At 34.3% G+C, this 104,455-nt stretch overlaps 1 long non-coding RNA gene across 1 annotated transcript; it reads left to right on the top strand.

The window, feature by feature from the left end:
• The first annotated feature begins 26,665 nt into the window (after positions 1 to 26,665).
• Positions 26,666 to 92,383, top strand: LOC118187413 (uncharacterized). The gene is made up of 2 exons (XR_015039981.1): positions 26,666 to 26,776; positions 92,157 to 92,383. It is a non-coding gene; the product is annotated as an uncharacterized LOC118187413 (long non-coding RNA).
• The last annotated feature ends 12,072 nt before the right edge of the window (positions 92,384 to 104,455 follow it).

The following is a 104,455-nucleotide window of genomic DNA, read 5'->3' as shown; positions in this document are numbered from 1 at the left end:
CTAATAGAAACTCATGATGCAAAGCAGATATAATACAAATAGGAGCATATGATACAAATAAATATTAGGGTACTTTATGCAGAGCAGGTATGATGCTGGTATATACACATGATGCAGAGCAAATCTAGAGCTAATTAAAAACGTGACATAGGGCAGATATGATACTAATAGAAATACATGAAAATACATTATGCAGTGCAGTTTATGTTCTAATGAACACGTATGATGCAAATCAGATATGAGAAAAAAAAAAAAGGGCCACATGCCGCTGAGCAGGTATAGTACGATTAAAATCATTTGATGCAGGACAGATATGATACTAATGAATATACATGATGCAGAACAGATAAATAGCTTATAGGCTCATATGGTACAGAGCATATGTTGTACTAATAGGAACGCATGATGTAAAGTAGATGTAATACAAATGAAAATATTTAATGCAGATAAATATTTGGGGTAAACAGTTGGTGTTTCATATAATGCATATGATAGTATATGTGTAAAAAAAAAAAAAAAAAAAAAAAAAAAAAAACTTATGATTAGACAACTCATAGTGCACGAACTTAGGCTGTCATACGATTGAAACACATAATGCAGTGCAAATATGATATTAATGTATATACATGATGCAGAACAAATATAGAGCTAATTAAATGACATGGTGCTGAGTAGATGCAGTACAGGTGAAGAACGAGTAAATACACTTGGTACAAAGTAAATATGATGCCAATAAATATACATGGTGCAGAGCTGATATGATACTAATAGCAAAGCAGATATAATACGAATAAAGCACATTGTGCAAATAAATATTAAGGTAGACAAAGATACATATGATAGTATATGAGTAATAAGTGCTAATAGAAACATATGATACGGAGAGCTGATATGATGCTTATAGGAAGGCATGCTACAGAGTCGTTATAATACTGACAAAAGCACATAATACTGTGCTTGTATAGAACTAATAAGGACACATGACAGCGTTAAAGTTCATTAAATATTTGCTATTGTGCAAGAGTTCTCAAACCAGTTTAAGTTCTGTTTAGGTATAAGATATAAGGTATGCGTGTGCAAATTGTAGTTTTCTGGATAAATGCAGTGGAAAACCTTATGTTGATTAAATGGGCTGGCAGATATCCTGACCTAGTGCCGCGATAAATTTTATAATTTTACATATTGCATTAATGCTTCCCTTGTGCTTTATTATCAGTCGGTGGTAGGCAGTTATGTTGCTCGTGGGCATGAAAAGATGCATGGTATTTGTCAGAGGGCACCTGAATAGGTAGTGGTCTGGCGTTCCGTCTTCTCCACAGGCACAGATGTCTGTATTTGATATCCCATGTCGATGAAAATAAGACGGGAACGGCCCGTGACCTGTTATGTAGTTTACCAAAGGAGCAATGGCGATAAGGCGGTCAGTTGATACCTTTGAAATACGCTCATAGGTGCGCCTCCCTGTTTCCGCATTAGTCCATTCTTCTTGCCATTGTCGTATTGCTTGTCCCTGCAAATGACGCTTTAGATAGGATGGTGGGGCAGGAATATTTATTTCTTGTGCTTCGAGATTGCTTGCAGCATCCTTAGCCAAACGGTCAGCTGCTTCATTTCCCTGGTTGCCATCGTGGGCTTTGACCCAGACCATGGTAATTTTAGTGTGACGATTATGCTGCAGGATGTCTTGCAAGTTAATGATGCTCGGCGATACATGATGTTGATTTTCTATTGCATTTATTGCTGAAAGGCTGTCCGTGTATATGGTAGATGCCTGTATATTGTTGTTGAGTATATGCTGTACCGCTGCTGTGAGAGCAGTAACTTCCGCCTGAAAGACGCTGTTTTCCGGTTTCAGATGTCCTTTCCATGTGTATTCGGTGTTGGAACCATCATAGTGTATAAAGGCACTACCTACTCCATGTTCATGCTTCGAGCCATCCGTGTATATCTTCGTGAGGGTGTCTCGATGAAGGCAGTTGGATTTAACTGTGCGTATGCCTGTCCCTTTTATTGAGGGATGTGTACGCAATACGTCGCCCCGATGCTCATATTGGACTGGGCTATAGGTAGTGTTTCCAAATGTCGCATCTCGGCGCAAGTGGATCAGTTGGGCATATGCAGATTCCATTAAGGCTTTGATATGCAGTGGTATGATACCAGCTAGTACCTGTGCTGCATTTGTGGCTGTAGTTCGATATGCTTTGCATAGGTTTATCGCAAAAGGTCTTTGCAAGGCTGATAGTTGACGGATTTTCCTGGCTCCTATTGGGTTTGCCCAGATTGGGGCTGCATATAATGCGATTTTCTCTGCAACTGTGAGATATAACAGTTTCTGAAAATGGGGGCTCTGACCCCAATTCTTGCCCTGAAATTGGCGCGCTGTTCTCGCTATTCGAGATGTTTTAACACGAAGGTCTTGTATATGAGGAATAAAGGTTAGACCGGAGTCCCATGTTACTCCTAGATATTTAAGATTTTTAACGAACTTAATATTTCTCCCGTTTAATTTAATACAGGACCGTCGTGTTGGATTTGTTCCTGGCCTTGGAATGATCAACGCTGTTGACTTTTCTGTTGATATTTGAAGCTTAAGTCGAGTGCAGTAGTCAGCAAAAAGTGTGCAGACTTCTGTGCCGTTTTTCTCCAGTTCGTTGCGTGTGCGTCCTCGCACCAGGAGTGCAGCATCATCTGCGTAGGCGACAACTCGCGTGTGTGCGGGCCAGTCTGCAGCGAGCACTTCGTTAAATGTGATGTTCCATAGGAGGGGCCCCGCGCAAGAGCCTTGCGGGCAACCTCTCACTTGGGCTTTGGATGAAACACCTGCATCGTGGGACATTATTAACATACGATCTTGTAAGTAGCTTGTGATTGTTAGATAAAGGTTGGTCGGGCATTTTGCATTGCGTAAAGCTTGTTTGATTGCTGGCCACCACAGAGTATCAAATGCGCTGGCCAGGTCAATCGAAATGAAAGCCGTATGCATATTATCATTTCTATTCTTCTGGATGCAATCCTTGATTGTTGAAAGGGCTTGAACGGTGGAAGATCCTATGCGGAAACCGAATTGTCCGACACTTAGATATTTGGTCTTGTGCAGATGATGACGAAGTCGATTGACAATCAGCTTTTCATACACTTTGCCCAGTGCAGACAACAAGCAGATTGGCCTGTAAGACCGCGGTTCAGCTGGATTTTTGAATTTTTTCAAGAACAAGACTACCTGTCCCTTCTTAAATACGGTTGGGAAGAGCTTTGCCTGAAGTAATTTATTGAAAAATTTAGTGAAGAAATCTGGATTGGCTTTATATGCAACTTTAATTATTGAATAGTCCAGGCCATCCGGTCCTGGGGCTTTTTTCAGGGGTAGGTAGCGAAATACATGAGCGATTTCTTTCGCTGAGAAAGCATAATCATCTGGCGTATCTGGGATAGTTGTATTGTTTCGCACTGCACGTTGTTCCAGTGTATCTTCATGCGGATTGTCCTTTGCAAAAATTTCGTCAAGAAGGGTGGCAGCTGTAAACCCCGCTGGGTTTGTTGAAAGACTAGCTGTTGGAACCTGTGCATGAATTTGTGCTGGTTTGAATACCTTCTGTGTTGCAATCTTATGTAAGATCCCGTAGGGATTCGTATTGTTGTTACAGAAGGTACGCCAGCTTGTCACTTTTGCAGCGAGAATATTCTTCTTATATTTAGCCCGCTCTTGCCGGTATGTAGTCAGAATCTGTGCTTTGGTCTCTCCGTCCACGTTGCCTCTTAGTCTGCGGCGCAAAGCTCTGCATTTTTGTCTTTGTTGCCTTAGTTCGCCGGTCCACCAAGAGATTCCTTGTAATTTCTTGGTTGTACGGAGGGGTAAAATTTGTTGACATATTTCATTAAGTTCCTCTAGAAGTCCTTGTGCAAGGGAATCAAGGTGTTCTGAGTTGTTGCAAGATTCTAGCTGCAATTCTTTTGCTTGCAGGAGACGAGTAAAGGCCTGTGTCAATTGTCTAACCTTGTTACCTGGCAGCCTATAGCGTTTAATTATAGAAATGGTGGTATCTGTTTGTATAGTAAATTCTACGTATTTATGATCTGAACAACTTTCAGAGTCTGAGACATGCCATGAATGTATGTTGTTAGCAATATCATAAGTTGAGATCGTTAAGTCTGGCCATCGTTGATTGTACGAATTATCGAATGTAGGTGGTGCATTCGTTGTATTGTGCAATTGTAAATTGTTTGCCGCAATATAATCTTCAAGCTCCTGCCCTTTTGGATTTGTGGTACTATACCCCCATATAATATGATGGGCATTAAAGTCGCCTCCTATGACTTGAGCTGTGTTTGGAAATTTTCTACTTGTTTCGCTTATGTGGGCGACAGTGCTGCCAATTGCATCTGTTGGTGGTGAATACACCGAAGTAAGGATAAATTGCATATTTTCAAAAATGATTAGAATGGCGACATAATCCCTATGCAGCTTGATGACTTGTGGTGTCCATGCGGGGTTGCAGCAGGCAATTGCTACTCTAGGAGCAAGATCTGCCGTCGGGGACTCCTTTTGGTATATTTTCCATGCAATAGGTAAGCTAGCGACGTGACTTTCTCTACAGTATGGTTCCTGCATGATTACGAGGTCTATGTCGTTGGAAATAACTTGCGTGAGGACATGAGATGTTGCTGCCTCAGCCCTTTGAAGATTGATTTGCAGGCATTTGATGATACTTGTGCTTAGTGTACCTATGTTCCTGCTTGATGGAGGTATAGTATGTGGAGAGAGAATCTGCATATGATTATTGTTATTATTAGATTGGATTACAGGCGTGTTGTTGTTAGCATTAGTAGCAGATAGACTATTCATAGATAGTGCTGCGTTTGATCCGTTCGACGTATCTCGTGTATGTTGGACAGGCAACATCATATGCTGGATGGTCGCAAGCTTTATTGTCTCGGTTGCGGTAGTTACTGTCTGCACAGTTGATGCATGTGGCTCGTCTGGCTTGACAGTCTTTGATTGCATGATTCCCCGAGCAGTATGCACAATAGATTTTATTTTGGCATCCCTGCTGGGTATGACCAAATGCTTGACAGCGGTAGCACCTCTTAGTGTTGAAGTACTCTGAGATTCGATGTGCCCGCCAGCCGATGAGTAGTTTTCTGGAGCGCATGAGTTGTTGGAAGGCATCGGGATTACATTCGACAATCCACTTGACTGTGTTACTCCTTTCTTTGAGCCTGTACAGGATTTTGGCATTATTCTTGTTAATATGGAGTTCTAAACTGATGACTCGTCCAAGTTTCTCCTGTGTAACGCTTAATGGGATATTGTGTATAGCAACCCTGGGAAGCCTTGTGCTTGGGATCTTGGTTTGCAAGAATTCTTTAGCCTTTTCAGTCTGCAGTTTTTCCGAGAGTGCGTGAATGTCCTCCTTTGTATGGCAATCCACTGCAAGTCCTTCCTGCGGGATGTATCTTAATGCTGCTACTTGAACTCCCAATGTGGGTAACGGAAATTCAGCAGTCAATTTTTCTTTTAACACTTTCCTGGATGTTGTGGACGGGTCTTTAGGGTAGATCAGCAAGGTGTGTTTAGGCTTTTGCGCCGTTACACTTGCGTAGGACTTTCGATTGTCTGTTGCCTTTTGCGCTAGATTAGGTGCAGCTGTGATGTGTTGCTGTTGACTTGCTAGTTCACACGCGAAAATACTGGATGTGTTGACTGCTTTATCGACGGTATCCGGAGGTGGGATATACTCAGATACTCCCAAAGCCAGAATTCGGAAGGCTTCAACCGTGTCTATCAGTTGCTTTCGCAAGCCTAGGGGTAGAATATTTTTGCCACCTCGAAAGGAAGTTGCGATCTTTTTAATTTCGTCAGTGAGTTTATCAATCTTCTCAGTATAGCTTATGTCCGAGGTAATGAATGTTTGCAAAGCAAATTCTCTCGAGTAAGTGGAGGAATCTATGTCACTCATCGTATGGGAAAGGATCTAAGTTTTTCTGTACAGTACTGCGTTTGGTGCTGAATTTTTATATTTCTATCTGGAATACAGGAAAAAGTCAAATTTTCTTACCTTGGCAGCAGTATTTCATCTGTCCTTCATCTGTATAAAGGTATTCCATAGTAATCCAAAGGCACATAGACACTGAAACACAACACTGCACTGTAATAGGAAGTCAAACTACGCAATTTTGCAGCTTGAAAATTCTAAGTTAATAAATGTCGAAAAAATTATATCTTTGGAACCAGTGGGCCGATCACGACCAAAATTTGAAACTTCTGCTTCTGAAGATAGATGATGAAGATTGCCGTTTATTCCAGCATGATACAGCAATTAGGAAATTAATTAGCAGGCAGCTAATAAAGTGTCCACTTCATAAAAGGAAAGCCGTTGCGAATGTCCTTGACGAAAACGCGCTACCCCGAGGGGGGGATGGTGGCACCTAACGGTCGAAAATGCAGCGTGAGCGAAAAAAGCGCTAAATTAAATGAGTAATTTCTGCATAATTATTCAACCAATTATCCAATCTTGATAAAACTTATATCAAAATACTGCTGAGATGATCCTCTATCCGGCTGTGTAAAAATCCGGCTGCTACGACGTCCGTCGGTGTATCCACGGACTGCGAAGTTGAGGAACAAGGCGAAAATGGCTCCAAGTCGTGAATGATAGTGTTAAAAACTTTGAAGTTCCATAAAAAAACGACTAAATGTCGTAATGACACAATTTTTATATAAGTGTACTCCTGATGATGTTAGCTACACGTAGCAACTACTTTTACAGCGGTACGTTGAGAACTTCCGCTGATATCAGGCAAAACGGCGGAGCGACAAATACACGTCCTGACAGCACGGGACAAGGAAACTAATGGAGGACGTGGACACAGGGCCCGAGTTCGAATCCTAGAAAAGGCATGAATGTTTGTAAGTGTATCACGTCTGCGCGGTATGGGGCACTCTAAATATGCGGCGAACCGGAAGTCCTCTCGAGAAGTTGATGGAAGGGAAAAGGGGTGTGAGACTTTCGTACCTATTTCCCCGAGGGATTGTCCATCAAAATCGCGGATACAACTGAGCAAAGGCATACTCTCACTTGTACGGTGACGTTTTCTACCAACAACAGGTAAAATCTTGCCTCCTTGTCACGATGAAGTTCGTGGGATTGCGCTGATGTTATTGTCAGATAAGTGAGATAAGTCACAACAACAATAAGATGTTACTATGTTTTGTGATAAATATATATTTTATATAGATTAAAATAATTAGAGAAAATAATTAAAAGAAAATTCTGGAGAATAGGGAGAATATTGAGTGCGTATACTTGGTTTCAAGATAGATATTTTTCTACCCCTGTTCACCAATATGAAATGGGTTTTTATGCAATATTGTAAGGATCTTAAGTTTTACTAACGTTTATTTTATTTTAAATCTTTACTATCACTTCTTATTTTCTACTTCCGGCCAGAATTATAAGCGTGAAGGAGTTTATGCAAAGTTGTCTGGCGAACGCCAAGTATTTAAGTGTGGCCTTTTTGCCAAGCAGGAGAGAGGAAGCCGTGAGTTCGAAGCAGGCCGCTTACCTTAGAAGTTACGCAGTTGCTACTTTGCCTTCCAGGCCAGAGGTTTTAATCCTCTTGATAAATTAAACGTATTGTAGTGTTCACAGTCTCTGTGCTACATACGCTTTCTGTTATTATAAGGCCAATCTTATTCTAAAGTTAAATTAGAGTTTAGTTTTATTTTGATATCTTTTAAGTTAGACCCCGAGTGGAGGGTCATTGTATTCCGAAGTACGGAAGTCATTGTATATAAAGAAAAAAAATAAAGGGTTTTGTATACCCTTCGTCTGTATCCTGTCTACTTACTACAATTAGTGAACATAGCTTTAGTAAGCTCTCTGTTCTAGTCAGGTCATTGTATGTTTCCGAAGAAGGTTAGAAGAAACATTGAACCTGATAGTGGCGCCCGACGAAGAATAACCATGGCCGAGTTTCAAGAAGAACCTGTGCTGCCTGCAGAAACAGCTCAGAATCCAGAAATGCCAGCTGCCGCCCTGGAAGGATTTGGGTATATTGTCCAGACCATGCGTGCTTCGATGAAACCAGAAGCAACGTTTAATGGAAACTCACAGGTAACCAGTTTTTTGGAAAAATTGGATGACCACTTTATGCTCTACCCCGTGCACGAGTTTCAAAAAGTTACCTTAGCTAACAGCGCTTTGAGGGGCCAAGCGCTTAACTGGTTCAAATGTATCGGCAGAAGTCTCTTGGGTCAAGCAGGAAGTCCCACCTATACCTACGAAAATTTCAAGACTGCCCTACTAAAAGCCTTCCCTGTTGTAAGGGATCGTGCGAAATTAGAAACAGAACTTTTCAGTATATATCAACAAAGAATGGAAAACATCTCGAGTTTTATTTTAAGAAAAATTCACGTTTTCAAGCTCTTGTATGGAAACCGTCCGGATCCTGAAATAATTCAAGTGATTTTGCCGAGGTTACTACCCCAAGTGCAAGACTTTATTGAATTGAGAAATCCGACTACACTGGAAAAATTATTTGAGCTAGCAATCCAGTTTGAAAGTAGAAGAACGGCGGACGTCGAAAGAAGACGCCAATATCAACAGCGAAACCAATTTGGTACGCCAAGATTACAGCAAACTCAAGCACATGGCTACGGAGAAAAAGCGAATCAGTGGGCAAGGAAACCCGAGCATTCAAAAACAGCCGGCGAACGTCGACAGTTCAATAGCAACCCAGGAAAAAAGTCTCAAGGCCAGTGGAGAAAAAAGGAAAGCACCGAAAGGAAAAATAATTTAAACTAAAACGGATTTCTGCTGACGAGAGGGTGCGGAAATCCGAAGGCCACGAAAACCCCTCTTCCTACAAGTTAAATACAGTAATGGTGAAAAATTTAACTCTTCCGAAGATTGAAGTCTTGGTAAATAATATCCCGGCCACCGCACTCCTGGATACCGGCGCGCAGTGTTCCTGTGTGGCAGAAGTCTTTTTTAGAAAGTATTTTCGCAAATACCGCATATATAATGCGGATAATACAACAGTATTAGCGGCGCAAGGAGAACAATGTAAGTGCGTAGGTAAAGTACCTTTGTACATCCGTATCAAGGACGAACAAGTAAAGGTGATGTTTTTTATAGTAAAGAATTTGCAAGCACACTTAATACTAGGAATTGACTTTCTTTCAGACGCACAAGCTACACTGGATTTTAATGAAGCGTCTCTTAAGCTGACGATGAAACCAGTGCGTGTAGAAAAGGTTGAACCGCCGAGGTTAAATCTTGACCACCTGCCTAATGACGAGCAAGATAGAATCCGACAAGTGGTAAGTGAATTTGCTTCCTTATTTAGTGATATTCCAGGATTTACCCAGGTTACTAACCATAGTATTGACACCGGAGATGCATTGCCGGTTCGTCAAAAACCATACCGGTATGATAAGAATAAGGAAAAAATTATAGAATGGCATATTACCGATATGCTACGTAAAAAGATCGTAACGCCTATCTCAAGTAGTTATGCTAGTCCGGTGGTTTTATGTAAGAAAAATAATGATTATCCTTTGGAGCATCCAAAAAGGTGGAGATTCGCTATTGATTACCGTAACTTAAATTCCATAACGAAATATCCGGTATATCCGTTACCGATTATAGAAGAAATTTTAAGGAACATAAAATCAACCAAATTTATGACAACTTTAGACTTAACGAATGGTTATTTTCAAATAGGGATCAGGCCTGAGGACGTGCCTAAGACTGCTTTTATAACCAAGTCTGGCACTTATGCATTTTTGCGAATGCCGTTTGGCCTTTCAGGCGCCCCAGCAACATTTCAGCGATGCATGGACATTGTGTTAAGACCTGTTCTCGGAAAGTCCACATTTATCTATTTAGACGATATCATTATTACTAGTGATAATCTAGACCAACATGTACAGGATTTAAGACAGGTGTTTTCTTTATTAAATGAGGCCGGTCTAAAAGTTAATGTCGAAAAATGCAAATTTGCAGCCCCTGAATTAAAATATTTAGGTTACAAAATATCGCAAAAAGGGATCGAGACAGATGAATCAAAAATAATCGCTGTACAAAAGTATCCGACTCCAAACACGGCAAAGAAGCTCTCTTCTTTTCTAGGACTTTGTTCATATTATAGGTCCTTTATAAAAGATTTTGCGGCTATCGCTGAGCCATTGTTAAAATTAAAAAGGAAAAAGGCAAGATTCTCGTGGACGGCCGAAGCCAATAGTGCTTTCGAAAAATTAAAACAAGCATTAACGCAAGCCCCTGTGTTGAAATTTCCTGAAAAGGATGAAAATTTAGAAATTTCAGCGGATGCTTCGGATTATGCGGTAGGAGCGGTACTTTCGCAAAATCAGCAGCCAGTAGCATTTTTTAGCCGAACTTTAAATCAAACACAAAGAAACTATTCCGCAACCGAGAGAGAGGCACTTGCAGTTCTGTTAGCAGTGCAAAAGTTCCGAGTCTATTTTGGAAAGGCGCCGATAACAGTATATTCTGATCATGCGGCGGTAACTAGATTGTACTCTGGAAAAAATTTATCCCCAAGGTTAATAAGATGGGCACTCAAGCTGCAAGAATATAATCTGGTAATCAAGCATACCCCCGGAAAGGAAAATATCGTAGCAGATGCCCTATCCAGAATTAAAATAGATAAAGAAGGTAATACTGTAAAGGTGAAAATGCTCACAGCATGTACAATAAATTCCCGAGAAACTGTAATAACCGAACTGGGTAAGGATCCTGAGTTTGGAAGCATTTATGAGTATTTAAAGGATCCTGAAAATTTTAGCCACCAATATATTGTGGCGATAAGAAATAGGGCGGCCCATTACGAACTAATAGATGGTCTATTATTTTATACAAAAACTACGAATTCCAACAACGAATTTCGACCTGTTATCCCAGCTAGTCTTAGATTAAATATCCTGCAAGAGCTCCATGACAGCCCTTTAGCTTCTCATGCTGGTATTCGAAAAACTACTCAACGCGTACGCGAGGCAGTCTACTTTCCTGAACTGCAAAAGTTAACAAGGGCGTATGTCCAGTCCTGCCCAACATGTCAAGCCGTTAATTATATTAATTTCCGCCCGGCCGGGTTTCTAAATAGTATTAAATCCGAATTTCCAAATGAAATAATCGGCATCGATTTATTGGGCCCTTTCCCAAAAAGTCAGTTAAACAAAAGTCGCCATCTCCTTGTTATAGTTGATCATTTTAGTAAATGGACCGAAATTGTTCCCTTAAAACGAGCCTCCGCGAAATTAGTTACCGATTCTATTTTAAATAAATATATTTTAAAATATATTTATATCGGATAATGGTCCTCAATTTGTAAGTAATATATTTAAAACATGTGCCAAAAACTGGGCATACGTCATTTAAAAATGGTCCCGTATCGGCCGCAATCAAATATAGCGGAACGGGTCAACAGAAATATAGTGAAAATTATCCGTAGTTATGTTAAAAAGTTTCATAAAAGCTGGGATAACTATGTCAATGAATTTGCTTTCGCCCTTAGGACCGCAAAACATGATACAACGGGCAAAACTCCTGCTGAGTTATTTCTAGGCAGAAAGGTTATAACACCGTTAGATAAACTATTTTACGTGCAACAAAGAGCCCCAGAATTTAAAATGGGTGATATAGAAAAACTAATAAAAGAAGCAAAAAAGAATACGGAAGTAGCACAAAGAAAACAAAAATTGTATTATGACTTGAAACGACGGGGAGTAACTTATAAAGTAGGGGATGAAGTACTAAAAATTAAGCATTCACTTTCTTCAGCACCAGAAGATAAAACTGCCAAATTTTTTCCACGCTTTGAAGGACCATATGTTATAGAAAAAATAACTCACGCTGTTGTAGTGTTAAAGGCAAGAAATGGTGAAACCTGTTCCGCAAACATTGACCAGATAAAACCATTCTATGACCGTAATAAAATGCAAATCTTTTCAGATCTTTTGCAGGATCCGGTACGGCAGACACCGCAGGTACAAGTTCCAGAGGTGGGAAAACGACAAGTACAAGGGCAAGCCAATGAGAGACAGAAGCAAGTGAAAAGAAAATTGCCCCGCGGAAAAATTGAAGGTACAAAGAAAAAGAAGCCGTTCCACCGTCCAAAAAACAGAGTTCACGAACACCCCCAGAATGAAGAAGGGAGAAGGACGACGTATGTGGAAAAGACCGGGAGAAAGGACGGCAACTATAACCCGGCTGTGAAACGGAAGATTGACTCATCCGGCAGAACTCTCCGCAGCAAAAGTCGCCGAACTGCGGAAGGGCCATCAGCGGCGGAGGAAAAAGTACAAGAAAAATTTGAACGGCCAACAACGAGGTCCAAGCAGGATCACGACAGAAGTTTCCCGGTTCCACCAAGACCAGCTGCCTTCAAACGGCCAAGACCACAAGCAGAGGACAGAAGGAAGATGTTCAAGGGTGGCCGTAGTGGTGAAAAACGGAAGCTTCCAGAGGAAAGCACTGAAGGGCGAGCCCGTACAAGAAGGAGGATCAACCAAGCTACGGTCTGCAGCACCTTTAAAGACTGGGCCCAGAAAAGGATGTCTGAATATTACAAAGATAAGTAAAATTTTATGTTACTTTACAAACTTAAGTTAATCTTTCATTCTTACTGCAAGTGGCAGATTTCAAGAAGTTTTACCTCATGCGAGGTCTACCTTTATCGCCAAAAGGGCGAGAAATGAGTTGTGACCGATTTTCTTATTATGTTTTTCAATTACTCGCGCGTAAAACTAAAGTTGATGTATAATAGCGTTGTATAAAGACTTAAATATTGTAAAAAGTTATTGTATAAATTTTATTTAAAACATTCTAACAAGAAAGAAGTTTTAGTCTGAAAGACTTTTTGAAATGTAGTATTATTTCAATGTAGAAAGAATTGGCACTTGCTTTGAAAAGAATAGAAGTTAACAATGTACTACTAATGTATGTTTTCAAATGTGTAAAATTAACGGCATCTTGATATGTTCTTGTATACATGTGAACTGTTATTTTGAATGTTTAGAAATAACGTGATATGGTAAAAGTGAAAGTAATGTTAAAAAATTTGTTATTCGTGTGACTGTAAAGATTAAATCATGGTGAATATGTGTTAAAGGTTGAATGATGTAGTTAGGCTCTCTGACGCTACACTTTAGAGTTAGCCACTTTCAGAATAGTACCTCAGGGTCTAGAGTTGAAATTAGGGTGTGTTAAGAGGTCTCGTATGTTGAATTTTAACACGTTAGTGTTTTGATTGTAGGAGGAAGTGTTGAACACATAGACAGAAACACATTCGTGTTTGGTGTTTTTACAACACATGTCAGAGAGCACGGGGAGAGATAATTAAAATAGTCATGAATGAAATAAGAATGTTAAGAAAAGTATATTCTATATGTTATTTTCAATGTCATTCTGTAACATTTCATTAAACTAATTTTCCTTCCAGATCTCTGGAAGGAACCAGAATTGAATAAAGCTCCTGTTTAGATGCAGTACAGATGAAAAAGAAAAAAGATTGTTGTATATTCCGGGAGCTGCTATTGTAACAAATTTCTTTCTTTTAAAATTTTCTAGTTTCTAGCTAAGTTATGACTGTAAAAGGTTGGCCTCGCGTTAGTTTCTAGAGCTAAAAGTTTTCAACAAGGTCGTTTTAGACCTCAGTTTCAAACTAATTAACTCTGGCGGGAAGTATGTAAGGATCTTAAGTTTTACTAACGTTTATTTTATTTTAAATCTTTACTATCACTTCTTATTTTCTACTTCCGGCCAGAATTATAAGCGTGAAGGAGTTTATGCAAAGTTGTCTGGCGAACGCCAAGTATTTTAAGTGTGGCCTTTTTGCCAAGCAGGAGAGAGGAAGCCGTGAGTTCGAAGCAGGCCGCTTACCTTAGAAGTTACGCAGTTGCTACTTTGCCTTCCAGGCCAGAGGTTTTAATCCTCTTGATAAATTAAACGTATTGTAGTGTTCACAGTCTCTGTGCTACATACGCTTTCTGTTATTATAAGGCCAATCTTATTCTAAAGTTAAATTAGAGTTTAGTTTTATTTTGATATCTTTTAAGTTAGACCCCGAGTGGAGGGTCATTGTATTCCGAAGTACGGAAGTCATTGTATATAAAGAAAAAAAATAAAGGGTTTTGTATACCCTTCGTCTGTATCCTGTCTACTTACTACAATTAGTGAACATAGCTTTAGTAAGCTCTCTGTTAAGTCAGGTCATTGTATGTTTCCGAAGAAGGTTAGAAGAAACATTGAACCTGATAATATAAGGTATTTTGTATAAGCGTTTTATCTGCCTAATGGAAGGGATGCCTTCGTAGAGGTTTTTTTTAGGGAACCTGGCTCGTATACACGAATGAATGATGTGAAAAAACAACATTAGAAATTATTTCAGCATTAAAATTTATTTGGTACTATTTTGTTTTGAGGGCCGTAAAAAAATTGCAGCGAAAGTGTAAGCGCAAAAGCGCCAAATCTAGCAAACGCGCCCATTTAAACAGAGCGCCAAATCTAGCGTACGCGCTGATTTCAGATTGCATAAGTTTATATAGTTCTATATTTCTTAAGACGCCATTGAAATATTAGTTTAATTTTTAAATCCTTTTTTTTGATTTATTTTATTTTATTATTTTTTATTTTTATTTTTCTTCTTCTTATTATTATTTGATATCCTATGGATTTAACTATTTGGGAATTGCCCATGACGAAAAGTCGGCAATAGAATTTTGGGTAAAGTGCAGAATCATCCACTGCTTGACGCGTTTTTAAGAACTCCACATACTCGGTATCCATGTGCACATCGACCTATTTTCACTAAAAAAAAATCCTAGAATTGCACAAAAATGTCACTGCGCACACACTTGACTTTATCTATGTACACATTGAGCTATTTTCACTTAAAAAGTAAAAGAAAATTGACAAAAATTCAATTGTTTTTACCCTTGTAAAAAGCGGCGAACAAATACGTGAGCGATTCTGCACTTTACCGACAATATTTTCAAAGAAAAGGCATTATTCACTATAGAAAATTACGTTTGAACAACCAACGAGATGAAATTATGCTTTAGCGATAAGTCGGTAGCGAAATAGCGATGCAGGCATCCATTCAGTTGTTTAGCAATTTTTATATAAATTATAATAATGATCTGAAATAGTTATTTACTCTTTTGCTTCCATTCAGTCATGTTTAGCTTTTTTCATATAAATTATAATAATAAAAAAGTATTATATGAAATTAACCTTTCATCTAAATTAAAACATCAATCTTAGATAGTTATTTACTCTTTTGCTTCCATTCAGTCATGTTTAGCCTTTTTCATATAAATTATAATAATAAAAAATATTATATGAAATTAACCTTTCATCTAAATTAAAACATCAATCTTAGATAGTTATTTACTATTATACTTCCTTTCTTGCCGCAATTATTAGGGTTGCCGCAATTATTTTTGGCAGCATTGGCATCAACAATAGTTTGGCGATTTTTTACGGATCTCGAAACCGACTAGTACCATTTATTTTCCTGGCTATGTGTTAAATGATTTCTTAATATGCACCGTGGTTTAAACCCATTAACAATGAAGAGAATTAAACGAAATTATTGAAAAAAAAAATCTGAAATGTTTCAGATTTTAAATTACGTCTAAAGGGGCATTAACATTTTTTAACATTTTGTGTGTTACCTTTCTTTATTAAATATCATGTTCCTCGCACTTAAACCATAAGATCCAGTGCAACAGCAATATCGCAAAATAGTTTTAAAACGAGCATATCTTTAGAATTTCCGATACAGAGACTCACGCGCTGGAGATAAAAATGTTTTTTCTGCACAAAGTTGCCATTGCTCGCTTTGAAATCCTTGAGTTTGTTAATCAAAAATTCGTCAAAGTTTTAAAAAATAGGAAATCGATCATAAAACAAATTTCAAATTTCAAATTTGGTCTTCCACATGCTCATATTCGTTGGAGGATTACGTTATTCAAAATTCGATGACTCTATGTACCGTTGTTTTATCACAATACGAGAAATATACATACATTTATGCAGATTTTTCATTATTTAATTTCTTCAAATATAATGCAGGACTCTAACATTTTGTGGCAACAGTTTGAAAAGTGAACCGACATTTATGAGTCCGACGCAAAATGCCAAATCGAAACTAATAGTCCTTCGGAATTCAAATCCCTTTGGACTAATAATTATTTTATTCCAACATCTTGTAATTTTTGGTGATTTAAGTTCATTCCAAAAGCGTATTAGGTATTTATTTTAAAAGTGAAACAAACTTTTGCGTCGTTTGAATGAAATATCATCATTATCATAATCTAGCATTAACATACATGCGAAACCTTGACATTTATAATTGTTGACCTTACCTGCGAGCGATATGAGCTGGTATTTCAAATCCGTGATTTACTTCGCTTTTAAATAATCTTAACCTTTACAATGTTTGGGTTAAAAGCTGCGCGTCGGAGTTAACATTTGCGCAAATTTGGTGCTCTGCGAAGCGTTTCGGAATCGAAATGGTTTCTCATGGTCAAGAATGAAAATAAAAGCATGATTTCTGTCGCTATTATTGGGCTGACCCGATTCTGTGAAGCATTTCCAACTTCTTGAACAGAACACCAAAGAGCCATTTTTAGTTCTGGATGCCCCGAGGGTTGGAAGTTTCGTAAAAGTTTGGCGCCTCGCATATTTACTTTCTCCATTTGCAAATGGTGAAATCGACCACATGTATTCTCTTGCAGCGAACCTTAAGAAACATATGTGGTGGTTGCAGAAACTAGCCAGCTTTACAAAACTGATCTTTTCCTCCTGTTTAGATTTACAAACATTGCGGGAATTTTCAATTTCATTGCAAAAGCATTTAAGCTAGGGTATTCCCCGAGGCAGGAATTGCGCGTCAAGCCCTTACGAACGTCGCTTCTCTTTTTGGTTATTCAGTTTTTTATCTGTTAATTGGCTTCTCTTTTTGGTTATTCAGTTTTTTATCTGTTAATTGGCTTCTCGATACACAGCTTACTTTTGCGTGAAAAAAAAAAAAAAAAAAAAGGTTTTAAAGAAATGGCCTTGAAATTAACTCCCTTTGGGTTTTTGGACAAATAACAAGTGTCCCGATTAAAGATTTTGCAACATTTCGTTAAAGTTTTAAATAATGATAATATTTGTTTTTCATGGTGAATGATTATTTGTTCAGTTACAACTCAGCTGTACGAAAGAAAAGTCTGCAAGGCATTTTAATATTGAATTTCTACAAATGTAACAGGGAAGAAATATGACAAAAGCTACAGCTTTCGAAAGATGGCTTTGCACAAAAATTTTGCATAAGAGTCTGTTATACACAAGAAGTAAATTACAAGAAGTACACTGACGTCAGTTCATTAAAAATAAACCCTTAGAAACATATTCAGTTCACTGTTTTTTCTGTCCATTATCCGACAGGACTAATCCAGTAGTCAATTATTTGTCAGAATAATGGACTGGCTATGTGGATATTTTTGAGATTTTCTTCATGTGTTTCATGAAGACGAACCGGTTTTGAACTACCTCTCTGAAGCATCATTACATTTGGCAAATACCTTAGTGTGTTTTGTCAAAAATGGTACAATGGTACACTGGAAAAAAAAAAGGGGGTGAGGGGGACAGTTCTATATATACTGGGCTAATTAACGAAATTCAAATTGCGTTTTTCATGTCTCGACAGCGCGAATTAGGATATGTATTAGATTTATATATAACATTGTTCTAATATAGGTATTTTGACATAAAATCGGACTTTTTCTGAAATAACATACCAATTTTTGGTACTTTTCCATTTCGCCGGCGCAAATCTCGCCAAGCAGACTTTGTTGGCGACAACATACAGTATACACATAAAAAATGTTAATTCTAAGAATTTTTTTTTATTTTGAAGGCATAAACATTTTAATATGGTTTAAAATTTTGTAAAAAGCCAATAAATAAAGACAATAAATTTGTAAAAAGACATTAATTTAAGAATTTACTACGATTTCATGGTTCAATATCCTGATTCGCCGGTTCGTATCACGTGACCCCAAGTGATCTCATCTCACGTAAACTACGCTACTAAAATCTAATTCGCTCAGTAATTATCTACATTAATTTCAAGTTAAATCTTAATTTGGAATACAAGTTTAAATGCAAGAATTATTTCAATTCGTACGAATAGCTTACTCAGAAATTATGTAAAACCGCAGTGCTTTACTTCGCTAGTGCATTCTCATTAGAATTGATGAATTTAACACTTGATTTCGCCTTCGGATGAGCGGTGTAATTGCGTTCTAATTGACTTAGAACCTAATTGACTTAGAACTAATTGACTTATTACCGTGAATTGTCTTAGGGGATAAAATTTAAATATCGTGTAAAAATTCTATATTATTGTATGCCAGTATTGAAAGAAACAATCTGATAAGAAATAGCTTCAACTTGTTTTGAAACTGAGGCGTAAAAGGTTACCAACAAAGATATTCCGTCTGGCATCAGTGAAACCATTATTGGCGACTTTATCGTTTGCGCCGTCAAAACGGAAAAGTACCCAATTTTTTTCCATATTTTAGCTCTTCAATGTGAATTGAGTTTGATATATATTTATTAACCTCTCTTTTTTTATTAAACTTATTCGAGTCTTCCTTTCATATTTCGAAATTTAGGTTCATCCCAAATAAAATTCGCCCATTTTTTATGATTTATTTTTAAAATTTGTATTTTTAAAATAATTTTTATAAATTTTTCAAAAAAAAAACTTTGAAATATAATCTATAAAAGTTTTACTATCATCTTAAAGTAGACGTTTTTCTAAGCAAAAACCTGAAAATACCTGCAAAAAATTACAGTTTTTTATTCAAAAGTTTCGAAGATATACGTGAATTTATATGTTGGTGCGTTTTGAAATTTGGCATATTTGTTGAAAGCGATAAAACATCAAATGTGGTTTAGGCACTTTACTAAAATTATTTGGAAGTAGAAACGATGTAACTTTTTTTCCGCTCACGCACAATATAAAAAGGAAGGATCTTTTTTTCCTTTCCGGCATGATGGAAAGGAAAGGATAATTTTTTGCCACATATTAAGAAGTTCGCCAAGTGAATTATTTTTGGCGAAAACTGAAAAAAATTGTGCCAAGATAAATTTTCGAATTTCTCCGTAAATTTCTCACCAAATTTTTCAAAATTTAATATCTAGGCATAATTTGAGTCGTAGAACAGAAATATGACAAAAAATTGATATGTTATTAAAAAAAAAATCCGATTTTGTGTCAAAATACCTATATTAGAACAATGCTATATATAAATCTAATATATATCCTAAATCGCGTTTTTGTGACATGAAAAACGCAATTTGAATTTTTTCAATCGCCCAGTAGAACGGGAGATATAGAACTGTCCCTTTTTTTCGCAGTGTACATTATATTTATTTCTAAGACAGGTTTTTAAATTATAAAATTTGAAGTACTGTTTCACAGTTCGCAACCATTTTTTCTTCTTTGATTAAGACTTTATGTTAAAGATTAGCTTTTCTGGTAGCCTACTACATGAGATCGGCCCTAAGGAAGTACACGGAAGGAAGGGATGCCTTCTTAGAGGACTTTCTAAGCGAAACTGGCTCGTATGAACATGTTACACACGGAAAGCATCACGAAAAAGCCCCTGCAGCAAGCTCTTTCCGGGAACTGGCCCGTTCGAACTTCAGACCGAACTACTAGTGTTCAGGGACTTTACCGCTCGTGCACTGGTGGACCGTGTACTTTTGATTAGCGGGCTAATACCGGGCAAGCATGTAATGGATTGTAGGGGTTATATTTATTTTAACTAACATTTATTTTAAGTTATCTTTCCTGTCTAGCCTTTACTTTGCCCTAGAATTGCCAATGCTAGAGTATGTAAATTGTAGTAGCGCGCGCAGTATATTCAAATTTAGCGGAAGTAAGTTGAGTTTAAATAGAAAGGAAACGAGATTGTAGGTGTGCTACTTGAATCGCGAATGTGAATATTGCTCGGTAGAAATTTAGAACAGCGCGTGTCGGCCTGTGTGTCTAGATCGGAAGATTTTGCCAGATCTCTCAACTGCTTAATCAGTAAGCTCGCTGAATCTCAGCGGTAATTTAGAACGCGGTTAGGTTAGTTTAAGGTCTCAGAGTCTCGTGAATAGTGATCTCGCTATTTATTCATCCAGTCATTATTATTCAGTTCTACGTCCTGTTTCAGTTAAACCGCCGGGTCGGCGTAGTTTGTGAGCGTCAAGTGGACGCATCTGTTATTTTAAAAGTTGAATAAAAAGGGCTTTAAACTCTTCTTACGTTTTTGTGTAGATTCACACTTAGTAGCAGTCACTACCACAGTTTGCTGACAAGTTGGGGCCTCTAGATCTTACAGGATAACTGGAAAACACAGAATTCCAAAACATAAATTTTCATGCTTATTATATGCGTTTATTTCTTAAAGCAATCAGTAATACTTTTTGAAAACATTTAAATATTTACCGGATTTCACTGCGTATTTTTCGAAGTGATATTTTACCATTGTATTCGAATACCCTTCCTCCCAGACGATATAGTGGTTAGGAAAACCTACTGCGGTGCCGAATGGTTCGAGTTCGATTTCCGAAGAAGACATGAATGTTTGCAAATGTATAGTGTTTGTCGTGCCGCATGGGATGCTCTAAATATGTGGCGAGCCGAAAGTCCTCTCGTGTGGTTTGGTGGTAGGGAAAAGGGGTGGGAGATCCTTAGACCACCCCCTGCTCCGGAGTGCTCTCCCTCAAAGCTAGGGTGGAAGCAGAAGTCTAGTCTTCTTGGGGCTGTAGCATGCGACTTTCCTTCCGTGACGTATGAAACGATATCTACCCAATCGCTGAAAGCTTGGCTCAATCAAATCACCGTCCATGTTTTATCGATGGAGATTTTCAAAGAATTTGACATTTTCGAATTTCTGTCATACAATTTCAGTCATTGTTTCAACTTTTTCAATAGATAAAACTCCAATGCATGTATTAGAAATAACATTTCTTTAAACTCTCTTAACGCATGTTTGTTTTTACACACTGTCGCGCCTAGCATTGAACGGGAGTGCAGGAGCACTGCCACGCATGGATAGTCTGCAGTTAACCGAGAGTACACTGTAGCTCATCGAAGAGTTCCTGTAATTATTACTGTGACTTTCTTCTATGTGATAAGTAAATGCAAAGCACACACTGTTAGATAACCTTCCAGGATGGTACTTCTCTCCTTACACAGATAATCCCCTAGTGCTTTGATCCCCGCATTCATATGAACCAACAAATTATTATTTGTGCGTGATTTTTCAGATAGTAAATATATTATTCACGTGAAATGCTTTGCTAATCAAGAAGATTAAATTAAATTATAAAATATTCCGCACATGTTAAATTTCTAAAATCATCTTCTGTTCTTACGGCTTTGAATAATTTTGTTAACTTTTCAAAGGCTGAAATATTACCAAATTGAGAGATAGATTGCTAACTCTAGGAAAATTCTGAAAGTTTATACCCGATTATAATGAAATCTGTGATTAGTGAAATAGCTTTTAAGTGATTTTCCCCGGGGAAAATTGTTAGAAATAGAACATTTGAGAACTTTTCGCATTACTAATCATTTAATAAATACCTTTTATACACATAACTGTGACTGTTACAGTTTCCATCAAAAAGGCAACTGCGATAATTTCTATGTTCAGCTACTGAACAACTAACAGGTTAATTGCTTGAATTTTTTTTTTTTTTTTTAATTTGATTTTTTCCCGTTGAAAGTGCGTGAGACTTTCAACGCTCCATTTCAACGTTCTCATATCATGAACTACTAAGTTTCAGTTCTACAACTAATAGTCTAGATATTTTCTGGTTACACTCAATTTAAAGATTTTTTGTTTTAATGCCAGCTCAGAATGCAACTTATCTTCAGAATCATATAATGTGTTTTTTGATTCGATTATTCCAATTATGTTAAAAACTCTCTTGCTACTGAGAAAAATTTCTTCTTCGTAGGGCATTCGTTTTCGTTGTTTTCCTAAAATGGAGCGTTAATTCGGATGGATTTCTTCAACAAGGCAATCCTTTCCATAGGCAAATACCCTTAATGTGCTTTGCCATAATCAAATAAACTAAATATTAACATTAAATAAGTGGGAAACAATCATGAAAATTCTACGCACCCCAAGACTGTTTTGTTACCTATAAACTAACATAAAGCACCTATAAAGCAACTACTCGGGAGGACTTTCGGCTCAACGTGTATTTCGAGTGCCCTTTTCCGCACAGATACTGTACACTTCTAAACATACATGCCTTTTACGAGATTCGAACCCGAGTCCATCTATCCAGCAACCAAGGGCAGGAGCCAATATACCGACCAGGATGGCAGTTTATATTGATGCTACCTCATTAAAAATAAACCTTTTGAAACATATTTACTTGATGGTTTTCTTCATCAGGATAATGGACTATTGGATGGGCTGGCTAATGGAATGGCTGTAGGGATATTTTTGAAAATTTTCCTGTGTGTTATATGAATATGAATCGGCTTTGAACTATCTCTATGCAGCATCCCTGCAGTTGGCAAATAGCCCTGGTGTGTTTTGCTACAATATAATATGAAAACCTATCTCTTAGAACGTCCTCCACAAAGGTATGCTTTCTCAGAGATACATAATCGTCCTATACTTTGCAACACTCAAGTAAAGAAACAAACAATCAGGATAAGAATCTGCTTCAAAAATTAGCGAGTATCGTCAGTAGTTTGCTAAGGATAAGCCTTTTTGACATTTATTTCAGTGGTAAAATGTAGAGTAAAGTAACAGTCCTTTAAGCTTTTCTTTTGAAAGCGAAAACAAGTTACACAATATTACACTAGCGTTCAGAACTTAAGCAACAAATTCATTTTCTAACATAGAATCATGAGAATCGTTGATACGGGCTTTTTGCGATCACTACAATGAAAATCCAGCTGAGTAAAAAGGTGACGCATATGGAAATATCAGAAGTATGAAGTCACAAGGTGTGTCGGGACTCAGAAAATGCAAGGAAATGCAGTGCAAGACAACTTAAAAAGAAGAAAGGAAGGAGTATTACTAGGCATTCTTCTGCAAGGCAAAAGTGACACTGTTCTTGCTGTATGGCTACAAGAGAATATCAGGACGCCTTTACATGTGGTAGCATTATTGGCAAGCTTGAAGAGCGGCGTGGTTTGAAGTCTCTTGCTCAGGAGTTTAGAATTGATAAAATTTTTGTTTCACGAGCTTGGGAAGTCTCGCAAACGACAGGTAAAGCTATAAGTAACGTAGATGGGGGGTCAAGCCAAAGTATACAACGAATACAATGATGACTGATTATCGCTATATCGTGTCCTGTAGGCGGAAAAAGATCGAAACCCGGCAGCGGCCAACATTGCTCAGCATTCGCACACAGCAACTGGATGGCAGATATCCGGTTTCTTGTAGCCGGACGACTTCGTAAAGGTGGCCTATTCGTCCGAGCTGAGCGCCACATAGCATTCACAGCAGCTCACTGGTGGCACAGAGAACACAAAGACCAGACACTTCATCAATGGAATCACGTTCATTTTACTACTGAGAGTTGTTTCAGTATGACACACTATTGTCAGAGCTAGTTGATATGAAGAGAGGGGAAGGACCGCTTTCATGCCAATAATATCAGTGAAAGAGAGGACATCAGGGAGAAAGAGTTCATTACGTTCATTTTACTACTGAGAGTTGTTTCAGTATGACAAACTATTGTCAGAGCTAGTTGATATGAAGAGAGGGGAAGGACCGCTTTCATGCCAATAATATCAGTGAAAGAGAGGACATCAGGGAGAAAGAGTAGTGTTGGTCCTGGCGTGCTTATAAGAGGCATTATGATGAACCGATGGACGAAGCCCTACATTCTCGAGCGAATTTCACTTATAGGAGATCGTTACTGTTACGATCGTATCCTCCCCCACGTGCACCTCTTCCATAGTTCCGTTGGTCCCGGCTTCGTTTTTATGGATGACCGCGACCCAGGACTCCTGCTGTTGAGGAGATGCTGGAATGTGAAGACATGCACAGAGTGGACCGGCTAATGTGCTTCCAAGATTTAAATCTCATTGAACATATATTGAATACTTGAGAGAGACTCCTATCCACCTCGCAAAAGAATACAAGATAACTGAAATAGATGCTTCTTGAAGAATGGGAGCTCCAAGAACTGTTAGAATAATGTGTTACTGAGTATCGACAGATTGTGTAACGCAATCATAGCAGTTAGGGAATGTCAAATCCCTTACTAATCAACTTTAATTTGTTGTTTTGGCCAGAGAGTTTATTGCACCAGCGAGATTCTGCCAAAAAAGCCTTTTTCTATTCGTTCCATACCGTATGTGTCCTCTTCATTTTTTTTTCTTACTACACTTTCCTCATCCTTTAACTACTACATTATGCCTTTGTAGCATGAATTTCAGGTTTCCCAATTGAATTTTTTGGAACTTAGGCCAAAATCAGAGAATTTGCTCAAGTTTTTGCCCACTACTATTTATGTTGTTATTTATTGTTTCAAAGCAGCTGAAGAGTACTTGGCTTGGGAATCAGAACTTAAATTAGTTTAGTTTATTTGATTAAAATGGAGTTAATATACAGTTATCTGCCTATAAGGAGAACTTCTTCAGAGAGCTGCGATATTCTGTAACAGTGGTTCTGAACCTTGTTGCACATGCACCCCATTTCATCATTGCCAGACGATAATATACCCTTCATCTCCAAACTCGAAAAGTAAATATATATTTATTTAGATTATTTTGTGGTTTATAAATTAAACAAGAAAAAATATAGAAACTGTTGATACATATCAAAACTTGAATAAAAGTAATTTTTTGTATTCATAAACTAAAATTAAATACTTAGAGTTAAATAAAAGGCTGACCCCATTCTTCCCTTGAAAATATGAGGTTCCAGGAAAAAATCATCCCTTGGTTGCGAACTCCTCTTCTATAGTAAAGCCCAGAACCATACAAGTCTAGGAACGTAATATGATGACTAGAAGAAACTTCTGAGTTTGAAGCATGTAAAGGCCACTTAAATTATCATACCTGAATGGTGTCGAACGTAACTAGCATGTAAGCCATAGCGCTTCAGAATACATAAACACTTCTGCAGTTCACTATTTGATTATGGGAAAGTATAGTATGGCTAAATAAGGAAAAGGATGCATTCGGGAATGACTTTTTGATGGAACGACACGTAGTCATCTTGCACATGGGGAAAACGGTGAAAATTTCAATGTAGCCAACACTTTGCGTATATTTAAGCTCTTGTCGATTTGCCAGTGTTTAGCGATCTTACCGTTCGGTCGCTGGGGGACCCAGTAGTGGAAAATCTGAAAGGAAAAGAAATTACCTCCAATTTATGTTACGAATTTGGCCGCACAGACAGTATAGTGGTTAGGGGAGTAAACCGCTGAATTGGCTTCCGACCCAGGTATATATCCATGCAGAATTGGTTACCAACTCGGCGGGAGTCAACCACTAGCTGCCAGGCCGCAGCCCTGGGCAGACGACATTTATTAAAGGCAAAAAGGAAGTATACATGTGCATACAAGGCACTTGAAGAAGAGTACAATCAAAATATATGTATATACATATAAATACCAACTCAGATACAGATATATACACACTTACATACATATATATTCCGAAAGCCGAGTGTGATACCGAAGGGCCCGGGTTCGAGTCCCGGAGAAGGCATAGATGTAAATTTTCTGTCCCCTCATAGGAAGTAACGGTGGCCCCTATTAGATGTCTCCGCAATAAAACGGCCACCACTTCCGGCCTTAGAAGTGGCCATTGATGATAAGGCAAGAACCCACTGTTCGATAACAAAAAAATAAAATAAAAAGTTACGAATTTGGAAGCTATCATTTAACCAACCAGTTTAGCCTAAAGTCGAACTCGAGTTTAAGTACTATTATTTGTAAGCCTATTCATCTAGAAAATGATGAATTTGGAATGGAAATACTTGCTGTTTCAAGTTTTAAGACAAGTTACGTACTTTACTCCAACAAAGCCCATCGACGGACGAGCAGTAAAAGTCGCTGAACACTGATAGTTTGACCCGGGCTCGGATTCCAGCGAAAAGGCCAGCTGCATGAGAGGTTTTTTTTTTTTCTGGTTTCCCTCATGTATAAAGCGGATACGAGCCAGTTTCTCTTAAAAGTCCTTCACGAAAGGAATCCCTTCCTGTAGGCACATAAGCCTTCGAGTTGCTTTACTTTAATCAACTAACCTAATCCATATGAACGATACGCGTGGGCATACGAAGTAAAATACTCCAAACTTTAACCTCCAGCAAAGACCTGCAGGTTAAAGCTTGAGGCATGAAAAAGTTTTAAAATATTTGCTTCAGATATCCCCACCACCTGTTGTTGAAACAGTCAGTCATCAGGTAAGTATGTCAGCAGGAAGAAGATCCGCATTATGGACAATCGAAGTCTTTATGTGGGACGGAAGTATGGCTTAAGACAAACAGTCACCCATTCACGCGAAAAAATGCCCAAGGCCTTAAAAAATAAACACTAGAAATCTTATTCAAATTCGGACGCCAAACCGCACACTGTCACCTGCAGTTAATAAGAAAAGTAAAAAGGCCAGAGCATGTTTGGCGATTTCACAATCTCGCGTGTGCCAGTCTTCAACCGTCTGGTGGACATCAAAATCTGCTGCGTGTTCTGAACATTATTATACGAATTTGAAGGTGACTTCTTACATATTGTTTGTTTCCCCCCTGATGTTATTATTATTTACTCATTCATAGTTTGTTTAGATTACAATGTTTACGTGCCAAGTTTGGGATTGCAGCATGGTTGAAAAAATTTATATTCGTAATTCGTATAATGTACGCAAGTATTATGTGCTTATAAAGTGTGATGTGAAACAGATTTTTCTTAATATCCTGTAATATTTCCACGCGAGGCAGGAAATTCAGAAACTACGGTTAATTAATTCATCACCCGGTGATTTAAAATCTTACACTGTGAAATACGAGCAATTGGCATCACAAATATTTACTAACGCTTTTTTACTACCTGTTCTTTCTTCGCTACATAGCTCATTTATTCAGAGTGTTAATCTTGCAGGTGGCCTTGTATATGGAACAATGAGCTTAGTTACATCTGCGCTTGAGAAATTCTTTCTGGTATGAAAGAAATCTTAAGGATTTTACGTTTTACGCCACTATACGTTTTTACGAGAGCCATTTTCAAACTCTTTTCTGTTTCATGGACATCATATGCTTTGTGTTTTATATATTTTAAAAGTGTTTCATATTTTTTTGGTTGTAAAATAATTAAACACAAGGTCTTTCGGAACTTTTTAAGACGCACTTAACACTTTTTAAGTTTTTGATAATAGCATTACATAAACAGCATACAACTATCTGATAACATGATTGTGAAATACTCTACGTCTGCAGCTTAGCAAGACGGTAACTTTTTAATTGCTTTGTTCCAAAAGAATCTAAAGTTTTTGAAAAATTTAGCCGATTTTCTGATTTGCAGCTCTTTAAAGGTAAACGATCATTAAAGATTAATTTCAGGAACCGAAGATTTAGATGATTCAGATAGTTCGATAATTACGGCCTTTAAAATTTAAAATAAAATTTTTAAAAATATCTGAAAGCTTTCAGATTTTATATTACTCTCAAAAGGGAGTTTAATGTTTTGTGTGTTACCTTTATTTATTAAATATCATATTCTTCTCACTTAAACCATAAAATTCAATTCAACAGCAATATTACAAAATATTTAATATATCTTTAGAATTTCTGATACACAGTCTGGCGTGCTGGAGATAAAAAGGTTTTTTCCCCTTTAGAGTGTTGCCATTGCTCGCTTTGAAATCATTCAATTTGTAAATAAATGATTCTTTAATTTTAGAAAAAATATGAAATAGATAATAAAACAAATTCCAAATTCCAAATTAGAGCTTCCAGATGCCCATATTCGAATGGAAGACTACATTATTCAAAATTTGTTGTCTCTAAATACCGCCGTTTTTTTTTTCAAAGTGCAAGAAACATACATACATTCGCGCAGATTCTGCGTTATTTAATTTCTTTAAACATAATGCAGGTCTCTAATATTTGGTGGCAACAATTTGAAAAGTGAACCGACATTTACAGTGAATCGACGCAAAGTACGGAAACGAAATTAATAGCCCTTCTGGTCAAATTGAATCTTTAGGGTAATAATTTGTTTAAAAGCTCTGTTTTAAATTGACTTTAAGAGACGTTACAAAGTTTTAACTTAAAATTGTCTTCTTTCCATAATTTTAGAAAATTAATATAAATCAGTATAATTAATGAGAACGTCTAACATTTCCTATATATTTTATTCAAACGATTCGATTTGATTAACGTAAAACACAACACAGTTATTGTTTTCCGCAAAAAAAAAAAAAAAAAAAAAAAAAAAAAACATATTTTGCAGATTAGAAGAGTAACAAACATTTTTTCTCACCCTTTTCGCATCCTCTGTTTCTTGTATTTTATGTCGTCACCATTGCACCAGGAAAGCGTTTCCGTCCATGCATTACTATGTGATTTTCCATCATCAAGAGGTACTCTATCTCTCCTGAAAGTCTGTAATCGCTGTGTTGAAACATGTCTGTCAGTATGCCTGTAGAGTTTAGGAACTTTTATTAATGCATTGTTTGTATTAATATATCGAATGCACTATTATTGCATAATGTACGCCAATGGGTTATTGCTGTCTAAATTCAACATAGCACTACTTTCTCGCAGTTCAATGTTTAATGCTGTGTTTTAGTAAATGTCCAACGTGCTTGAGAATGTAAAAGGTATAGTTACTAGGAGTAACACTTTTTGATATAAGGTATCTTTATATTGTCATATATTGTATAATAAGCATCGTTATTTAAGGATGCGAAATACGTCTGTTTTCTAACATCAGCCCCTGTTTGGTAATGTTATTTTTCTGGTCAGTAGCGGGATCCGGACGATACCCGAATAATCAGTGAAAGCCACCCTGGTGTCCGGACCTTGCTCTCACCTGTCAACTGTGCTGAAACACTCTGTATATCTAGATTCTCCTTAGAGAGAGTTTGTGCCGCAATTTCATAGCTCTGGTCGTTGCTGGTTTTGCGCTATAAGACTCGCATATAAAGACAATAGGCAAACTGCTTCTGTGACTACATTATGTATGGTACCTCATCAAAATAATTTACTAACCTGTTCAAAAATTCTAACTGACTAAAATCTAACAGTTGGCTGCTTTTGATAAGCCCACAAGAAGATCATCGCTAGTAACATAAAAACTAACAACCCAGCAAGACTAATTTGATCGTTGTGACTGAGTGACTATTTAATCCTATAAATAAGAGAAATTCGTAAATTCCTTCCATATTCTCTGAAACAGACTTTTAATTATCAAAAATTCATTAATTGCTGATATAATTATTTGTGTTTTCGTTAATTAAGTTATGATCATTGTGACTAAATTATTGCGTGACTGGTAAACATTATAAATAAGAGAAATTCGTAAATTTCTTACATATTCCATAAAACAGACTACAGACTTTATCAATAAATATCTTAATCAAATATCTTAATTATTGATATAATTATTTTTGTGTTCGTTGATTAAATTATTATCGTTGTGACTGAGTTATTGTGTGACTGTTAAACACTATGAATAAGAGTAATTCATTATTTCTTTACATATGCCATGAAACAGACTTTTAATTGTCAAAAATATCTTAGTTACTGATATAATTACTTGTGTATTCGTTGATAAATTAAATTATGATCCGTAATAGTTAAAACTTGCTCGAAAAACTTGAAAGCTGGCCAGTTAGCAATAAGTATCGTAATGTTTAAGTTAGACTAGCCAAAATTACGGATAATAATTAATCCATGAATTATCTACATAATGATTCCTAGCTTTACTAAGTTTTATTTGAGATTATAGAGTAATTTATTCAGCAGTTTTGAATAATGGCTTAAAACTGTAAAACTACGGAAGATAATCACTACTTAAGATATACGAGCCATTTCCTTAAAAAAAAATCTCCGTCCATTTTCCTTAAATTTATCTCAGTTTTGAAAGTTAATGCATATAATTTCGTTATAATGCTTTTTTCCTAATGTAAATTGCCTATTCTGCAGCAAAATTATATAAAATAAAAGCGCTTTGAATTTACCTATGTCGCAAAGGATTCACATTGAAATTTCATCAATGAAAATGCGTAAATCCATGGAGCAGATTTTCTCGTCTGGTTGATTTCTGTAATTGCGTCTAAATTTACGTTTTTTTTTTTGGCGAGTCATAGCTTTCAAAAGCTAGCTCAAGTTCTGTATTTAAAAGTAAATAAATTAGAACCCTTTATCTCAGATTGGATCCCAAAACGAAGCAGGTAAACAATAAATAAATAGTAAAGAATACAACCTAATAACTTTTGTAGAGAGAAATAAATTATTTTTCGAAGCAGAGGAACATAAAATATCAATTACAGCCTCAACGAGATTCGGCCTATCAGCGGCCGAGCGGTAAAATCGCTGAACACTGGTAGTTCGGTCTGAGGTTCGAATCCTGCAAAAGGGCTGGCTGCATGGGCGCTTTCGTGGTTTTCTTCATGTGTAACGTGCATGAAGTGTATACGAGTCAGTTTCCCTATAAAAGCCCTCCACGAAGGCATTCCTTCCCTTAGGCAGATAGCCCTAGAGGCTTTGCTATAATTACATAAACCAAACCAATCAATAAGATGTGAACAACGTATCTTTTCGCTCCTAATTCTACGTAGCAGCACTTACCCCACGAAAATACTCACTGGGGAAGGCAGCAGTTCCTTACATTTTCCCCAATTTAATGTGAAACTGTGGAGAAACACGAAACATAGTCGGTAAAAGCCGGGTAGTGACTAAATTGTCATCCATCACATTTTAGTTCGGGCGCCATTGTAGATAATATATTTTTTTTCCGTAGCAGGGAATAGTAGAAATCAATTGTACCCACTTTGGGATTCGAGCTAAGAGTCTTCCATTAGCTAGCTGGGTGTGCAACCACTTACACCAACAGAGCACGCACTGGAAAATGCAATAGTTGAACAGCTTTGTTTGCATTATTAAGAGTGACAACATTGAGAACTTACGTAAAACCTGGAGGAAAGAAATCACCTACTTGGTTTTACACTTATCTGCTACTAAAGAAAATTAATATTTCAAAACAGACTAAGCCGAATGAGTCCTATCGAAAATCAATAGCATCTATGTACTATTCAGCTGTATTCTGACTTAAATTTAAAAATGGGCTTACGCAGCAACCCTTTACAAATCTGTAGAATACTGTTATTGTGACAACATTTGGGTCAACAGAAGTTTTAAATTCGAGTTAAAGCAGATATAGTAGTTAAAATTGTTATTAGAGTTTAATAGCTAATTGTGGCAAGTGTTTGAATTCTTTAGTCATAACAGCAGTGACTCAAAACTAAAAGTTAATTGTGTTGGCAAGAACCCCTTAGAAGCTATCTGATAGACATTTAAAATCTAGGTTAATTTCGCCTTATTCTGTCGTGTTTGCTCGCTGTTTGAATGTTATTATAACTAATTCCTTCTTTATATGTTCTTAAGTGAGTGAATGGAAAAGTTAAAAAAAAAGGGGGGGGGGGGCTGCAGGCATTTAAAAAAATAATTGTTAGAAAAAATAAGATAACTTAATGGAAATTTAGTTTTAATTCATGTATATTTATTTAGCGTTTACCAGTGCAGCTTCGGCTCATAAAAATATATTGAATTTTTAGGCCACAAAATTAGATGAGCTTTGTCATGATTACTAAAGGTAATCTTAACCAGTGATGGTAAGATTAATTTGATTTTAATTTTAAATTACATTTCGCTACATATCTGTTGCTTTTGTAAAAATTAAGGCGAAGCAAATTTGCTTACTACAATAGCTTATAATAGCAATAAGTAAAAAGCAAGCATTTAAAAATAATATACAGTTAAATGTTCTTCTTTATTTTAATCACTGACTACCATTGTTTCACTAATTAATTTCTTCCCACACACATAAACAAAAACAAAAGCAAAACAAAACAAAAAAAATCTGAAAGCAAGCTTTCAGCTTTTATATTACGCGAAGGGGCGTTTATTTAACGTTTTGTGTGCTACTTTTATTTATTAAATATCATTTTCTTCGCAATTAAACCATAAAATTCAATTCAACAGCAATATTACAAACTATTTAAAACAGCATATCTTTAGAATTTCCGATACACAGTCTCGCGCGCTGGAGATAAAAGTGGTTTTTTCCGCGTACAGTGCTGCCATTATCTGCTTTGAAATTGTTGAGTTTGTTAATTAAAGATTCTTTAATGTTTGGCAAAATATGAAGCAGATAATAACAAATTCCATATTGCAGATTTGGTCTTTCAGATGCCCATATTCGAATGGAAGACTACTTTTTTAAATATCATGTTCTTTGCACTTAAACCATAAAATTCAATTCAACAGTAATATAAAAAAATATTTAAAAGAGCATATCTTTGGAATTTTCGCACACAGTCTCGCTCACTGGAGATAATTCTTTTTTCGTAGAGTGGCCATAGCTCGCTTTGAAATCGTTGAGTTTCTTAATCAAAAACTCATAAATGATTTAGAAAATATGAAATAGATAATAAATTCCAAATTTGGGCTTCCAGATGCCCATATTCGGCTGGAGATGTACGTTATTCAAAATTACATGGATCTAGGTACCGTTGTTTTATCACAGAGCGAGAAACATAGATACATTTATGCAAATTCTTCATTATTTAATTTCTTTAAATAATGTAATTTCTTTAAATATAGGGCGATAATACTTGGTGGCAACAATTTAAAAAGTGATTCGCAGTTTATAGTAAATCAAGTCAAAATGATAAAAAAAAAAAAAAAAAAAAAAAAAAAAAAAATGAATAGCCTTTTTGAGCAAATTTCCCTTTTGGGTTAAAAAACTCGTGAAGATATTTGTTATTATTTAAAATTAGTATACTGTTATGTAGGACGGAGACTACGAAATGCAAGCCCATCAGCGGCCGACCACTAAAGTAGCTGGACACTGGTAGTTCAGTGCTGGATTCGAATCCCGACGAATGGGCTGGCTGCGTGGGCGTTCTTGTGGTTTTCCCCATGCGCAACGTGTATACGAGCCTGTTTCCATCATAAAGTCCTCCACGAAGGCACCCCTTCCCTTAGGCAGATAGCTCTCGAGTGCTTTGCCATAATTAAATAAGCGAAACCAAACCATGAAATACAGTGATAACGAGGAATTAATCTAGAAATAAATTCTTCACACGAAGAGGAAAACAATATCGATTTAAATTAAAATGTTCAGCACGCGAAATAGTTTTTCTATCTAACTGAAATTGAGATTTTCAACTCCGCATAATGTTTGTAAATTATTGCACTTATTATATTATGAATAGTGTTACGAAGTACTTTAGGTTAATTAACTGATTATTCGTCACCAGAATGCAAATTATTTGGTTGAGAATTTTATATAAGTCGAGGGTTTTGAATTTTAGAACTTTTGGCACAGATACTAGCTCACAGAGATTATTTCGGTTTTAGCCATTTTGGTAACAGGTGTTAAAAATGCGCCGCTTAAAATACTTGCCCGGCTTAAGTAAAGAATTATGTATAATTTCTAATTAAGCTATTTGCGTCTAAATTTCAATTTATTTTAAATACCCGCAAGTGGAGGAGTTTATTTGTACATAAAAATGATGCCTTTTGTTTAATTTATAATGAATTAGCAAAAATGTTTCTTTTTTCTTTTTTTTTTTTTTTAAACTCTTCAAGACTTTGTTATCTTAATTCAGACTGGAGCTGTAACTTGCTTTTCGGTCTAGTAAGATCTGAAGGGCGTTGACTTAAACTTCTACACAACTAAGTTAGTTTGGTTTGGTTTGTTTAATTATGGCAAAGCACTCGAGGGCTATATGCCTAAGGGGAAGGTTGCATGCGTGGAGGTTTTTCTAAGGGAAACTAGCTCGTATGTTAGTTACACATCGGGAAAACTAAGAAAACGCTCATACAGCCAGCTCTTTCGTCGGTATTCGAAACCCGAACCGAACTACCAGTGTTCAACGACTTAACCGCTCGGCCGCTGACGGGTCTTCTGCACGAAAAATCTTTGAAATAGTTACAGTAACTTCGAAAACGTCTAACATAACATCTGAAAACGCTTCTTTTTCTGTTACTGTTTAAAATCATATAAATACTTAATTTAAAACATGTAAATTAGAAAATGAATGTAAAAAAGTTAAAAAAATTAGAAACGTTGGTTAAAACGTAAAATGGCATTTGAAAATAATAATTTTATCATGCAAAATTCTTAGACATTTGTGTGAATATTTCCTGATAACATTGCCTATACCAATAGAAATTTCTTCAACAGTTTCTAAATATTATATTATCTAAAATATAAATAAGTATATTTATATTATTTATTCAACTTTATTTAATAAAAACTCAAAAGAAGTTCTGAAATTTTCAGAAAAAGTGTTGCCATCAAATATTATCACCCTGCGTTATATTTTAAGGAATTAAATAACGAAGAATCTGCATGAATGTATGTATGCTTCTCGCACTGTGAAAAAAACGACGGTACCTAAAGCCATCTAGTTTTGAATAACGTAACCCTCCAGTCGGAACATAGGGATCTGGAAGTCCGGGTTTAAGCATGAAGACATAATATTTAACAAAAAAAAGGTAACACAACGTTAAAAAATCTGATGTGTACACCACATGACTTCCTTCTACGGAATATTAAATTATACGCATTTTTTCTTGCATTTCATTTAAATTTATTGGATTGAATTAAATATACTTCGCCGACAGCGCATAAACCACAATAGAATAAACGCATTCTTTAAAATTCACTCTAGTATTTGTTTACCATAGCGACACTCTGGCGCTAGATTCACTTAACAGTACTAATAATTATATAACAGTTAACTTATATAATAATTTTATAACGGAAACTAAGTTAACTGTTATATAATGCAATAATTATATAACAGTTAACTTATATACGTATTTCGTTCATATTATAACTCATAATGCACAAAATTTATATCATTTGAAGAATAGAATTATCTAATCGTTGCCACATGTTCTATTCAAATACTATAATAAAGCTAGAATGATGTATAAAAGAAATTAAGCAAACAAAACAAAAAAAGAAACAGTTTTTCACAGACGATTGAGTATTTCTCATTCAATTAATTCAGTTCTCACTTCGCGAGAAGGCAAAAATACATAAAAACTCAAAATATCTATATTAAAAATTACGAAGTAAATCTTAAACACTTATTTCCTCGAAAAAATTCCAGAAAGAATTAAGCATGATTTAATTGGCAATAATAAATGAATGCGTTATCTTTGTTGTTGCGAAGCTAAGTTTCTCTAGAGTGGCAACAAATCCACTAGTCTCCTGTTTCAAATGTAAACATCAATGGCCATAAAAAAAAGGCTTAGCGGCACTTAGGCAACTTTAAAATTGTTGATAATTCTAAAAATATTGCATACAGATTTACTAAAGGCATAAAAACTTTAACCGGGAGATAAAAACAACATAACACAATCATTTTTAAACAAAAAATGTACAATTTACAAACATATAAGAGTAAAGAAACTGAGATCACTGAGGCGGGTAACAAAGTGGATATATATATATATAAATATGTTTATATATGTTTGGTGAGTCCGATTGCAAGCAAAATACGAGGTGCACATCTACATGTTACAGCAGTCCTCTATATACAAAACTTCAACGTTGTTGAGGCTACTCGTTTTTGAGTTATGCGAGATACATACATACGTATGTACGCACAGACACCACAAAAAATTCTCTTCAGAATTAATTTTAAAGCAGTAATTTTTTTGAAGGAAAAGAGTATTTTATTCTTTCCTTACGTACAGATATCACGCAAAAACATCGTTAAATTGTATTCGATAGCGGTCAACATGGATATTTTCGTTGAAGTATGCAGCCTGAAACTTATCCCGATTGCAATACTTCCTTTTTACTTCGTACAAGGAAGTAAAAACGCCTCTTTGGGCATAATATAAAATCTGAAAGCTTTCGTTTTTTTATTCATGTCTTTTCATTACGATTAAAGAAATTAAAAGGAAATCATAATCATTTCCTCTGCACCAATAATTAAAGCTACTAAATTTTCTGATAATTGAACGTTCCGTTTTATCAAAAGACACTCAATTTTCGCAAGGTTTGCAGAATTTTACAGCATATACTCTGATTTCTTGTTCAACTGTAGGTGACGAGTCAGTATGTACGTTAATCAGAGAATTTTGGCTCGTTTATCAAAATAGCAATACATAATTTCAGTACTGTTAAGGCTTTGGAAGAATTATTCGCTTTAGAGAATATTAAAAAGAGGAGATGTAGAACTTTCGTGAAATCAAGCTGAAAGTTTCCAAATTGGCGGTACCTTCGCAATCAAGGGAATTGGAAGATTATTTTGGATTTTGAAAGGTCTTTGAAAGTTATTACTTGAAACACTCAGAAGTTCCCAAATGCAACTTACGTACTCAAAATTACATATAATAATAATAATTCTAAGACGATGTGTCGTAGATAGAAGATGAAGGTCGCTGCATTGACACGTGTTCTTTCATAGTAATTAGTTGTTTATTTTCGGAAATATGCCGCTTAATTCAGGCACAGGATAATGTTGCGTCTGGCATAAAAATGCTATTGGTACATAAAAATGCGTGAAGTGTTTTGACGAAAATGCATTTGTGACGCATTTTCGCACAGTGCAGGCATGGTAAAGCATTACATATGAGCATGTATAATAGATGTAATAAGGTGAGACTCGTATACGTTGTTTGATATTTTTTTGAATAGGTTTTTCACATCTTTATTTCATGACGAATAGAAAAAGCAACAGACTACATGCTTACTTGACGAAGGTAAATGTCTGAAAGAGCTTACTTGACGAAGGTAAATGTCTGAAAGAGCTTACTTGACGAAGGTAAATGTCTGAAAGAGCTTACTTGACGAAGGTAAATGTCTGAAAGAGCTTACTTGACGAAGGTAAATGTCTGAAAGAGCTTACTTGACGAAGGTAAATGTCTGAAAGAGCTTACTTGACGAAGGTAAATGTCTGAAAGAGCTTAAACTAACTAACACTAAAATTAAATTTTTATCTTATATACACTGATGAGCCAAAACATTATGACCACCTACTCAATAACGCATTCCGCCCCCTTTAGCCTGAAAAAAAACTGCAACTCGCCTCGGCACGGATGCCACAAGTTCTTTGTAGATGACTGCAAAACACGAATATGTTCTTTGTAGATGACTGCAGAACACGGATGCCACAAGTTCTTTGTAGATGACTGCAGAACAGATAGTACCAAATGTTCTAGCAGTGGTAACGCAAAGTCGAGATATTCCCTGATGGTGGTGTTTGAGCTCTGTATTGCCGTTCCATGGCATCCCAAATGTGCTCTATCGGGTTAAGATCCGGCGAGTTTGGTGGCCAGGACATTAATTGGAATTCATCCTTATACTCCTTAAGAGTCCCAATTAATACGTTTTTATACTCCTTAAGACTCCCAATTAATACATCATTATATTAATTGTAATTCATCCTTCTTCATCCTTATGCTCCTTGAACCACGCCAACACAATTCGAGTCTTGTGACATTTCCAGTTGAAGATTTCATTTCCAGTTGGGAAAACAGATGCCATGTAAGGGTGCAAATGATCTGCAGTTATGTTCAGATACTCCGCAGCTTTCATGACCTGTTCTACTACAAATAAGAGTACCAGAGGCAGATGGCATACCAAAGATTCAGCAGACTTATGCAAATTAATTTTGAAAAAAAAAAAAAAAAAAAAAAAAAAAAAAAAAAAGACGTGATACAAGAGGATTTCTCATTCGCTTTCAGAGTGTTATCATTACCCGAGCGAGCGTTGTTGGTGTGGCTGTTCTATTTGAACGGAGAGTCAGCAGCTGTTGCGAAATTATGACGAAAGGACTGAAGACGAATGGCCCCATATCGCGTTGTGGAATACGGAAGCTCGTCAAACGGTTCGAAGAAACTGGCTCTTTGTAGGATCGGCCACAAAGTGGAAGACCCTCATTGACCGAAGGGCCGTGTCGACTGTGGTGGAAATCATTGTGAATGATATAGCTGTGGAAACGTCCACGATACTCGCAAAGCTGGAAGGATATTGAATGTGCCTCACTCATAGATTGGACATTTCCTTCTAGGGATATTGCATCTCTGTTCCTACAAACTACAGTCACTGGATGAGTTACAACCGGGAGACACAGCTATGAGGGAATCATTTGCCGAGTGGGCTATGTCAAGAATTGAAAGCTACCGTCAGTGGTTGTCCAATGTTTTCTGGACGGATGAGGCGCATTTCACACTACACGGAGATGTCAGCACTCAGAACACTAGTATATGGGCTACGTCAAATCATCGTGAATACACGACGAAGTCGTAGATGGTATTTATAGTAGACAACACAAACTAGTCCATATATTTTAGTGCTGTTTAGTTTTTTAAGACGCTCATCTTTCAAAGAAATCTTCCAGATTTTTTTTTAGGAAATAAAAGGAATTGTTTGAAAAGAAATTTATATGTTATTTTTTTGGCTGTATGCTAATCTCCTTATTTTATATTATTTTTAAATTTTTACCTTGAAATCTTACCTAAAATCAGACGGCGAACTCTAGGTGTGCCCAGATCGTGCTCACCGATAATCTAGGACAACTGAGGGTCTGTATTCTTTGTTTCTCCGCATTTCATCGGTCAGTTCATTGACAACAATGCTCATTTCAGCACTCTTTTCGAAGCTCTATTCAATCAATGTGCCACTTTGGGCACACCCACAGAATTAAAACGATAAGTGCTACCTTCACAAAATTTTACTTGTGTACTCCTCTAGGCCTAATTAGACTGCCTACTTTTTTTTTTTTTTTTTTTTTTTAATCAAAACTCTAACTTTAAAAGGTAGCGTACCGGAAAGGGTTAAAATTTTGGGCATTTTCCTGTTGAAATGCGAAGAAAACTGCCCTTTATTATTAAGCATCGTCTAAAGAGATAAATGGGTTAGCAATAAGGAGTGCAACAGCAAACTGCGAGGTTAGAGAGAATGTAAAAAACCTCAGCGAATCCTTTTGGGTGACAGGTAAAATCTGAACCTTTTTAGATTTTTTTCTGAACCAAATGATAATTAATACAGATGTACTGTATTAATTATTATTTGGATTAACGTTTTGGGAATATTTTTAGTAGACGGCATAATAAAGTTGTAGACATTTATACACGCAAGAATTTCAATGCATTGCACAAGCATTTGAATAATTTATCTGTTATACTCTCCAAAGGGGTAAATAGGCGGAAACATTGGTACAGACAATCATCTGGAAATTACCGGATATTCTTAATTAACTACGAGTTATTGCTTTAAAGACAGTTTATTATAAGCATATGTTTACTGCAAATTATGAACTAAATTTCTATCAGCCAGTATTAGAAAGATAAAATTGCATAAAAGGTAAAAATCGATTATCAAAAGGCATTCACTTTTAGTTTGTTAAATATGTGTGTGAGTATGGCAAAGCCTCGAGGGCTATCTGCCTAGGGGGAGGGATGCCTTCGTGGACGACTTTCTAAGGGAAACTGACTCGTATACACGTTACACATGAGGAAAACCACAAAAACGCCCATGCAGCCAACCCGTTCGCGGGATTCGAACCTCAGACCGAACTAACAGTGTTCAGTGACTTTACCGCTCGGCCGCTGGTGGGCCCTAGTTTGTTAAATGGAATTTTAATGAGAAAGTGTGTAAATTAAATGCATAACTCATTAAAATTCAATTAAATTTTTTAATAAAGACTGGTGCATAAATATTACACATTATGTTTTTCATATTTTCGAATAATAAAACATTTAATAGTAATTTTTTAATATGTTTTGCTGTTAATTAATAGTTTATTAAATTTATAATACTGAATGATTAATTATATAATATTAGTAAATAATTTTTAGTCCAAAGGGGCAATTGGCCCGGAAGGACTATTAATTTCGTTTAGGCATTTTGCGTCGAAAACGTTAAAAGGCTGTATCACTTTTCAAATCGTTGCCACCATAGATTATCGCCCTGTTTTTTTATTTGAAGAAATTAAATAATGAAGAATCTGCATAAATGTATGCATGTTTCTCGCATTGTGATAAAGCAACGGTACCTAGAACCATCAAAATTGGAATAACGTAATCTTCCATGGAATATGGGCATGTGGAAGACCTAATTTGAATTTGAAATTTGTTTTATTGTCGATTTCAGATTTTGTAACACTTAACGAAATTTTTAATTAACAAATTAAACGATTTCAAAGTGAGTAATGGCAACACTGTACCAAAAAAAAAAAAAAACAAATAAATAAAAAATAAAAAAAATAATGAATATTTTTATTTTCAGCGCACGAGACCATGTATCGGAAATTCTAAAGATAGGCTCATTTTGAAATTAATTTGCGATATTGTTGTTGAACTGAATTTTATAGTTTGAGTACGTAGAACATGATATTTAATAAATGTAAAACACAAAACTTTAAATAAACGCCCCCTTGGACGACGTAATTTAAAGTCTGAAATCTTTCAGATGTTTTGTCTTTTAATTTAATTCCAAATTTGTAATTCTAAATTTAATTTTAATTTAATTCCAAATTTGTAATTCTAAATTTAATTTTAATTTAATTCCAAAATGAATTTGTAATTAATATGGAGTTAGGGATACATATACCGTCCTTCGATGTCCGCTAGCCAGTAGTCGGATGATTTAGACCCCTGAACTATCATTGCTCGAGCCGCTTTCGATTACTAAGCCTTCCGAGGGTTACGGAATTAGTCCTGAAATTACAAAGTTCCTCAAAATGTCGTGAATAAATGTGAATAATTCCTTGATTATTATTAAAAAAAGGACTCTCACTTTGTACCTTGATTTCTTTTCTTTCAATATACATCCAATTTGAAATCAGATATATTAAAAGCTTGCGGAAATTTATGACTATGAATATAAAATTTATGAATGTAATGAATCCTAAAGTCGCTCTTCTATACGGAATTTTCCGTCTGTAACGTTTAAAGGGGTTTGTAAATACTTGCTAATTTGCCTTAGTCAGAGCCTTCTGCAAAGAAGGTATCCCTTCTCTTAGAGTAACAACTCTCGCGAGTTTCCTTTTATTTAAAAGCGCAAATAAACAAACGTTTCCTCTGCGAAAAAAATGGATGGAATCTGATTCCTTATGAGATATTTTCATTCAAATCCTTTCGTATACGAATCTTGCATCAAAAGTAAGAAGAAGGAAATTTTTACGCTTATTTAGCCTGATTATGGACAAGAATCACGCTTTAAAAACGAACGTTAAGGACAGGAGTTGTAAAGTTTTAATACGCAGTTATGAAAGATATTTATCTTTAAACTCTGCGGAAATACGGTATCACTTCAAGATGCTTCAAACAATTTAATGTAATCACAATTATCACTAAACTTAATAATATAACTGCTTGAGAAATGTTTATAATAGTAAGAAGAGTTTAGCGGGATGTTGATTTGCGTTCAACGTTTTTATCAACGGATAAAAGTGCTACGAATACTCTCATGAATAAAATGTATACTACCGAATAGAAAATTGATTTCAAAACCGGTCTAAATTAGATTACCACGTTTAATTTTCCCGGAAGATTTAAGATCATTTATCAATACAGAAGACCAGGAGAAAGATAAATTTACTTACTTGCCTAAGATGCAAGACGGAGCCAAACTACCGAAGGAAAATTAAAAAAAAAAAAAAAAAAAAAAAAAAAAAAAAAAGGAAATCCCCCCCCTAAAAAATTTTCTGTATTACACCCAAAGAGGAGTTTTTTTCATTTACACACACACATACACGTTTCGACAGCCATTCCGAAAGCATTTGAGCTAACGCCTCTTTGAGCTAAAATTATTTAAAAACAGCATATCTTTAGAATTTACGACACACAATTTCGTGCGCTGGAGGTTAAAATCTTTCATTCCGTACAGTGTTGCCATTGCTCGCTTTGAAATCTTTGAGATTTTTACTCAAAAATTAGTTAACAGTTTACAAAATATGAAGTAGATAATAAAACAAATTACAAATTCGGGCTTCAAGGTGCCCATGTTTGAGTGGAGGACTACGTTATTCAAAATTCGATGTCTCTAGGCACCGCTGTTTTTTGACAGGGCGAGAAACATACATATAGTCGTGCAGATTCATGTTTATTTAATTTCTTTGAATATTAATACAAGGCTATAATATTTGGTGCAACAATTTGAAAAGTAATTCAACGCTTTTAGTTATTCGACGCAAAATGCCATTTCGAGACTAATAGCCTTTAATGCCTCTTAGGGCTAAAAAGAATTTATAATAAACAAAATTTGTTTAAATATGAGTAAATTTGTTTTATTACCCACCTTAATAAATGTTTAATGCAGTTGCAATCAACTTGTAAGGTATTAACGGCATTGCTTTCATGAGACGGTATAGACCAGCGTTCAGCATACCCCTTTATGCTGCAAGGTCTAGAATTCCTGGTACCTAGGAAGTGTACATTTACTTTACCCACCTTAATAAATGTTTAATGCAGTTGCAATCAACTTGTAAGGTATTAACGGCATTGCTTTCATGAGACGGTGTAGACCAGCGTTCAGCATACCCCTTTATGCTGCAAGGTCTAGAATTCCTGGTACCTAGGAAGTGTACATTTAAGTTCTGCTCCCAAAAATAATAGGAAGGGCTCGAACTAAAAAGCGGTGGACAATAACTGGCTCTTTTAAGTGGAAGAAATGTAAGTTACTCCTACTATTCGCTATTGTGGCATAGTTGTAAGCGCATCCTCTATGCCGACCAGACGGGATACTGGTTAGGGTGTACGCCGAAAACATCGCGGAGAAAACAACGCAAGGCGAAAATGTCGTAGTACAAAACATCGTGCGAGAAAAGAAAGCAAAGTGAAAACACCGCAGTCTCAAAATATCGCGGTCGAAAATAAAGCGGTTTAAAACCTTCGCACTTTTAAAAACATCGTCGTAGAAAATATCGTGGTAAAAATATCAGCAACAAGCAGTTGCGTAAACAAAGGCCGTATAAGGACTTTTGTGGAAACTCGGTGTATTTCCAATTGCGAGCGGGGTCCACTAGCGGCCGAGAGGTAAAAGTCACTGAACACTGGTGGTCTAGGATCGAATCCGACGAACGAGTTGACTTCATTGGCGTTTTCGTGATTTTCCACATGTGTAACGCGTATACGAGCTCGTTTCCCCCAGAAAGTCCTTTACGAAATCCTTACTCCCATTAGGCAGACAGCCCTCGATGCTTTACCGTAATCACATAAACCAAACCAACTACGAGCGGCACTCAAAGGAATTCAGCAAAGAAAAATACGACCAGGTTCATACAAAATTGATTGAAACAAGTAAAAGGTAAGGACTTGATCTTCAGTGTTGTCATGCACTTTGGGTCACCCTGTATATTTTGCAAGTGTTAACCTAGCGGTTTTACAGGGAACACCTTTACGACTTAAAGTAAATATTTACGACTTAAGATAACGTGCAATCATTTTACTTCATTAGAAGTTAAAGAAAATAATCAAGTTCTAAAACGCTTTGGAAATTAATGAAATATTAACTAGATTATACTCAATATCTGTAAATGTCCCTTAATTTCGCTTTTCATTAGACCTTTAATTTCGCAATCGTTTGTCCTAGACGTATACTTACGACTACAAAAGTGCTTTCAAATGACGCAAAGATTCATGTTTTAGCATTTAGAAATTCAAACAAATCAATTTTATAAAAAATAAAAAATCTACATTTTTACACACTATCTCTGGTCCCTATACTTATGTTCAGTAAAATTTTGTGCTAAATATAAAAAATAAAGCACAAATTCGAGAAAAATTGACCGAGATATTTAATTTCAAAATCTACGATTTTTGACATCGTATTCAATTTGCATTGAGGGGTCGGTTGGTAAATAAATACAAATAATACGACATTGATTTTTCTGCCCTTAAATACCATTCAATGATGCTTTTTTGTGATTTATTAAGGTCTTTGTTTATAATATTATTACATTTCATGTGCAGAAAGAATTTTCACACAAGTTATTTATAAATTTTCGAAGTGAAAAAATCCGTTATATTTATTTTATTAATTTTCTCCTCATGTTTTATTATTTTAAAATTATAATAGATAATCGCACAAAAAATTCCTGTAATTACAAATATATTTCATTTTTAATTAATTCAAATAATATTATTACGAAATGGCACGGAAAAAGATGGCTTCCCTGCAAAGCAGGTTTAGGTCGCCATAAAATGGCAAAAGAAGGCATTTGGCAAGAAATCGCCCATTTGGCTACATTTGGCGACAAAATTGGCGATATGCCATGAACAGATGGAGAAACTTCCGGAACGAATTCTTATCGGTTTAGCCCAGATTGTTCTCGAACACAAGCCAAAAACTATATAAACCCTGCTGGTACGCGGAGAGTGAGTGCGAAATAGTTAGTCTCGAGTTAGTCAGTCCGTCCTGAGTCGATCGAATTGACAGCCGGGTAGCGAGTACCGAGTGGGTCGTCGAGTGCATCGAAGAGTTTCTTAGTGTATCGCGGTTAGTGCATCGTCGAGAGAGTGTGTTAAGACTCTCTCGACTGAACCGAAGAGTCGGGAGCTGTGCTCTGTGTGTCGTCGGGTGCATTGCGAGTTGTAGCGTGGAGAGTCTCGAGAACACGGGGAGTTTCAACGAAAATGTAAAAAACATCATCAATTGTTTTCAGACTAGAAGAATTTACCAAAACAAACAAAAATACAGCAAATAGGAAGATGAATTCAAACAAAATCAATCTCAACTGAATCCCTCCCTCCCTCTCAGGAAAAGCTCTGCGTTTCTGTTCATCCAAAATTAACTGATGAACCGTCTTAAATTATTCAATTATAATAGTTCATCTGAAAATTCTTAATCGAAAAGCGTAGCTTCGAAAGCAAAAAAAAAAAAAAAAAAAAAAAAAAAAAAGATGAGTCCTAAGCTTTTCGACCTCGACGCCATGCTCACATAATTCTACCTCTGCAGATTACCACTGGACAAAAAGCTTTCCCCCCACTGGACAAAAAGCTTTCGCCCCGAATCCAACCCATTACAACATGAAGGTCCGCGCAAGTGACAATTTTTGTGTCCCATATTTGGTTACATAGTTCAAGTTTATAGAAGGCTTACAGTAAAAGGTCGCTAGCGGTGGACGTGCACGAGAATGGTATTCACTTTTAGTTAAAACATTTTCCTAAACTTATAAATTCACTGCACTCCCTGCAGAATAAGCCTTTGACATGCGGATGAGGGATTTTCTTTCCTTAAAAGTCTTAACAGCTCCGTCCGTTTTTTCCCCAGAGAAAGACAAGTATGCATTCGGAAGTTATAATCAATTTTTAACACATATTTATTTTTAAAATAAATTTTCCCTTTGAAACTGAATTTCGTTTACATAAAAGAAATGTCGCAGCCCTCTTATTTAGGGCTCCGGTGGGCTCAGGCGCAATTTAAGCTCTGCATGATGCTAACGGAGAGGACACGAAAAAGTACTAAATCACGAAAGCCAAGTAAAAATTGCTGAATCTGTAGAAAAACTACTAATTTTCCTTTGTGTCTGTTTTACTACATTAACGGCATTTCACGATACTGCTACCCTTAAATCGGAAAGAAGTTCCCTGTGAAACAGCTTTTACAAGTATTAGTAAGGGATTCCTGTAATATTTCGCAAGTGATCAACACCTGCAAAATATACAGGGTCCGTTAACATTTGAAAATTCAACAATTCACAGAATATTGTAGGTAGAGAGGTAAAAACTGTCACACATGCTTGAAATGACATGGGGTTTTATTGAAAGCAAAAAAAGGCCAACATATGGCGGTGGACAGCAGTGACGCCGCATGAGAATCGTGTATGAAATGAGCTGTAATGAGAGAGGGAATCAGTCCCTTCATGGCTTTGTCACTTTTCTATCCTCGCCTCCGGGTGTTGGTCACGGTGTGATGTGGATTTATCACATCAGCCGTGATGGGACACTTTTTCTTCGAGGAAATTCATGATTCTACTACTCAAATTGTCAGTATGACGGGTGCGAGGTGCACTGATTTGTTGCAGAATCGCATTATCCCAAGTTTTGCTGATAAACACCTGTTTGAAGATATGACTTGCGTGCAGGAGGGCGCTCCACCCCATATTGCTACACGTGTGAGAGATCCCTTGCACACATCGTTTGGTGAGGATCGCGTACTGAGCCGCCACTTCTCTCATGCTTACCCTTCTGGGGCTTGAGGTCCCCAGATCTCAGTCCGTGTGATTACTGTTTGGGGATTTATCTGAAATAGCAAGCCTAGTACGATCGTCGCACCTCATTAGGGATACTAAAAAACAACATCTGATGGAAATTTCTCATCATATGCGGCACAGTGTTGTTCTCTACATTGTCCCTCGAATACAAGTAGTGTTGATGAACATTTGTTATGAAGAGCATAATTTTTGCTAAAAGTATATTGTTATGTTAATTATTGCTTTTGTTATGATATGAAGCGCCATCTGTTGGCAGTTTTAATTAATTTTTTTTTCTTTCAATAAAACCCCATGACATTTTACTCATCTGTGTCAGTATTTACCTCCATACTTACATCATTCAGTGAATTATTGGATTTTTAACAGACTTTTGGTTTACCTTGTAGATGAAAAGTAAAGGGTGACTCATCTTATTAAAGTCATTTATGAGGACATAAACTGTAATTGTCGGACTTCTTAATAGAAAAATGAAGCTCTAGCATTTATCATGTCTGAATTAATTACATCTCTAGCATATCTATTATGTAATATTAGTCCAATTTTAGTGCTTAAAATAATGTGACATAAAATCTTCAGTTATTTCGTATGCTGTTGACATATGTATATATAAAACTAAATTGCAGCTGTAAGTGAATCTGTTAGTATTTGTAATACTTAAGAATTGCCGTCTGGAATGCCAGCTCGGCCCCTTGGCCGTGGCTTTGACCCAAGTCGATGCAACCTTTGAAACGTTACTAGATCCTGTTTGGTCCACTTTATTAAACCGTGACTTTCTCAGTGGCGAAAGTGAAAGTGAAAGTATTTCTATTTACAAGAAAAACATTAAAAATATTTTATTCATTATTTTTAGTAGATGTTTTTATATTAATTGATTGTTCAGAAAGAGCGAAATCTGATGAAAGTTTCAATTTTCTTTGATAAGAAGTCTATTCATTAAAGAAGTTTATGGTCAGTGTCTGACATTGTTCTTATTTATTATGATTGCTGAAATTTTTTTGAAGCATTGGCAACTGTTTAAGTTTCTCATGTGTTACCTGCTGTTTGTTTGCAGTGCTTACTGCGCAGTCGCAGCATCCATTTCCAAGATGGCGCCGCAGGCTTTGAGGAGTGCGAATCTGTGGTTTCAATGCAACGTGAGTTTCGTGCACGTTTTCTGCGCGGTGTTCCGCGAGAAAGTGCACGGGCCATTTTTCTTCGAACAAGAAACTGTGATCAGTGAGTCAGTTCTAGATCTGTTGGAGACTTGGTTGTTACCATATCTGAACATCAATTATGATGATTACATTCTGCAAATGGACGATGCTCCGCCTTTTTACCGGAATGTACGACAACTTATTAATCGTGTTCTTCACCAGAGCTTGGACGCGCTGCATCAGCAGAGAACAATCTTCTCCCCTGGCCACCCCGTTCGCCGGAATTAACATCATGCGATTTCTTTCTTTAGGGGTTTGTTGAAGACCGAGTTTATGTACTTCAAATGCCCGCTTATTTTGAGGAATTCTGTGGTCGGATAAAGCATGCACTGCAGATCGTCACTGCGAACATGCTACACCGAGTATGGGAAGAATCTGATTACCGTGTAGATGTGTGTCGTTTGACCAAGAGCACGCATATTAAAGGATTGCGGTTATGGGATCAAAAACTTGGACAGCTGCTGCTGCTAAAGTTATCATCACATTATTTTTCGGCTACGCGGGACTGGACTTCGAAAGAGACAATTTTCAGAACCCGCACATTTCCAGGAAACCCGCGTAGCTAGGTTATCGATTATCGTTCAGATCGCCACGTAGCTAGTAATCGATTATCGCTCAGCTTCGCGTCACGTGATACGTTCTTCAGAAGCAGAACTTTCGTGTGATTGGTTGATCTCTACCCGGGACAGAGGTCCAGCCGAGACATTTTCGGTGATGTTCGAAAAAGTCCCGGGTAGCCACAACATCGTTTCGTAGCTAGACGGGATTTCGCTTCCAGCGGTGCTCTTTTTTTCTAGGGATCCTCCCGTTTAAACCACTGCTACCAGAATCCCGTTTCTCAGAAAAGTCCCGTCTAGCAGGGACTGTTGCTAGAAGTGATAACCTCTTTATGCTCAAGGCTGTTCCTAGCGGAGGTACAGCGCGTAAAAATATTCGGGCGTCAAAAGTCAGAGGCGGCCGGACTCTCGCGCTACCACGAATAAATATTTTAAATTTATTAAACTCTTTATAAGTACTTTTTGTACAGTTTGTCATATTTAAGTACTTAGTGAGTAGGAAATAAAAATTTTATTAATCATTATCATCGAGCATTTTTTTTTTTTTAATTATGGTGCGGCAATCCTAGGAAAGTACGCTGGCAGTCAATGGCCTAGGAACGGCCCTGCTTATGCTGTAAGGTATGCCCATGCAAAATAATACATAGCTTCATTATTAGTTTTTAAAACCGCGCCTTTCGTTTATAAACACCGTGTATACCCGTCCTTTTACTCCCTTCGATGAGCTCTGTTTTTTATTCTTATTGATGGTAAATTGTGTATTTTTTGCTTTATAAGTGATTGAATTATTTTACTCTTATGTTCCAGTTGAGGTTTTTATGCCTTTAGTTAACCTGCGTGCAATACTTGTAAAATTATCAATAATTTAAAAGTGGTTCTACATGACTAATGAGGGCGGCATTTGCTTATATTTAATACTGATAGTAGAACATCAATTTGTGGACCAAATTTAGTGTCTTTTTGCTCTGTGGGGTAGAAAGTTAACATTCAATTTTGTGCATCGAAAATTTGGTCTTCCTGCCCGTTGCTTCCTTTTGCATAGAAACTCTAATTTTAAATGCAAAAATTGATTTTTAACTCTATTCGGAGTTTTAGGCTTGTTTGTATTTTACATCTGTTAATGATGTGTTAAGTTTTTCTGTATTTTTGTCTTGCCGCAGAGTGAGAACGGAATTGATTCAATGATAAATATATCTTTAATGAAATTCAAGAAATAAGTTTAAATGAAGTGGAGCAAAAATGTTCACAGTTTAATAAAGTTATGTGTTTTCCACATCAGATATTTTTAAACAACATTAAGAAAAAATGTACTAAATACAAGCTTAAATAAGAGTAGCTTTAAAAATTTAAAATTTTTAGATATTGGGATTTCCTATCTGGAAAATTCTGCAACAATGTTAGGCATCTTATCTTAAATCGTTTTAGGTCTTACAAAAGCAATTTTTGTAATGCAGGAGAATTGTATTCCTAATGTAATGTATATATATATATTTCCACTTTGTTACCTGGCTAGATGTGTTTAGATTTTATTCTTAGGTATTTTTTTGCTTTAAAAGTGATTTAATTACGTGATTTTTATGTTCCCGTTAAGGATTTTACACCTTTTGTTAATCTGCATGCAGTAAGTTCTAGAGGTATCAAGAATTTAAAACTTTAAGTCACGAGTTACGCTTAACGAACCGACATTTGTTTACATTTGAAACTCTAGAATCGTGAATTCAGTTTCTGCGCCTTTATTGTCTTTTTGCCGAGTGGGAACGGATGTAAACTTTTCGTTTGGTACATAGATAAATCAGTCTTCTTGACACTGGCCGAATGGCTTGTTTTTGAGTAAAAACTCTAATTTTAATTGTAAAAAGTACTTTTCTGTTTTAACTGCATATGGTGTTTTATATTTTTCCGTATTTTACAAATTTTAATGATGTTTTGAGTTTTCATGCATTTTTGATTTGCCACGAAAGAGAACAGAATTAAATGAATGAGAAATATACCTCTAATGAAATAAGTTTATATGAAATCCGCCAAAAAGTGTATAACTTAATAGGCCATACAAGGAAGTCATGCTGTCTCCACGTCACATTTTTTACTTCCTTGAACGAAGTAAAAGAAGTATTGTAATCTGTAACCGCGAAAAATTTCGTGTATAATATTTCAACAGAAATAGCCATTTTGACCGATCTCGAATCCATTTGGACGATTTATTCGCTTGATGTCTGTATGTATGGACAGAATAGAAGACTGCTTTTCCCAAAACCGATTGTGAAATGGATTCAATCGGGACATCTGTACGTATGTATGAATAAATGTATGCATCTTGCGTAGCTCAAAGAAGATTAGCCGGAGTACGTAGACATTTTGTAACTGGGACTGCTGTTAACATCTAGTTGTGCACCTCCCTTTTGTATCGCAATCGGTACATATAATGTAAGAAAAGCTTATGGACTAGACAAAAAGGACCTGTGAGGTCAAGACTTTTGCGCATTGAGCTGAAAAATTTGAAAATAAAATTAAAAAGTAATTCATCAAGCTATAGCCTACGTGTAATGTGATACTTATTTCCTATGCAAATAAGTATAAACACATAGTAAATATCCAATTGCAATATAAAATGTAAAAACATAGAATGTATGAAAAAATAAGAAAGAAAAGCTAAAGATGAATGCTTAACTTGATTGGAATTTAAAAGTAAAAATGTATGTTAAATAAAGTGTAAGCTATCTCATTACATATTAGAAAAAATACAACAAAATATCATATTAAAAATAATAAGAACTACAAGCAGCGGTAAATGGAATAATTGGCCTAATTCGAACATCATCATGGACTTTTCAAGGGAAATGCATATCGATATTCGAACTCTGCTAAATTCCGGAAAGCGTTTCGCCGAACAGGCATTGAGACTGAAAGCCATCAAATTATTCATTTAAAAAAGTCCCAATATAAAGTTAAACCAAGTCTCAATTTTCCTGTTCCATTTACCGACGCGTCCGCTGTGAACTAGTACTAAAGAAATAGTTAATTAATGCAGTAAAAGTAAAAAGGTCGCACCCACCCCCATACCCGGCTTAAAAGTCCTTGCCCGGCTTTTACTTTCGCAAACGCTAGCCGTAGTCATATACTTCCAATTTCCAACTACAGAAGCGTTTTAAATGATTGAAATATTCATTTTTGATCAGTTTCAAATTGTAAAAAAAATTAATTTAATTTTACAAGTAACAAAACATCTAACTTTCAATGCGGTCTCCGGATATACTTGGGAAAGTTTTCTACTCGTTTTAAAACATAAAATTAAAAGTTTTAATCTCGTATGGCAAAAACTGAGCGGGATATTTAATTCCAAAATTTGCAACTTTTAATGTTATTTTCAACTTAGCTTGAGAAATCGGTCAATTAATTTGAGGAAATAGGCCTAAATGAAGTGCAAAAACAAATGTGCATAATTTAATAGGCCATACAAGGAAGTCGTGGCGTCCACATCAAATTGTTAAGGGTAAGATGCCTATACCGTTTCAGGCTTTTATGGCCCAAATGCTATTTAGGTTGTGAGCGCTTAAAGTAATCATATAAATTTAGAAATACGCATTCGTCTGTTATTCGAATATGAATTATTTAAAAAAGTCTATTTATAAATAAGCATGAATTTCTTTATGCTTCAATATTTTAATACAAGAAATAATTATTTTTGCATTCTTAAACCCTACTTATTATACAACAGAATTACTTTATATTATAAATTCCAATAGTATCCACTTGATGGAAAATTAATATCTCTATAGTCTTTAAAATCATTAAAGGGTATCAGAAACCCCTATACCGACAATGTTAAATTGGCCATATTTGATGTACCTTTTCTCAAAATCTGCTGTAGATACAAGCTTGAAATTTTTTCTGCAATTAAAGTATACCTATCTGATTATACTGAAATGAACTTTTGAAACATTTTTAATTTTAGAGTAAATTACAGAATATTTTGTTAGGCACAGTAAAATTTAGCACTTTTCTCACACAAAAAAATTTAAAAAAAATTAAAAAAAAATTTTTTTCTAAATTTATTACAAAAAGCTCATTTCAGTAAATATTAGGAAATCTAATAAATAAGCCATAAAAAGTTTAGATACCTGTGAGCAGTAGTTCCTGAGAAAAGGTACATCGAGGATAAAAAAATTCACGTTTGGAGAAAAACGCGTTTTTATATAAAAATCCTCATTGATCAAAGCGGCAGATGACAAATTAAAACTAGATTTTTTTTACAGTTCTAATTTTCATAGAGATTAAAGAATGATATTTTTAGAAAGATAATAGTGTAGAGAATTTGAAAATGCAAAAATCCGAAATCACAATTTTTTGAAGATTTTGGGGTTCCAACACCCCTTAATTAAATAGAATAGTTTATGCTCGAAAGTTTTAACAATGCATACGCATTTATTAAAACGTCATTCTCAACTCTAATTTGATTCCAGTGCTTTATCAATGTCAATGTATTTTAATTAATTGAAAGTTATTAATGAATCTAGAGTCTTTTTTTTTTTTTTTTTAATTTTGATCACTTTGATGTTTTCTATTGTAGACTCATTAGGTTATTTTAATACAGGAGATGTGAAAAATGTGCAATGCTCCAGCCGGGATTCGAACCTTGGGCCTCTCGAATACGCGTCGAGTGTTCTTCTAATTACACCTAAAAGGAGGGAGAAATACCCTATACACCTCTTGTTTAAAAGGCGACTGGGGATTAGGGAACCCAATTACTGAATCGTCGTGGTGACGAATCATCGTTGACCATCTTTTTTTTCGGGCGCCACTGTTGAAACATTAGATTATTTTTGAAGCAGTGACATGAGACATAATACTGTTGAATGCTTTTTATTAACGGTAGTCATTTGTTTTATATTTTCTTTTTTTAATAGCTTAAATTTAATAAAAATTTTAAAACCTTGTCCTGTTAAAAGTTACTTTTTAGTAACTGACTGTGTATGTAGTAAAAGTGTTGCAGAAAATGAAATCGTTAACATTTCAGTGTATATTAGTACAAAATGAACGTGCAGTATAACTGATAAATATTTGAAGATTATGACTCCATTAGATTCATCTATCTTTCAGAAGAGGACGTGGCAGTGTTTCGAATATTATTTGCGTTGTGTGTACGTCCTTTTCATGGAAGGAGAACAAGGTTAAATGTGCTCGATGTTAACGCGGTATTACCCACAAGGAAAAGGAAAGATAAATAAGATTAATAACGAAATAAAATAAGACGAGAAACCGCTTCAGGACCCGAAGACGGCGAAAAGTTTTCGCTGGAGCTTGGAATCTGATGAATCGGGGACACATTCACGTTGAGAGAAAGAAAAAAAAAATAAAAAATAAAAAAAAAAATAAACGATAGAATAAATACAGTACTACGCTAAAAACTTTTTCCTCTTACAATACATTTGCATTTGCCAAGGTTTTACTTGCATAAGGATCTGTGGTTAACCAAAGGAATTTAAAGACTTCATTTTCTAATACATTGTTTATAAATGACGTTTTAGAATAGCGAAACTTCTACTGTTTTGTAATTTTTAACCTTAATTTCGCAAAGTTTTAACCCACGTTTATTAGGTACAAAAGATTAAAGGAGGGGGTAGTTTCTAAATTGAGTAAAAGTTTGTTATTATTATTAGGTTTCTGGTTTAAGCGTTTTTTAAAATTTTATCTTTTGATTTTAATAATTTATCTTAATTTCAGAATCACGCGATTCAAATTCCCTCGACTATGTATTCTCATTTTCATCATATATACATCTTTTTTATTTTCAAAAGAATTTTTTTCCATTTATGCTTAAGATCTTTTTCTTTTCTTTCATAGTTTACCATAACTAGAGCAATAACCGTTATGAATAAAAGTAGTGAATTCTAATGATGTCTGCAACTGCACATTGGTGGATTGATATTAAGAACTTGAAAATTGCTAATTTTATGAGCAAAACATGATGTTTTGGAAATTTTTGTTGGCTAAATCTTATTAAAATTTTGTCCTTTCTTTATCTTCTTACTTCCTTGTACGAAGTAAAGGAAGTACTGTAATCGCGAAATATTTCGGGTATCATATTTCGACAAACATTTGAACTATAGTTTTGTGGGACATCTGTACGTTAGGACAAAATAACCCGCTCTTTTCCCCAAAATGGATATATATATATATATATATATATATATATATATCCATTTATGTATATATATATATATCGCAAGAATATAGTAAAGTTAAATTAAATTTAAATAATTCTCTCGCGCCTTTGCTGCAAGGAATGAAATTTGAATTTAACAAATATTATCTATTTGTATAAAGCTAATATAAAATTAAAATTTAATTAAAAAATTTTAATGCGAAAATAAAAAATAAAAATAAAATTAATTATTGCTGCGAACTAATTTACAATATAATTTAAATTTTAATAGCATATGAAAATTAAGTGCACGTATCCTAAAACCATGAAAAAATATATAATATTCCAAAAAAATTAATCCCAATAAATTGTTGAGCTGCTTAACAATTATTCACTTATGCAATTTAATTTGGTCTTAAAAATTCTTTTAAAAATTTTTTTTTGAGATTAATTTTATGAAATATTATATATTTTTCATCGTTTTAGATACGTGCACTTAGTTTACATATGCTCTTAGAACTCAAATGATACTGTAAATTACTTCACAGCAATAATTTTTATTTTTATTTTTAAAATTTTTTTAATTAAAGTTTAATTTTATATTAGCTTTACACAAAAAGAGAATATTTGTTAAATTATATATATATAATTCTACTCTGCTACCCGGCTCAGTTTTTATTCTTATATGTTGGTAAATTGTGCGTTTTTGCTTTCAGTTGATAAAATTATGTTGTTCTTGTGTTAAGATTTTTATGCCTTTAGTTAATTTGCATGCAGTAGTTGTAAAATTATGAAAAATGTAAAAGTTGTTGAAGGGCTACTAAGCCTAACGAAGCCGCCATTTGTTTACATTTGAACTCTCAGTAGAATAGAAAATTAAATCAATTTCTGCGTCAATTTCAGTGTCTTTTTGCCGAGTGGGACTTGTCCTTTATCCGAATTGCTTGTTTTTGCATAGAAACTCTAATTCTAGTTGTAAAAAACTTAACTGTTTTTAACTGTATTTGGTGTTTTATGTCTTTCTGTATTTTATAATTTTTAATAAAGATGTTTTGAGTTTTTATGTATTTTTGCTCTGCCGCGAAGTAAGAATTGAATTGATTGAATGAGAAATATATCTCTAATAAAATTCGGGGAAATAAGTTTAAGTGAAATGCAGCAAAAAATGTGTATAATCTAACAGGCCGTACAAAGAAGTCGTGCTTTCCACATCAGACTATTTAAAGTTAAGTGCATGACATTGTTTGAAAGAAACAAATATTTAGAAAGAGTTGGCAGTTTATATCATCCATCATTTAGATCTATGCTCAATTAGTGTATTCAAATTAATGCATGTATTTAATATTTTATTTGGAAAGAAGAAGAATTTTGGTTCTGTGATAAGAGACATAAATACAAAATGCGGAATTTGAAGAAGCATTCATTTTTATTAAATTCCTTTTATTTTCCAATTTCATATTGGAAACTTCTGCATAAAATTTAAACTGGTGAATAAAAATAAAAACTTTATCTAAAATTTCAATAGGAGATAAAATGAAAACTTAAAATACGAAGCTCTTCGTTTGATTCATAACTTATACCAGCATGGATGTATAATCATTGAAGAAGTAGTTCATATCAGGAGTTTCCGAGTCATGATGGATTCTGCAAAGATCGTAGATGGACATGTCGAAATATCTTCAGCTACTTTGAACAATTAGATATTTTCACATATGCAAGAAATAAAAGTGTATTTGATAATTAATCTTCTGAGTTCTACGCTATCTAGGTTCTTAAAAAGTCAATCGTATGCCTTCCTAAGATTTATTTATATATTCTAAGTACTCAAAGCAAAGATTTAACGGTGCTCTTAACAATAACCATGTCTGTTAAAAAAAGGTATTTATAACATATCTTATAGCATACCTTGTAGAGTCATTAGGTTTATTTTGAAGCAGGAGCACATGAAAAATGAGCAATGCCATCGCCGGGACTCGAACCTGGACCTCTCGCACACACGCCGAGTGTGCTACCGTTACACCATGTAGGCATGCAGAAAGGAGGGCGGCAGGAAAAAGTCACATCGTTCCTGCTTTCAAATAATTTTAACAAAGTGCCGAACCACATTTGATGTTATTATCGCTTTAAAAAAATATGCCAAATTTCAAATATATAAATTCGTATATATCTTCGAAAATTTTGAATTAAAAAAAAAAAACCTATATACTCCCCCGTTTAAACAGCGACTGGGGATTAGGGGACCCAATCGTCAAACCCAGGTGGTGAAAAATCCTCATCCAGGACCGTTTTTAGTTCGGGCGCCACTGTAGAGTCACTCGTTTTATTTTGAAGTAGGAGTACATGAAAAATGACCAATGTCATCACTGGAACTCCAACCTGAACCTCTCGAAATACGCGCTGAATGTGTTACCGCTACACCACGAAGGCATACAGAAAGGCGAAGCAAATACCTGATAACCTCAATAATTGTATGTACATGACCTTAGCTCACTAGCGGCAGATCGGTAAAGTCGTTGAGCACTGGTAGTTTGATCCGAGTTCAAAATCCTTCCGAACGGGCTAGCTGCTTGGGCGTTTTCATAGTTTTTCTCGTGTTTAACGAACTAGATACGAGGAGCCAGTTTACTTGGATAGTCCTTTACTATAACATTCCTTCCCTTAGGGCCTTAGGCTGATAACTCTCGCGTCCTTTACCTTTGTCAAATAAAGCAAATATACGCATATTATCTGAGAAATAAAGTTTCCTTTTCTAAGTTAGGAGAAATTAAATTTCCATTTTTTTTTCCTGTAGATAAATTAAGCATCTACTAATAATTTCAATATTATCGCTTTGCGCTCGAGGCCTTTCTTGTTCTGGCAAACCAGCAACACCAGATGATTTTCCGCATAGTTGGTAAATTCCTTACAACTAACTTAAAAGGATTTTACACGCAATTTAAAGAAATCCAATGGTTGTTTTATGTCTGAATGTACTTGTGGTTATGCGGCTCTTTGGCCAGATATCAAAGACATTCTTTTCGGTATTTCTTCGGATTCTACGCACGTTATCCGTTCTGAATCTTCTATCTCTTTTGCGGAATCCCTATCGCTTTCGCATTCACTATCTAGTACCTTGATCTTTTGACTTCTTATACCTCTTACTTCGCCGCTACCTTCATCACTGCTTTGCTGTCCTCTTTCATTAAGTAGTCTATGCATAGATATAATTTCGTTCTTCATCAACAAAAAAAAAAAAAAAAAAAAAAAAAAAAAAAAAAAAAGAACTCAATTTCACTTGAACTGATAATATCATCATATTCCCTACTTATTGGGCTCCGTAACTTTGAAAATAATATTCCAATTGCCACGTTTGTCGAGTTTAAACTAGCGTCGAAGACGCATATGTAACAATAAATCTAAAAAATACGTATTAAGATCAAAGATTGGCAATTGTTTTATAACATGTATTGTTGAATATACTCATGAAGCGATATTGCCCACATGAAACCTAAATAAACATCGTTACTGATCGAATTATCGCGTCAATCAAATCAAGTGGTGTTCGTCAGTTACCTCGCGAGTAAAAAGGGTCATGCAAGATTTAACAAACATTTAAAAGGTATTTTTTTATTCTTTCTAGCACTGAAACGCCATTATAGAAGTTACAGTGTTTCGGGCAGTCTAAGTATATACTAGCATGCACCTACAAGAGAAACATATGACTATCTCATCCGGTGTTCTTCCGGGACTTTGAGCTTTAAAAGAAAAATAAATGAAAGGAAAAACAGAGAAAGGTTTTAGAAGGCATTCACGATTTCCTATTGCAGGAAAATAATCAATTAAATTGCATATTAATCTAGAATATAGGTTATCACTCAGTATAATTTGTTTAAACTATTAAATTTCTTTGAAAGAATATAATGAAATTTAATTGGTTCTTTCTTCCATTTTCTGCTTTTAAAATTTAATACGTTTTGCCAACCTTAAGATCAGATTTTTGGAGTATTTCTATTCCCATTTAATTGACATAATTAGAAAAAGGATCTTAGTTTGCCTTAAAAAAGGAAAACAAATCTGAAATATATGATAGGGGGATAAGTATAATACTGGAATTTGAAATGTGAGAAAACATCGAGGTTTCGAAAATTAATAACTGCATTTATTAGTGAAAAATAAGCAGAAAATGCATTTAACATTTTACTCCAACTTATGCACAGGCAGTTCGAAAAGCTAATTACAGACTTTAATTGTAGATATGTATTCCAGTTATGTTTTATTTGACTAATTGTACAGAATAGAATTTTATAGAAAAAGCATACGAGTGGGTATTTAATAGTATTTTTTATATACAATTCTACATTTTTATATGATCCTCATACAGCAAAAAACTCACTTATATCACTTACAGAAATATCCCCTAGACTTCATAACTGAAGTATTTTGCGATTTTGCTTGAATCACTATAAATGTCCGTTTCACTTTTCAAAATGTTGCCACCAAATGTTAAGTCCTGCATTATATTTGAAGAAATTAAATAATGAAAAATCTGCATAAATACATCTCTATTTCTCGCAGTGTGGTAAAACAACCGTACATAGAGCCATCGAATTTTAAATGACGTAATTCTCCTACGAATATCGGCATGTGGAAGACAAAATTTGAAATTTGGAATTTTGTTTTATGATCGATTTCATATTTTGTAAAATTTTAACGAATTTTTGATTAACAAACTCAAAGATTTCGAAGCGAGCAATGGCAACACTCTACGGGAAAAAAAAAAAAAAAAAAAAAAAAAAAAAAAAAAAAAAACCTTCTTATCTCCAGCGCGCGGAACTGTGTATCGGAAATTCTAAAGATAGGCTCATTTAAAAATTATTTTGCGACATTGCTATTGAACTTAATTTTATGGTTTAAGTGCGAAGAAGATGATATTTAAAAAATAAAGGCAACACACAAAACGTTAAAAAAAAAACACCCATTTGGACGTAATTTAAAATCTGAAACCTTTCAGATTTTGTTAGTTCAAAGAGGCTTTGCCCCTGAAGGACTATTATTTTAATTTTTTGGTATTTATCTTCTGAAGAGATAATGAATATTTTTATAATTGCACATCATGATCTAAAGAAGACTTTTCTCGGATATCTTAGTTTTGTATCAATGTACTTATATAGCATAATATATATATATATATATATACACACACATATATATATATATATATATATATATATATACATATATGCACTTTAGGCTATATAAGTGTGTGTTTATACCTTATTTTACATAAGATACCCATACTTTACCTGTCTACTAGCTGTGAGATTAAATAATGAATATTTTTAAAATTGGCCATCATGATCTAAAGTAGACGTTTTTCGGATCTTTTGCTTTTTATCTACTTTATGCTATATAAGTGTACATGTATACTTTATGCTACATAAGATAGTTTCCGTATTTTTCTTGTCTGCTAGCTGCGAGATTAAATAATGAATAGTTTTATAGTTAGCCATTATGATCTAAAGAAGACGTTTTTCGAATCTCTTAGTTTTATAGCTACTTTATGCTACATATGTAAATACTTTGAGCTATATAAGATAATTTCAGTACCTTTCCTCTCTACTAGCTGTGAGATTAAATCGTTCTCGAGTAATTTTATTTTGTAGAAGAAAATTAGCATATGCATTTCTTACGGAATTTAGAAGCTATGAACTCATGCGTTGTAAAACGTATGTAACTATAAGCTTAATATAACGATATGTTAAGCAATGCACACATGCTTACATAAAGCTATAATTTCACAGCTATCATTCATTGCTTCGTGTAATAAATATAAAACCTTAACATCTAAGCGAAGGAAATTATTAAAAATAACTGAATTTCTCAATTCTTTTCACGTATTCTAGTAGAGTAGCGCATTCGATTAATGGTTTGAATATATTCATTCTTACACTTTAGGAGACAAAATCTGCAACGCGTAATGATATTACGGAAACCTGATTCATTTCAAATTTTAATGCGGTTAAACAGACAAATATTACTTAGTTTTTTTTTCGTAGTAATGCAGATTTTTGCACACGTTTGCAAACAATATACTATATGTACAAGTTAAAAATGAAATTTACTTGTATTTCTGTTTCTTCTCTCTTTAAAATAAAGCGTCAGAAGCTGTTAATTCGAAAAGCCAATTTTACACACATTACTTTACATATTCAGATTAATGAAGGCCTTTATTTACATTTTACGCGAGGAAAGCCATTCATGCAATTAGTCCTTTCTCCAGGATTCGAGCTTGAATTGACCTAGCGGACTTACTACTCGTATACTAGTAATCCATAAACTGACTAAAGCATGAAATAAGGAAATTTAGAAATACTTAGTTTCATACTATTATAAAGAGGAATTATATAAAAAATGCAAACTGACGAAATTTTTAGTTTATTTATTTATTATAAAAATGCTCGCGAAAATCAAGATGCTACGAAACATATAGGGTCAATTACTTAACACTGAGACATAGCAGTCATTAGAAATATATTTCTCATTTAATTAAGCCAGTTCTCACTTCGCGCTAAGGCAAAAATACATGAAAACTCAAAACACTTTCATTAAAAATTGTAAAATATAGAAAAACATACAACACCAAATACCCTTAAAAACAGTTAAAAAATTTTTAAAAAAATTAAAATTATAGTTTCTACGCAAAAACGAGCAATTCCGCGAGCGGGCAAGAAGACATATTTTTCGGTGTACAAAACCGAAAGTTTACTTTTGGTTCCACTCAGAAAAAAGACGCTGAAGTTGATGCAGAAGCTGGCTTAATTTACTCTTCTGCTAAGAGTTCTAAATATAAACAAATGGCGCCTTAATTTGTTTATAATTCTAAAACTATTGCATGCAGATTAACTAAAGGCATAAAAACTTTAACAGGAACAAAAGAACAGCATAATTTAATAAATTTAAAGCAAAAAATGCACTGTTTATCAACATATAAAAGTAAAAACCTCAGCTCGTCTAGCCGGGTAACAGAGTGCGTATGTTTATATACTTCTGGTGTGGCCGATAGCAACCGAAAACGGAGGTACAGAACTACATGTTACAGCAGACCCGTATGCAATATTTCAACGTTTCTGAGGCTACACATTTTTGAGTTATACGTACATACGTACGGATACATGCGTACACATGTACGTACGGATATATAAATTTAGATACATACGTACGTACGGATGTCACGAAAAAAATCTCTTCTGAATCCATTTTACAATCCATTTTGGGAAAAAGGGTTCGTTATTCTGTCTGTACGTAGAGATGTCACGTAAAAAAATCGTTCAAATGGATTCGAGACCGGCCAAAATGAGTATTTTCTTTGAAATATGATACCCTAAAATTTCGCGATTACCATGTAAGGTATTTCTCCCGCCTTCTTCGCATGCCTTCGTGGTATGGTGGTATGCACGCTCAACGCGTAATTGAGAAGGTAATTGATTGGTTCGATTCCCGGCGAAGGCGTTGCTCAGTTTTCATTACTCCTGCTTTAAAAAATACCTAATGTCTCTACAGTGGCGCCCGAATTAAAAACGGTCTTGGATGATGATTCTCCTCACTCAGGATTTGGCGATTGGGTCCCCTAAAAACCCGGTCGCCCTTTAAAAGGGGAAGTATATAAGGTATTTCTTCAGCCTTCTTCGCATGCCTTTGTGGTGTGGTGTTCTGCTCGCTTAGCATGTAATTGAGAGGTCCGTGGCTCGATTCCCGGCGAAGGTGTTGCTGATTTTTCATCTTGCTTGCCCCAAAAAATCCTAATGTCTCTACAACCATACTTCCTTCATATAAGGAAGAAGATAGTGTTTGTTTTTCAGGACTGGCGCCAAGTATAGGTGAATGGAAGTTGATTTTTGGAGGGCATCAGGTAAGTTTTTCTTATTTTTCTCATAAAAGAGAGCTAAATAATGGTACATTTTGCTTTAAGTTGTTAATGTGTATAATTTATACGGGGGCCCAAATGTATGATTGCATAGGAAGCAAAAATTGCTGGAGCCAATGTTAGCTACTTTTGTTAATTCTTGCAGAGTCTGTTCACACATTTTTTAGACGATATATATTGTATTCACAAAACTAAATTACATAAAATTCTTGTGTTTTAAATGTTCTATTAGACATCCCTTATTCTGAACTATCTTTCGACACCGCAATTTCCAGGATAATAATGCCTTTTGAGGTGGCAGAAGAGCTATTCTATCCCATTCCTCCCGAACAGCTTTCCAGAGTCCTGTTAGGGTTTTGGGACAACGTTTGGATAATGCAGTTTTTAAAAGTCCAAAAGCACAAAAATCCATAGGTAACGCATCGGAAGATTTAGTAGGGATATCAGTGAAGGGTATGGCCTTGATACCAGTTTTTTTTCCATTTCTTTTAGGAAATTTACAGTGGATTTTGATGTGTGACTGCTAGCTTTGTCCTGATGGAGTCTCACAGATGGATGGCACTGTGGGTAAAGCGATGGTATTTTATTCAGAAAAATTGGCGTTGAAATATGTTCCTGATAGTACTTGGAGTTAATCTTAACATTTTTTTGCACTCTCTTTATTTTTAACTTGCCGTTATAAGAAAAAACCAGCAACAATCATGAATCCCTTAGGAAAACTTTCTTTCGATTCTTTGAACCACGTACTTAAACATTTTTCTCCCCTTTTATGATAATAAATGGCTCTTTTTTTGTTACAGTCATTTAAATACACCCATGCGTCATCTATTGTGACAATTGTTTTCCATTTTTCTTTGGATGAGTGTTCCTCATATAGAATTCTGCAGCGTGTCCTGCGTTGAACGATATGCTTTGGAAGAAGACGATGCGCATTGCGTTTTTTCGCTTTCTTAAGATTTAAATCAACGTTTATCATTTTGTTTACAGTGGACATCGAGCATTTTAATAATTTTGCAACTGTCCTTTGACTAAGGGGATTTTCTTTTATCATTAAACAACGTACCTTTGCAATAGTCGAAGATGTCCGTTTTTTTCCTTGGATACTTGTTTGGAATTTTTGTCCCACTTGAGGCTCCAATTTGACGCTTTTTTCCTTTTTTGTTGATGATATTACCTATCGACGCTTTAGATATCACAAAACCATGACTCTCACATCGTTTTTGGATAACGGAGTATGCATATTTCTCTTCGGAAAGAGCGTAAATGTAGCCTTCGAACCACTGCTTTGTTAAATTCGCCATTTTGAATAAAAAACAAAACTTTCAAGCCACAGACGATAATTTTGACTTTTAAAAACATAGTTCAATTGCAATTACGTCTTTTGCAGCAAACGAGTTTTTATTACCGCTTACCAAAATCGCCTAAAAAATGTGCGAACAGCCTCTGTTGGAACATAAACCTGTTTTTTTCTTCCTTAATTTTTTATACCACGAACTCAGATAGCAAGGTGATTTTAAGAATCTAAAGACAATATTATACAGAGATAATCTATGTATGATAATTAACAACACAAAGACGATAAAATTATACCTGTTATTTCACATACTTTTCCACGTGATGCTGTCATAGATGTGTTCTGTTTTTGAAAATCTCTTAAGAAATCATGCCTTTGCATAAAAGAAATCTGGTTAAAATTTTAATCAGATCATTGATCACACTGTAATATCAGGTGATAGTTTTGCTAACTGAGGTACTAACAACGAGCAAACGCAGTTGATTAAAATAAAAAATCCGAGAGATGGCTTATTTTCTTGGATCTAGAAAATAAAATATATTTTATAGTATAATAGAATGCCTGACATATTCGAGAATCAATTTAATTTTAGAAACACAATTTTTAACGTGTTTTATAATTTTATCGAATGTATCTAGGTTCAATTAAAAAAAAAAGTTCCTTAGAACGAAATAAGGAAATTTTTTTCTTTTCTTTTTTTTTTTTTTTTTTTCCTTTTTTTCTTGTGGTGTATATCTGGATATAAAGTCTTGCTCCAAACTGATGCAGTGATAGGTTTCAGGAAAAGCAATTAATTTCACTTTACTTTTTTACTTACTGCAGGGATTCGAAATAGAATATTTGCATAAGTGCCTACAGGTGCAGTCACAGCGAAGTTTTTCGGAATTTTCGTACACCTTAGCGAGCGAAAATAAGTTCCTTGCTTGCTTCTTTTCTTTGTATGTTTATTTTCTTTTCGCCTATGTTATGGAATCTAAAAATAATGATACGCTGGAATGGTGCGTCCCACATTCGTAAAGTGGTGACGTATGGAGAGGCGAAGGGTTCATTGACCTTCCATGTGACCTTGGCCTTGAAGTAGGTCTGCCTTGGAGTTCCTTGTCACAGTTTCATATGTAGCCTGAATTAGTGCATCCGTTTCAGCGCTAGGAAAGTTCGGCACTTAAAAAAGGAAAGACAAAAAATCGGCCACCCGTTTCAGTGAAAACGGAGAGAATTTGACGGTAGGGTCTTTCTACGACGTGTGTTCTTCTCTGTTTTTATTACTGTTGTCGTGTTTCCATTTTCTTTTGTTGCTGTTGTTGGGCGTCTTATTTGACTTTCAGGATGGGAACGTGTATAAATTTCACAGACTTAATTTCTGTATGTAACTTCATTTGTTTTCCTTAATTAAATGATAAGGTAATTAATTGTCTTCCTCCTTCTAGCATGCCTTAGTGGTGTAACGGTAGCACGCTCGGGCGTATTCGAGAGGTCCATGTTCGAGTCCAGGCGACGGCATTTGACATTCTTCAGTTTACTTCTCCCCCCCCCCAAAAAAAAAACTGAAATGTTTCAGATTTTAAATTATATTTTTAACTTTTAGTGTGTTACATTTATTTATTCAATATCATGTTCTTTGCACTTCAACCATAAAATTTTGTTCAATAGCAATGTCGCAAAATAATTTTAAAATGAGCCTATTTTTAGAATTTCCGATACACAGTTCGACGCGCTGGAGATAAAAAGGTTTTCCCCTAGTAGAGTGTTGCCATTGCTCGCTTTGAAATCCTTGAGTTTGTTAATCAAAAATTCGTTAAAATTTTACAAAATATGAAATCGATCATAAAATAAATTCCAAATTTCAAATTTGGTCTTCCACATGCCCATATTTGTAGGAGAATTACGTCATTCAAAATTTACTGGCTGTATGTACCGTTGTTTTATCACAGTGCGAGAAATATACATACATTTATGCAGATTTTTCATTATTTAATTTCTTCAAATATAATGCAGGACTCTAACATTTTGTGGCAACAGTTTGAAAAGTGAACCGACATTTATAGGAGTCCGACGCAAAATGCCAAAACAAAAGTAATAGTCTTTCGGGACTCAAATCTCTTTGAACTAAAAACATACTGTCTCTACAAAATCTGTACAAATATTTATTCATTAGAATGAACGATGCAACTTTTTTCCGCTGGAGCGCAACGAAAGTGAAAGGAAAATATGTTACCGTAAATTAAGGGCTTTTTCTTACCACATTTTACAGAATTTAATATTTAAACATGATTTTGATCGTAGAACAGAAATATGGAAAAAAAAATCATTATTTCATTTCAGTAAAAGTCTGATTTTATGTCAAAATACATATGTCGGAATAATACTATATATAAATTTAATATATATCCTAAGTCGCCCTTTCGACATATGAAAAATCCAAATTAAATTTCGTGAATCAGCTTGGTAGAAAGAGAGATATAGAACTGCCTCTCTTTTTTTTGTGTAAAGTTTACCTCGGCTTACGTCATTAATCCGGCACAGATCCTCGCACGAATACCACATATGTTTTCTATGAGAAATAAAGGGAAAATAATTAATCCGATGTTATAAAAAAATTATATCGTTATTATTATAATAGTTCTTAACACTAAAATACAAGCGCTGCGGATATGAATGCTGTACCTAAATGAAGTAATTATACATGATACTGTACATATATGTTTCTCTGCTATTCAGTCAGAAAAGTAATTTTCAAGATGCTTTAACATCTTTGATATTTGTTTGGTAATCAGTTTCACCCTGTTAGCAACATTTAGCCTATTTAATACCGCCATAGACACAGCCGTAGACACCATCATAATCGGTATGGGTCTGCAATAGCTAAGTCTCGAACACGTATATAATTTTAATACTTTTCAGTAATCTCCTTTCTCATGTCCACTGTGATCCTGACAATTTTCTTCGTTGCTTGACTCCTCTTATTAATAGCTCTAAAGCCTTATAAATTTACAAAAAATGTATACAGAAAAATTCAAAGCACTTGAAAATTGAGAGTTTTAGCATGAGTTGTTTACTGAATAGTAACAAGAGGCGTACTGACGACAATGGGCATTCGTGGCATTGTCTCGAAGGAGTTAACAGTATAGTGGTCGCAGAAGTGATACATCGAACTAGACTCGCATTTCAAACAAATGCCGTGTACCAAGCAAAGATTTTCGCATCCGATTGGGAAGTATACTAAGTTGGACATACTCAAAAGCGGACGTATACCGAAGTAGCATTGTATATCGCGTCGAAAACGAATTTGTGCGATAAATTGTATTGTGAGATAAGGATAAAAATACCTGCTTAAAATTAGCACAAAATTTTGGTATAAAAGTAACTTTTTATTGCATAAATATATATTTACATGACTTCATAATTTCTGAACAGACCTGAATTCCTAATATGGTGCTTTTAGGCTGATAATGGAATTAAAACACTTTTGGTGGTCGCGAATAAATACATTTGATGATCTCGCTAGAGTTAGAAACAAAGTCTTCTTAGAGAAGAGTATTATAATTATTAAAACACCTATGCTTATTTATATTTCAGACATTGCTTGCCACATTTAGAGTTGGTCGTCGTTTCGAGAGGAATTATTCTGTCTCGCTTTCATGCTATATATATATGTTACGGTGAAACACCGAAATCTGGAGAATGTCGACTTTCACCGCTGAATGTTAACAATCACATAGTCGCTTGGAGTATGTCCGAAATATTTTCCAAATACTCTTATTTCTGACTTACACCATGTACTAATGGTGAATGTTGAACATATAAGAATATTATATTTTCTTCTCCGTGATTCAGTCACGAAAAAACGCACTTGAGACTTAAAATAAAAACTTAAGAATATAAGAACTTAAAACACACAGTACATTCAAAATGAGAAAGGAAAATAATAGAAGTTAAAAACTTACCAAATTATGTGATTCAAATCTTATTTATTGCAACAACTTAAACTATTACGACACTTTGAATTGCACAAGAGGCCCTTGCTTTACAACTGTATTTATTTGTGGAACACTTTCTTTTGCAATGACAGCGTGTACATATACTCGTCTCTTTTCGACCTACACCACAGCATATTTGTGATTGTCGACATACACCGGTGAGGGTCCGAATGTACAAGAATGTAATGCAATATTCGATCTTTCACCGACGTATTTGGTGAATGTTGACATTCTCCAGTGAAAGTCGACATTCTCCAATTTCGGTCTTTCACGGTAACATATGTTTATATATATCACTGGAATTATTTTAAAAATAATTTTGGGCAGAAATCCTCTTTTCAAGGGCGTCTGAATTTAAAAGTTACATATATTTTTTTATGATGTATATATATATATATATATATATATATATATATATATATATATATATATATATATATATTAATATTCTTAATACATTCTTAATACTGCATTTTTATTTGATTTAGATCCATTATTTTTCTGTTCAGTAAGCTCAGGCGAACTGAAAACTATTAGCAGTTCGATCCGGTCGTGGGCAGTTCTGCGTCAGCTTTAACCTGCATGTCCCATTTCAAGTTTTCATAGAATCTATCGTCATCACGTAATGCAAAAATGGCCCCTTTAGCTAAAAATACACCTAGCAACAGGTGTCTAAATTAGCAGAGGTTTTTAGGCCTTCAGCATGCAGTGGCCTACTATTTCTATGCAAGGAAGTGTCTGTTTGAATGCACAAAGGGCATTCATCAAGTTTTAACCTGAGGCTGAAATCAAGCTCTGGAAAGCTGTAAAGAGTGAAAAGTGCAGTTAAATAGAAAGGATACGACTCACATCATTGATCAAAAAAACAAAGACTTGTTATATTGCTTCTGAACTTCAAAACTGTTAATTTTGAAGTTCAGTGTTGTGTAGAATTCGTTAATTTGCGCCGCTGTTTCTTCTACGTGACTGAAGTCATATCACTTAAAAGTGTCAGTTTAAACTTTTGGTTTCTTTTTTAAACTGTTGTAAAGGTTCATGACGCTTCGTAAATAACGAATGTGACCCCATTGTTTTTTTTTTTCCAATGGCAGATTTTGAACAATTACAAATGTAACCCAGTCCATTAATCTATACAAGGCCGGATAGGGTGGTCTCTTTATTATGGAGGCACCTAATAGGTGGACCACCATCGCCTTTCCTATGAAGGGACGGATAGTTACAACCATGTTTTCTCTGGGATTCGAACCCAGGCCCTTCGGCATCGCAGTCAGCTACCCTGACCTCTATACTGACTGGCCGGCACGACCCCATTGTTATTTTGTAGAAATTCTTTAAATGAATATGAAACATGATGAGGGATTATAACATTATGTCTTGGTTGTAATCAGTAGGGAATTGAACTTTTAAATGCATAACTCCAAGAAAAAAAAATGGTTAATAAAATTCTAATTTCTACATTTATATATATCTATATATTGTGTGAAAGCTAGTTTGTTTGTTTGTTTGAGAGCATTTAAGTGATATTAACTACATCTTTACTTATTACAATTTCTCTGTACATACATAAATAGACATAGTAATAAATGGATAGGTAGCGTAACCAGATATTTATTTTTGCTTCGAGAATTTATTCTGTATTATTGCCGCCAAACCGGGATGGTGGTTAGCGACGCTGACGGCCTTCAGAAATGCCCGTTTTGGAATCCCGGAGAAGACATGGATGTTTATAAATTTATAGTGCTTATGGACACTCTAGTTTAGTTTAGTGACGGAGGACGTGGGCACCACCCCTTTACCATTATGGTTAATTGGTTTAGCGCCACGTCCACCCTTATCTAAAGCTGACTCATGTTAGAGCCACACGAGATCCACTCATAGGGCACATTGATTAGTGTTACAAAACGTAGATATTAAAAATGGTTACATCTGTGTGAACACAGTACTTATGAACAAAACTTTAGCAAGTGACACATAAGATTACAATTCAATACCCTAGCAAGTAATTTTAGCAAGTTACATATAAAGTTTACAATTCAGTACATAAAGAAGATATATCATACATAATGATTATATTATACTGGTGTGATTGATAAGTGACGACATTATCAACATGAATTTACTAATGCAAAATTCAACATTTAAACTCAGTATACAAAAACCCAAGAACATACAAATGCTTATATTTCATACATTGCCAGCTTAAAAAATTTATAGTGGAGAAGTATAAAAATACTTAGATCTCACATATGGACACTCTAAATATGTGGTGAATTATAAGTCCTCTGTAGAAGTTGGTGACAGTGGAAGAGGTTTGGGAGACACTCGAACCCGTTCCCCCCCTCCCCGGGTAGCTCTCCATAAAAAATTGGGTGCGGAACTGACCAAAGTCGTACTGACACCTGTATTGTGCTCCAGGCTCTAGCCAACGGCAGGTGCAATCTTGCACTCCCAGCCACGATCAATTTCGTGGACTTGTTCTGATGTTGCTGTCATAAAAGTAAGATAAGTCATAACAACAACAACATTCCTTGTTACTTTCGAGACATGTTTCCTTTAGGAGTCGTTTAATTTAATTTTATTTTTTCAAAACTTATCGTTTTGGACTGTTTGGATGGCTGATTGAAGATTGAATGACGTATTAAAAGTTTAATTTGTATGAGACTTGTGTCTTTTAAGTCTTTGATATTTTTGCATTATTGTCTATTTGAACAAAGTGACTCTCTTGTGCGACTTTTGTTTAAATATACAATAATATGAATGCAAAAAACTTCAAAATAAATATTTATACTTCATGCATTAAATGTTTAACGAAATCAAAACTGTGCTTCAAAAATAATTTCGTGCTCCCAAACACATTTTAGAAGACCAATGCAAGATGGCTTTTCCCCTTAAATTCAAAGTCTAGATTGTGCGAAAATTAAAATTTTGCTTCATATTTCTTATCCTTTCATAGAGATAAGCTGTTTTATGATCCCAATAAAAATTACAATCAAATCTATATTTTCTTTTTAATAAATGCAATTATCACATTAGGAGAAGTTTCACTCGGTGCTATCTCTGTTATACGAAAAACTTAATAGAAAAAAAGCATTGTCTCATCATCACCATTCGAGCTGCATGAAACAAATTGAAAGTAAGTTCCAAAGTTCAGGCCGCTGCCACTTAGCGTTCCCTAAATCAATGCGCTTTCACTGATTTTAGCGTTGCCATTCAGAGGCACAAAAAATAACCTATTCAAACGGAAGTAATTATTATTAAACTTATTAATCTATTTACAAATAAATAAATGAATAAATACATCTGAAAGCTTTCAGATTTTATATTACGCCCAACGGGGCATCTTTTAACGTTTTATGTGTTACTTTATTTATTAAACATCATGTTCTTCACACTTAAAACATAAAATTCAATTCAACAGCAATATCACAAAATATTTAAAAGAGCATATCTTTAGAATTTCCGATACACAGTCTCGCGAGCTGCAGATAAAAATGTTTGACCGTTTGAGTAATGTTGACCGTTTGAGTAAACCGAGTGAGATGACCGTTTGAGTAAACCGTTTTTTTCCGTACATCGTTTTGCCATCGTTCTCTTTGAAAGTGTTAAGTTTCTTAGTCAAAAGCTCATAAATGTTTCACAAAATATGAAACAGAAAATAGAACAAATTCCAAATCTGGGCTTCCAGATGCCCATATTCTGCTGGAGACGTACGTTATTCAAAATTTGATGTCTCTACGTACCTTTTATCACAATGCGAGAAACATACGTACATTTATGCAGATTCCTCGTTATTTAATTTCTTTAAAAATTATACAGGGCTCTAATATTTGATTGCAACAATTTAAAAAGTGATTCGCTGTTTATAGTGAATTAACGACAATTGCCAAAACGAAATTAATAGCCCTTCTCGGCAAATTGACTACTTGCGCTAATAAATATTAAAAAGCAGGTACCTGAAATTTCGGGATTTAGTACATTTATCTTAATGTAATTCTCTTTTGAGTTTCATTAAAACTTATTAAATTTCAAAATTATTCAATTCGGTGTTTACAAACTACCTCATAATTGTTAGATGTAGTCTTTTATTTTTATTAGTTAATTTAATTTATTAATGGAAAAGCTAATTAAAACTCATTCAAAGGAATCTTACATAGTGTCTGATTATTTAGTTACGATTTTAAAATTTGTACTTATTTTTACCCCTTCTTCAAGAAAAGTAACCTTCGAAATGTGCAAAGCTTTTCTGGATAACCAATGCTTATAATCTGTCTAAATTTCAAGTTGTGTTCACTCATTTTAATGCATATTTAGGTAGCATCTCGTTTATTTGCAAAATCGATAATAAAAGCTATGAGGTCACTGATGATTTTAAGTTATTTATATATTTAATCTTGTCAAGATTCTATGCGAAATATAAAGATTGACTTCACACAAAGTTGTAGAGTTGTAGTTGTGAAAGTTGTAGAGTCATTTTTTCGGGGGGGGGAGAAGGAAAGATGAAAAGTGAGCGATTGCCTTCGCCGGGAATCGAACCACGGACCTCTGGATACCGGTCTCGCGTGCAGAATCACTACACCACGAAGGCACGCTAGGAAGGCGGGAGAAATACATTATAGAGTTTTGGAACATGTGTAATTTACATATGAGCTAATTTTATGCTATAAAAATGTTCGGCAGGGCCCTTATGTTATGTTAAACAGCTTTTACAAATATTTTCCTTGACGATGCTCAATTTAATTTTTTTTTCTTTGGATTTGTATATTAAACGATGCAAAATTTAGTAAAAAAGTAAGGGCTTAATTTCTAAAAGTAGAAGTGCCGGAGCCTTATGAAAGACCCTCACGAAAGAGGAACAAAAGTAAATAAACAAAATAACTATTAAAATCATTAATAATTTAAATATTATATAGTTAATTAGTATCAAATTAATTAACAATTATTTAATTGATATTAATAATTGACATTTATTAATTATTATTTAATTTGAAATTATTGTTTAATTAATTCACAATTTATTATTATTTATTAAAATAATTAAAGATTGAAGTAATTAAATAATTAAAATTAAATAAAATGTAAAGAGATAAATTAAAATTTAATAAACGATTTTTTTATATAATTTTATTGCTAAAAATAAAATTTTCTAGATCACATTTCTACTCAAATATTTGTTCCGTTACATAAAAAAGTGACGGAGCCTTCTTATTTAGGACTCCGGCGCAATTTAAGCTCCGAAAAAAGTATTAGCAATTTTAATGCATTTTATCCTACATACATATCATTAGAATTAATACCCACTATTTCGACTGACATTAACCATTATTTTTATTTTCACTGAAATGAAATCTTTTTTTTAAGCTTATTTTTATTTAGATATTTATTGCTTTCTAACTGTTCTAGCTTCTGTTTTATCTTTTTAGTTCCTTGTACGAAGTAAAAAGGAAGTATTGTAATCGCGAAAAGTTTCAGGCAACATATTTCAACGAAAATATCCATTTTGACCGCTATCGAATGCAATTTAACGATGTTTTAGTATGATATCTGTACGTAAGGACAGAATAAAGTACTCTTTTCCTTCAAAAAAAATTATAAAACTGCTTTAAAATTAATTCTGAAGAGAATTTTTTGTGGCGTCTGTACGAACGTATGTACGTACGTATCTCGCATAACTCAAAAACGAGTAGCCTCAGAACGTTGAAATTTTGTATATAGGACTGCTATAACATGTAGATGTGCACCTCATATTTTGGTTGCAATTGGCCGCACCAAACGTATATAAATATATTTGGTACTTTTCCGTTTCGCCGGCACAAATCTCGCCAAGCAGACTTTGTTGGCGACAAGATACAGCATACGTATAAAAAATTTTAACGAATGTTAGTTCTAAGAATTTTTTATTCTGAAGGCATAAACATTTTAATATGGTTTAAAATTTTATAACATGTCAGTAAATAAAGACAGTAAATTTGTGAAAAGACATTAATTTAAAAATTTACTATGCTTTCATAGTTCAACATCCTGAACCATGTGACCCCTAGTGATCTCATCTCACGTAAACTACGCTACAAAAATCTAATTCTCTCAGTAATTATTTACATTGATTTCAAGTTAAATTTTAATTTGGAATGCAAGTTTAAATGCAAGAATTATTTCAATTCGTACAAATAGCTTACTCAGAAATTATATAAAACCCCAGTGCTTTACTTCGCTAGTGCATTCTCATTAGAATGGATGAATATAACTCTTGATTTTGCCTTTTCTATATTTTCGCTTTCGGGTAAGCGGTGTGATTGCATTCTAATTGACTTAATTAGCGCGAATCGTCTTAGGGCATAAACTTTAACTATCTTGTAAAAATTCTATGTAATTGTATGCCAGTATTGAAGGAAACAATCTGATAAGAAATAGTTGCAACTTGTTTTGAAAATGAGGCGTAAAAGGTTACCAGCGAAGATATTCCGGCATCAGTTATACCATTATTGGCGACTTTATCGTTTGCGCAGGCAAAACGGAAAAGTACCATATATTTATATATATATCCACTCTGTTACCCGACTCAGTGATCTCAGTTTCTTTACTCTTATATGTTTGTAAATTGTACATTTTTTGCTTTAAAAATGATTGAATTATAATGTTTTTATCTTTCGGTTAAGGATTTTATGCCTTTAGTAAATCTGTGTGCAATATTTTTAGAATTATCAGCAATTTTAAAGTTGTTTAATTGCCGCTAAGCCTGTTTTTAATGGCGGCCATTGATATTTACATTTGAAACAGGAGACTAGTGGATTTGTTGCCAATCTAGAGAAACTTAGCTTCTCAACAACAAAGATAACGCATTCATTTATTATTGCCAATTAAATCATGCTTAATTCTTTCTGGAATTTTTTCGAGGAAATAAGCGTTTGAGATTTACTTCGTAATTTTTAGATATTTGGAGTTTTTATGTATTTTTGCCTTGTCGCGAAGGGAGAACTGAATTAATTAAATGAGAAATACTCAATCGTCTGTGAAAAACTGTTTCTTTTTGTTTTGCTTGTTTAATTTCTTTTATACATAGTTCTAGCTTTATTATAGTATTTGAATAGAACATGTGGCAACGATTAGATAATTCTTTAAATGATATACATTTTGTGCATTCTGAGTTATAATATGAATGAAATATAATACTGTTAAGCGCCAGAGTGTCGCCATGGTAAACAAAATGAATTTTAAAGAATGCATTTATTCTATTGTGGTTTATGCGCTGTCGGCGAAGTAGGTTTAGTTAAATCTAATAAGTTTAAATAAAATGCAAGAAAAAATGCGTATAATTTAATATTCCGTACAAGGAAGTCATGTGGTGTACACATCAGATTTTTTATTTTGTAAAGCGAACTGATATAGTCGTACATTATTCATACTTTTGACAACTTCCTTTATCAAACTAGAAGAGAAACGCGCCAAAGTAAATTTCTTTCCCTTTTGCTTCTAAAGAAGAGGGACCTTTATCTGACTGCTTTGGAAACTGATGGAGTTTTGAAAGACTACACGGAACTAAAATGTTTTTTTACATAAACATTTTAGTTCCGTGTACATTTACCCACAAAAGGAACATTTTAGTTCCTTTTGTGGGTAAAGTTTTATTTTTTTACTGCAGTGTTTCATGGTTTGGTTTATTTAATTATGGCAAAGCACACTTGGGCTATCTGCCTAAAGGGAGGGATGCCTTCGTGGAGGACTTTCTGAGGGAAACTGGCTCGTATACACGTTATACATGCAGTGTTTCATCATTTGAACATAAAGTGTAATATTGTTTACTTATATAATATCTAAATGAAATAACATAAATGTTGATGTCATTTCTGTTGACTAATTTCTTAGCTATGCAAGCTTTCTTAGTTAGCTAAAATGTGATGTTTCTTTCTTTTTAAATTTTACTCAAAGAGACGTAGGCTATGCGTTTTATTTCACACAAACAAGAAATAATCTCTTTTCATTTTAATGCAATAAAAAATATAATAAGGAGTAATGCATCGTATTTCTGTAATAAAAGTATTATATTTTATTTAAGTCTCCTTCTAAACAGAAATGAAATTTTATCGCTTACCGTTGATTGAAATTGGGACTTCAGACAAAAAATGTAATTGCATGATGAAAATGTGTTGATGATGATTTCGATGATGAAATGATGATGATGATTTCAATAAAGTGTGCTTCATAAGAAACAATTGAATTGAATTTTATTGAAATAAAACTGCGTAAATTTTCAAATAATAAATTATAATCTCTGAAAATAACCGGTACGTTGGGGATTGTAAATAAATATTGGTAGGGAATATCACTTTCCTAAAGCAAGACCTTCTCCTCAGAAAATCAGTTCGTCTTCTGGTAGACGTACTATTTAAAAACTGTTCGAATTTTAGACCGAGCTACCAGTGTTCATGGACTTTACCGCTCGGCCACTGATAAGCCCAATACGATATATTAACAACAAAAATTTCTATGTACTTTCCTAGAAATGAGTGGTAATGGATAGCCTGGTTACCTTTAGTTCAACTGATTTTTATAAGTAACGCATATTAGTTAAATTTCGCATATAATGAACTTTGTTTTCCACGTTTACATCGCTTGGGCAACCCAAATATGTTTATCAGCTGAAAGAAGTTATATTCTTACTTTGGCAGCTTATGACAAAGCTCTGGTTTTAGCCTATCGATTGATTAGGGAATGCTTATACATAAGTAGCACTACTGATTTAAGGCAGTCCAGTTAGCTCATTTGAATACCATTCTTTCATATTCCGTCCCGCATTTAACTGTTTGAAAGAAATCTTTTCTGTTTACGTCTGAAGGTATTCCTGCGAATCTGGTATCAGCGCAACTACGCGCGGAGGATAGAATTTCCTGTTTTCGAACTTGATTTATCTGGGGCTTGGCTTTTCCAAATCCTCCAATTTCTTGTCGGGTCCGGACGTGACTTGCCATCAGTTTCATTTTCGCAATTACTTTTCCTCAATCCGTGTCTCGTGCCGGATATGAGAGTGGGGTATCAAACGAGCAGGATGACTGAACGACCTTCGAGCATAATTTATTCTATGAAAACAGGCCACGTCTTCATTTTAAAAGTAAATCAAATTCAGTTCAAATTGCACCATTAGGTAGAGGCGGCCTAAAAGTAAATCAGACATTCCAAGGAAAAGTGAAAAAAAGATGTATTTATTGTGGACCAGACGAAAAGAGAGAAAAGAAGTTATATATTTAATCAACATTTTCCTCCTTCCGGGAAGATAAATTGTAGCAAAACTGCATTTTAGCTAACAGCCTATGGCAATAACTTTTATTGTGAAATAATATAAGGTAACAGAAAAACGATTTTAGTTGCTTATTTAATTAAAGCTACTTTAAAGATTTCTGGAAAATATTCTTTACGGTAAGTCATAATTAAATAATTTTTGTTCTCTGCGTGAGACACTTATGATAGAAAAAAGATAGAACTTGTGAGATGTATAACGTTGATTTCAGATATCAAAACGTAATGAAAGATCAACCACTTGTACGACTTACTATTTAAATTTATTTTTAGACCAAAGGGGCTTTGTCCCTGAAGGACTATTGTTTTCGTTTTGCGATTTTGAGTCGAATCACTATAAACGGCGTATCACTTTCCAAACTGTTGCCACCAAATGTTACAGCCCTACATTATATTTAAAGAAATTAAATAATGAAGAATCTGCATAAATGTATGTATGGTTCTCGAATTGTGATAAAATAACAGTACCTAGAGTCATCAAAATTTGAATGACGTAATCTTACTGCGAATATGGGCATGTGGGAGACCAAATTTGCGATTTTGAATTTGTTTTATTAACGGTTTCATATTTTGTAAAACTTTCACGAATTTTTGATTAACAAGCTCAACCATTTAAGACAGAGCAATGGCAACACTCTACAGGAAGGGAAAACCTTTTCGTCTCCAGCGGGCGCGGAACTGTGCATCAGAAGTTTTAAAGATATGCTCATTTTAAAATTGTTTTTCGACATTGCTGTTGAACTGAATTTTATGCAAAGAACATGATAGTTAATAAAAACAAAGGTAACACACAAATAGTTAAAAAAACGCTTCTTTGGACGTAATTTAAAATCTGAAACTTTTCAGATTTTCTTTCTCAGATTACTTTAGTTTTTTAATTATTCGAAAATTTAATTTTGCAGATTAATTAAATGGGCTTTATGTTTGAGGGGACAGATTTAATAATGCAATCCGACATAGAGCTGAATTCAATTTTTTTTTGTGGATATCAATTCGAAAGAATTCTAATGCTATTAATTTTGCTCGAAATAATATTAACAAGTCAATGATATTGTTTTCCTTTCTTTTTGCAGCTGACTTTATGACAGGTACAGGTAGAAATGGGCAGGATTACTACTAATAACTAGAATTTCACCATTGGTCGTTACAAGAATAATCCCACAGCATTAACTGTGGAATTCTGGCTCAGTTTAGAGGAAGAACACCTCGAGAACTCGGTTTGAGGTTTAACTATTTAATGACAAGTTATTATAAAGAATTTATAATGATTTATAAAAAGAATAATTTAATTGTAACTTACCGAGGTTTCCCACTTCTCCTTCCCTACCACAGACCTCTCTACAGACCTTTCGTCTAGCTGTGTATGAGTGCCCTCTTGCCCACAGCACTATGCGCTTGCAAACAACCATGTCTTCAGGATTGGAGCCCGGGCACATCGGTATAGCAGTTAGTGTTACTAACCACTTTACGAACTGATGATATGAGATTAAAATTAAAGAAATAGACAGGAAGTAAGCAACAGCCAGTGAAATTTTTTCGATTATTTGATTATATCAGGTTATTTAGTTTGACCAGACTACTATATGACTATTTTACAAAGATGAGGTACCTTTGAGGAAGATTTTCTGTTGGTTGGTGAGTGAATAATTTTACTTAAGCATATGAGGATTATCTGCCAAGAATACAGTCTTCTAGTTGAGGAAATTCGTAGAGTAATAGTCTCGTATTTATACTACACATGAGGAAATTCTGTCAGCTACATTTAACTTAATTAATTCAGAATTTAAAAATTTTATCTGCGAATGGTGATATACTGTTTAAAAAACCATATCAACAAGCAGAAAGTGTAACTAAATTTTGAAGGCTTATTTTTCAGCAGTCGAAGAAGATCTAAATTTTGAATTTCAATCGAAGAGTTTTCCTAATTATGCTGTAGTCAAAGTTGTCCTTCAGTGAAAAACTGATTTTATATTTTCTCCCTTCTTTTTGCGTGCCTTCGTGGTGTAATTGGAAGCATGCTTGGTGAGTATTTGAGAAGTCCAGGTTCGATTCCCAGCAATGGCACTGCTCATTTTTCATCTCTTCTGCTTCAATAAAATCCCAATGTCTCTACAAGTGGTACCCAAAATAAAAGAGTGGTGGGCGTTGTCATAACCTAAATTTGGGCATCTGGAAGCCCGAGTTTGGAATTCGTTTTATTATCTATTTCATATTTTATAAAGCATTTTTATGAGTTTCTGATTAAGAAATTCAACGATTTCAAAGCGAGCAGTGGCAACACTTTAGGGAATAAAACCTTTTTATCTCCAGCGCGTGAGATTGTCTGTCAAAAATTCTAAAGATATGTTGTTTTTAAATATTTCATGATATTGCTGTTGAATTGAATTTTATAATTTAAGTGTGAAGAACATGATATTTAATAAATAAAGGTAACACACAAAACATTAAAAAACGGGCTATGGACGTAATATAAAATCTGTAAACTTTCACATATTTTATCTTTTTAATAATATTTTCTGGTATAGATGTGTGTGTATTTTTTTTGAGTTATTTTGAGTTAAGCATCGAAGACAAATGCGATATTACGCGTCGTTAACTGGCAAAAATACCTGTTTGTGACAGTCAGAATTTTATCGGAAGTTAAAATAAATAGGTGGTATGAAAAATCTCGTATGTGTATTTCAAACACATAGCATTGTTTTTTCCATCTTTTTAAAACAACTAATTTTATAGCAATGAATCATCTCATTTCTATTCATTCAGGATTCATAAAATTTAATCATTAAGTCCATAAGCGTAACGCAACAAGATAATTATTCATTAATGTAATAAATAGATTTGCAATTATTCATTGAATATCATTAAAATAAATACTCGCAGAAATTCTACTCAGAGACTGATGCAAGCAAGGTCGTCGTTTTTAAGCATTACGCTTCTTGCTAAAAGACGCCAACACAAAATGCTTCTTATTTGTATTTATTTCACGTCAGATTGATATTGATGTTTTATTTTTTATTTGGAGGTCAAATTATCTTTATCTTTCCTCAGCATCTAATAGATGCTTACTTTGAATCCACAATCAGTATATTTAGCCGACAAAATACCCGTTATTTGCTATTTTTGACAAGCGGAAGCCACGATATTGATCCCTAATTAAAGTATTTCAATCGTTCGGTAGTGGCAAGAGGATTACATTTTGAATATTATATATCTATACATTGTTCTAGTACGATGAGATGATACTATGTTCATTAAAATAAAATTTAAACTTCTGTAAAGTTGTATTATAATTATAATCTATTCAAAATTTGATATTTCTACCATAAAAAAATTTGTGCAGTTTTCTCTTTCTTCCTTTTCTCAGTAAGCAAGAATACAAATACCAGGCATATGCGAGAAAATGTTTTCATGCCACTCCTTAATTAGGAATATGAATGCGATAAACAACGAATAAAGGATCTAAAAACTGCAAATCAGTAATAATGAAATTAAAAATTTAGAAGAATGCATTATGAAATATTTCTAACTAAATAATGATTTCGGGTGTTTAAATGGCATGGTTTTGTTTTTAGAGACAATAGGTTAATTTGAAGCATGAAAGATGAAAACTGAGCAAATGCCTTCGCCGGGAATCGAACCACGGAACTTGGAATACGCGCCCAGCGTGTAGACCACAGCACCGCGAAGGCATGCCAAGAAGGCCGGAGAAATACCTTATATATTAATTGGTTACGGTTCTAATAAGCAATTATGGCTTTTTAATTAGTTATGGTTTTTATTAATAAATTACTGGTTTAATAATTTGTTTTGGTTTTATTAATTATAATTATGGTTTTATTAATTAGTTAGGATTTTATTAATCAGTTTTGGTTTTTTAATTAGTTATGATTTTACTAATCAGTTATGGTTTCATTAATTAGTCATGGTTTATTAACTATTGTTCCATCAATCAATTATGTTTTAACTAATTCTAGTTTAATTAGCTTCGCTTCTATTAATTATATTTTGTTTTATTAATTAGTTACTGTTCATTAATATCATTAATATTCATTAATCACTGGTTTATTATCTACTTCTGGTTGTACTATTTAGCTATGATTTTATTTATTAGTTATGGTTTTATTAGTTAGTTATGGTTTCATTAATTAGGTTTTATTAAGTAGCTTTATGATGGTTTTATTAAGTAGCTTTTGTTTAATCAATCAGTTGTGTTTTTGTTAATTAGGCATTTAAATTTAATTAGCTGTGGTTTTATTAATTGTCTATCGTTTTATTAATTAATTATTGTTTTATTAATCAATTATGATTTTATTGATTAGTGTTGGTTCAGTAATTAGTCATGGTTTTATTAATTAAATATGGTTTAATTAATTAGCTATGTTTTCATTAATTAGCTATATTTTAATTAATTAGTTGTGTTTTTATTAATTAGCTCTTGTTTAATTAATTAGTTACGGTTGTATTAATTAGCTATTCAGTTATGTTTTTATAAATTAGTTATGGTTAACGTTTTATTATACATTCTATTTTATTTAATTTTTTTTTTCGTATTTGACACTTCAGAAAAAAGGCAAATTATTTTAATATGAAACTAAGGTACGCACGATTATTATATACTAAACTGGTAATTCTAAGCTGAGCTACAGGTAAATCCTGCTTCATGAACTTAATTCGTTCCTGATGGTCATTCATCAACCGAAATGTTCATAAACCAAAGCAATTTTCCCCACAGGAATTAATATAAAATGGATTAATTCATTCCTGAACCATAAATGATTACTTATTTAAACTTTACAGCTATACTTTGTGAGCAAGTTCGTAACTCAAAAAACCGGTGAAAATCATTAAATATTAAAAGCAGAGAGAAACGCAATTTTAAAACAGATAATATTAGACGAAAACTTCATTTAATTTTACTGTACTTGTGCAAATGGAGTGTACGAAAAAGCACATAAGAGGATGAGGAAGATACAGTTGATTGAATGCGAAATTTTCTTCCATAAAAACAAACATCTACTTTAGAGAGGGTGCATTTCTTTCATCTTTTCATTGTCTTTGTGTCACTTGACTCTGTTTGAGATTCTATGGGCCTCTGTTTCAATCAAAAATTATCTTTTCTTTGACCATTTTTCCATTTGTTTGGGATTTTTCATTGCCTACGTTTTAAAATGTTTCTAAAATAAGGCATGGCATTATCATTAAAAAGGCTTATACTGTTGCTTTCTACTACTTTATTAAGGTGATATCTTTACTTTTAATCTTTGCATCACACCTCATTTTGCACAAGTTTCTTAGAGCAGAGAACTAGCCTCATTTTTCTTTTTTTCTCTTCTTCTAAGGACATTTCTTCCAGAACTGCCATTTTGTTGCTGCTTCTGAATTTGTTGTATTCTTTTTTGTTGATATAATTTTTATGGTCCTCTAATAACTTCTCCAAATCTTCGTTGTTAACTTCCTTGTCCAAATTTTGTTGATTAAATTAAAATATTTTTTGCTACATATTTATCAAAACATGCATATAAATATAACGCAAAGAAAAAATTCAAATTTATACTTATTTTCTTCCTGAAATCTAAAAGTTGTTATCTACAAGAAATTATTGTTGCTCACAATTTGTAAATCAAACACATTAACAGAAATAGTATATTAAAATTTTCAGAATAACATTCATTAAAATATTTGTAATATATTGAAGTAATCACTAAATAACTTACTTTTTAGCTTGTCTTTCTTTTATTTATTACATTTTTATGAAACACACAGAAAAAAACAATATTTGTATAAAAATAATTATAAACTTCTTTGTTCTTTCTTTTTTACTTTTCAGCTACAACATGCGATTTTCATAAATTTTGTAATTCCGGAAGAAAATTAGCAGAAAATATCTTTCTCACAAATTATAGGTACCCATCGACAATCTGGTTCTTTTCGTAGACTTAATAATATTCAACTACGAATAAAAACTTTTCACATGAAATACACTCCGAAACAAAGCGATAATTACAATAATTCGTAAATGTGACTGTATTTATCTTTTGACAAGTACTAATAAAAGACAATCAAATCTGTGTCTTCAAGTCTTTGATTAAGATTTATATCATAAGGTAAGTTAATTAGTTCTATTTATAAATTTGCCGGAGAGTTACTCATGTTCATTTTTGGTAGATAAAATTGGACTTCAAAGGACTAAAAGCTTAAACTTTTTCTTCAAATTCTTGTCATAGTCATTCTAATTAGTTTACAGGAAATACAGAGGCTGTTCACGCTTTTTTTAGACGAAGTATATTGTATTCACAAAACTAAATTACATAAAATTCTTGTGTTTTAAATGTTCTATTTGACATCCCTTATTCTGAACTATCTTTCGACACCGCAATTTCCAGGATAATAATGCCTTTTGAGGTGGCAGAAGAAATATTCTATCCCATTCCTCCCGAACAACTTTCCAGAGTCCTGTTAGGGTTTTGGGACAGCGTTTGGATAATGCAGATTTAAAAGTCCTAAAGCACAAAAATCCATAGGTGACACATCGGTAGATTTAGTAGGGATATCAGTGAAGGGTATGGTTTTGATACCAGTTTTTTGTTCCATTTCTTTTAGGAAATTTACAGTGGATTTTGAAGTGTGACTGCTAGCTTTGTCCTGATGGAGTCTCATAGATGGATGGCACTGTGGGTAAAGGGATGGTATTTCATTCAGAAAAATGGGCGATAAAATATGTTCCTGATAGTATTTGGAGTTAATCTTAACATTTTTTTGCACTCTCTTTATTTTTAACTTGCCATTATAAGAAAAACTAGCAACAATCATGAATCCCCTAGAAAAACTTTCTTTCTATTCTTTGAACCATGTACTTAAATTTTTTCACCCTTTTATGATAATAAATGGCTCTTTTTTTGTTACAATCATTTAAGTACACCCATGCTTCACCTATTGTGACAATTGCTTTCCATTTTTCTTTGGATAAGTGTTTCTTATATAGAATTCTGCAGCGTGTCCTGCGTTGAACGATATGCTTTGGAAGAAGACGATGCACATTGCGTTTTTTCGCTTTCATAAGATTTAAATCAACGTTTATCATTTTGTTTACAGTGGAGACCGAGAATTTTAATGATTTTGCAACTGTCCTTTGACTAGGGGAATTTTCATTTAACATTAAACAACGTACCTTTGCAATAGTCGAAGATGTCCGTTTTTTCCTTAGATACTTGTTTGGAATTTTTTTCCACTTTCTTGTTGATGATATTACCTATCGACGCTTTAGATATCACAAAACCATGACTCTCACATCATTTTTGGATAACGGAGTATGCATATTTCTCTTCGTAAAGAGCGTAAATGTAGCCTTCGAACCACTGCTTTGTTAAATTCGCCATTTTGAATAAAAACAAAACTTTCAAGCCACAGACGATAATTTTGACTTTTAAAAACATAGTACAATTGCAATTATTTCTTTTTCAGGAAACAATTGTTTATTACCGCTTACCAAACTCATCTAAAAAATGTGCGAACAGCCTCTGTATATTCGTAAGCTGGATAAAAATGCTTCTAGGTTAGCCATGAGACCATTGCTATAAATGACTTGTTGCCAGGTTTCCAGGCCACTTGTTGCCAGTGACAGTTATGCAATTGAAAATATTAAAATTATTTTTCCATATGTATCTGAGTATAATTATTTGCCCAAATAACTCCAACATACCTTTTGAAATCATATGTTGCTGACTTGAGCGTTGGTAATTCGAGATACCATTCGTTATCCAAGGCATTTTTGTACAGATAATTTGTTTGTGAGCCGAATTGTTCGTGAAGTGAAGCATTCATGATCCGTAGTTGCACTTTATAACTTATTGAACTAAGCTGAGTACATACAAGACGATTGTCCCGGCTATATTGTGAAGCAGCAAATAAAAGTTGATATCGTTTGATATTCTACAAGTTTTAATCTAATAACTTTTTTGTAAGAAATGTTTACTTGCGTTCAAGAAAATTTTGCAATCACCAAAATTGGGAAGATGTCATTAAAAACTTGAGGTTTGATACTTTTGTAGTCTTTTTATTCATCTATATGCGTATGTCTATTGTTTATTAAAAAAAAAGACTTTTTCCTTTCTTCATGTAATGACGGGCACTTGCCTTTTCAACACTGGCCACTCGTAAGGCCAGCAATGGTGGCCATTTTATTATGGAGATACCTAATAGGTACCTCCACAATAAAATGGCATTCACCAACACACATTCACAGTTGCCTCCCATAAAGGGGCGGACAGCTGAAAACGTGCCTTTTCCAAGATTCGAACCCGTATTCTTGGGTACCGCAGTCAGCTTCCCTAACTACTATACCGTCTGCATAGTGGTTAAGAGAAATCGCATTCTTTAAGTTTAAAAAATTAAATGAATAAATAATACAAAATACGAAATTAAATAAAAATGAAAAAGAAAAGTAAGAGAAGTCTTATAATACTTTTCTAAATATATATATATGATGTACCAGCTTTTGTCCGTTATAAATAGTTTGGTGAAGAAATTTATAGATGTAGTCGTAGCTTAAATTATCAGACGATAAGTTTATAAAACAAGGATCCATTTATTATTGGTCAGGAGAAATAGGAGTTACAAAAATCATTTTTCCGGATTAAATGAAAAAGCATTACTAATAACTTTTTGTATGAAGTTTACTGCATCGTTACATTAAAGAAAAGACCCCATATTCCTTTGCAAGTCCTTTTATAGCCTCTGGAAAGGCGGAGCTTCAAAGAAATGACGTCAGCCTTGTCAGCCATTCCAGTTCACTTTATATATCTCCAGAACATTCTATAACTGTACGTGTAGAAAAAGCGGGAAAAACAACTTGACTACGGGGCTGTGGATTTAATTCCACGTACTTTCAAATAAGAGACCGTCGCCATTAAAAATGAGAAGAACATACAGTTAGAATTTTAAGTGTATTCTTGACTATGGAATTTTATTATTGTATGTGTGTGTGTAAGAAAAATAAAGAATATGTAAAAGATTAAATTAGCAGCGTGAATTAATTTCCCTTCTCTATTCTAAAAATAGCAACATCTATTTGCACTGCGTCATTTCAAGAAAAATCTTTGTCATATGTACTTAACTTGTAAAAGTAATTTAGAATTACCTTGTATACTAATTTTGTAAAATTTATGAATTTTTAATTAATCGGTCGTATGAAGCTGGAAATAGTCGAAATGGCTTCCCACGAATTTTTAAAATCGAGTAAAATGTACTTAATGTTTGGGAATGCTATTTTTATTTCATTGTGAAACGTGGAATTTTTTTGTTAACAACTGCATGGTTTAAAACCGAGCAGTGGCAACACTTCTTGAAACAAAGCAGATTTTTAACTTCAACGCGTGAGACTGTTGCCAGTCGGAAAAATGAGTGCAAAAATTAGCGTTTACAGAGTTTTAAATTAATATCTCTGTTTTAGCTATTTTTTTTCGTTGGGAAAAGTGTTCATCGACATTTGCCAGGACCCAGAAAAAAATTATAGAATGTTTTTTGACGATAGCTATAGTAGTGACTGAGGTAATGGCAAACAAACCAACGCACAAATAAACATTCTTTTACATATTCTATGAAACCTAAAATCTCTATAACTGATTCCATGTTTTAAAAATTTCACAAATTCGAAACCTGTATGTTTTTATATTATCATAAGTACTTTTCCATCTAAATTTTGTGCTTATGATACAATTGGTTTAGTTATATCTAATATTTTATTACATATGTTTTCGTTAGAATCTCTTTAATTGTATTAATTCTGCCCATGTGTTTTAAATTCATTTTTTTTTTCATTTTATTTTTCTGAAAGTAAAAAACTGCTCATATTTTATTTTTATTACTATTACGCTTTATACTGGTGTTTCATTGGAGAGTTCCTTTTTTTAATGTACGATATAGTTTTAATTTGTTATACTCTTGCGTTATTCATATAATATTTATTAAAATATTTCTCTTTCTCTTCCTAATTTTAAAGACTGATAATAATAAATTTAAACATAAATACTGTAGAATTTTATGCAATAAAATTCTGGAATAACTTTCTATATTTAAGAATGCCCAATAACTTCAGGATAAAAAACTGAATCTAAAAGTATGAAACCCGCTTACATCTAACAGATAACAAACAATATTGACATCTAATACTTGTAAAAACAAAATACTGTAAACTTCTCTTTTTTAACATGAAAAATCGCAAAAGTAGTATTCAGAAAACGTGACAGTATTGCACGTGTCAGATATGTAATCCAATCCTAGATAAACCTGAAATTTTGGTAAGATACGGTTTAACCGGAAGTGTAGTTTGCAGTAAACACTTATGTTCTTTCAGAATTAATGCATCTTTCAGTTATATAATAGAAATGCAGTCATACGTGTTATTTGTGTTTCTCAGATTTAATCACATGTAATTCGCCTGGTGAATTGTTAATCTGGTTTCTCAAAATAATAATTAAGTTCAGAAAATTTTAAGTTATTAGTGTCACTGATTATAAGATAAAATATTATTTATCTTTAGGCATTGTTTTGTTTTACATCTGCATAAATCTGAGTTCTTCCTGTTATTGATACTTATGGTAATATGAAATGCAGACGATAAAGTGGTATCGCGGTCATAACTTTTTTATTTGATTTGTCCTGAATTTGTCCTGAAGTTATCTACAAAATTATTAGCCCAAACTGCCAATTTGCTTAGAAGAGCTATTAATTTAGGTTTGGCATTTTGCGTTGATTCACTATAAATGGCGAATCACTGTTTTAAACTGTTGTGACCAAATATTAGAGCCTTGTATTATAATTAAAGAAATTAAATAAGGAAGAATTTGCATAAATGTATATACGTTTCTCGCATTGTGATAAAACAACGGTAACTAGAGCCATCAAATTTGAAATAACGTACGTCTCCACCCGAATATGGGCATCTGGAAGCCCAAATTTGGAATTTCTTTTATTATCTATTTCATATTTTGTAAAGCATTTATGAGTGTTTGATTAAGAAACTCAACGATTTCAAAGCGAGCAATAGCAACACTGTAAAAAAAAAAAAAAAAAAAAAAAAAAAAAAAAAAACAACCTTATTTTCCGCCCTCTACACTGTGTATCAGAAATTCTAAAGATATGCTCTTTTAAATATTTTGTGATATTGCTGTTAAATTGAGATTTATGGTTTAAGTGCGAAGAACATTATTGCCACCTTTATTTAGGCACACGAAACGTTAAAAATACGCTGCTTTGGGCGTAATATAAAATCTGAAAGCTTTCAGATTATTTTATTTTTTCTTATTTCATAACTGTAGTTAAATACTGCTCTAAATATTGCATATATCACTGCAAGTAATGAATATTGGCCTTACATATATGTGCTAAATAATTATGTATAACTGCTTTACAAGTTTTGAAATTATTATTCTTTTAAAACTAGCTTAAAATATTTTCTGCCTTAAATAAGTTATTATTGGGATAATATTCATATTATCCCAATAATAGTTTATTGTGGTAATATGAATTACCGTATTTGCCGGGGTATAACGTCCAGGAATGAAATTTACGCCGGATATAAAAATAATAGCTTAAAAATAAGGAAAATATTAGATTTTTTACATGCATCAAAATGCTTCTTATTTAAAAGAAATGACATACCTTATGAAATTAACCATTTTCATTATCGGATAACATAAAGAGTTCATCTTCAGGCGGATCATGGAATTTTCCTTCATCTTCGTCATTATTGTTATTTTGACCCATAAATAAATAATCATTATCCGTTCCATCTTTCACCAACACCAAACATCTTTGCTGTTTTGCACGCAAGAGTATAACAAATTAAAACGATTTCCATTTTCTTTCCCAAAATGAATAGTTTTGGCATCTGAAACCAGCACTGGGTTTGTTTCTTTTCGCGGGAACTATATTTATTACTAAAAGGAGCGCTAGATCAACTGTATTTCAATTAAAGCTAAAGCAAATGCGATTTACTAAAGCCTTCGATTTTCACTTCAAAATGTCGGCTTCAGAGAAAATATCTAATTCCTAGTTCCACGAATTCATTCTGGTTTGAAGTATTCTACAGTAGCATTTTTTTGCAAACTGCATTGAATACAATCTATCCTCTTTGCCGGAATATTTTCTTCCTCAAGCATTGAACCCACACACATATAGTTTGTCACTGTGGTTTACCATTCGAAATTTTTTTGTTGTTGTTCAAAAAGCTAGGATAAATGTTCGAATAAGTGACCTCAAACAATAAGAACATTGCACATAAATCTTTTAGGTTTCTTCGTGAAGAATTGGTTGCGTGTTATACTGCGAATATACCTAAAAATTAAAAAATGTCGCTTGAAGGTATAGATGCGCGTTATATATCGATGTGCGTTATACCCAGAAAATGCGGTATCTAATTTTACTGAAATTAAGTAATTAATTTTGTAAAATGTTTTAACTGATGCTTTAAAAGGATATCGCATTAGAAACAGCAAATAACAATTCTAGAAAATTCGTCATTTTTTTAACGCTAATTATAAACTTGCTAAAGTAAACCCACTTTCGTTTGTTATGCTAATTACGCAGACCTCATTGTCAATCAATTTTTGTTACTGATATCAGTATGGGAGTAATATAATATCGATATAATTTGTTTTTTTCCCATCATCAGCAGCATTGGCACGACAACCCCTCGCGGACTCTGACCTTCTTCAGAAGCCTTTCTCATTCCACCGTTCTTCCAGCAACTGACCTCCACTTCTTAATTTTTAGAATGGCAAAGTTCTCGTCCAGGCAGTCCTTCCATCTTTTCTTAGGTCTTCCTCTTGATCTTTCATAAACAGGAGTTGCACTAAAGACTTAAACAGAATTGCCTTAAAGAACGGTCCTTAAAGACTTTAAGGGCCATTCTCTCTGCATTCGTTCTCAGAAGGTGAATTGCCCCCATCTCATTCTACTTAATTTTATGGATTTAATAATAGCCCCATCTTTACAAATTTTGTAGAATTTGAAGTTATACCGTTTACGCCATTTTTATTATTCTCCAAAACAACACCAAAAGTAGTTCTCAGAAACTTCATTTCAAAGATTGCCAAGGCTCTTTCTTTCCTCAAAGTCCACTGATTTATCAATATCTTGCATAATATAATTTTTGTCCTTCTTTTTATAAGATAGGATTTCAGAAGTGGTCTTAAACCAACGAAGCAACGATTTGCAACAATACTGTTACGAATTTGGTATTTAAAAAGCTAATGTTAGTTCAATTATAAATTAAATGGTTTTATTTCTCGCGCAGTGCAGCGCGTGACGAATATTAAAAGAAAGCTAAGCCGGAAAATTGAAAATACAAGAGCGCGGTGCATTAAATAAATAAATATCTTTTTTTGATTTCGAGAAAGTTCTGGAAAATTCTAGCGCGTGATTTTAAAATCTTATAATAAAAGGAGGAAAACATCTCAATTCGTAGTTAGTTGCTTAGTTTGTTATTGTTCAGAAAACTGCTCTTGTTGATTGTAGCGAATTCGCGGATTAGCTTTCTTTAGCTGTTTTGAATTACGTTATATTGGACATTTGAGTAGTTAAAAGATAACTACTGTGAGATATTGTAATACTGCATGATAATTTGAGAAAATTTAAGCATTTTTGTTGTGATAATAATAAATTTTTGTTCATTTTTCATCGGACTTGTGCATTCACTTCATAACGAACCCGTACGCACGCAACAATACTCTTTTTTTCTGATTTCAGGATTAATATCATTTTGATAGTTAATTTCGGAGCCCAATTAGGTACAATTTTTCATAGATTCAAATTGAAATAGGCCAATCTCAAATATGGGGTTATGTACATATACTTCGCTTTTTGTTCCACATTTACTCTGAGCTTCATTTTCCTGGCTGAATTCTCTAGTGCCAGAAACTCTCTCCTAGCACCGCTGTAGATTTTGCATTTACATCTACGTTATCAGCTTAAGCCAGAATACAAACTGATTTATTAAATATAGTACATTTTGTCTGTTTTATTACTTATAAAAAATATCCACAACAACAATAGTAAAAAAAAAAATCTGAAATGTTTCAGATTTTAAATTACGTCCAAAGGGCCGTTTTTTAACATTTTGTGTGTTACCTTTATTTATTAAATATCATGTTCTTTGCACTTAAACCATAAAATTCAGTTCAAGAGCAATATCGCAAAATAATGTTAAATTAAGCATATCTTTAGAATTTCCGATATACACAGTCTCGCGAGCTGGAGATAAAAGTATTTCTTTTCTATATAACGTTGCCATTTCTCGCTTTTAAAGCATTGAGTTTGTAAATCAAAAATTCGTTAAAGTTTTACAAAATATAAAATCTATAATAAAACAAATTCCAAATTTGGGATTTCAGATGCCCATATTCGCAGTAGGATTTCGTCATTCAAAATTCGATGGCTCTATGTACCATTGTTTTATCACAATGCGAGAAATAGACAATCATTTATGCAAATTTTTCATTATTTAATTTCTTCAAATATAATGCAGGACTCTAACATTTTGTGGCAACAGTTTGAAAAGTGAACCGACGTTTATGAGTTCGACGCAAAATCGCAAAACGAAAACAATAGTCCTTCAGGGACAAAGCCCCTTTGGACTAAAAATCTGACTGGTTTCAGATTTTTACATTACGCCTAAAGGAGCGTTTTTTTAACGTTTTGTGTACTACCTTTATTTATTAAATATCATGTAATTTCCACTTAAACCAATTCAATTCAACAGCAATATCGCATGACCATATCTTTAGAATTTCTGGATACACAGACTGCGCGCTGGAGATAAAAAGGTTTTTTTTCCCGTACAGTGTTGCCATTGCTCGTTTTGGAACTGTTGAGTTTGTTAATCAAAAATTTGTTAAAGTTTTGCAAAATATGAAATAGATAATGAAACAAATTCCAAATTTTAGCTTTTAGATGCCCATATTCGGGTAGAAAGATCCGATATTTAAAATTTGATGTCCCTAGGTACCGTTGTTTTATCACAATGCGAGAAACATACACACATTCATGCAGATTCTTCATTATTTAATTTCTTTAAATATAATACAAGGCTTTAATATTTGGTGGCAACAATTTGAAAAGTGAAACGCCGTTTTATAGTGGAAGACGCAAAATGCCAAAATGAAATTAATAGCCTATCTAGGCAAATTGTTCCTTTGGACTAAAAATAAATATCAATCAAGTCGATTGAAAATGTTTTACTCGTGTTGTTTTCAATAAATTCTGAAATCTTTTAAAATTTTTACGTACTACTCATTCATAAGAATTTACCAACTTATTTAATATTTTATTTTCAGAATTTCAACCGATGGTTTTATTAGAAGAGAAAATAAACAGCCCAGATATTGGTAGAGTAAAAATTCTGCCAATGGAGCCAGCCTGTTTCCTTGAACTTATTATCAATTTATCAGCAAAATACTTATGTGATATACCTTAAAAAGAATGATGAATCAATGAACAAACTGTAAATTAAACTGTTACTAATATATTCTAAAACCCGCTATAAAATAAACTTTTTATGTTCTTTGCTGTTTGGTTTCCTCAAGGTCATGGGAATAAAATCTGTACAAGCTTTTGTAGGTATGATGTAAGGTGTGAAGTAGCAAGATAGATAATCATTACTGTATTGAAGTGTTGCATCTGGCATATCATAAAAATTTAATTTTGATTACGATGGATGAAGTACGTAAATTAACACAAACGATAACGGTTGAGTCTAAAATCACAATTTAACCCTAGAGTCCAACAGTACTTGTTGTCTTATATTTCCCATGGTCCCTTCTTTTTTGTGGTTAACTGTTAATGTACTATAATTATCTTTAAGTCGCAAAAAGTTTTAAATTCTTTACGGAATTGCCTGCAAAAAGATATATACCATTTACGTTTGAACTACCTTATTAAACGATGCAAATAATTAGATTACTTATTGACATGAGGTTATTTAAAACTTTATCGTTAAACTTTAAATGACAATATATCCCGAAATGCGCAAGATAGTGCTGCATTTCGATGTAATGTCTCGTTTCAGGATTCGCCCCCAAAACTGTAAATATTCTCGGAATTTGTAAATGTAATTGACACGAATTTTATTTATGCCGCTCTTTGCACTCATGAAGACGTTTCAGTGAAATCATAAATGTATTTAGTGATTAAATAATCGTGTTTTCTACACATGCATTTTACGGAATTCGTGAGATCCTGGCTAGTGACAGAATTTCTAGTTTCTATACCAACTGCGTTTTGCTCTTGACAAATGGAGAGTTAAAGAATTTTAAATAAATAATCTTTCATAAATATTGTAAACTGTAAATACACTATAAGGTATTTTTCTCTTTCCTTCTAGCATGCCTTCGTGGTGTAACGATAGCACACTCGGCACGTATTCGTGAGGTTCAGATTCGAGTACAAGCGAGAACACTGCTAATTTTTCATCTCTCCTGCTTCTAAAATAAATCTTTATGACTCTACAGTGGGGCCCGAACTAAAAGGTAGTGGATGATGATTCTTCATAACCAGGATTTGGTGATTGGGTCCCTTAATCCCAAGTCGCCCTTTAAAAAGGGGAAGTATATATGGAATTTTCTCCTTCCTTCTAGCATGCCTTCATGGTGTAACGATAGCATACTCGGCGCGTATTCGGGAGGTCCAGGGTCGAGTACTGGCGAGGTCATTGCTAATTTTTAATGTCTCCTGATTCAAAAGAAATCTTTATGACTTACAGTGGTACCTGAACTAAAAGGTGGTGAACAATAAATAATGCGTCTCACCAGGATTTTACGATTGGACTTTCTAATCCCCAGTTTCTCATTAAAAGGGGGAGCATATGAGATTGTTCTTCCCTCCTTCTAGCATTCTTACGTTGTGTAACGGTAGCACACTCGGCATGTTTTCGAGAGGTCCAGATTCGAGTCCCAGCGAGGGCATTGCTAATTTTTAATGTCTCCTGATTCAAAAGAAATCTTTATGACTTACAGTGGTACCTGAACTAAAAGGTGGTGAACAACAAATAATGCATCTCACCAGGATTTTACGATTGGACTTTCTAATCCCCAGTTTCTCATTAAAAGGGGGAGCATATGAGATTGTTCTTCCCTCCTTCTAGCATTCTTACGTTGTGTAACGGTAGCACACTCGGCATATTTTCGAGAGGTCCAGATTCGAGTCCCAGCGAGGGCATTGCTAATTTTTAATGTCTCCTGATTCAAAAGAAATCTTTATGACTTACAGTGGTACCTGAACTAAAAGGTGGTGAACAATAAATAATGCGTCTCACCAGGATTTTACGATTGGACTTTCTAATCCCCAGTTTCTCATTAAAAGGGGGAGCATATGAGATTGTTCTTCCTTCCTTCTAGCATTCTTACGTTGTGTAACGGTAGCACACTCGGCGTGTTTTCGAGAGGTCCAGATTCGAGTCCCAGCGAGGGCATTGCTAATTTTTAATGTCTCCTGATTCAAAAGAAATCTTTATGACTTACAGTGGTACCTGAACTAAAAGGTGGTGAACAATAAATAATGCGTCTCACCAGGATTTTACGATTGGACTTTCTAATCCCCAGTTTCTCATTAAAAGGGGGAGCATATGAGATTGTTCTTCCCTCCTTCTAGCACTCTTACGTTGTGTAACGGTAGCACACTCGGCGTGTTTTCGAGAGGTCCAGATTCGAGTCCCAGCGAGGGCATTGCTAATTTTTAATGTCTCCTGATTCAAAAGAAATCTTTATTTATGACTTACAGTGGTACCTGAACTAAAAGGTGGTGAACAATAAATAATGCGTCTCACCAGGATTTTACGACTGGACTTTCTAATCCCCAGTTTCTCATTAAAAGGGGGAGCATATGAGATTGTTCTTCCCTCCTTCTAGCACTCTTACGTTGTGTAACGGTAGCACACTCGGCATGTTTTCGAGAGGTCCAGATTCGAGTCCCAGCGAGGGCATTGCTAATTTTTAATGTCTCCTGATTCAAAAGAAATCTTTATGACTTAAGTGGTACCTGAACTAAAAGGTGGTGAACAATAAATAATGCGTCTCACCAGGATTTTACGATTGGACTTTCTAATCCCCAGTTTCTCATTAAAAGGGGGAGCATATGAGATTGTTCTTCCCTCCTTCTAGCACTCTTACGTTGTGTAACGGTAGCACACTCGGCGTGTTTTCGAGAGGTCCAGATTCGAGTCCCAGCGAGGGCATTGCTAATTTTTAATGTCTCCTGATTCAAAAGAAATCTTTATGACTTACAGTGGTACCTGAACTAAAAGGTGGTGAACAATAAATAATGCGTCTCACCAGGATTTTACGACTGGACTTTCTAATCCCCAGTTTCTCATTAAAAGGGGGAGCATATGAGATTGTTCTTCCCTCCTTCTAGCACTCTTACGTTGTGTAACGGTAGCACACTCGGCGTGTTTTCGAGAGGTCCAGATTCGAGTCCCAGCGAGGGCATTGCTAATTTTTAATGTCTCCTGATTCAAAAGAAATCTTTATGACTTAAGTGGTACCTGAACTAAAAGGTGGTGAACAATAAATAATGCGTCTCACCAGGATTTTACGATTGGACTTTCTAATCCCCAGTTTCTCATTAAAAGGGGGAGCATATGAGATTGTTCTTCCTTCCTTCTAGCATGCTTACGTGGTGTAACGATAGCACACTCGGAGCGTTTTCGAGAGGTCCAGGTTCGAGTCCCGGCAAGTGCACTGCACATTTTTTGTGTCTGCTGCTTCAAAAATAACCTAAAGATTCTACAGCATAGAAGAAAGTTTAGCTTCGAAATAAACATATTTTGACACAGAATAATTATCGAATATCAAATTACTATAAAGATAACATATAACAATATTTCAGATAGCCTGAGTAGTTGATTCCGACTCTTTGAAATCCGATTAATAGAGGAACTAAATCCATATAAAAATAATAATGGTTCTAAAAGTTTTTTTCTTTGTTTTTGAAACACGACTATTTAATAAATAAAACGCGATTAATTAGTTCAAATTTCGTTAAGAAAAATAATTATAATAAATACGTGCTTTTCGTAATTTATTTTTTCTGTAACAAGTTAATGCTTTGAAATAATTCATAAATTAGGAGAGTGTTATTGAAATTCATTTGAAAAAGTGGGATTTGTATTATTATTTCTAAATAAGAGATGTTAAGAAAAATTTAACTAGTGTTTGACAGAGATTTTTATAGATTCAATATTAAACTGTTTGAAAGTTATAGAACCGGAGTTAGCCCCTGTAAATTACTGAAATCATAAATCTTCTCAGTGAAAGTTGACTTAGAATGTCTTCACTGTCATACTTGCACAAAAACAAACTTGCAAATTTGGCGGAAATTCATTATCACAAAAGGGTGAAAGAATAAGAAAAAGTATACCTAAAATTAAAAAAAAAATGTTATGCACTTCCATCAGAGAGGGAGACAACTTCAAGGATATGTTGATAGTTATGAACGTTTTGTATAACTAACGCAAAAGCAAGTAATAACGTTACTCAGTTTCGAAAACATCCTATTCTCGTTTATTTATTACTTTGCTACGTCTGCAAACGAGTTAATTTTCCTGTTCATTCCCAGCCGAAAAACCCAGAAACTTACTCATTGACTCTGTGAAGGACAATATGCGGTAAAGATTTCAATTTGTATTCTGCTACTGCATTTGTAAAACGTTTGATTAGCGGTGCATGAAGAAATGATAGAGTTCTAACATGACTAGGAAAAATAAAAAAATCGTAAGTCTTAGTATCGAAAATATTGTTCTGATCTCTGCTTTATGTACCGCAATCAGAATTATTTGGCACCGTCGACTTTGCAACAAATTGGTTAGGGAATATACTCTTAAATGGTACTATGAATCGGTTATAAAATTATGAATGATATTTTAAAAATCTCACCTGTAAATTTTATTTTAAATTAAACAGAAGTTTTAAATTTTTTCAGTAATATCATTGTTGAATCGTAATTATTTTCATCTTTCCTTACATGAGATGATTTCCAAACCACTCTAGAGCTACATCATTTTCTCTTATTTATATTATCGAATCTCGAGTGTAATTTCAAAGGTTAATTTTAGTCGAGTAATAGTAATAAAAAAGCTTCCATGTTTCTTTGCTTAGTTTGCAGGTAATATGCATGAGATACGTTCCTAAACGCTTGTATGTTTTCAAGCGTTCTACATTAGTTTAAATTATGCATTTAAAGTGTTGGTTTTGAATAAAAAATTTTATGCATGGATTCATTAAATTTTTATTACAAATGCTCTATGATTACTCTCGTTTAAACAAAATGAAGGGAAATATTTTATTTCATTACATGATTCATGAGTTTTCAGAATATATTTTAAATATATTATTAATTATTAAAATTTTATCAAAATACGAAAATTTAAAAAAAGTTTTAAAAAAATCCGAAATCTTTTAGATTTTATCTTACGTCCCCCAATGGAGTGTTTTTTAACACTTTTCGTGTGCTACCTTTATTTATTTACTAAATATAATGTTTTTCGCATTTAAGCCATATAAAATTAAATTCAACAAATATCACGAAATATTTAAAAACACCATATCTTTAGAATTTCCGATAGACAGTCTCGAGCGCTGGAGAAAAAAATGTTTTCTCCGTAGAGTGTCGTCATTACTCTTTTTGAAATGATTGAGTCTGTCAATGATAAATTCGTTAAAGTTTTACAAAATATGAAATAGATAATAAAACAAATTCGAAATTCAGCCGTCCAAATGCCCATGTTCGGGTGGAGGATTACATTATTCAGAATTTGATGGCTCTAGATACTGTCGTTTTTGTCACAGTGAGAGAAACATACATGTATTCATGCAGATTCTTCATTATTTAATTTCTTCAAATATAATACAGGGCGATAATATTTGGTAACTACAATTTGCAAGGAGACACGGGCATTTATAGTAAAACAGCGCAAAATGCTGCTTCGAAACTAACAGCCTTTCTAGGCTACTGCCCCTTTGAGGTAATAAATTAAATTAACAGTAAATAAAAAAATCTTATGCAGAACTAAAAATAAATTTAAAAAATAATCACTATAAAATACAAGCAAAATTAATTATTACGGTTAAATACAATTTTAATATTAGAATTAAATGTATAAAAATTATTAAGGAGTTAAAAGTGTTTATCACTATGATGTATTATGAAATATAATTGAAATAAAATTCCTTTATAGAAATTGTGCTATAATATTCATCTATAATTTTAAAAGAGCGGCACAATTTAGAATTTTAAGCAAAACTTTCAAAAATTCGTTTTTAAATATTTTAGTATCTTTTACTTATTCACACCAATAAAAAGCATAAAAATTGCAAGAGAAAATTGCTTGTTTGAAATTTTAGTTCAGATTTAAAATATTATTTTCTAAAAGAAGTAGTTACAAATTTCCTTACAGCATAGGGAAAGCAAATATATATATATATATATATATATATATATATATATACAGGGGTTGGACAAAAATATGGAAACACCTTTAAAAAAACATGTTTCTTTGCTTAATATGGTGTAGGAAACCCGTTGGCATCCAAAACAGCTTGCAGTCTTCTCGGCATGGATAAATACAGTTCCTGTATGTTTGCCAAGGGAATATTATACCATCCTTTCTACAAAACGGTGGCAAGTTCAGATAACGATGTTGGCGGTGGATAACGAGAACGCACTTTCCGTTCCAATGTAGACCACAAAGGTTCGATAATATTCAGGTCTGGTGACTGTGGTGGCCAGGGGAGATGGGACAACTCATCCTCGTGCTCAGAAAACCAGTCCTGGACAATATGAGCTGTGTGAACAGGGGCTTTGTCGTCTTGGAAGACACCATCACCATCGGGGAACAAAGTTTGTACCATGGGATGAACTTGATCGGCCAAAATGTTCACATAAGCCTTGGCAGTCATGTGCCCTGACACAGTTATCATGGGGCTAGCAGAGAACCACAATATGGCTGCCCAAACCATAACAGAACTCCCGCCATGTTTCACTCTTTGCAACAAGCAGTCTGTATTATAGGCTTGAGATGGCGTTCTCCACACATAAACTCGGCCAGAAGTGGGAAACAGTGTGAAAGAAGACTCTTCAGACCATATTACTCGCTTCCACTGCTCTATAGTCCAGGCTTTATGACTTAAACACCACCTTTTCCTGTTACGGGCATTAGCATCACTGATGAGTGGCTTCTCAATTGCAGCACGGCCAGCAATTCCCTGTTTATGGAGCTCCCTTCTAATTGTTTTGGTACTCACAGGGTTCGGTAACACAACATTCAGTTCAGCAGTAGCTTTTGCAGCTGTGGTCTTCTTATTTTTCGTCACAATTGCCCTTAATGATCGTCTGTCACGATCACTCAGGACACACTTTCTTCCGCGCTGTGATTTAGCTGATGATGTTTTTCCGCTTTTCAAATATGCGGAATAAATCTTCGATACAGTACCTCTTGAAACACTAAACACCTCGGCTACCTTGCTTACGGAAGCACCTACCATACGTGCTCCAACAATTTGCCCACGTTCAAAGTCTGTTAACTCTGACATAATGCAACGACAACCTCACATAACAGTACTCCGACGACAACTGAACTGTTTAGCACATTTACGAAGTTGTATAGGTGGCGTCAGTAGTCAAAAACGCCAGCGCCACCTACATATTTCATTAAAATCAATCTTTCTTTTCAAACATGCATTTCACAAGGTGTTTCCATATTTTTGTCCATCCACTGTATATATATATATCTAGCTCTGAAAGCATGCAATAGCTTTATAATTATTTGGAACATTAATTATGCTTGATAAATATGCTAAATTTTTAAAAATCAATCTAAATTTAAAAAATAAAAATATGTAGACATTCTAATTTGTGAAATGAGGCGCTACAACCAGCTTTTTCTTGACATTTATACACGCTGCAATAGGCAGCCACTGTTAAATTTCTGCAAGTCGTCCCTACTCCTTCGGATGTGATCAAGGTGACAGCCGGGAACGCCTCAGACGAGGGAGAAAACCCATTTGGGTTAGTCTATTTCTTATAAGGTCCACGAAAACGCTCATGCAGCCAGCCTGTTTGCGAGATTCGAACTCAGGACCGAACTACCTGGGTTCAGAGACTTTACCGCTCGGTCGCTGTTGGACCCACCCATACGTTACTAGTGACAAATATGCTTGACTGCCATCCGTAATCAAAATTCTTATTGACCACTGATATCCTTGTAATTAATTTAATTTTAATAATATATCTAAATTTACTGCATCGCTCACATCAATGACTGGAGGCTGACAACCGCCGCCATTGCACAAGTTACTGAGGACCAACGGCCTTGAGACGGGACTGATGACTTTTAGTACAAGTTTAGTTTCATAATCTGTCTAAATTTACTTTATTGTGCAATATGGACTTACGTCAACTCAGTGACCTTATAAAGTATTTTTTCCCTCCTTCCAGCATGATTTCGTGGTGTAACGGTAGCACACTCGGCGCGTAATCGAGAGGTCCAGGTTCGAGTCTCGACCCGGGAATTGCTCATTGTTCATGTTTCCTGCTTTAAAAAAGCTTGATGACACTACACTGGCGCCCGAACTAAAAGGCGGTTGACGATAATTCGTCACCACTAGGATTCGGAGATTGGTTCCCCTAATCCCCAGACGCCTTTTAAAAGGGGAACCATGTAAGGTATTTTCTCCCTCCATCTAGCATACCTTCTTGGTGTAACGTTAGCACACTCGGCGCGTATTCGAGAGGTACAGGTTGGAGTCCCCATGAGGGTGCTGCTTCACAATGACCCTAATGACCTTATGCCGTAAACCTGTAGGCCCCCAATGATCGACGCCTTGACGTTTGGTTTAATTTTATTTTAATAGGCTTTCTAAAAATTCAATCTTAAATACATTTAATTTATAATATGTGCAATCAGTCATTTTTATGAACATTCACAGCATTACATTTTAGTGAATGCAAAACGTGTCTAACATCATAAACTAAGCACTCGGAGAAAACCCCTTTCCTTTTTCTCCTATTTTTTAACTTTTTTAACATATGTGTCCTCTTTTTGACCTTAATTTTAATACCGTCTGTAAACTGAATCACCGGAAAATGGAAGATGATTGCACGTAAGAATTTTACTCGAAATAATTTTTCTATTAGCTCCAGCTTCTCAGTGCAGTTATGTAAAATATTATGAGAAGAATTTAGGGTATCAATTGCATAACAGTCAAAAAATAAATCTGTCGACTCATTTGCTGAAACTTACTACCCATCATCTTACCCCATTAATATTTACAATAGTAAGGTGCCGTCCGTTACTGGTATATCGTTTGATAACTAAATAACAGTCCGAGGACACTTATGGCGTCTTTGTAATGGTCCAAATTGTAATTTATTTTTAGTTTTTGTTTTTGCGCAAAAAGGAGTTTGTGGAATATAAGTAATCACAGATGATGTTAATATATTAACGACTTAGTGTAAAAGTGTAAATTATGTTAATTATCTTGTTTAAACCAGCTCATAAAGGGAAACTAAACTTACAAAGAAAAGAGAAAAATGATTAAAAACAAATGTAGGGTCATTTAATCGAAAGAAATAGAAGAATAGGCGATTCATTGACATTCGATGCTTGGTTAAAACTATTTCTTATTTTAACCATCACACTGCATTATGTTTAGTTACGCGATCAGATAGTCATTCACTTGTTTAATCAACTAACATGCTCTGGCAAAGCGACATGTCTGAGAAATGTTGCCAGTACTATAAGGTATTTCTTCCACTTCCCTAGCTTACCTTCGTGGTGTAGTGGTTCAGCACGCTGGGCCGGTATTCCAGAGGTCCGTAGTCCGATTTCCAGCGAAAGCGTTTGCTAATTTTTCATCTCTCCGGCCTCCAAAAAATACCTAATATCTCTACAAGTGGCGCCCGAACTAAAAGGGTTGTGGATGATGATTCTCCGCACCCAGGATTTGGCGACTAGGTTTCCCTAAAACCTTAGTCGCCCTTTAAAAAGGGGAGTATATAAGGTATTTCTCTCACTTCCCTAGCGTGCCTTTGTGGTGTAACGGTAGCACGGTGGGCCGGTATTCCAGAGGTCCGTGGTTCGATTCCCGGCGAAGGCGGTTGCATATTTTTCATCTTTTGTGCTTCCAATTAACCTAATGACTCTACAGTACATGTGGCGTAAGCTATGTAATTAATATTTATAATAATAATAATACATTGTCGAAGTAAAGTGAATTGTTTTGTAATGGAAAAATTGTGAAATGTTCAGATAAATGCCTCGTACAGGAAAAATAAACATACTTCTAAGAATAAAGGTAAAATATACAAAGGTATTTTTCGACTTTATTTAATAATATTGTATTTCTCTTTCTATTCCTACACTTGTCTATTCCTATTATATGTATGCATTTAAACATAGTTGTTTACTCTAGTCTTTGCCATTCTACGTAGAACAATAAATAAAATAGTCAGAAAATAAATCCATTAAGTAATTCAATGTTCATTAAGGAATAATATGTCCCGCATACTTTAATAGTTTTTTTAATTTATGGTGTCGAAGTTGAATTAATTTGTGGTGTTATCCAATGAAATTTATTTATTAGTTATGTTATTCAATATTAGTGTATCAATCAAAAGTATCAGAAAATTGCATGCAAAATTTCTGAAAAGATAGTGGGAGGTTCCTAGATCAATAGCATCGTGGGACAGGATCTTTATCACCAATTATGGCCATGGCTCGCTATACCGACAGCTTTTTTAGCCCTATCCTGTTTGGTTATATGTGATTATATTGCTTCTAAACCATATAAATATTTACAGCTAAAAATTATAAAATAATAACTCAGTAAGTACATATATCGCATTTGAAAACGATACTTCACAACATCGAGACTACTCGGCACAACGAGAGCTATAAAAATATCACTAAATAAATTAAGAATTTGAGTTCATTTATAAATTTTAATTTAACTTCCAGAATCTTAAAACATTTCGTAATAATTGAAAAAAACGAATTTTTTCGAAGAACTTGATTTAATAAATAAAGCATATTTGTCAATATATATAGGAGGTTTACTTAGCAATTACGTGACATTTCACTAGTTAGATTAACGCATTTTATGCTAAGAAAATCTTCTAATAGCAAAGACATACTTTAAATAACTTCCAACAATCACGACAAATACTTGCGATCAATCACAGGAAGGAATAAGCTGTTTTCTCCGCTTCAAATAAGATTTTATCTTTCAGGAGCTGAGATCTCTGGATTAACAAACTAATAATTAGTATAAGCCTCATAACACTTCGTGAGAAGAAAGTGTAGATAATGTATATAAGCACATGAATAGACTGAAGACCAAGGAAAAGACTCCTTAAAATGTTTTATAAAAAAAAAAGGCTGAAAATGTGACATAGGATTTAATGTAAAATGAATTAATTCGTTCCTGCATCAGAGATGATTGTTTATGTTAACTTTAGAACAGGACGTTGTACACAAGTTCATAAGCCAAATTCAATGAAAATCATTACGTTAAAAAAGGGAGAGAGAAACACATCAGAAAAAACAGGAAAAAAGGAGGAAAGTTTAATTTAATTTTAGTGTAGGAAGAATAGTAGACGGCGTAAGTGGAAAATGAAAGATGTTGCTTTCCAGATGCGAAATTTCCTTTCATAAAATCGTCAGATAACAGCCTTTAGGAGGCACCTCATTTTACCTTTCTTTGTTTCTTAACTCTGCTGGAGACTATTAATCTCTTAATTATTTAACGCTACTTGAGACTCACTGGGCTTCCGTTTCTTTATCCATTTGTTGTTATTTATGTTTTAAAATGTTTTTAAAGTCAGATAGATCATTGTCACTTAAAATGTTTCTAAAGTGAGATAATCATTGTCACTGAAAATGTTTCTAAAGTGAGATAGGGCATTGTTATTGAAAACGTTTATGCTGTAACTTGTAACTGATTTATCAAGGTGATATCGTTACGAAGAAACTTGGCATCTTACCTTATTATGCAAACATTTTACGGATTGAAGAATTAGTATATTATTTCTTTCTTCCACTTCTTCTAAAGACTTTCTCCATAGTACCCTTATGTTGCTGCTTCTGAGGTGGTGTAGTTCTTTTTTGCTGAACACATTTTTATTTGCTCCTCTAGTAACTTATCTATATCTTGACTGTTAACCATGGTTTTACTTGTAGTTGTCTAGAGGTATTTGAGTGTTAATTATATGGCATAGGCATAGTTAACGTATCCATGTCTTGACTGTTAACGCCTCTAGACCATGGTTTTACGTGGAGTTCTCCAGAAGTTTTTGAGTGTTAATTATATGACATATGCATAGTTATATATGTTTTGACTATTAACTCCTCTAGACGATGGTTTTACTTGGAGTTGCCCAGATGTCTTTGAGTGTTAATTATATGGCATAGGCATAGTTAACTTATCTATGTCTTGACATTTAACGCCTCTAGACTATGGGTTTACTTGGAGTTGTCCAAAAGTCTTTGAGTGTTAATTATATGGCATAGGTTATCTCAAAATACATTTGAAAAATCATCTGTTGCCGTCTTAAATGTTCGTAACTCTAGACATCGTTCGCCATA

This window comes from Stegodyphus dumicola, chromosome 3, assembly GCF_044657685.1.
Source record: "Stegodyphus dumicola isolate Sdum_Otavi_A_Nest chromosome 3, ASM4465768v1".
Classification (NCBI taxonomy): domain Eukaryota; kingdom Metazoa; phylum Arthropoda; class Arachnida; order Araneae; family Eresidae; genus Stegodyphus; species Stegodyphus dumicola.
This window is presented reverse-complemented; position numbering and strand designations above follow the sequence as displayed.